Raw genomic sequence first — 144,179 nt, 5'->3', positions numbered from 1 at the left:
TATCTCCTTTTTTTTCTTTTTTTCTCCTTTCTTCTATAGAATTATTTTATCTTGTTGTAATAAAGTAGCCTATTTCCTTCAATAATTTCTTCTATATCAAGAATATTACAATTAACAAGATAGAAGTGGATTTAATACTAATCATAATTTTTTAAATAGATATTTATTTTGGTTCTTAATATTATTCTTTTTAGTCTTATCTAGAATGTTAATAATTAATGGTGACTATCATTAGATAAGGGCATATCAAATTAATAAGAATTCTAGATTCTTTGCATCTTTGAGTTGTTCCAAATGATCACCACATGTTAGTTAGAGAATTAACTTACTTGTGGAATTAGAATAGAAAATACATTTAATTAGTTTTAAATCATAACGTTTGATGAATTAGTATAAAATATTTTCAACAAATAGAAAAAATAAAATGTGGTTGTAAGAATACAATCTCTATTAGAATTTTTTTAAAATAAATTTCTAGAAGATTTTTTTCCTTAATTTATCTAATATTAAATTATAAATTTATAATAGTATTTTTTATTATTATTAAAAAATTTAATTAGATTAAAAAGCTAAGAAGAATTTTTTATTGAAAAAATTCAATAAAAAAATGATTATTAGTTCTTAATAATTAAAATAGAATAAAAAAATTAATACTAAAAATTAATAATAAAAAAAATAAAAATAAATCTTATAGAGAGGTTTAGGATTGTTGTATGCAATGGAACTGTAGTAGTATATAATAAAGAACTTCCTTTCAATTATGATTCTATAAATATATAAAAAATCAAATTTTGATGTTGGATTTATGATATAATTACTTATTATATTTGATTTTGCTTGATGCTATTGTGGTAGTTGAAAAAAAGGCATAGAGGCTCTCCATAATTTTCTTTTGAATTCTTACCTTCAAAAGTCTCTACAAATTATAGTTGCTAAATTGGTAGTTTCTAGTTTATATTAGTGATTTTGTTTTTTGCAATGTACATGGATTTTTTATTCTAACTTATATTCCATAGTAGTATTGCCACTCTGTTTTTTTTTGTTTTATAATTGTAATCTTATCGCATAAAATATTATCATATTATATAATTATTCTTGCTTAAAAATATTTTAGGCATCAAGTTGTAGAAGGTAAGTAGAAATATAGCAACAATTATATTAAGTATAATAGAATCTTAAATAAACTTTAAGTAAGCCTTGGTAATCCTAATCAAATTTTAATAAATCCAAAATAAGTTTAAAAGAAGTTACAAATAAAATACAAAGAAGCCATAAAAAAATCTCAAAGAAAAATAACAAAAAAATCTCAATAAAATATTAAAAAAATCTTTAAAAAATAATTATTATCTTTTCAAATACTAAAATTGAAAAATTTAAAGAAATATTAAAAGATAATAAATAAATATTAAAAATAAAAATCTTAAATAAAACCTAAGTAAATTCTAATCAAATTTTAGTTTAATATTAATTAAAATCTTAATAAATCTTAATCAAATCTTATATCAATTATTAATTAAATTCTAATTAAAATATTAATTAAAATATTAATAAAAATTAATCAAATCCTAAGTCAAATCCTAATAAAATATTAATTGAAATCTTATATACCTTAATCAAATTATACATTGTCAAAAAGGCAAGCTTCTTTAGGAAAACACAGAGTCTTTGATTGCAAGTGAATTATAAGAAGTACAATGTTGCCCAAGTGAACTCAAATATAAAAAAATAGCTCAAAGGTGCAATAAAAAATTTAGATTAATTACTTGCTTGTGCCAAGATACATCCAAATCCTAGCTCTAATCTCAAACCTAAACCTCTTCTCACTAAAATATCTATAAGTTACTTATTACTAATTCAATTTAAAAAAAATTTAGTTCACTCAATTTAACTCAAGTTACAAACTTCAAATTATCAAAGTCATTAAACAAAATTTTTAGAAAATGAAAGCCAAACTAAGAAAAAAAAGTCAGCCACTTAGTACAACCATAGTCTTTAAAATCCCCATCTATGAATGAGCTTGGATCTCTTTTGCCATAGCTCCTTTGCTTGTATGCTAAGGCTTATTTAAAAGCTAAAAATAAGATTTATCTTTTTTTAAAATCTCAAATCAAAAATAAAAAATAGAAGAAATGGCACAAAAAACTACAAACTAGTCTTGAATTATGCCACCCTAAAAACTCCAACTATCTTCTCTCTCAAAAACTCATACAAATCTCTCTCTACACAATTTTTCTTCTCTCATGCTAAGGCTTGTTGAAAAGCTAATAAAAAAATCTAGCTTTCTTCAAAATTTCAAAACAAAAAGATAAAAATTTATTAAATGGTATAGAGAACTTTGAATTGGTCTTGAATCTTGCTGCTTGGAAATTCCAACAACCCCCTTCTTGCAAATTTTCTCAAATCTCTCTTGTCATAGCTCTTCTTATAACGTTGTTATATCACAGGTATTTTTTGCTTGAGAATGCTTTAGGAACCTAAATGTGGAAGGTAAATAAAAATGCAACAACAATCCTACTAAGTCTAATAGAATCTTAAATAAATTTCAAGTAAACCTTAATAATTTTAATCAAACTTTGGCCAATCCAAAATAAATTTAAAAATAGTTATAAAGGAGATATTAAGAAGTTTTTAATTAATCTCAAAAAAATAAAATAAAAAAAATATAAAAAATATGAAATTAAACCTTTGATGAAATAATAATAATCTTAAAAAATATTAGAAATAGAAAATTTTAAAAAAACAATAAATAATCTTAAAAAAATATTTAAAATAAAAATTTTAAATAACTTCTAATCAAATTCTAATTTAATTCTAATTAAAACACTAATGAACCTTAATCAAATCTTAGATCAAATTTTAATTGAAATCTTAATTGAACCTTAATCAAATCCTTAAAAATATCTTAATTAAAATTCTAATTAAACCTTAGCCAAATCTTAATGAAATCCTAATGAAATCCTAAATCCTAGAAAAATTGTAAACCAAATCCTAAGAAAATCCTAATCAAATTTTAAATCTTAATTTAATTCTTAATAAATCCTATAGCAGATTGAAACCTCAACAATTAATGATCAAAATTTTGATATCAACTCAAATGTTGTATACTTTTTAATAACTTAATTAGAAACAAGCACAAAAAAGATGAAAGCGATTTCACTTACTAATTGAGAGAAATACAAGCTAATCCAATTAAGAGTTGAGTGGCCTTCTACTTAAATCTCAATGCTAAACTTTCAACACTAATATCTCAATTTTGAACTATTGAATTACTCTCAAATTTTATTCAAACATTAGAAACAAAGTTTAATATCTATAAAAAGAAGTTCACTTCAATCTAATTGAAAAATTGCTAAAGATCTTAGAAAAACTTATTCAACCTCAAACTTCAATTTTTGAGATTTTGTCACAGACATATACATGTAAATTAATAATTATCTATTTGATTTAGATAATAGTATGTAAAAATAGTTTAATTTCATAATATCTTCTATAGAAGCTTCTTAGAAACTTCATAGATGCTACTTTGATTTTATAGGTATCTTTAATTATTTTTTTAGGTTAGAAATGTGGTCAATAAATTGGCCATGTGCCACACATGTTGGTAGCTTGAAGAACAAGCTAACTATGTGGCCCACATATAAAAAACTTGCCTTGTAAGCTAAGACATGTGTCTTGCAAAGTCAACACATATTAGAGATCCTATAAAACATTGCCAAGTAGCTCCTAGTTAGATAGTATATATAGAGGCAAGAGTGAAGCCCTCTTCACTCTTGTCAATTCTTTTCTTGCTTCTAGTCTAGATTTAACAATCTCTAATTTCCTTGTCTTTTGGCAATAGTTATTTCAGTTTCTGTTTAATATACATACTACTTTATTGATATTTTTTCACTTTTCTTTTAACACAGGTTTTCTAGGTTTATGCATCTTCTTCCAATTCATGTCCTTGACAGATTTCAATCCACAAAAACTCTCATTTGCTTCAATCTAACTATTTGATTGATTTCAAAATTTACATATATGTTAATAATTAATACACCAATATACTATCCAAATTTTATTTATATACACATTACAAAACTCAAGAAACCTTCAAATTTATAAACATATTTTTATTTTTTAAAATCTAAATCAATCGAGAACATTACAAACTTTAAAAATCTCTCAAAATCTCAATATTGATTCAAATGACATAAAATAAATATCTAAAAATATCTTTTTAAGTCTTCTCTCAAATCTTATTCTTAGATTTATAAAAGAACTATAGAGTCAGTAGATGGACATGGTTTTGTGCCTCAAGGTCTACTTTCAATCATGGTTGAAAACTGATTCTCTTTGGATATCAATTTTTAAAAATTTGAAATAATTTTTACTTTAATCTATTTTTAATTTCCTCTTAAATATGCTAATATCAAATTTTTATCTTATTTACTTTGATTTGATTCATTTATACTTCTACAAAAATAAATAAAAATTCCTTCTATAAAAGGTAGAATTAAGACTAAATCTTTTATCATCTTTCTATTATTTATCCTTATTTTTTTACAATATCTTTTTATTAGAATCTTCTATAATAACATCCATATTATTATTTTTCACCATATAGTTGTATTACATTATAAAATCTATCTCGTCTAAACTTTTGCACCCTTTATTTTGCACCAAATAATTCAAATCTTATTTAATTCATATTATGTTCTCCACATCTTTATCCAAATCTTCTTCATCATTTTTATTATACAAGTCAAAATTGTCTTCTTGTCTTAGAAGATTTATATCTTCAACAAGATCTTCAATACTTATTTCTATTTATGTTTATTTGAATATCTTTATTTGCTTCCCTACAATTGATATTTTTAATCTTGTTCCATCTAGTCTTTATAATAAATAAGTTATAATATCATAAATAGTTATTACTACATATGGTCCAAACCATTGTTTTAAAAAAATCTTTAAAATAATATGTTGATTGTCTAAGTTACTATTACAGACCAAAATTCAATCACTTTCTTTAATTGCATTAGATCTCAATTGATGGTGTTTATGAAACTATGCTTTATTTTTTAATCTTGCTTTTTTTAATCTTTCTAATGTTATTTGTACATCTTTTGGTCTTTACTCAAGTTTTTGAATTCTAATAGCTAAAAGTTCATCTTTTGTCAATTCATCTTTTCATGGTAGCACGCTCCAAGTAAGTACTTTCTCTTCAATTGGCATAATAGGTTTTTGATATCTCATGAACTCAATAGGCATATATCTTGTTTCCAAAGTATGGATTATTTGATCAATCTACAATAGAAATGGCAAAAGCTAAGGCCATTTTTTAACCTTTTGTTTATAAATTTAAATTAATACTTTTGTAATTGATAGATGATCATGTTCACTTTTTATATTTCTTTCAAGATTACAAGTAATAGTCAATGATAACTTAATTCTATATATTTCAAAGAAATCATGACCTTCTTATGCTTTTAATTCTCTACAATTTTTAGTGATTTTTCCTACATATCTATAACATCAAATAATATCTTTAAGTAAAAACCTATAAATTCCTTCAGTAGATTTTGTTTTCAATACTCTTCCTTCTAATTAGTTTGATAAATCTTCATGAAGTAAGTTCAAATATCTCATTTTCCATAATACAATTAGTATAATAATCAAACCAACAATCTATTTAAAATAAATAGCCAAAGCATATGTTAGATCTAAACCATCTTGATGTCATGCATTAGAATATGCTTGACAAGTTTCACATGATTTTATAAATAAAAATACATGTCAATACATATTTTTCTACCAATATCATTCCTTGAGTTTAACAAAATTAGTCCAAATTCTTCTATGGCCTATCTATAAAATATTGTAAAATCTTGTTTAATAGTTTTTGTTGTTCTTTCTTATTTCCTATCACTTATACTAGCAATCCAATCTCTTTTTTTTGGTCTCTTTTATAAAAATCTTTTTTGAAGCAAAATTTTATATATAAATTTTTTATTTGTTTAAATTTTTCCATAGATCAATTTTTTTTGTTAATTAATATAATCAAATAATAACCAATATTCAATAATTTTCCTTCAATAAGCTCTTTGTGAGTATAAAATTTATTCTTTAATTCAATTACAAGATGGCCTCAATTAAGAGTTGCTTGTAATTCGTGGTGTGAAGTGAAGGCAACAAGAATAAGAACAAAATAAGCAAAACACAAAACAAGTGCAACAAGTGCAATCAAGCAATTATACACTATAAAACTATTCACAATCTATTCACTAAGTTTTCACCTAGTAAAAAATATAAAATAAAAGTAAAAAATATATTTTTAAATATTTAATTTTTAAATATTTAATATTTTAATATTTAATATTTTAATATTTTCAATGATATAAGAAACATATAAATCCGACTTACTATGAATAAGGTATGAAGATTTGAAAAATAACAAATAAATGAATAAAAAGTTAAATAAATAATTTTATCTCAAGGATAACTTGCTTAAGAAATTAGGTGTTTGAACCTCATCAAGGCTCACAAATAGTGTATATGGTTTATCTAAAGAGGCCTTGAGGCCTTAGTCTTATCTTTCTACCTATACCCAAGGTGCTACAACCCATATGGCATTTGTACACCCCCCTTCCTACAAGGACTAAACTAGCTGCTGGTCCTCCTATTTTCTACTAGTAAAACCAATAATTTTGCATTTTTGACTTCACCATGGTGTTTAAAAACACCTAATTAGCCAAAGAATCTTCAAGTTTCCTTCAAATCGTGCTCCAAATCTTCATAATGGCTCTCAAAGTGAAAATTCATTTTTATCAAAGTCTTAGAAATTACTCTAAAAAATCCTTAAAAATTCTAAATAAATTCTAAAAATTCCTTTCATGGTTCTATAATAATAATATCAGTTTAAGGCTATAATTTCCTATCTTGATGATTTTTATAGTAATAAAATCAATTTAAATCTACTATAAATCCTACTTTCTATATAACTAACTAAAAAGACATGAGATTTTTTCTTATGCTTCTTCTAACTACTAATTAATATTTATAGTTTTCTTATAAGTAATACATATAGATAAAATGCCAATATAAATATTGACCTTAGTAAATATTCCTCAATACTCAATAATAAATAAAAAATATTAAACCAACTAAGATAATTACCTCCAAGATTTACTAAGATTCCATTTCTTCTCCATTAATACTATCTTCCTTCATTTAACATCCTCTAAGTACATCTTCACCTAAAAATTATAATTTTGGCACTCTACATGCATTCTTTTGTCCTAAATCAACTAGTGAGTCAATTTGATGACTTACACTCTTATAAAATAACTTGTTTTCTTATCATATACATATTATTATAAACATACATATTTATTTTATTAATTATCTATATGATTATATAAAAATAGATATAAATAGATTTATTTTATAATATCTTTTAAAAAAACTTTCTAGAAGCTTCAATAACATGATTTTGACTTTATACATGCTTATAGTTGACTATTAGGTTAGAAATTTGATCAACAAGTTAGTTGCATATCACACTTATGGATAGCTTATAGAACAAGCTAATTATGAGGTACAAATATAGAAAACTTGCCTTATAAGTTAAGACATGTGGCTTACAAAATCAATACATATTGGAGGTCCTATAGAATTTTGACATATAGATCCTAGGTAGATAATATATATAAAAGTAAGAGTGAAGCTTTCTTCACTCTTATCAACTCCTTTCTTACTCTAATTTAGATTCAAGAGTCTTTAGCTTTCTTCACTCTTGTCAACTCTTTTCTTACTCTAGTTTAGATTCAAGTATCTTTAGCTTTCTTATCTTTTTACAATAGCTATTCTAATTTCTTTTTAATATACGTATTTTCTTACTTATATTTTATTATATTTCTATGAAAAAACTCTCACTTAATAATTTGTTTTCATTAGATTCTTGTCTTTGACATGTTGACAAGAATATTTTAATAATATCAAAACTTTATCTTTTCTTGATTAAGAGTAGATTATCTCTTTTTCTTGATAAGACATGAATATATTAGAAGTTGTGGATTATCTTCTCTTAAACTAATACTATTTATAGTATTTTTTTATTTATAAGTCATCTCTTCTATTTGTCTTAAGTAATATTAAAAACTTTTTTTTTTTAAATGTTATCATAGTAGAGCTTCTTGAAATGAAGAATGCAATGGTACAAATACGAGAGCAATTAAGGGAGTTAATGTTTGGAATGCATCAACTCAATTTACTATCACAAAGAATAATAAGAATGGTAGAGAGAAAAGATATAGAGATGATTGGAGCTACTTCAACATTTGCATCAAATCATATCTCTTATTCTATAATAGAATACCCTTCCAATGTTAGAGAACCAAGGATTATACTACCCAAGAAGTTTGATAGCATAAGTTCCAAGTTTTGAAGATTTATTAATTAAGTATAATTTTTAATTGAACTTCAATTCCAAAACTATCTAATTTTAAGATTGCAAGTTAAATTCATTAGTATACTTCTTTCAAATTCAACATTATCATGATTTTTATTTTTTTTTAACAAAAAGATCTTATATTAGATGATTTAAAGGCTTTTTAGGTAGAATTTTGATCTATGTAAGGAGAACATGATGTAATTTGTATTGCAACTAATAAGATCTATATTTTGTAATAAAACAATCAATCAATCACATTATAAGCTTCATAATTTTGACAACTTGTAACTGATATAAAATAAGATAATGTTGCATATGTTAGCCAATTTTTCTAAAGATTACAATATGAGATATAAAAATTGATGTTCAACTTACTTGATCTTTAAATATTAAATCAAGCAATTGACTTTATTATGAAGTGTGACAATTGACCTTTTGAATTTTATTTTGAGAGTCACATAAATGCACATCAATATTACTATAATTTAATAGCAATACCAATGTCTCCTCAACACATACATTTGAAAGTTAAAAGTGTGCAAATTGATGCAATATGTTTTAAACTTCTTACTAAGCAAGAAAAGACTCATCATTATTAGAAAAGATTGTACTTGTATTGTAAAGAATCAAAGCACATTATTCAATATTCTTCAAAGAAACAATGCAACTACAAAATAAAGAGTACAGCTATTAAAAAAGATATTATATCAAAAAATAAGTTTTTTTAGCTATAATATAGATCGTGCTATTAAAATCTTATATAATACTTAATAAAGGTCTTATTTTCTCTTCATAACATATCTTTGTTTTATAATGAATATTATTTTAGGACCTAAAGATTAAAAAGTCTTTGTTCTATTAGATTTACAAGCTTCAACATGTTTCTTAGATAAACAAATTGCTAAAAGACATAACATACTTTTAGTGAAGAAAACTAAACATATTTATATAGAAGTTGTAGATGGTCATCCATTGTCTGTAAGAGATGTTACTCATGAAATCTTTCCTATAGAAATAATAATTAATGATTATAGTAGCTTTGTAATATTTAATATCATTAGATCTCCCTCTAATCCATTTATTTTAGGTTTATTGTGACTAAAAAAATATAATCCTAAAATATATTGGATTTTTTATAGTCTTAATTTTTTTGAAAATATAACTAAGAGTATAGTTAATCAAGTAGAAAGTCATAAAACTTGTACAACTAAACTTATATTTATAGGAGCAAGAACTTTTTTGAATGCTACAAAAGAAAGATTATGTTGTGTCATTTATACTACACCTATTTCTAATGGTTAAAAGACTTCAAGTAGCATTCCAAGCCAATAATAATATTTTTAAGATATATTTGAAAAAAAAATATAGATATTCTTCCAAAACATTGTTCCTTTGACTACTCAATTGACCTTCATGAAAGAGCTCAACTGCCATTTGGACCAATCTACAAATTATTACAAAATAAATTAGCTAAATTTATATAATATATTAAAGAAAATCTAATCAAGAATTTCATATGCTATTTTAAATCTCTAGCAAGAGCTTCAATTTTATTTTTGAAGAAAAAAGATGGATCATTGCAAACGTGTATCAATTATTAAAGACTCAAAAAAATCACCATAAAAAATAGGTAACTTTTACCTTTGATATATAGACTTCTTGATTAGCTGAATCAAGCTAAGATCTGTAAGAAATATATAATTTGGTACATATTAAACAAAGTGATGAATGAAAGACTGTAATTTGAATTAGGTATGGATATTTTAAATACAACATCATGCCTTTTGGACTTACAAATATAAAAATATCTTTCTAATATTTAATGAATAATGTCTTTTAAGAATTTTTACATGACTTTGTTGTATATTATCCAAAAAACATATTAATTTATTTTAAGAACACAAAAGAATATGAACTTCATATTTATCATATATTACAAAAATTAAGAAATATAAGATTTGATGCCAAGATCAATAGATTTGATACTAATCAAGTCATCTTCTTAAGATATATCATTTGAAATGATAGACTTATGATAGATTCTAAAAAAAATTAAATTATTATAGATTGAAAATTTTCAAAAATAATAAGAGATGTTTAATATTTTTTAAAATTTATTGAATACTATCAGATCTTGATCAAGGACTTCTTTTAAGCTCCACTTATACATTTGAATTGTAAAGACAAACTTCAATAGAATCAAGAAGCCGAAGCAGCATTTGAAGCTTTGAAGACAACTTTTATTTCTGCACCAATTTTGTATTATGTCAACTTTTTTAAACCATTCTTTATGGAAATAAATACATTGGACTTTGCTTTGAGTACTATATTATCAAAAACTTTGAATATAAAAAGTCATAATGTACTTGAAGAACATATAAACATCAAAGAATATACTTGATTGAATTTGTTTGACAAAGATTGAATCAATAGTCAATATTGATTTTATTGCTTGAAGATAAAAATGTTTCAACTTCAAGAGAGACATTCTTTGTTGATTAAAAAATGTGTCTCCTTCTTTTGGAGCAAGATAAAAATATTTAGAACAATTTATTCTATTTCAAAGCATGCTTATATATTTTAGGAAGCGAAGCATGTTTATATATTCTTCAAGTACATTATGACTTTTTAGCGGCTAGAAATTTTAGATATAATAAATCTTTGGAGCTTATATCCAAAGATTTTTAGTGGTTGTAAATGTGGAAGGCAATGAAAGACTTTGTTTAGTCATGTGAGGTTTATATAAGGTCAAAAATTCCTTGTTATTGATTCTATGGACTTTTTCAACCATTGTCCATATCTAAACAACCATAGTCTTCTATTTCTATGGAGTTTATCAAAAATCTTCTAATCTCAAGTTTGTATGATTCTATATTTGTGATAGTAGATTATTTTATTAAGATGGCATATTTTTTATCATGTACAAAATCTATTATAAGTAAAAAAATAACTAAATTTTTTCTTAAAAATATCTATTGCTATCATGGATTATTTAAAGATATAATATTTGATAAAAAGACTCAATTTGTATCAAGATTTTGGAGAACCCTTTTTAAGATTCTACAAGTAGATATAAAATTATCTTCAATCTTTTATTCTCAAATTGATGGATAGACAAAGCGTGTTAATCAAGTTTTGGAGCAATATTTCAGATGTACCATCAACTATCAATAAGATGATTGGACAATTCTTTTGCCATTAGCAGAGTTTGCTATAATAACATGGTATACTCTACAACTCGTCAAATACCTTTCTTTTTTAATTATGGTTATCATCCATAACTTGATGCTTTTGACTTTTCAAGAATTGATGTTTTTATAGCAAAAGATTTGACAAATCATTTATTAGAGATATATGCAACAATGAAGGCATAAATAAAAGAAGCTCAAGAACGACAAAAGATAAATATAAATGCCTATTATAAGGAATAACCACAATTTAATGTGAGTGACAAGATATGATTACTTCATTGTAATATCAAGACTACTTGTCCTTGTAACAAGTTAGACTATCATAAGCTTAGATCTTTTCCTATTTGTAAACAAATAAATCCAATTGCTTATTGATTATACCTATTGAAATTAATGAAGATCCATCTTATATTCCATGTGTCTCATTTTGAATCATATAAGACAATTAATATACCAAAAAAAAAATAGATGCCACTTCTTTCTATAGAAATGGACAATAATGAAGAATTTGAGGTAGAAGAAGTCATACACTCAAAGTGACACCAAAAAAAGTTGAAATATTTTGTTTATTGGTATAAGTATAATATTATTGAATGCACATAGAAGCAAAATATCTTCCAAATGTAGCAAAGAAGATAGAAGTTTTTATCAATGATATCTATAAAAACTTAAAAAAAGAATAACAAATCTTTGCTATAAAAGAAATGATATTAAGAAAAGATATTATTCTACCTTTTATCTTTATTTGTAATTTTTGCATATATTATAGAACTAAAGAAATAGAGAACTAATAATTAGAAAATTTAACTGAAGAGTTATTGCTTGATGACTTGCCAAATGAGACATCGTGATTGTTTCAACCTATAAGACGACATAATTGAGATAAAGATCATTAAGAACAACATATTTTTTCTCAAATAAATAACAAGATACAATATATTTGGTATCTCAACCTTGGAAGAGACTTCTAATATTTAATGATTTTATTAGAAACTAGTAGTTGGTGCTTGCTTTGCAACGCATTAGTCCAACCATTTTAATGTAGTTCTTATATTACAAAATAGTTTAAAAGGAAGGTAACAACAATCTACATATATAAATATGTCTTCATGACCTAAGCATGAATTATAAGAATGTAATATAATAGAATAGAGTAATAAATTTTAGAAATAAAATGCATCTAAAGATGCATGCATTGGAAAATATCCATTCATTGAATAGTGAAATTCAAGATGTAACCTTCTTCAATTGAATGGTAAGTTGTCTCAATTGAGAAAACATAATTGAACACCAAAAGAATGCAATTGGATGGAAGGAGACGACGCCAAAGCGTGCATGAACCCTAAACATGCAGAGTTTGAAACAAACTCTTAACTTTTCCATCCACCTAATTCAGGTGTAAATATTTATAGGAATTTATATGACAATGTCATGTAAAAACCTCATGATAAACAATGTTTTTAACCGTTCCCACGGCTTCATTGTTGTCATTGGCAACCTTACTGTTTGCAGGATGTCTACCACGAGACAATGCCACATATAATTAACCATGGCTAAATACTTCATTGCGAAGATAAATGCCAACTCGATCATATGATTGGCCCTGCGATTTGTTGATTGTCATGGCAAAAGCACAAGTGACCGGAAATTGTCTCCGGCAAAGTGTGAATGGCAAGCGGCTATCGTTGCAATGATGTGTGATTCTAGGAATCAATACCTCTTGGCTACGATAGCGTCCTTCTACAATTTCACATAACAACACACTGAAAGACACTTGCAAAAGACGCAAACGACTACCATTGTACAAACCTTTTGCCAGATTCAAGTTCCTTAGCAACATCAAATATTGGCCACATTTAAGACTTAATTGGTGAGGAGGCAAACCCCTCAATTGTAAAGAATTCAAAAACTCTACTGGGTAATGATGGGCATGTTCATCATTCTCGTGAACAAAATCAGCACTAAAACATTGATGCACATCACCAGGTATACGATCGGTGATTTTTCGGTTGATTTCTTGGGCGTCATCATTCCGGACAGCCAAAATGACGCACTCAGAAAAATCAACCGGATCATCAAAAATAGCATCAATGAGACCATCTAAAGAATTTCCAGGAGCAACTAATCCTAGCGGTAAATCTATCTTTGGACCGGTTTTGTCCTCACCAATATCTAACAAAAATCGTTGAAAGTCCGGTTGACTTTGCAAACGCATATTAGTGGTCAAATGAAAATGTTGCATTAGTAGAAATAGGTATGAATGTCGCAAGCAAGCTTGAACAGTTTGCTTGCGACCTCCACGTACAACTACAGGCAAAGTTTGGCAAAAATCACCGCCATATAATACTACAATACCACCATTTGGACTATCTATATTGCGTATATCTCGCAATGATCTGTCTATAGCTTCAAACATAAAACGATGCCCAGCACAAGCTTCATCAAGTACAATCAATTGTACTTCACGTAAGCTTTGACCTAATGTAGACTGGGCACTAATGTTACAAATTGATGCATCATGCAATTGTAAAGGAATAGCAAGAGCTGAATGTGCCGTTCGCCCTTCATTCAAAAGGCATGCGGCAATTCCACTTGTTGCCATTGCCATACACTTGACATTACGACCACGAAGATAACCCAATATGGTGTTATATAAAAAGGTCTTACCTGTACCATTAGGACCATCTAAAAAGAAAAGCCGATCTGGAGAATTATAATTTAAAACGGCAGTGGTCACAGCATTAAAAACAATGTATTATTCTTTGTTGAGCCTACTTACATCCTCCTCTAGAAAAGTAATGTTTTGGTTATCAAAATCAATATTGTCATTGGAATCACTGCCAACATCAACAATGTTTGAATAACCAAACTCATTCAATTCTTCGATATTAAAAAAATCTGTAAGATGTTTGTCTGATAATGACAAATATTCTTCAATGGACAAAATTGCTTTGCAATAGCGATTTTGATCATTGCGCCAATCATCAGACATATCATCAAGATGTGTCTTTAGTAAGCTAAGAGGATCTAGCAGTTGTCCAAATACAAGAAGTGTTGCAAACAACCGCCGAACTTGTTTAGGCAACGCAATGACAATTGCCTCTTGCAGACAATTTTCCCATTCAGAATCATCTTGTAAAAGTCTTCTTGCAATACAAGCGGCCTTGTACGTTGGATGCACTATATCATGAAAACAAAGTAGGTCCTCAAATGAAGTTGGTGCCTCGACATGAGTCAACAACAAACGCAAGTAAAATACTTCGGTACCTATGGGAACCATGTTTATCCGACCAAAAACTTTTATCTTACGTACTCTTCTTTCCCACATGTTATTCTTCACATTCCACTTGTAATAGAGTGGAAGATCCATGTAACAAAGAAGCATATGGTTGCCTTGATTGCCAGAAGCAATTAAGGCACGAATATGGCAATTAAGATCAAAAAACTTGGTGAGTTTAGTCTCAGCATTTTGATCAATCACCGAGTGCAAAGATGTTCCTTCCTTAAAAGTAACATATTGCTGACCGGGAAGGTGAACAGGCAAACGACAAATACTATGGCTCTTATTATTAGTTTCAAAACCAAAGAGCCTCCAACATGCTTCTTGGGCGGCCACATAACGACCCTCCAAGAAATCCTTAATCTCATCTACCACTTCATCTGTTTCTACAACACCACGATCTGGACCTTTAAAAATATACTTGTGGAGGTATTTGATAGTTTTTACAGAACTGCAAATTTCCACATTAATGTGACAATTAAACTGACCTATCAAATATGGATTGTATGGCACAACCCATCGATTGTCTAAACGGACAATTTGTCCACGTACACGTTTCTCAATATATCGACCTTGATTTCGACGACGGTACAAAACATGTCCGTCACCATCCACCTCGGTAGTATCTCGAGCTTGCATCGGATAGTTCTTTGTACATCTATCGTCTTTCATGCATGGATAATTGGGATTGTCCAAACCACATGGTCCATGCATCATGTGCTTGGCAACTGTGGCATACAATTGCGGTTGTCTATCTAAATCGGGAATCTTTGCACATACTATCCTATCTACAAGGTCACAGTCATTGACCTTGTCTTTCAACCAAAGAAGAATGTGTGCATGAGAAAGACCACGTTTTTGAAACTCAATAGTGTAACAAAAAGCAATTGTCTCTCCCATGACATTCTTCTTCGTAATCTCATCCATCAATGCTCTTAACTTGAGCTCGAAAACATGCACAACAATATCTGGACGATCAGGAGGACTTTGACCTGGCTCAAGATCATCAAGAATCTCAGGCCAGGTCGGATTACATGTCATTGTCACAAACAAATCGGGTTTTCCTAAAACTCTAATCAAAACCATACTATCATGAAAGAGTTTTTGCATGTATCGGGGGGAATCAATGAATGTTGCAGGTAAGACAATGCGACGCCCAATGCGTGCTCCATTGTCTTCCTGCAAAGCATCTACGACCCCCTGATAGCACTCTGCATGAAGTTCAATTTGATGTTGCCTAATAAAAAGCAAATTTTCATGTTCAACACGTAAATACTGATCCACTACATATTGCAGGAATAATCTACCAGCCTTATGTAATACATTAGATTCTGAGCGCTTTTGAAGCAAATATTGGACATATGACTTTACAGTCACTCCAATATCTGCTTTAAAAGTTAGTGACCACCCACATCGCCCATCAGGAAACAACAAAGGATAGGATAAAGCATCGTAAGCTGGATGAATTTCTTTTATTCGTATTAAATCTCCACCACGTTGGTGAAGAATAATATCTCTACCAAAATTCATGTATTGTTCGTCAAGAACAACAGCAGCAACTTCTGGAACTACTTGGCGATTATATCGATGGGGATGTTCACCAAAAGGAACCTCACCGGAGATATGAAGTCCCATGTTTTGTCCCCTTTGAAGAACATCATGCGAAGACTTAAAACCATGAACCAACACATTTATGGATTCTAAAACTGCTTGAATGTTGTTAACAACATCACGATGAAGATCATCAAAAATCTCCATATGACGATTTGTTTGTAAACCATCATCCAAGAAATAAATTTGTGTAAATCTAGCACCTTCGTCTAAATCGGGTTGTAAATTTCCAATGTGATGGCATAACTCTCCGTTCACACGAAAAGTATATACTCCTCTACCTTCAACTTGGCCAGATTGAAACTTACTACACATACTTGTAAATGCAAAAGCTTGATTATACTTTCGAATGGATTTAAGGAACTCTTGAGATTTAGGTGTTGTGCCCATATAAAGCTCATTGAGCATTGGATGGACAATGGGGTGATTAACATGTTCATTGGCAATTTTGCCATTGTAACAACAAATGGTATTTTTTTCTTTTTTAAAACGAAAAGCCAAACATTTTGGACATTGGATGCACATTGATCCAACACTATCAACATTGACATCTACAAAATTATCAATGGTAGACAAAGCACGAGCCATTCTCTAGAAAGATGACAATATAATAAAAAAAGTGGAATTTAGGATAGGAGAATGAAGACCCTATCATAAATTCTAAACTCCACAAAGATAAAAAGATATATCAATAAATAGGATTTAGTGTAGGATAGAAGAAATCCTACCCTAAATCCTAAACTCCACAAAGATTGAAAAAATTGATAAGAAAAAGCAGAGTTTAATGTAAGATAACAAAAATCCTAACGTGAATCCCAAACCATTTCAAAATTCACAAAAGTAAGGTTTTTGATAGTACCTTTGTAAGCTTGTGCTCCAAGAAAGTTGCACCTTTTGATGAAATTTCACTCCACTCTAAAAAGTTTACGTTCAATGCACTACACTTCAAAGAAAAAAAATAGATTAGGTTGGCGCTTGCTTTGCAACACATTCGTAGCCAAGAGGTATTGATCTAACACACAAAAAACATGCATGAAAACAAATGTGATGAACATATTCTCAAGCCATACTCTACCTCCAAAGTTTAGACTCTAAATTTTTTTTTTTGAAGACACTTAAAAATGTCGATTTTTGAAAACTTTTGTCACAAATCATTTTCTTTCCTACTAAATGAAAATGCACCTAAAAAGTCCAAATCCGAAGTCGGAATTCAAAAATAATTAGTATTTTGGGAGATATTAACTCACTGTTAAATAAATTCTGCCCAAAATACAGTTTCATCCATAGTGGATGAAAAATTGCATAGTAGATGAAAACCATGCAGTGGATGAGAAAAATGCAGCAGATGAAAAATTGCACAATGGATGAAAAATTGTGCAGCGGATGAAAAATCATAGTAGATGAAAAATCACAGCGGATGAAAAATTGTTGGGCAAAAAAAAAAAAAGTTAAAAAAAGTAAAAGTAAAAGTTTTGGCGATGTGCACATCACAGAACAACAGCTGCTCGTTTTTGAGTCCTTGATGTTTTTTGTCTTTTGTTTGGTTTTTTACAACTAAAACCACTAAATTTCAACTTGATTTGAAAGTTTAATGTTTGAAAACTTGATTTTATAATTACCCAAAATCAAAAATTACCAAAAATTTCAATCTTTCAAAACCTTTCAATCTTTCACAATCTTGCAAAAATTACAATCTCACCTCAAATTTCTTGAACAATCTCCACAACTTGAACTTTGTAACTCCAACTCCAACTCCAACTTTGTATTCAAACCTCCAAGATCACATCAACCAACTCCAACTCCAACTTCACAACTTACAACTTCCAACTTACAACTTCCAACTTACAACTCTCAATTTACAACTCAATCTTGAAGTGTACAATCCAAAAAATGTTTTGAACATCAAATTTGTAATCAAGAGCTTCAAAATTGTAATCAAGAGTTTCAAATTTGTTTTGGGTAAGCTCAAATTGTAACACACACTTTGGATTGCACACACCCACAAACTCAATGTTCAAATTTCAAAACCGCGCAATAATAAATGGAGCAGTCAACTGCGCAGTCAACAAAAGTAAAAGTAAAAGTAAAAGTCACAGCCATAGTAAAAGTAAAAGTCACAGTAAATATAAAAGTAAAAGTCACAATAAAGGTAAAAGTAAAAAGTCACAGTAAAAGGAAAAGGAAAAGAAAAAGTATAGTTGACTTTTGATAGGGCTTATGATTTTAGTAGTATGATAGGTACAATTTTTGACATTGTTTCAAATGTTTTATTTGAAAGAAATTATAAAGGCCTCAATAATGATCAAATAACAAGGTGGTCTTTCTATCTTGGTATAAAACATAATTGATGGCTAAGAGGATCTATTAACCATCTTTAAAAAGATCAAAGATTAGAGTATGTAGCAAATATAATTTATTGCATCTTAAATTTTCTCAACATATGATGATTGCACCTCATAAAACTTGTTCCTAGAAAGAGAAGCATTATCATGGACATATTATCATAGACATATATATATATTTATTTTAGTAATTATTTATATAATTAAATAAAAATAGATAAAAATAGATTAATTTCATAATATCTTTTAGAAAAGCTTCTTATAAGCTTTATAGATATAATTTTGACTTTATAAGTATTTATAATTGACTTTTATGTTAAAAACTTGATCAATAAGTTAGAAATGTCCTACACATGTAGGTAGCCTAAAGAACAAGCTAACTATGTAGCGCACACAGAGAAAATTAGCCTTGCAAGTTAAGACATGTAGCTTGTAAAGTCAACACGTATTGGAAGTCTTATAGAATATTGCCACATAGCTCTTATATAGATAGTATTTATAGAAGCAAGAGTGAAGCCTTCTTCACTCTTATTAATTTTTTTTTATTCTAGTTTAGATTCAAGAGTCTTCAATTTTCTTATCTTTCGGCAATAGCCATTTTATTTTATTTTTAATATACATATTTTTGTACTTCTATTTTATCATACTTCTTTGAAAAAAGTCTCACTTAATTATTTGCTTTCATTGGATTCTTGTCCTTAATACTTCCTTGCTAAGATTTGATATTGAATAGAATTTTTATCCTACATCATCAATTTCTTCATCAATCTCATCTTCTCTTTCATATTTGGCTCAAGACAATATATCTGCTACCAAATTGTTCCTTCTAGCAACATTTCTAAATTCTAGATTTAATGATTTTATATAAAAAATCCATTTTAATATTATAATATTTGGTGTTGAATAAGTAGTAATCATCCCAAGCAATGGCAAGCAATCTATTTCGATTACTATCATTGTACCAATCAAATAATCTTTTTTAGTTTTTATAGCCAAAACAACTTCTCATAGTTCTCTTTTAACTTACAAATATGCATATTCATGAGTACTAAAAATTTTAGCTCTATATCAAACTACAAATCTATTTCCTCTTAAATTGTCTTGATCCACATTCCACCAATAGTAATTGGACTAGTATCTATAGTAAGTATTTACTTGTCTATTATACTTACAGTTAATACTTTTGAAAATTGGAGGTGTGAACAATAACACCTTTAGTTTTTGCATTGCTTCAACACATTTTTTTCTGATTTAAATAAACAATCCTAACATAATAATTCATATAATGATTTTTTTATATAAACATAATAAAAAATCTATATACAATAAAATATACAAGTCTTTAAAACTTATGTAGTTATGTTAAAATGTCACATATATCCTTCATCCTTTCAATTGCATCAACTTCCTTTGGATTTGATTTTCTTCCATAAAATCTACACAAATGTTTGATAATAACAACTTTTTGTACTTCAAATGTAGATTTTGTTCCTAAAAGTGTTAGATGAGCTTTTTCAAGTTAAATTAAAATCTTTTCACAATCTTATTTATAATCAACTTTATACTTATGATACCTTCTTTCATCTAAAGTCTCATCATTTTTTTCTTTTTTATATCTTTTTTTAGGAATAACATCTAAAAAAGACATAGTTTTTTTAAGAATAAATTCTTTCAATACCTTGTTCATTCCATTCATCATGTGTGCAACCAAGTTAGTAGCACCTTGTAGAAGAGTACATATTTTAAGTAGTCTAAGTGGTGTTCTTATTATTGTTAAATCTCTTTTTCTATATGTAAGTTGAAATTGATTATAGTTCAAATATAAATCACTTATTGTTACTTTGATTATTTTTTGATGCTTCTTCTATTTGTTTTATAGAATCTTTTGATAAAGCTCCAACAATTGATTTTATCTTCTTGTCTATGATTGCTTGTAGCATTTATCAACCTCCTCTTCATCCTTGCATATCCTTGTATCAATAGCATGACTCATTCTAACTTCATCCATAAATTGTCTCTTTTTTTTAATATTATCAATATTAACATCATGAAACTCTTCTCTTATAATTTCTAAAATCCCTTTCAATGTAAACTCCACCTTAATATTTAGTATACATTCTTCCAACACCTCTTTTAAATCTATTGCTGCTTCAATATCAAAGAGTAATTTATAAGCTATTGATTTATTTTTATTTTTTGTCTCCTTCACTTTTTTTTTAATATTATTAAAATATCCTTTGTAGATAATTCTTACGAAATTTCTTCATGAGCTTTCTCTCTTCAAATTTGCTTTTTGGAGGAATTTCTTTTTCTTCCATCAGGGCTTCATGTTGGCTCTTAGTAATATATGCATGAAATTAAAGAGCCTCTACAAGATCTTTTTAATCTGTTATACCTCATATTATAGCTATAGTTCTCAATAATGCTAACTAAGGCATCTTTTCTTTTTGCATTGTAGAAATGGTCAAAGTCCAAAATCCACTTGTTTCTATACTTTTGTCAAAGTCATCATCTATCCTAGTACCATAACTTGTATTTCTATGTGTTGCTACTTCATGTACTATTAAATAGTCTTGAATCAATATTCTTATACTTCCCTTGCCAAAATTGGCTTGAACAAAGTTCTATGTATCTTTTAATACCATCTTTCCATCTTTCCAAAAAATATCTCTTTATTGCACCATATTAATAAATTCATTCCAATCCTTATTAGTATGAAAAACATTGTCACACCAAATGCATCTTTGTACATATCTTTATTTTAAAATAATTTTTAAATTATTTATAGAAGTCTTTTTTTCAAATCTTGTTAATTTTATTCGTTGTTCTTTCTCATTTTTTGTTATGCAAACCTATAAAATCTTCAAAAAAATTCTACTTTTTTATAAATCCTTAATCTTCTTCTCTGTTGTCAAGAAGCAACTCCAATTTTTCTTTTAATTCTCCATCGACTACTTGAAGAAACAACTCGGCCTTATTTGGCTTCAATGTTAACTTATCTATCTTTGATAATTGAGAATATTACCTTTTAAAATTCCTTAATAGCTTTGTTGCTTGTAAATTCTTATTAGATTGTTTAATCCATTCAAAAAAATAATTTCTTAACTTGTTAGGTTGTTTAGTCTTCTATAAAATATTTGTTTTTTACTATATGTGAAAATATCTTTCATAAACTTCTATAATATTTTATAATTGATATAACATGTTCTTATATCTCCAATATCCTGACAAGTCTAAATAATTCAATCATCCTCTTCTCAAAAATCTAATTTAATTCCATTTTTTGCACATAATATCATAGATACTTTGAGATGTCTCTTCCATGAAATTTGTCAATTTTGTTAACCATTGCTTACAATGCTTTGGTTGCCAAAGCTTCTTTCAATTCATTGCTTTGTTGTTGTTGCATAGATAATACTAAACCTTGGAATATGCTTGCAATGATTGGATCCATATACATACCTTGTTCTTTAGTGGAAACTCTGCTAACAGCTCCAATTGAAGCTCCTCTCATAGCTCCTTCAAAACTCTTGTTCTCATTATCTATTAAATAAATAAATAAATAAATAAATAATCCAATACCTCCTGCCTCAAGTATTCACATTGGATTCACCATATATGTCATATTACATATGTTCTTACTTGGAAATGTACTAGGCACCTAGTTGTGGAAGATAAGTAGAAACGTAACAATAATTCTATTAAGTTTAATAGATCTTAAATAAACTTTAAGTATACCTTAATAATCCTAATCAAACTTTGATCAATTCAAAATAAATTTTAAAAAAAGTTATTAAAGAAACACAAAAAAGTCCTAAACAAATCTCAAAAAAAAATAACAAGAAATCTTAAAGAAATAACAATAATCTTAAAGAAATAATAAAAAATAAATCTAAAAAAATCTTTAAAAATCTAAAAATATATTAAAAATTAAAATTTTAAATAAATTCTAATTTAATCTTAATTAAAAACTTAATGAATCTTAATCGAATCATAGGTCAAATCCCAATTTAAACCTTAATTGAATCTTAATCAAATCTTAGGTTAAATCCTAATAAAATCCTTATGAAATCTTAAATCCTAGAAAAAATTTAAACCAAATCCTAAGCAAATCCTAATCAAACTCTAAATCTTAAATAAACTCTTAATAAATCCTATAGTAGATAGAAACTTCAATTAATGATCAAATTGCTAATATCAATTCAAATTTTACACACTTTTTAATAATTTAGTTTAAAACAAATACAAGTAAGATGAAATTGATCGTACTTTTCAATAGAAAGAAATGCAAGATAATCCAATTAGATGTTGGATGGCTTCCTACTCCAACCTTTATGCAGAACTTCTAATATCAATATCTCCTTCTTAAACCATTGAATTACTTTCAAATTTCACAAAAATATTAAAATCAAGTTTATTAATTACATAAAAAAAATTACTGTAATTTAATTGAAAAATTGCTAAAGATCTTAGAAAAATTCATTGAACCTCAAAGTCCAATTTTTGAGATCTCAAGCCACAGAAATCCTCATATGCTTCAATCTAATTGTTTGATTAACTTCAAATTTTGCATATATCTTTATAACAAGCATACCAATAAATTTTCCATATTTTATTTGTACATATGCCATAAAACTCAAGAAATCCTCAAATTTTTAAATATATTTTTATTTCTTAAAATCCAAATCTACCAAGAATATTATTAATTTTGAAAATTCTTCAAAATCTCAATATTGATTCAAATGATATAAAACCAATAGTCAAAAATCTTTCTTCAAGTTTGCTCTCAAATTCCACTCTTTGATCTTTAAAAGAACTCTTGAGTTATTATGTAAGCATAGTTTTGTGCCTTCGGATTTGATTTCAATCCAAGTTGACAACTGGTCTTCTTTGGGCATCAATTTTTGGAAATTTGAGGTAAGTTTTGCTTTAACCTATTGTTAACTCTCTCTTAAACATATCTATATTAATTTATTATCTCATTTATTTTAATTTGACTCATTTATGCCTCTACAAAGTAAATAGAAGTTCCATCTATAAAAGGCAGTATTAAAACTAAAAGCAAAGTTGTTATTAGTTCCATAAAAGCAAAGTCATCATTAGTTCCATAATTAGAGTCATCTTTGAATGTATTGGATAATTGTAGGCTTTCTACGAGGTGGCTTCATTTAGTCCGCCATCAAGTTTTTGAGGATCTTTGCTATGATGTTGTTTCTTTTGCGATTTAGAACAATTGATTTACCAATGGCCTAGGTCATGACAATTATAGCACTTTGATCTTGCTTTTAGGTCTTTAATATAAGTAATATCTTTTTGCCATTGTTCTTTCTTGTTAAGAGGTTGTAATGATACAACTGTGGATTGCATAAAGAATGCATAGTCATTCTCAATGTTGTTTCTACCTTGTGATTGAATCATGCTTTTGTATCTAAAAATACGTTTTTCTAAGCTGTCAATAGTTTGAAAGACTTCAAGTATGTTTGACCATGTAGCTATAATGTTGTTATAACTTGGTGGTAAGCTATATAAGATTTTATAAATAATCATTTTTTCTGGGACAGTGTAATTAAGATCAGCAAGAATAGGTGTCATTTCAGTAATATTTTGTATATGAGTTGAAATATCATCTATTTGTTGCATTTGATATTAGAAAAACTATCTTTTGAAGATTGAAAACACTTTTTGGAGTACAATTTCGTCCACATGGCAACCGCGGTTGAACAACTAGTCAACTTTCTGAGCATTCGCATTTTTCTCATCCCAAGTATCAAGTAAAACTTGGTCGTCAAGAGTGGGTCAATGACAGGTGGCTTTTTAAGTCCATGAACGACTTGTAAAACCTTCTTTGCTTCGAAAATGATTTCCATGAGGAGAGCTGAGTTCCATCGAACATCTTGATCGGGATTTTATCATGTTTATCCATGATGTAGCAATGACCAAGAGAAAACAGAGAAACAGAATGAAGAGAACACCGAGAAAGCAGAAACAGAGAGAAACTACTAAAAACAGAAAGATTCAAGAAATCAAAATTGTATTCGAATTATAAAACACGGAAAAAAAATTAAAAAATGAGAGTGTTACAGGTTAGAGTATAGAACCTAGTTTGATAACGTTGTAATTTCAGTTGTATAGAGTACTTTTGAAAAGAATAATAGAATCAGCGTTTGATAATAGTACTGCGTTGATAGCATTATATATTTCGTGATAATAGTTCGTCTTAGTAGACAATAACGTGATACTAGTTTGTTGAGCTAAGAAGACAGTAATCAAGAACAGAAATCTTTGATGTAGTAAGCACTGATATAATCAACTCTGCATAAAATATAAACAAGAAGATATATACAGCGCAGCGTACGTGCGGGTGTGGATCCATAACCTAAAATTTGGTATACGTTCTCTACAAGTATACACACACAGTGAAGTGGCAAACTCCTCTTTATTCAATTATACACAATTCTATAGTGTAATCAGAGCCTAATACTTTACGTATTCTCTCTCATTCTGTAACACTCTCTAATCGCACCTCTATCGAACTAACTCTTGAGCACAGTGAATACTAGCTTATAGACAGGTGAAGCCCTAGGTAGAACGAATGAATAAAATGTAGAATGTGTTTGGATGATTTCATCCAACACGGCTCCCAACTCCAGCGTCAATACTAACAACACGAACATGTGCTTGCCGCACAAGAACAACGCCGCCTCCGCAGCACCACAAGGAGTCATACCTCCGGCAATCCACAAAACATCCAGCCACAGGAGAAACTCAAAGGTTACGTAACTCCTCAATCTGACACCGCGAGGGAAGAAAGAACCAACAAAACCAAGGCCGTTGACCACCGCTAAACACACGATCACCCAGAACGCCAGGACCCAACCTCGTCGAAGACCAGCAACACAGCAAAACCACAAAAAACCAAAGGAAAAATCTTGAACAGCACCATCCACCGCCTCAAGTCAACGATGTGATCTGACACCGGAACTACAACTCGCTGGATGCCAAGGCAACGAGGCACCACCGCTCCACAACGCACCTTTGGCACTTCTGAACTTGGAACTGTAAGAGGGAACAAGAAGAACAACCAAAGAACCGCAACACAACAGCAGCCCAAAAACCAAGAGAATCAACCTAGCTCCAGCCGTAGCACCGCACTGCAGAAGAAAAAAACTAGTGGACCAAGCTGCAGGCACCGCAATTTGTGAAGCTTCCACACCAAAAAAAATTAGAGAGAAGGAGGACTGAGGCTGGGGCTCCGAACTACGCCTGACTCCGGGAACTCCTCCCTGAAATTCCGGAAAACAGCCTCCCTGGGTTTCCTGATAAATAGGACTCGTCTCCCTCCTTTTTCTTTTCTTTTTATTTTTTTTCATTTCTTTTTCTCTTTTCTTTTCGCTACTTGTTATTTTTTTTCCTACTACATATTTTTTTCTTTTTTTTTAATTGGTTCACACTAAGGATTTATCCTAAGATTCTTAACCTAATTAAAAATTCAATGACAATCAAAACTATAACTACTAGACCAATTCTTAATATTAGCTAAATTGATGAAATATGTATAATCCTCTTCAAATCCTTCTTAGAAATCCTACAAAAGATTGTATTTTCATAGCTAACATTCTAATTTTTTATTTGTCTACAAATTTCTACACTACTCACCACATATTGTGATTTTGAGCATAATAATTGCATTTTTTTTGTACTAAATACGCAAGTGAGTCAATTTTGTGACTCACATCCATGTTAGCCACTCAAAGTCAGCCATTGTTTTATAATTTGATTCATGCCAAGTAGTGTCATCACTTCTATGTAGTAGGAGTTGTCAATTCTCACCACAACCTTTGTTTGTCCATCAAACACCACACCACACTTGCACCCCCTTGCATCAATACATCATTGCAATAGGAAGGAACATAGTGAGATTGTCTCTCTTATATGAGTCATATCAAAAGTCACTTGCTTTAGCATTGGAGGAAATCCAACTAAGAATCTGTACTCCAATCTCTACAACCACTCTTTAGGAAACAAGAGGAGGGAGGGGGAATGGGGTTGAGATGAAGAAAGCTCTCGGAGGGATCTAGGGCTAGGAACAAGGGGGATTGAAATGTGAGCCATAACTATAATAATGGTTTTTGGAGATGATCCATTTTTATAATAATGGTTACAATAAAGGTAAATTAGTAAATAGGAGGATCACTTTAACATTTCCCTATATATATTATTATACTTTGTAAATCTCAATCAAAAGAGAATAAAAAAATTTGAAAAAAGTAAAAATAAAAACCGCCTTGACAATGTTCATTTTCACAGAGCCAAGAGAAGGCGACGTCATGGACGGAAACCTATGGATGAAGACCTCACGGACGGAAAAGATGGATGAAAACGCAAGGTTTAACTTTTCGACCCAGCGGACACCACCTGGTACCACTCACAGAGACCACTATGTAGGAAAAGGTGCGATCACTCGATGCGCTTCGATGTTTCGGTGCATCGCCTAACACCCATCACCACTCTTAGCAACGCTCATCGACCGATTTGAATACAGTCCCTCACTGCGAAGAATTCTTAATTCGAACTCTTCCTTGAGTTGATGTGATATTTTGCGTCTCTCCCGTTAGCTCCATGCATTGGTCGTCGCCAGGTTCTGGAGCTGGAGTATCTGAGCATGTGCTTTCATTTGCATTTTTTTTTTTTCTTTTTTTTTTTGGTCCCTTCGCGCAGGTGTGATATGATCGTGGCAAGCCGGAAGAACATAGATTTGCTAGTTTCTGCAGAAACCAATAAAACTACGATGAGCGGTAGGAGTTTTGAGCTGATAGAGTTGTTTGGTAACTTCGGGGACTTTTCTCGCTCTGGCCACGGTGGGAGTTGTGTCATGCGAATGAACTTCTGGGGCGTGAGGAAAACGTTAGCCTGTAGTGTGTTTGATTAATTGAATTGGGTCTCGTAATTGATTGAGCATCCATATCGCACATAGCATGTTAGGGCAGATGGAGTGCATTTGGGGTTTCACAGTTTTATTGGTTTTGAAAGTTTGGACTAGGCTTTAAGCTACAGAATCAAGTGGCTGCGTAGTTGACGTGTGTATGCCCACGGAATAATCATAATTTCAATTCTGAAATAGTGTCAAGATTCTGTAAGCATACAAGTAGTACGCACTGAAAACAAGTCATTTTTCAGTACGAAGTCTGCTTTTGGATGGCTACTTTTATCGAATTTAATTTCCGGTGATTCAGGCTTAGGCTCTATTTTGTTTGGTAATGGGCAGATGTCAAAGTGTTGCATAGTGCACCTGGGATGCTCACGGTGTCGCTTGCGGAATGCGCCGCATGGTATTTGACGGCTGCTGCCCAAACTGCAAATTTCAGGCCATGGCTGCCTCACTTCAGTATGTTTCTTTTCTGGATCTGTTTTTTGTTTAGGATAACCCCAGAACAGAATTTTACAAGTGTTGTTCCTTTTCCTTGATTGGCTCAGGATGATTGTAAGTTCGTTTTGTTTTCTGAATCAATAGCTAGTCATTATTTTGTATGACGATGTCCTGGTATCTTGTGAAGACTTTTCTGAATATTACTGAAGAAGATTCAGAGGTGGAGCAGTAGGGAGCTTCAGTTGAGCCCTAGGTGGTTCTTACTAAAACCATTTTCAAAACTTGCAATTGACATTTCCAGCTGATCGGATTGTGATTGTGACTGGATGCGAAATGTACATTTGTAAGTATTCTGCAATCTTATGAAATCACTGCTCCGCCCGTGGCTCTAGAAACGATGTTTTCTTGGTAGCGCGAGGAACATTCAATCATGCATTTCATCACCATTGTCTTTTGAAGTGGGTGGATTCACAAAGTCCATGATTGTAAGTGCCGGGAGGACTGGAAGTTTCAGGTATACTAGTTTAGGATGATGGTTCACATGGACATGAGACCTGATGTTCTTCATCTCTACATGCTGGATAGTTCCTGTTAAGGTGTTGGATTGATTCTCTGGAAAAATGTCTAAATTTGTGCTTTCAATTCTTTAATCCTACATGAGACACTTGTAGGATGCGTCTAGTAAAAGCGGAGGTAATTATGAAATTTGATTACATTTTACTTGCAACCTCCTCCCAAGTCTCATGTTCGTGTTGATGGGTATATTATATTTGAGCAAAATCTGGCATGAGTTTTATGATGGTCGAGTGGAATTAAATGTTATATTTGGTAGTTTTGTATCTTCAGGATTATGTCTTTGAAATCACATGGTATATAGATAGTTTATGAAGGAGTATATGTTGGAGATTAGTGTGTTTTATCAGCATTTAACTAACCAGTCAAAGTAGAGTCCAGAAGCATAAATTTTACAATCATGATATAATAAAGATATATATATATATACATACATATATACATACATACATAACAGAAAGCTTGGTTTCTACATTGGTTAATACTTAGAGCTATTTACAAATATAAGTTTCTTTTAAGCAAAGAGGTTTTGGTGTGCTGGTTTAGGTTGCAAGGTGGCTACGGTTTACTAAAGTTAGGGAGCTTAAACAGTGAAGGTGCTAGAACATGTCTTGCAGTACTCTGATAGGGTTATTTATTCATGGTGTGTGGTGTGCTCCGAGTCGGGCACAAAATAATGGGATAAGAGGAACGAACTTTGTGGAAAGTTAATTCTTTCCATCACATTGTTTTCGAGACGCTCTTCTTCCTAAAATGCCTGTTATATGCATGTCTTCTTGGTACAGTGTCGTGGTCTCGTCAGTGCGTGTGCTTTCTCTTTAATGTATCAGGATCCCTACTTTGACTCAACAAGGGTAGCACGAAAGAGACTAGACAGACGAGCACCAGAGGGTGACTCAATCGCCTCTCTTTTCTGTGAGTAAGATGCTCGTCGGTTGTGACTCTTTCGTGTGCTGGAGAGCCAAACGGATTCATCAGAAAATTTCGCTCTCCTTTGACTGGTTAGTTAAATTGTGCAGATGAGAGGAAATGGTGTGGTTGAGGGTTGTGGATGCCCTGGAGCTCTCTCTTCTACAGCTGCCGTGTACTCTGTTTTCAGAAAACATCCTTCATCAGTGAGTTGCATTTGAACCAGCTTTACGGTACAGATTGACGATTTTTGTTACTGTTACTAAATCACTGAAGAATAAGCGCAATTTTTTGTAATTGTCTCTTTCAAATCATTTTCAAATGTTCGTCACAACGCCTCTCGCATCTCACAGGTTCACCACTGTTCCAGCTCTCTAAGCTAGCTTTTACCGTTTTGATACTCCAACAGAAACATTTTCTCACACCTGTTCGCTAGTAGTAGTCTCTCATAATTAGTGTAGAACCGTCAAGGGCACATGTTCTGCAGTTTGATCACAGAGAATTGAATATATACTATCGTCTCTGTAGGAATAGAACTGTACAACATATGGTTACAATTCTGTAAAATGTTCCGAATACGAGGTGCGCAGGCTTGTGTCATTATCGATTATGGCATTGTCCAATGTAATCAACATGACAGTTAATGACAGTGAAGGATGGATGATATTCATATTGGTGTTCTTTCAATCTTGAAAGGATTCTACATTGAACAGGTTACAATTTTCCCTTGTCGGAAAATGTGGAGATCACTTGTCACTGGTTTCATGTGTATACTGATCAGATTTCATAGAAAGCTATGCACGACTTATTTGGTTAGCTCCAGTGTCTTAGGATGTTACCCAACTTCTATCCAAGGTGCATCACATAAATTGCAGCGCATCCCTGTTCAGCCAATGCTCTATTGTTGCCCAGTGACAGAAAGAATTCAGGAGGGACCATTGAATGTCACCACCTCCCACTTAATCAGATATTAAAAAATCGTTATCACAATTATGCTCACCTTATCTCTACTCCTACGAGAAACCTCACAATAATCAAGCATGTGTTCCCTACTCTGGTAAGGGGAGAACATGTTCATCGGAACGTTGCGCACAACATTCTTACTAAGACCTAGACAAACCATGTCAAGTGGATGATTTGAACTGTATCGCTTTTTGCGCCATCCCCTCTATGGTCAAATCGAAAGCGTCCCGCATGGACTCTGACAGATCCTTGCTCTTTGGGTGCCTGTATAGCACGTTCGGGATAATTCCGATCAATCGCTCTCGCATTTGCTCCACCTGCTTCGCTGAGTACCCTTCCAGGATTTTCTTCACGTCCGCTTTGCCGTTTTTTATGTCCTCCTCGTCGATGAAGACTGAGAAATTGTCGTAGTCATTGGGCAAATGCCATCGATACTGCGTGAAGGCTGTGTCCTTATGGAAAAACACAGGAATACATCCCGACACGATGGAATCTATCACAGATCGCCGGGTCGCTGTGTCGCCACGGGGCTGTAAACAAAACTTAGCTTGCAACAAACTAGTGTAAATTGGTTGCGGTTCGTGGCTGCACTTAATTTTACCGCAATCCAATCGAGAACACGCACTGCCAGCTTGAGTACACTGCTGGGACAAAATTTCCCGTATGCTAAAGACCAACTGCGGTCGCAGTGCACCTGAAAACGAGAATAGATACTTTCGGGTCGAGGATCGAACCAATTTGATCCACGATTGCAAACTAGCGCTCGTGGACGGGTGGAATCCTACGGGGTATGGGACGGCCATCTCATCGCCCCTCCATGACCTCCGCTCCAGCAGCATGGCTGTAGTATTCTCCATCTCTGGATTGCTGAATAAGGAAGTGCCCCACCAAGTCACTGCCGTCAACGGTCTACAGAAATCCCAAGCTGTCCGCCCAGCTATGAGAAAATGGTCGTGGCCTCCATGTCGCCTCCATGTCTGCGTAGCATTCGCCTCTAACCATTCCACAAGTTCTCGGCCTTGTTGCAGACGTCTCTTGCCATCTGTGTAGAGGTAAGGCAGTGCTTCCAGGCCAGAGAAGAAGGGGATGAAGAACAAGTCCGCCTCTCCGGGATTCGACGTCCTACAGGTGTAAGTCCGCATTCGCTCATAGAAGATCACCTCCAGCATGTAGGCATCGGTGCCGTACCAATCCTTACGGAAATTATTATTGGTTGTATTCACCGCGATGCCAAACCCATAATTCTGATGATGAGCGCAGAAGTTGAGCCAAGGAACAAGTTTTCCGCTGCAGTTCTTAAGGATGTCTATGTTCATTGAGGGTGGCAAATCGTATGTGTATACGCGGCGACCATCGCAAGATATAGTAACCTCCCTTCCGTGCTTCTTCAATTGTGGTTCAGGTTCCACTTTCTGTTCCTGCTCCGATTGCTTGGATTGAAAAATTCCGTGTCCATGTTCGGCTCCCAGTTCCTTGGAATATTTAATTTTAGGTTTCGAACCCTCTTGATGTTCCTCTGGAAAACCCGCTTGCTTATGTTCGGCAGATCTAGAATCCAGTTTCACCTGTTGTTCATGCTCGTCGTCGACTCGTTGCTGATGCTTAACTTCAGCGTGCTGATCTTGCACATCTTCCAGATGTTGCTCAAGCTCATCTTCAGCCTGTTGACCTTGCCCATCTTCCACCCGTTGCTCATGCTCGTCATCCACCTGCTTCTCATGCTCGTCTTCCATCTGCTTCTCATGCTCGTCTTCCATCTGCTTCTCATGCTCGTCTTCCACCTGCTTCTCATGCTCGTCTTCCACCTGCTTCTCATGCTCGTCTTCCACCTGCTTCTCATGCTCGTCTTCCACTCGTTGCTTGTTCTTAACTTCAGCGTGCCGACCATGCACATCTTCCAGATGTTGCTCAAGCTCATCTTCAGCCTGCTGAGCATGCCTATTTTCCGCCCGTTGCTCATGCTTGTCTTCCGCATGCTGATCCTGCTCCTCATCCTCCTGCCCAGATCGAAGCGCTCCTTCTTCCTGTTCCACTTCCCGTCGTTCCGAACGAGTAGCTTCTGAATCCCCTTGCACTTGTTCCTTCATCTCATTTTCCAGAAGCTTAGATTGATCCGCTTCTGTTTTCGTTTCCTGGGCTACCTCAACCGCTGGAATGGATTGCGTATTCAGCTGTAAAGATTCACCGACGGCCATCGAGGCAATTGATTCGGGAGTGGAAGGAGCAGAGGGCATTGGCCGACACATCACTGTTATCAAAATGAGGAGAACAGTCACGGAACAGCACACGTGCATGAATTTGCATCTTGGCTTTCTCATGTGGTGCTGTTTTGAATACTTCCGAGAGAGCAACGAATACATCTTTGGTAATTCCTAAACTCGCGGAAGGCGAGTGCACTGAACAATTCAGTTGAACCCTTTCGTCAATCCTAATTATCTTCCGACCGATCACATCTAGGGCGATCACCTCGTAGAACCTAACACTAGCCCCCGAAGGCACATGCACTTTACAACCTAGATGTCTCTGAGTTCGAACAGGTGAAAGTGGATTCTAGATCTGCCGAACATGGTGTTTATGCACCTTGACGTTTCTTATGACCTATGAAACCTGCATAAACACGATAAGCCTTTCGCCTCAGTTGTAATTCTGCGCCGAACAGCTGTACACGCTCAGAGGCGCATAAGAAGTCCTGAATTTGGTTTATCTGCCACAGCTTCAAATCTACCAACAACCTTCTAGATTCAATTAGACTCCAAATCCGACTCACGGTCTGCATCCTCGTGCACGAACGGAATGAAATCACAGCCACGATAGCAACATCACCTCCGGCAGTTCCGTCTTGAGTCACCTAGCTACCACCCCTCAAACACACCTCGACGCACGCTTCGTTGTTCAGCCAAACCTACCCATCAGAGCCCGCGATCAGAACCAAGGGGAAAATAAAAATCCACGCCGCGTGGACCTTTCCCGTTTAGAAGCCACTTTCACATGAACAGGGAGGAAAAACAGTAAGGTTACCGTCACTACAGTGAGAACTAGGGCAAACTCGAGAGGACTGGGGGGGGCAGACAAGAAGCAGAGAGAGGGAGAGAGCGCGATGGGAATAAGTGTTCCAGACAACGAGTGAAATGGGTAGCAGAGAATTATTTGCGGAAGTTGACTGACGCGCAAAGCTGCGAGAGCGTGGCGCCTTACGTCACGAAACGAAGCAGCAGAGCAGGGGAGGGTATGAGGATATGATGACCACCCAGCAGCTGCATGGGTGGGAGTGCCTGTTTACTGCTCTGAGAGCAGGGACAGCTCTGCTCCACGCAGTGGAGCACCAGAGAATGATAGAGCAGGCCGACCGAGCAGCACGGAGGGGCAACCTGCATCAACCTGCATCAACCTGAATCGACCTTCGATGCACACCTCCAATCTGCCCCAAGGTCAGAAAGCGCTGGGGACACAGCTAGAGATGGTGAGAAACTATCTCGGGAGCATACACCAATGCCCACAGACAAGCGAAGCTGTATGCCTACATTATCGCCATCTGCGGCACTGCCTCTGTAATTATCTGCGTATCATGCTTTCTTCACTTATGAAGAACCTCACTGCTAGCTTCCTTTCGGTGCACACGAGGAATTACAGTGCTATACAATAACATCGATCCAGATGAATTCATTCATCCACCCAACATTCATTCATCTATCCAAAACACGAGGTTACGTAGAGGATCAAAACAGGATACTAAAGCTTGTTTTTAGCACCGAGTTGGAGGATATTGTCAATAGGATGACCTAAAGATAACTCTTTGAGCAAATGGTGTAATGAAGGCATTTTTCGATCGATTTTAGGGGTTGTAAGAAGATACTATTTAAAAATGGTGATGTAGGTCCTGGTCCAAGGAGCATTCCAGAATGGCTATTGTGGTAGCATTTTTTTTTTGCATAAAAGTGGTGGGAGAGCATAACTAGGAAATCTAAGACTAGTAATTCTGTTAAATTCTACTTGTGAGATATGTGTTGGGGCACTTCAAATACAATTACAACCAGTAATAATGAAGATCATTAACATTGATCAAACATTACTCCTAAACATGAGATTTGTTTTAGATAAAGTATTAGACACCTGGGAAACAATCCAATAAAACAAGATCTCAAAACAAACTCAATTTTGTTTGGAACTCTATTTTCCTATAACATGTAATTAGATATTGTGATCTTTTATCTTTTCAAAAAAATAAAAATTGGAAATTTATCACATGCTTATTGTTATGATCAAAATGCAACTAATGCAATGGTTTGTGTATATGCCTAGATATGTATATATATATATATATAGAGAGAGAGAGAGAGAGAGAGAGAGAGAGAGAGGATAGTTGATTTTATTTATTTTTTTAATAAAACTGAATTTATTAAATTATGTATATATACATGAAAATTTTAGGATTATTATGAAAAAAAAATGAAAGAAAAAAGAGTCACTTTTCTAAAATATTCATGTAATAGAATGGATTCTTTGGTCCCTACACACAACCACATCAACATTCCAATAAGTAGTATGTGGTGAAACAACTACTGGAACATTCTTTCATCTACCAGAGCATCTTCACGTGGAGGTGTTTTATTGCATCAAATCTGATCCCATGTGAAAAGAATAGAGAAAGTGAACAAATAGACAAAATAAGATATGGGAATAGTCACTTCAATTCTGTTTTCTTTATATTACTATCTGATGTTACTAAAATCATAAGTATATTACTAACTGATGTATACATTAAACTGGCATCACAAGTACAAAGGATCATGCAAAGTGTGGTTCAACATCACTCCCAGGGGACCCTTCACTATCTCTAAATGCCCTCCTTGATGCTAATTGTATCCCCCAATCATCCCTTCGAACTTCTTACTAAGTGCCTTCAACCACTGTTCCATTCAAAACATCACTTCATGGCTTTCTGTTGAATAGTTCTGAGGTTCAGAAATAACTCCCTGTGCATTTAATATGGAAGAAAGCCAAAACAATGGTAACCCAACAGTTTCATCAAAATTACACACAGGATTGTTGTTTATACTTTTTGGCCCTCAATAACTCGACCTAAATAATGCCAAAGAGCAATATAGAGGCTGCATCATGAAAATCATATGCATGTTCCACCAAGAGCAAGTGCAAGAAAAATCATAAACCCCTCCCAAAAAGAAATGAATCCACGGCCAGCTTTGAATACGATGCTGCCGTTCTCTTGCAGTAATTAGAGGTATTGAATGCGAAGCCAGAGCTTTGCTTAATTGCTGATGAGTGGGTCCTGGAGTCTGTGAGGGATCCTGTCTATGCCGTCACTCTGACCTAGACCAGAGAGGAGCTAAGGTTCCTCAATCGAGCCCACCTGTCACACTTTCTGACCGCGAATATTATAACTTGCAGCACCTCGGAGCTCCAGGATCGGTGGGTTGCAAATTGACGCCCATGCCACGCTCGAATAATGCCGAGTAAATGTGGACGGAGGGGGGAGTGGGGGGGGGGGGGAGAGAGATTTATGCTTCTCCGCACTATTCCTTCATGCCCATCTGTCGAAGCCGATAACCCGCGACCAGAAGTTGAGGAGCAGGAACTACAAATCTGAGACTCAAATGTTTCTCAGTATAGACGAATTAGGGAGAGAGAGAGAGAGATGCGTTCGGTGATCCTCAAAGATGCGTCTCATGCAAATAAATCGACACTGTTTCGCCTGAAAGCACGACGCCGCAGCACAGAAACTTAGCGTAGAAACGCTTTTGGTTTTGATCCTGATCCGTCATCGCAGGCTGAGGACGAATTGCTTTACCATATTTTTCCCCTAATTGTGTGGCTCTCTCTCCCTTTTTATCAATACACAGTAAACAACGCGTTGTTTTCTATAAAAAAATTATTGAAAAATCGCACGTCAATTTTTTTTAATATGACACAACCGCCCCCTCTTAAATTAGGGAGTATTTCTTTTTCGGGTTGGTATTGCCATCATCTCTGTTCCTGTCCTTCCCATTCTTGAGTTCTCTTGGATTTTTAATGTTCTTTTTCGGTTATAACTGTGTTTGATTTTTTTAGTCTGTTTTAGAATTTAAAGTCTTGGATTGACATTTATTGGAAACACACTTTTTATTTCAATAATAATGGGAAAGGAAACATTGATGCCTAAATGTGAAAATGAATCTCGAAAGAAAAGGAAACTCTTGAAGGAAAAAAAATAAAAGAACTTCTGGTGGTGACACTTTATAAAGATTAGTATGGTGGAGATATGCTTAAAACACTTTGATATCTATAAAAGATCAAAGGCTAAAGCTTCAAACACACCTTAAATTGCTACATGCACATCCATTTTATCAATACACACCTCCAAAAACTTTGATTTGGGTAATCCAAATTCCTTCTTTCTTGTCTTGAACAAGAAAAGAGAGGAGTAAAACTTGTGCTAAGGCAAGGAAGAAGGGGAGAGGGGACTAAGACTTGTGCCATAACAAAGAAGGGATCTGAATCAACCAATCAAAGGTCATGGGTGTGTATACAGACATAATAGATGTGTGTACAATAATGCTTGTAGCATGAGCTTAAGATCAAAATGCCAAACTTGTAAATTTTTAGAAACAAAAAGAAGCAAATATACATTCATAATATTTACAACATATACAATATACAATTTTTAAAAATTATACTACAATATACATAAGTATGTTGTCTTGTATTATTATTTTTTTAATTGAAAAAAATGATATTTCACATTTATATATATATATATATATATATATATATTTGAATTATAGAAAAATAAATTTAGCTTATTTTTGTGCAAATAAAAAAAATTAAAATTTATTAAGTATCTAATATTATAAATTATCTCAATTAAAATGTTAAAAATATAATTAACATAAATGAATTAAAAATGATGTAGTAATTATAATTTAAAAAATTCATAATATTTGGTTTGTTATTTTTCTTTGTTTAGTATATTTTTGAGTTTTTTGTAAAAAAATTATACTTTCTTAAGTTTTATTTTAATTACATATCTTATTTTAATATCAACTACATGTTAGATATCCATTTTAAAATTTAATTTTATCATTATAAATATTTAATTTTAATTGCTTACTTTTTAATATTTTTTTAAAGTATATATAATATTTATATATATATATATATATATATATATATATATATATACTATTTTTTTAACAATTCTTCAAGAACAACCAAAAAATAAGCTTCAGTTTTCAATGGTTCAACTTTGTTGAGCTTATCAATGGATGCCTCAACTTCCTAAATAATAGACTCTTCACTTGAGAGTTTTGTTACAAATGCATCAATCTCTTTTTCAATAGAATAGGGCTCTATTGACCTCACAAGCTTCTCTAGAATAGCATCTTCTATTCATAGGACTTCCTTTCCTTCAATAATTGGATTTTTTTCCATAGTAATAACTCTATTATCATAGACAAATGTATTTATTCCAATAATTACCTATATGATTAAGTAGAAGTAGATGAAAATAAATTGATTTCATAATATCTTTTGAAAAAGCTTTTTAGAAGCTTCATAGATGCTCCTTTGATTTTATACATGTTTATAATTAATTGACAAGTTAAAAATTTGGTCAACAAGTTAGATACGTATCACATGTGTTAATAGCTTGTAAAACAAGCTAATTATATGGTCCGCATATAACTTGTCTTGAAAGTTAAGACATGTGTCTAACAAAGTCATGACGTGCTCGAAGAAGACATAAATATGCTTCTCCTTTTGAAACATATAGGCGTCCTTCAAAATAGAGAAGTTTGTTCTTGAACTTGAACTTCGAAATATCATGAGACTTAAAAGAAAGACTCTTGATATCATGAATAAGAGGATCAGAAGACATACTTAATTGGATTTGTTTGATAAAGGTTGAATCAACAATCAATGTTGATTTTATTGCTCGAAGATGAAAATCCTTGGATTTCAAGAGAATTATTCTTTGTTGATCAAAAGATGCATCTCCTTCTTTTGGTCAAAGATAAGAATGTCTAAAAAGGGCGTCTAATAGATCTTTTTATTTTTTGGATGGATAAATAATCTTGAAATTGAATCTGAATAAAGATATACTCTAATGGACTTCACAACAATTCAAAATACATGCTAACATGAAGTACTCGAGGTTCTTATGATCCATATACATGGTAACTAGACTTGAAGTACATTTTAGATAATGATGTCATTCTTGAAATGAATCTACAATCATAAGGAGATTTTTATCATGGATCTCATAATTAATTTTGACTGTTGAAAATTTCTTGGAATGAAAAGCCAATAAGTGGATTTTATCATATATTCCTATTTGTGACAACAAAGCACCCATAGCAAAGTCTAACACATCTGTTTCCATAAAAAATGGCTTGAAAAAGTCAACCCAATACAAGATTGGTGCAGAAGTAAATTTCTTCTTTAAAGCATTAAATGATGCTTTTGCTTCTTTATTCCACTCAAGTTTGTCTTTACAAGTCAAACATATAAGTAGGGCTACAACTTGAAAAAAGTTCTTGATGAAGATTCAATAGTAAATAGCAGAGCCTAAAAAATATTGTACATCTTGTGCTGTTCTTGGAATCTTCCAATCTATAATAGTTTGGACCTTCTAAGGATCCATCATAAGGCCTTTGTTGGAAATAATGTATCTTAAAAATTCAACTTGAGTAGTGTGGAGTACACACTTTTTCAACTTGACATATAATCTTATATCTTTAAGATTTTGTAACACACAACAAACATGAAGTTCATGTTTTTCTGTATTCTTAGAATAGATTAGAATATCGTCTAAATAGCAAACAATAAAATCATCAAGAAACTTACAAAAAATATCATTCATAAAATATTGAAAAGCAGTCGGTACATTCATGAATCCAAAAGGCATGACATTATTTTCAAAATATCCATACCTAGTTCAAAAATTAGTCTTCTATTCATCTCCTTCTTTGATACAAATTAAGTTGTATGCTCTTCGTAGATCTATTTTGGTATAGATCTTTGCTTGATTGAGTTAGTCAAGAAGTCCTGAAATCAAAGGCAAAGGATACCTATTCTTGATGGTGATCTTATTGAGTCCTTGATAATTTACACACATCCGCAAAGATCTGTCTTTCTTCTTCACAAATAAAATAGGAGCTCCGATTGGAGATTTAGAATGGTGCATGAAGTTCTTTGCCAAATTTTCATCAATGTATTCCTTTGATGTTGCCAATTCATTGTGTGATAAGCTATAGATTGATCCAAATGGTGGTTGAACTCTTTCTTGTAAATCAATTGAATAAACATAAGGTCGATGCTCTGAAAGAATATCTGCACTTTTCTTTTTAAAAATATCTTAGAATTCTTCATATTAGCTAAGAATACCATTTGAAGTTTTTTCACCATTAGAAATAGGCATAGCATATATAGCAAAAAATGATCCTTCTTTTGCAGCATACATGGAAGCTTCCGCACCTACAAGTAAAGATTTGGAAGTACTAGACTTTTGTACTTCTACTTTGCTAACTCGATCTTCGATTATACTACCAGAAAAGTTAAGGTTACAAGAAATCTAATCTATTTGAGGATTATATTTTTCTAGCTATAATAATTCTAAAATAACCGGATTAGAGCGAGATCTTATTACATTAAATACTACTATACTTTTATGATCTTTAATTGTTACATCTAAAGGAACAGTCTCATGGATAATATTTCTAGAAGACAACAAACGACCATCTATGACTTTTACATGTATGGATTTAATTTTTTTGACTAAAGGTATTTTTTGATTTTTGACAAAATCTTTGTCTATAAAACAAGCTGAAGCTTCTGAATCTAATAAGACAAGGACTTTGTGATTTTTAGGTCTTAAATGGATATCTATTGTAAAACAAGATGAGGGATCTAAGGAGAGAATAGGACCTTTACTAGGTGTTACATATGATTCCAGCCGCACGGTCCCTATTATAGTTAAAGAAACTTGTTTTTCGATACATTATCTTATTTGATAATTGTGCTCCTTATTATGTAATTGCGTTGCTTCTTTCGACAATGTTGAGTAGTGTGCTTAGCTTTTCCATAGTATAAATATAAACCCTCTTAGCGATGTCAAGTCTTTTCCTACTCTATGAGAGTTTTAAAACGTATTGTATCAATTTATATTGGTTCCAGCTTTGATGAATACATTTTAAAAAACTTAAAACTACTGTCATTACTTGATTTATTTCTCTCCAGCCAAGTCTTTGTTTTTAACACCTTTCAAATAATTATTTATTATTTGTAATGGCTTAAGCAATAAATTATTTCAAAGATTTTATTTTTGGCATTGTTAATAATTAATCTTTGACACTATCCTTTCATCCATATCAAAATTGATTGATAAGTGCTTTGTCATTTAAGTTCACATCGAAAGTAAGGTTTTGGAATTCAGTAGCATATATGGTAGCTGATCGTGATCCTTCTTCTAAAGATAAGAGTTTGAACTCAACTACTTGTTCTTGATCACTTTTTCCGAATGTGGGCGTAAACACTTATAGGAATGAATTCAAATCATAAAAAAATCATAAATCTCTTTCTATTAAAGATGCAAATCATGAGTGAACATGTCACGGCCATAATCATGTAAGCTAATAATTACATATAGAAATAGGTAGAAGTAAGTAAAAGTAGATAAAAGTAAGTTAATTCTATAATGTTTAATATAAAAGCTTCCTAGAAACTTCCTAGACGTTGCTTTGACTTCATAGGTGTCTTTAATTGACTTTTTGGATTAAAAACATGGTCAACAAGTTGGCCATGTGCCACACATGTTGTTAACTTGAAGATCAAGCTAACTATGTGGCCCACACGTAGAAAAACTTGCCTTGTAAGTCAAGGCATGTGTCCTACAAAGTCAACACATATTGGAGGTCCTATAAAACGTCGCCACGTAGCCCCTAGTTAGATAGTATATATAGAGACAAGAGTGAAGGCTTCTTCACTCTTGTCAACTCCTTTCTTGCTTCTAGTCCAAGTTCAAGAGTCTTTAGTTTCTTGTCTTGTGGCAATAGCCATTCCAGTTTCCTTTTAATATACCTACTTGTTTATATTTTGACTTATTATATTGAGATAGCCTTTTTGTGTATATTTTCCCTCATCGAGTCTTTGTCCTTGACAGATTGACAAGAGTACACTTACAATATCAGAGCTTTGTTTTTCTTGAGTGAGAGTGGATTACCCCTTTCTCTTGACAAGACATAAGCGTATTAGAAGTTTGCGGATTACCCACTTCTAAACTGATATTGTTCTTAGTATCTTCTTTGTTATCAAGTCTTTCTTTTCTTTTCTCTTGAGCAGCATCAAACAAATTTTTCTTCTTAGTGTCATTATGGCAGAGCTTGTTGAAATGAAGAGTGCAATGGCACAAATACAAGAGAAAATGAGGGAGTTAATGCTTGCGATGCATCAACTCAATTCACCAAAACATGAAAGAACAAGAATAGCAGAAAGTGGGGATATAGAGATGATCGGAGCTGCTTCAACATCTACAACAAATCACGTTCCTTCTCCAATTGTACAACACCCTGTAAGCACTAGAGAACCAAGAATTGCCTTACCCGAGAAATTTGATGGTACAAGATCAAAGTTTCGAGGGTTCATCAATCAAGTACAATTGGCAATTGAACTTCAACCGCAAAGCTATCCAACTCCAAGATCACAAGTCAGATTTATTGGCACTCTACTTTCTGGTTCTGCATTATCATGGTTTTCGTCTTTTCTTGAACAATGAAATCTAATATTGGACAATTTGGAAGCTTTTTTGGCGGAGTTTTGATCTATGTATGGTGAACACGATGCAACTCGTGTTGCAACAAATAAGATCCGAATTTTGCGACAAGGAAATCGCTCAGTAACAGTGTATGCTTCACAATTTTGATAACTTGCAATTGACATCAAGTGGGATGATGCTGCACTCATTAGTCAATTTCTTTATGGATTGCAATACGAAGTAAAGAAATTGATGCTCAACTTACCTGATCCTCAAACTTTGAGTCAAGCAATCGATTTTGCGGTAAAATGTGATAATCGACTTTTCAAATTTTGATCCGAGAATCATTCACGGGAACCTCAACGTTATTACTCAATGGCAACATCAACATCTTTGCCAAACGTACATTCGGAAGTAGAAGACATGCAAATTGACGCAGTACGTTTTAAACCCCTAACTGAGCAAGAAAAGATTTGTCGTCGTCAAGAAGGATTATGTTTATATTGCGGAGAACCTAAGCACACTGCTCAACATTGTCCAAAGAAACGACACAACTATAAAATGAGGGGTACGACGGTCAAAGAAAACAACATGTCGGAAAATGGATTCGTCAAGCTACAATAGGGACCATGCAGCTGGAACCTTCTACAATTCCTAATGAAGGTCCTATCCTCTCCTCAGAACCCTCTCTTTGTTTTATAATAGACTTATATTTACGACCTAAGAATTACAAAGCCTCTGCTTTATTAGATTCGGGAGCCTCAGCATGTTTTTTAGATGAACATTTGTTAAAAGTCGTAAAATACCTTTTGTACAGAAACCTAAACCAGTACATGTAGAAGTCATAGATGGTCGTCCCTTGTCTTCTGGAGATGTCACTCATGAAACTCATCCTATAAAAGTAACAATAGACGGTCATGATAGCTACATAGCTTTTAACATAATTAAATCCCCGTCCAATGCAGTTATTTTAGGTTTATCATGGCTAGAAAAATATAACCCTCGAATAGATTTGAATTCACGTAAACTTGACTTTTCCCAGAGCGTTATTAATACTTCTACCAACCAAGTAAAAAATTATAAGTCTAGTATATTAAAACCCGTACTGATAGGTGCAAAAGCATTTATACACGCAGCAAAAGAAGGATCAACTTTTGCTATTTATGCTGCACCTATTTCTGAAAACGTAAAGACTTCAAGTGGCATTCCAAGTCAATATCAGGAGTATCAAGACGTTTTTGAGAAAAAGAATGCAGATATTCTTCCTGAGCATCGTCCATATGATTGTTCAATCGACCTCAAGGAAGGAACTCAGCCACCATTTGGACCAATTTACAGTTTATCGCAAGATGAGATGGCTGAACTCAAGACATATATTGACGAGAATTTAGCGAAGAATTTCATACTGTTAGGGACATAGTCCTTAGACCTTTCTAGAGACAAGTTTCTAGAACCTTCTAGAAAGAAGTCTCTAGAAACTTCCAGAAGATTCCTTGAATATTCTCTTGGAATATTCTTCAAAGATTCCCTAAAGATTCTTTGAAGATTCCCTAAAGATTCCCTTAGAAGGATCTAGAAGATTCTTAGAATATTCTAGTAGATTCTAGGAAGTTACTTGAGAAACTTCCTAGCTCTAAGGTAGTTGCTCGAGAAGCTTCATAGTTCTTGGGAAGCTTCTTGATGCACTTCTTTAGAACCATAGGCCAGTAGTATATATAGGAGTCGAGGTTGAAGAGTTCTTCAGTCTCGACAACGCATCTCTTGAAGCTCTAGCTTAATTCTCTTGGCGTTGCTCTTGTACTCATTTGATAATCTAGTTCTTGTCATTTCTTCTTGAACTTCTTGTTTAGATTTCTTGTTTGTATTTTTGGTCCGTGACAGTTTGTCGAGACTATCTTTATCTTAATATCAGAGTTGAATCCTTCTTGTTTGAGAGCGGATTACCCCTCTTCTTGAAGGTATTCTAGTGCTTTAGGGGTTGCGGATTACCTTCCTCTAAACTGATATTTTCTCAATCACAATATCAGAGCTTAGTTCTTTAAGGCAGAGAGTGGACTACCCCTTTCCTTGCAGATACTTGAGCGTTCTAAGGGTTGCGGATTACCCTCTCTTGGACTGATATTAATTCCTTCTTTTTGTTTAGCATAGGTAGTAGAAAAAACTGTTAACATCGATTTCAGAGCTTTGCCTTCTTGATAGAGTGCGGATTACCCCTCTTCTCGAAAGCATTGAGGCATTTTTAGAGGTTGCAGATTACCCTCCTCTAAAACTGAAATCGTTTAGTGTTTTTTTGTTTTCTTTTCTCCGAGTAGGTTTTAGTGACAGGTAGTGCTACAATTTTCTCCAAGAGACTTAGCAATTTCTTCTTCTCTCAAAATTTTAATCCATCTATTCTCTAAATATGGAAGTAGACCAGGTCATAGACAGTGCATCTCGACAAGTAGAAAATAGAGTGGCAACTCTTGCAGATCTTCAAGCTCTTATGCATAGTGTACGAAAGGAGATGCATTTCTTCGCAATCCAAGTAAAGAACCTCAAATTGATCTAGTGATCAAAGAAGCTAGACGCGAAATTCATAGCCTACAACAAGAGATTATTCGATTGAGAGAAGCAAGACATGTGTCAAATACGACCCCTATAGATACTTCAAGGATTAGTACGAAAGAACCAAAAGCAAATATGCCAGATAAGTTTGACGGAACAAGAGCCAACTTCCGAGGTTTTGTGCAACAAGTACGGCTTTACCTACGCCTATACCCTTCTCGTTATCCAAATGGATTTACTGAGGTTGCTTTCATAGGTACTCTTCTATCAGGAAATGCTCGCTCTTGGTTTGCTCCACTATTGGAGAAGGATTCTCCAATATTGTACGACCTAGAGGCTTTCATAGAGAGACTTACTGCTGCATTTGGAGATAGCGATCGAGAAAGAGTGGCTGAAAGAAAGATACAAAATCTGCGACAAGGATCACGTTCTGCTACAATCTATGCTGCAGAATTTCAACAGCTTACATGTGATCTTGATTAGAATGATAAGGCGTTCATGACACGATTTCGATATGGACTGAGAGATGATGTCAAGAACTTATTGATCACCATGCCTAAGGCGGATACTTTAGAAGAACTTATATCTCAGGCAATTATTTGTGACAATTGCCTCTTTGAATTACGACAAGAAAGACGATCAGGCTGGAGAAATGATAGAGCATTTGCTACATTTTCAAAAGGTCCAGAGAATCACTCTACACACCCTGAACCCATGCAAATTGATGCGGTAAGTTTCAAACCCCTCACAACTGAGGAAAGAAAGCGACGGTTTGAACAAAACTTGTGTTTATATTGCGGAGAAGCGGGCCATAAAGTTGTAGATTGTCGGAAGAAACAGAAGCCTCAAACAACAAGACTCAGGAGTACAAGCATGCAGGAAAACAAGGACGCCCAGCCACAATAGGGATCGTGCGGCTGCACATCTCAACATCCAAAATTAATCAAGGTCCCTTTCTCTCAGCTCAACCTTCAGATTGTTTTATGGTACCTTTACATCTGGGTATTCAAGAACTACAAGTCGATGCTTTATTAGACTCGGGTGCATCCGCTTGCTTTATAGATGAAGAGTTTGCCAAGCTTCACAATATTTCTCTTGTAAAGAAACTTAAGCCTGTCCATGTAGAAGTCATAGACGGACGACCATTGTCTTCGGGCAATGTTATCCATGAAACTAAACCATTGAAGGTACGTCTTGAAAACCATGAGAGTAATATTGTGTTTAATGTTATCAAGACCCCTTCATGTCTTATCATTTTGGGACTATCTTGGCTTGATAGATATAATCCATTGATAGATTGGAAGTTGCGGAAAGTGACATTTCTAACAAACTCCTTGAAGGTGAAATCTGCCAAGACAATGTCTAGAAACAAATCTTTGTTTACAGGTGCAAGGGCTTTCATGAAGGAAGCCAAGCAAAATACACCTCTTGTCATCTTCGCAACTCCGGCTCGAGAAGATGCAACTCCGACTTTGGTTATTCCAAAGCAGTATGAAGAATTCAAAGATGTCTTTGAAAAGAAGAATGCTGATATGCTGCCAGAGCATCGACCCTATGACTGTGCCATTGAATTGCAAGAAGGAGCACAACCACCTTTTGGACCAATCTACAATTTGTCACAGATGGAGTTGACTGAGTTGCGGAAGTACATTGACGAGAATCTAGCCAAGAACTTCATCCGTCATTCGAAGTCGCCAGTTGGGACACCAATCTTATTTGTGAAGAAGAAGGATGGCTCACTACGGATGTGCGTGGACTATCGAGGCCTCAACAAGGTGACAAAAAAGAATCGCTATCCACTGCCTTTGATCTCTGGTCTTTTAGAACAACTTGGGCGTGCAAGGATCTTTACAAAGATTGACCTAAGGGGAGCTTACAACCTTGTGCGAATCAAGGAAGGAGATGAATAGAAGACAGCTTTCCGAACAAGGTATGGCCATTTTGAATACAATGTCATGCCATTTGGTCTTACTAATGCTCCAGCGGTCTTTCAACACATGATGAATGACATCTTTCGAGAGCATCTAGACGATTTTGTTGTCATCTATCTAGATGATATTTTGATATTTTCTAAGAACGAAGAAGAACATGAGAAGCACGTTCGTCTGGTACTCAAAAAACTACGGGAGCGAGGACTCTATGCCAAATTGGAGAAGTGCTTATTTCACCAAACTGAGATGGAGTTTTTGGGATTCATCGCGACTACGGAAGACTTGAAGATGGATCCAAAGAAGGTGGAAGCAATCATGTCTTGGGAAGTTCCGAAGACGGTTAGGGACGTACAATATTTTCTTGGATTTGCTAACTACTATCGGATCTTCATCAAGAATTATTCTCAAGTTGCTACCTCCCTCACTCGGTTAACGTGCAAAGACAAGCTCGAATGGAGACCTATCGCAGAAAAAGCATTTCAAGATTTGAAGATGGTATTTACTGCAGCTCCAATCTTGGTACATCTGGACTTTACAAAGGTCTTTTATTTGGAGTCAGATGCTTTGGATTTTTCTTTGAGAGTTGTACTTTCACAGATGGGCGTAGATGAGAAGCTCCATCCAGTTGCGTTCTATTCTCGAAAATTCTCTGCTGCTGAGATCAACTATGAGATCCACGATAAGGAACTCCTTGCTATAGTAGATTCTTTCCAAGAGTGGCGCCACTTTCTCGAAGGAACTACACATCCAGTGACCGTATATACGGACCACAAGAATTTGGAGTATTTTATGTCGGCTCAGGTTTTGAATCGGCGTCAAGTTCGGTGGAGTATGTCGCTATCCAGATTTGACTTTGTTATTACTTATCGGCCTGGGAAGCAACAAGGGTTGTCCGATGCATTATCAAGGAGATCATATCTCGCGCCAAAGGTTGGAGATGCAGCATTTGATCAACAGTGCACGACATTGTTGAAGCCAGAGAAATTTTGGCTCAACGCAGCTATTGTACCAATTGATGCTGACTTCCTCGACCAGGTACGGGCCGCAACCATTGAAGATTCTCTAGCCCTTGATATCAAGCAACATGCTAGTGATGATAAATTCAAGATGGAAGGAGATCTAGTATATTTCGAAGAGCGGTTGTATATCCCAAAAGGGCCAGCACGACTCCGAGTTCTTCAATCTCGTCATGACTTTCCAACTGCGGGACATTTTGGATTCAATAAGACCTTGGAACTTATTTCCTGCGATTTCTGCTGGCCTCAAATGTGGAAGGCTGTGAAAGATTTTGTTGTATCTTGTGACATTTGTTCAAGATCCAAAAACCCTCGACATCGGTCTTATGGACTTCTACAGCCATTGCCTATTCCCCGCCAACCATGGTCTTCGATTTCCATGGACTTTATTACGGATCTACCACCATCGAATTCATTTGACAGCATTTTTGTTGTCGTAGACCGGCTTACAAAGATGGCACATTTTGTCCCTTGCAAGAAGACATTGTCAAGCGAAGACACAGCAAGACTCTTTCTTGATAATGTGTATCGATATCATGGTCTACCAGATGATATTGTATCGGATCGAGGAACCCAGTTTGTGTCAAAATTTTGGAAATCTCTTTTTGAGATATTGAAGGTGGCTATCAAGCTTTCTTCGGCATTTCATCCTCAAACGGACGGCCAAATAGAACGGATGAATCAAGTTTTAGAGCAATATTTACGTTGCACCATCAACTATCAACAAGATGATTGGGTCGCATATCTACCGCTAGCCGAGTTTGCATATAACAACACCCTTCATGCATCAACTCAACAAACGCCATTCTTTTCCAATTATGGATACCATCCGAAGCTTGACTTGTGGAGTTCGTCAACGATTAATAATCCGGCAGCTGAAGGATTGGTGAAGGAGCTTTCGCAGCTTCAAACTACATTGAAGCTTCAATTGCAAACTGCCCAAGAATCTTACAAGGCGTCCGCGGATAAATTTCGGAATCAGGCACCTAAATTCACGATTGGAGACAAAGTTTGGCTGCTTCGACAAAATATTAAGACCAAGCGGCCATGTGACAAATTGGACTATCGGAGATTGGGACCATTTGTTATCCAGAAGCAGATTAATCCAGTAGCGTATCGTCTGGAGTTACCAGCTACTATGAAGGTACATCCTGTCTTTCATGTTTCTTTGTTGGAGCCTTATCAAGAATCGTCTTTTCCTGGAAGAGTACAATGTCCACCACCTAGCATAGAAATAGAGAACCACGAAGAATGCCAGGTGGAAAAGGTCCTGGATTCACGGCAAAGACTGGATAAATTAGAATACTTTGTGCATTGGAGCGGTTACGATATTAATGAACGAACATGGGAGCCGGTCGAAAATCTCGCGAATGCGCCGCAAAAGGTACAAGAGTTTCATCGACGATATCCTGAGAAACCCAAGCCGGTTCGATGATAGCTTCTTACTGAAGCTTGCTCATCCAGAAAACAGAAAAGAGGAGAGAGCACCACCAAAATCCATAGTTGATGTAGTCATTCTCTCCAAGATAGCGTAGAACTTTGTTAGTAGCCCAAGTTTGTTCTTATTGTTTTAGCCTTTGAATATGGATAGCCAAGATACTACACTTGTCATATCATCTCAAGCAACTAGCTCACGAAGATGACCGCGAGATGAAGAATCGCCTGCACCACGACGACGTCGAAGGATTCCGAGCAACAGATCGCTGGTGATTGTATTTGAGGTCGAGCCTGCCTACAATGGTCAGCCAGAAGGAGTGTTTGCAGGACAATTTCACAATGAAGACACGGAGGTTCATGCTTGGTCAGAAGTTGAAGGCGTGGACCACTACCGTTGACTTCAAGGACCATTGAATCACTTGCCTCGTGAACAACAATTGGAGTTCATAGCAGAGGTTATGCGACAGATCTTCATTTTCTTACGTTGGTATTGAGTGACGATAACATTACTTCTCGGAGACCTCGAAGCTAAAGGAGGAGGTGATGTTAGGGACATAGTCCGTAGACCTTTCTAGAGACAAGTTTCTAGAACCTTCTAGAAAGAAGTCTCTAGAAACTTCCAGAAGATTCTTTAAATATTCTCTTGGAATATTCTTCAAAGATTCTTTGAAGATTCCCTTAGAAGGATCTAGAAGATTCTTAGAATATTCTAGTAGATTCTAGGAAGTTACTTGAGAAGCTTCCTAGTTCTTAGGTAGTTGCTCGAGAAGCTTCATAGTTCTTGGGAAGCTTCTTGATGCGCTTCCTTAGAACCATAGGCCAGTAGTATATATAGGAGTCGAGGCTGAAGAGTTCTTCAGTCTCGACAACGCATCTCTTGAAGCTCTAGCTCAATTCTCTTGGCATTGCTCTTGTACTCATCTGATAATCTAGTTCTTGTCATTTCTTCTTGAACTTCTTGTTTAGATTTCTTGTTTGTATTTTTGGTCCGAGACACATACGCCATTCAAAATCTCCAGCAGGAGCTCCAATTCTATTCGTAAAGAAAAAAGATGGATCTTTACAAATGTGTGTTGATTATCGAGGACTGAACAAGATCACAATCAAGAACAGGTATCCATTACCTTTGATATCAGGACTCCTTGACGAGTTGAATCAAGCTAAGATCTATACAAAAATAGATCTAAGAGGGGCATATAATCTAGTACGGATCAAAGAAGGAGATGAATGGAAGACTGCGTTTCGAACCAGGTATGGACATTTCGAATATAATGTCATGCCCTTTGGACTCACGAATGCACCAACTGCTTTTCAACATCTCATGAATGATGTATTTCGTGAATTCTTAGACAATTTTGTCGTCTGCTATCTAGACGATATCCTGATCTATTCTAAGAACGTCAAAGAACATGAAATACATGTTCGTCAAGTATTACAAAAACTTAGAGATGCAGGATTGTACGCCAAGATGGAAAAGTGTGTATTTCACACTACTCAAGTTGACTTTTTATGATACATCATTTTAAATGATGGTCTCATGATGGATTCTAAGAAAGTCCAAACAATCATGGATTGGAAGATTCCAAGGATAGTAAGAGATGTCCAATGTTTCTTGGGATTTGTCAATTACTATCGGATCTTCATCAAAGATTTCTCACGAGTTGCAGCTCCACTTACACGCTTGACTAGTAAAGATAAATTCCAATGGAATCAAGAAGCGGAAGCAGCATTTGAAGCTTTAAAGACATCGTTTGTCTCTGCACCAGTCTTATATCGTGTTGACTTTTCCAAGGCATTTTTTATGGAAACAGATGCATCAGATTTTGCCTCGGGTGCAATTTTATCACAAATGGGAACAGATGATAAACTTCATCTGATAGCTTTTCATTCAAGAAAATTCTCAACAGCCGAGATCAATTATGAGATCCACGATAAAGAACTTCTTGCAATCGTGGATTCCTTTCAAGAATGGCGTCATTATCTAGAAGGCGCTTCTAGTCCAGTCACTGTGTATACAGATCACAAGAACCTTGAGTATTTCATGTCAGCACTCGTATTGAATCGTCGTCAAGCTCGTTGGAGTATGTCTTTGTCAAGATTCGAGTTCATTATCACTTATCGGCCAGGAAAACAATAAGGTTTGTACGATGCCCTATCTAGACGTTCTTATTTTGCACCAAAAGAAGGAGATGTAGCTTTTGAGCAACAAAGAACAGTCCTCTTGAAATTGGAGCAATTTCATCTCTGAGCAATGAAATCAACATTGACTGTTGATTCAACTTTTCTCAAGCAAATCCAGTCCAGTATGTCCTCAGACCCTCTTGTTCATGATATCGAGAATAATTCTTCCAAGTCTCATGATCCTTCTAAATTCGAGTTCAAGAATAATCTATTATATTTTGAAGGACGCCTATATGTTCCAGAAGGAGAAGCACGTTTACGTGTTCTTCAAGCACGTCATGACTTTCCAGCAGCAGGGCACTTTGGATATAATAAGACTTTGGAACTCATATCAAGAGATTTTTGGTGGCCACAAATGTGGAAGTCAGTCAAAGACTTTGTACAATCATGTGATATTTGTTCAAGTTCAAAAATTCCTCGTCATCGACCTTACGGACTTTTTCAGCCATTACCTATACCAGAACAACCATGGTCTTCTGTTTCTATGGATTTCATCACAGATCTTCCAAGCTCAAGATCTTATGATTCTATATTTGTGATAGTAGATCGTTTCACCAAGATGGCACATTTTGTGCCATGTACAAAATCTATCACAGGTGAAGAAACAGCTAAGCTTTTCATTGATAATATCTATCGCTATCATGGATTACCTAAAGATATCATATCGGATAGGGGAACTCAATTTGTGTCAAGATTTTGGAGGACCCTTTTCAAGATTTTAAAAGTGGACATAAAGCTATCTTCGGCTTTCCATCCTCAAATTGATGGACAAACAGAGCGCGTAAACCAAGTCTTGGAGCAATATTTAAGGTATACTATGAACTACCAACAAGATGATTGGACAACCCTTCTGCCATTGGCAGAGTTTGCTTATAATAATACGGTACATTCTTCCACGCAACAAACACCTTTCTTTGTCAATTATGGCTATCATCCACGACTTGATACTTTTGATTTTTCAAAAGTTGATAATCCTACAGCAGAAGATATGGCAAATCGGTTGTCAGAGTTACATGCAATAATGAAGACGCAATTGAAGGAAGCTCAAGAACGACAAAAGATAAACGCAGATCTATATCGTAAGGAGCAACCACAACTCAACGTGGGTGATAAGGTATGGCTACTTCATCGCAATATCAAGACTACTCGACCTTGTGACAAGTTGGACTATCGTGGACTTGGCCCTTTTTCTGTTTCTGAACAGATCAATCCTGTTGCATATCGGTTAGATCTACTGGAGTGAATGAAGATCCATCTTGTATTCCACGTGTCTCTTCTTGAACCATATAATACAGTGGATATACAAGGAAGAAGACAAATGCCACCGCCTCCTATAGAAATAGATAATAATGAAGAATTTGAGGTGGAAGAGATATTAGACTCAAGGCGGCGTCGAAATAAGTTGAAATATCTTGTTCATTGGTACGGATATGATATTAGTGAACGCACATGGGAGCCATCCAAGAATCTAGCAAATGCATCAGCTAAAGTCAAAGTTTTTCATCAACGACATCCATCAAAACCAAGATGAAAATCTCTCTTATAAAAGAGACAAGATTGAGGCAAGATAACATTCAATTTCCTATCCTTGTTTGTAACTTCTTTGCATTTGTGACGCTAATTAGATGGAGAGCCAACAACCAGCAGATTCAACTCAAGAACCTTCGTTTGCTGACCTGCCGGACGAGACATTACGATTGTCACAACCTTCAAGATGACGCAATCAAGATAAAGATCTTCAAGAATGACATGTTCTTCCTCAAATAGATGGTAAGATACAACGCGTTTGGTATCACGATTTGGGAAGGGACTCCCGATGTTTGGTGATTTTGCTAGAGGTAGGAACAACTCCTGATGGTATTCCAAATATTCTATTCGAAGGAAGTTACGAAGGCCTCAACAATGATCAAATAACTGGGTGGTCTTCCCACCCTGGTATGGGACACTACCGATGGTTGAGAGGCCCTATCAATCATCTTCGAAGAGAACAAAGATCAGAATATGTGGCGAATATAATACGTCGCATCATAGATTTCCTCAACATATGATGACCGCTCGTCGTGGAACTCGTCTCTAGAAGGGGGGGTAATGTCACGGCCATAATCATGTAAGCTAATAATTACATATAGAAATAGGTAGAAGTAAGTAAAAGTAGATAAAAGTAAGTTAATTCTATAGTATTTAATATAAAAGCTTCCTAGAAACTTCCTAGACGTTGCTTTGACTTCATAGGTGTCTTTAATTGACTTTTTGGATTAGAAACATGGTCAACAAGTTGGCCATGTGCCACACATATTGTTAACTTGAAGATCAAGCTAAATATGTGGCCCACACGTAGAAAAACTTGCCTTGTAAGTCAAGGCATGTGTCCTACAAAGTCAACACATATTGGAGGTCCTATAGAACGTCACCACGTAGCCCCTAGTTAGATAGTATATATAGAGACAAGAGTGAAGGCTTCTTCACTCTTGTCAACTCCTTTCTTGCTTCTAGTCCAGGTTCAAGAGTCTTTAGTTTCTTGTCTTGTGGCGATAGCTATTCCAGTTTCCTTTTAATATACCTACTTATTTATATTTTGACTTATTATATCGAGATAGCCTTTTTGTGTATATTTTCCCTCATTGAGTCTTTGTCCTTGACAGAACACTTCCTGATAGAAATGCACCTAGGAATCCAACTTGAGTAAATCCATGAGGATATTGGAAAGGATGAAACTTTAGATAGAGCTTGACTTGTTGCAAAAATCCTCAAAATTTTGATCTTGTTCCATCAAACTACTCAAGCATACTAATCCTTGTCTCCATCATACTTATAAAAACAAAACTTTTTGGATTTGGTTGTGAGGTTGATCTACTTGCTTCCTTCAATTGCAAAACTTTTTACTGCAAACTCTGTACTTCTTCCATAGGTGTAGGCATAGTACCTCCATGATTCACGTTAGAAATACATGAGATTTTTACTGTAAGAGAGTTGACAAGTTCATGAAGATCTGCAATAGTTGCAAATCTATTTTCACTTTTGCTAGGTGTAGCATCCATAATCATTCCTTCCATAGGTAATTCAAAAAAATCTAAAAAGTTAAATTAGAAGAGGGTAATCTACAACTTCTAATAAAAATTTCCACAAAGAAAGGTAATCCACTCTCTTTAAAGAAAGATCAGTATTAGAAAACAAGATTTTTTTTGTTTAGAATGTGGATAGTCCGCAACCTTCAAAATACAACAATAGAAGTGGGATAATCTACTCACTTCTAAAATAAGAGAAAAATAACCTTCTCAAAAGGTAATGTAATATTAATTAGAATGACTATTGCCAAAAATAAGAAGACTAGAAAGTCTTAAGACAAGACTAAGGACTAGAACAGCATTAAAAAGAATGAAGAAGGCTTCACTCTTACCTCCATATATACTCTTAACTAGGAGCTATGTTGTGATGTCCTATAAGACCTCCAAAATATGTTATCCTTATTAACCACATGTCTTAATTTGCAAGGCAAGTTATCTATGTATGAGCTGTCATGTTGTAACACGATTATATGGTAAAAGATAATAATATAGATCTTATTATAGAAGAGTCAAGTTAAAAGATAAAATAAAAAAATATGGATAAAATATAGGAAGGTAATAAAACTTTTAGTAGTAATGCTACCTTTTTAGAAAAATAGCTTCTACTTTCTTTGTAGGGCCAAAAATAAGGCAAAATAAGATAGATTGGAAAAATAAATGATATTGATATTTTTAAGAAGAAGTTAAGAGTAAATTTTAGCAAAAATTACATAGAAAAACTAGATATTAATACCTAGAGAGAACTAGTTACAAACTTGGGTCGAAATCAGACCTTGAGGCACAAAACTGAGCACCTATGGCAACTCGAGGGTTCTTTTGAAGATCAAAGAGTGGAATTTGATAGCAAACTAGATAAGATTTTTATGAGAATTAGTTTTGGGCAATTATAGTTTCATAGTGACTTTTTAAGAGCTTTATAAAGTCAAGTTTGTTTCCAAATGACTTGGATTTTGTGAAATAAAATAGGATTGATATTTTGGACAATTTCAAGAGTTTTAAAATAGATCTTTGAATAAAATTTTTTAATTTAATGGTTATAATTTTGTTTAATATGTGTTGTAAATTTTAGCTCGATCTAACAATTGAATTGAGGATTATTAAGGTTTAAGTGGGTCAAAGTCTCAAAAAATAGAATTTTAGGTCAAGTGAGGATTTTAAAGATTTCTTGCAATATACTAGTTGGATTGGAGTGAAATTTATGAGTAAAGATAATAGACTTATTTTTCTATGTATATGAAAATTTTGAAATCGATCGAATGGTAAAAAAGAGAGATGTTGGCTCTAAGAAATTGGCATCAAGGTTGAAGAAGGAGGCCAGCCAATACCCAAGCACATTTTTGAGGTTATCATCTATTTGATAATTTTGATCCTTTTCAAATTATTTTTTCTTCTTTTCAACTTAATTTTTAAGAAGTATGAAATTTTTTAGTTAAGATCAGCAATTCATTCATTAGTTATTGAGGTTTAAATTTAAATCCAATAGGATTTTAATTAGGATTAAATTAAGAATGAATTGAGATGTATTTGAGATATATTTTTAATCATTCTAATATTTCTTTAAGATTTCTTATTGTTTCTTTATAATTCCTTTGAAGTTTCTTTGAATTTGATTAAAGCTTGCTTAAAATTATTATGGTCTAATTAGAGTTTAGCTAGTATTCTATTACAGTTAAGATTTGGTTGTTGTAATTTCTATTCTACCTTCTAGAATTAGGTGCCCAAAGCATTTTCAAGCAAGACCTCATGTATTACGATAGCGCCATATGGTTAGCTTGTTCCACAAGCTATTATGCGGAGTTAACTCGTTCCACAAGCTACCAACATGTGATTAACTTGTTGGCTAAATTTCTGACCTACAAACACATCTAAAGTCAAAACCTTGTCTATGAAGCTTCTAGGAAGCTTTACTAAAAGACTTTATGAAATTAATCTATATTTACTTATTTCTACCTAATCATATAAGTAATTATTGAAATAAATGTATATATCTATGACATTAGTTGTTGCTCTTATCTTATTTGTGAAGAAAAAAGACAAATCTCTGTAGATATGTGTGGACTATTGATTGTAGATGTGTGTGGACTATTGACTGTAGATGTGTGTGGACTATGTCTCAATAAGATGACATCAAGAATAAGTATCCTCTATCTTTGATTTTGAGACTTCTTGATCATTTGAATTAAATAAAGATCTATATAAAAATAGATCTATGAGGAGCATACAATTTGATGCTTATTAAAAAAAAAAGATGAATGAAAAACTACATTTTGAACTAAGTATGGATATTTCAAATATAACATCATGCCATTTGGATTCACGAATCCACCAATTATTTTTTAACATCTAATAAATAATGTCTTTGTGAGTTTTTTGATGATTTTATTATTTGTTATTTAGACAACATCTTAATCTACTCTAAGAACATAAAAGAGTATAAAGTTTATATTTCTTGTATATTACAAAAATTAAAAGATACACAATTATATACCAAGATAGAAAAGTGTATATTTTATACTATTTAAGTTGACTTCTTAGGAAATATCATCTCAAACAATCGTATTATCATGGATCTTAAGAAGATCTACACTATAATAGATTAAGAGATCTCAAAAATAGTTAGAGATATGCAATATTTTTTAAAATTTGTCAATTATTATAATATCTTTATGAAGAATTTTTTTCAAGTGGTAGTTCTATTTACATGTCTAGTATTTAAAAAAAAGCTTAAATAGAATAATGAAACTAGAGTATCTTTTGAAGTCTTAAAAAAATATATATATTATTACACCAATCTTATATTAGGCCAATTTTTTTCAATACATTCTTTATAGGAGAAAATACATCAAACTTTCCTACAGGTGTCATTTAGTCACAAATAGAAGCCTATGACAAGCTTTACTTGGTAGCTTTTCATTCTATGAAAAATTTTAATAGCAGAGATTAACCATGAAATCTTTGATAAACAACTTCTTGCAATCATGGATTCATTTCAAGAATGGCATCAATATGTAGAAGGTGCCTTGAGTCCTATCACCATATATATAAATCACAAGAACCTTAAGTACTTCATGTCGACACATACTTTGAATTGTCACTAAGCCCGTTGAAACATATTTTTATCAAGATTTGATTTCAAGTTCACTTATCACTTTGAAAAATAACAAGATTTGTTAGATGCCCTTTCTAGACATTCTTATCTTGTACCAAAAGGAAGAGATATAACTTTTGATCAATAAGGAACAATTTTCTTGAAGCTAGAGTATTTTTACCTTCAATTAATAAAACCAACATTGATTGTTGATTCAACCTTTTACAAGCAAGTTCAATTGCGTATATCTTCTAATCCTCTTGTTTATGAAATTAAGAATAATTATTTTAAGTCTTATGAAACTACTAAATTTGAATTTAAGAATAAACTACTCTACTTTGAAAGATGATTATATATTCTAAAAGGTGAAGCACAATTATGTGTTCTTCAAGTTCGTCATGACTTTCTAACAGTCGGACATTTTGGATACAATAAGACACTAGAGCTAATATCTAAATATTTTTAATAGCATCAAATATGGAAGGTAGTCAAAGACTTTGTACAATCATGTGATATTTTTTCAAAATCCAAAATTCCTCATCATCAACCTTATGGACTTCTTCAATTGAAAATAGTAAATATAATCAAAATATTTAACCAAATATGTAATTTTGAATGTATCAAGATAAAAAGAAATATTTGAAATATTATCTTAATTTATTTTTTTTATAAAAATATTAAAAATGCTATTGTATTTCTTTAAAAAAAATCAAGTAGCAACATCTATGTCAATTCAATATTTCAAAAAAATATTAACATTATGTTTTTCAAAAATTATCAAAAATAACCTAGTTTTGGCAATGAATTTGTTTAATTTATAAAGAATATATTTCCAAAATCCAAAATTCTCTAATGATAGGTTATGGCATCCTTAACAATAAGATTTTACATATTAAACTCAATTAGAATCCAGTCAAGAAATTTTGAAGTAGAGAAATTTTGGACATAAAAGGTCCATAGTAGTAGTAAAAGGTAACAATCAACAATGCCTAACTAGGAAAATGATTTCTTTATGAAGGAACTTGTCCTCAATAGTGAGAGAATTGGAGTAACTTATGAATAGACAACACTCAAAATACCCCCTAGTAGATTTCATCATATGAAAAGTATAAATACGGCCATACAACAATACATAATCCCACTAGTATCAACTTGATGTAAAATCATTCTAGAACATGCAAAGACACTACGAGTCACTGAATTGATTCACTTGGATATTTAGTATAAAAAATGCAATTATTATACTTAAAATTACAAATTTTGTGAGTTAGTAGTAGAATTTTTAGGAAAAAAAATGAAGATAGATTATTAATAGTAGATATGCATCCTAAGATGGAATTTATTAAGACAATTTCTATGATGAATATGGTTTTGTAGCTAATATTAGATGATGACTCAATAGAAGTAGCCCTTATTGTCAAAAGAAAATAGAACTTTAGTATTAGTGGTTAAAAATATATATATATATATATATATATATAATATTAAAAAATAAAAAATTGTAAGTTAGAAATAAATCAAAGAATAGAAAAAGAAAAATATAGTAGAGGAAAAAAGAAGGAAAAGAAAAGAAAGAAGAAAGAGAAGAGAAAAATAAAAAAAAGGAGAAAAATAAAAATAAAAATAGAAGGGTGATCAAGAAGACAACAGGCTGCCCCTGAATAGCGGCAGTCTCTTTGTCGATAGTGGTCAAGCCGCCCCGGATTCCCCCTCTCTTTTTTTTCAATGGTTTTTTTGTTTTCTGATTAGCAGCCCCCAATAGGCACTACTATCCTCAAGGAGCAATAATGGAGGCAAGGAATCTAAGTTAAGAAGGAATCAATTAAGGTTTGATGTGTTAGGATTTTGGATGAATTTTATTGAGTGAAGTTCAAATTAAAGAAGAATTCTTAAACATAGATGAAGTAGGTAGATGAAATGTTATTCAAGAGTAAATTCTCATTCATAGATGATTTTTTTGTCAATGAATGAACTTTGGTTAAAATTAAATAAAACAATAATAACAATGATAATAATAAATAAAGGAAAAAAAAATTAAAAAAATAACTAAAAGAAGGAAATTTTTATAGCATTAAATTGTTGAGAGATTTATTATGGTGAATGTGAAATAATTGCAGAGTTTTGGATTGATTGCTTGGATTATTTAAGAAATATAAAGAGTGATTTGATTAGGATTTAATTAATAGCTATACCTTCCAGAATTCACAAAGTTAATCACTTGTGAACTAAATTAAACTTCAAACTAGTCGAGGTTTATTTTAGCTCACAAACACCTTGACTTGACACTGCAATTAAGTATACTATGACAAAAGATCAAAGCGCTTCAATGCCAAAAAGATCAAAACCTCCAATTCAAGTATTGCTATATACATTGCCCGCGGAAGGACACAATTGTGTCCCTATTTTAAAATTCCAACATGTAACTTGGCCGTGAGAACCTCACAAGGAAGTGCAGATGCAAAAATCAGTCTGATGGATCACTTCATCACCTTCGTCAGTCCCTCCTTCAGGGGCTAACATAGTCGGCTGGCTCTTTTGAGCAAGACCAACCAGTTGAGTAGAACAATGACCCTGCATTTAAATCTATACCAGCTAGTGTCTACAGCAGGTGACTAACCTTGACGTGAGCGAATGCAGCAGATGTCTATTTCAAAGTGTAGATGAATTGTAACTAGCATCCACAGCTGCAATGATTTTGTTGTGCAAGGACTTTCCACAGCAAGCTATAATGCCACGGTCCAATCCTTCCAAAAACCGACCTTTGGAGAAGTCGAGAGGCCGGCCACCTGCGTCTGTTACCACACCACCAGCTTCTTGGACAATCAGCACACCTGCAGCGTGGTCCCAAATCTTCTCCTTATATCCAGCTTTTGCAAACTTCATGAAGATCTCTGCATCACCCCGAGCAATGGCTGCGTATTTGGCCATACTGTAGACTCGCAGCGGCTGATTCCTGGTTAAATAGAAGAGTCGACTAACTTAGATCCAGGACTTAGAAGTCTACAGTATTGCAGCTTTAAGAATTTGTTGATTAACATAAGGATTAAATTATACAGGTAGTGGACTCTGGAAGAAAACCCACGTCACTGTCAACACGATGCTAAGCTGAAGAATATGGCACTCGCCATTTAGTCGGTAAATAATGACCGTGACCTCGGTTATGCACGTAGAGAGGAGACCAGAAAGTATCGTTACATTTGAAATTCAGGGAACTCTAGCGTCTACCGAAGTGAATTAAAAAATCTACACAACAATGCCGGTAGTTGAAGCTGGATATCACACGGCAATTCCAAGAGCATGAAGGCAGAGGAGACATTTAAGGGGTTGGAATATAAAACGAATGGAAAGGTTTGTCACCTTAAACCCAAGGTATCTGCTAGACCAGCAGTAAAAGAATGACTAGAATTGGCCTTCTCAACTGGCTCACAAAAGGTCGCTTCTGTAGGATCAACAACCGAGGAGACACACACCTCACGAGGAGCATGAAACTCGTTAAATGTTTCTCCATTGAAAATCATCGGCTGCATCCATGCTCGACCTTCTCCTTTCTGAGCTGTCATAACACATCCCCTGTGCCAATGATTGGAATCTGGAGGCACAATCTTCATTGCCATACGGTAGTACCTGTTGAAGGATTTCACAATAGATGTTACACGAACAGACATACTCTCTGAGAATGCAAAAGAGCTTCATACGAATAAGAGACACTGATGTCAAACCAAAATGAACATTAAACGCATTGGCTACATTGACGGCGTGCCACAATGAAAATCTGAACTCGGGATTTGATTGGATTTGACAAGAGGTATTTGAGACATGCTTACTTGTGATGATATCCCAACCAAGCGGGCCTCATCGGAAAATTTGGGCATCCCAAGACTCCAAGCACAACTTCACCATCGTCTACAAGGGCCAGGGCAACCGCATATTGATCCCCACGGACAAATCCCAACGTGCCATCCACAGGATCAAGCACCCAGTGACGCCCTGTAGGACCACCGAGGGTGGTTCCTTTGTTAATTAATTTGAGCACTTCATAGGAGCCAAGTGGCTGCTTTGGAGGTGCAATACCGACCACCGAAGCCTCACATAAGCATTCATTAACTGCATTGACGACCCTTTGTGACATGTCTATGCCACTTTGGCCTCTAAGCCCTTTCGTGTCTTCTTCAGCCACCATTGGGATCGCTTCCCCTTGAAAAGATTGGGAAAGAACCCAGCTTACAACAGCTTGCACTCCCCAATCTGTCCTCACGCCAGCAGTTAAGAGAATATCATTAGCACATTTGTCTGCTAGTAACTCTTTCATCGCTGTCCTAATTCACTTAGCTCTACATTAAAACACGTGAAGTCTTCACGAATTGGTATGTAAGACATCAATGTCAACATTAACAAGTCTTTAAAATCTTTACGCTTCACGAAATTCTCGACCATAGAGACTGGCCTGGAACTTTAGTGTGTGACCCTGTAGAATCAAACTCATGATAATTCATAGATGCATGTTAGTACACAAGTACCTGCCACAGTAATTAAAGACTTGTCCTTCTTTGACCCTGCCTTCTCCTCCTTACGAAGTAAACGCTCTTGAACACGTTGACTCAGCATGCAGGCAAGCTGCACCGCTTGAATAGCGGCTGCCATTTCTCTACCGTATTTTCCCTGCAAATCTGTTTTGATTTTTATCTGGCTTTCTTGAAGACCAGTTGGCCACCGATCCCACTCTTTGACTGGCTCCACATCCGCCTCTCTCTGTGCTTGTTCTATGACAGACAGTGGCTGCTGACCATCAAATAGTCCCACGGTCTGCGAAGGGTCGGGAAGAATTGTTGCGAGATCTTCAGGTATGACTTCTAAGAACACAGGTTCAGAGCTCGATTGTGGTCTGTAATCACTACGAGGTTCTTGTAGAGGAGCATTCCCAGAACCTGACAACGAACCTTGTATGTAAGTATGACCATATGGTCTACTGTTGGAGATTGTACTGCTTGTTGAAGATGCTGACTGGCTCACCTGCTACACATAACACCGACCGAAAAACACTCAGCATTTTGCAAATTGAAAAATTTTGAGCCTCGTCTAAACCACTCAAGATACACCAAACAGTGCAATAAAACCTTTCGTGTGTCCATGAAAACCTAAACCTCCATTATTCTCATGCAGAGCCCATAAGGATACATGATATTAAAAATTAAATCGAGGCGAAAGGTTGCTCCTGGGAAACCTCACGAATAGCGCATTGGCTGCATTGATCAATGTCCATGACCCAGATAGTACCTTAAAAATAGTCACTAATCAACTCTCCTTTATTGACATTGAGTTTTCAAATAAATCAAGATTTTCTTGTAATGCGATACCTCAAAAAATGTGAACTATAGTAAAATTCATTACGAAAAATTACCAGGTCTGTCAAGCAAGTAGAGTTATCTTCAAAGGAGAGCAAACGCATTAAAAAAAAATCATTCTATACACAGAATGCAAAGGTCACGTTTCAACGCTTCTACGGCCACGCCCTAGTTGATGGCAGTCCACGACAACTCTAGAGATAGAAACATCTTTCGCGGACTTAAGTGAAAGCTCGTGGTTATTTTGACAAACCTCTCCAGAAACAGAACGCCCATTTTCCGACGACTGTTGCAATTCTTCGGGTCTACCCTCCTCGCTTTCTGTCCCGTCAGACGGAAACTTTGAGAAATCCGTACCTTCACGTGACTCCATTGACAGTGCTCCATTATCATGAGCCTCCCGGAATTTCTTCTCTTGGTCTTCCTGCCAGAATTTGCCCATTTCGGACAAGCGAACAACCAATTCTTCCTCCTCACCTTCCTTGGTGTCTACCCTACCTTCTCCTTTCACCTTGTTCGCACCTGTGTCAGGACCTGCATTAAATGCTCCTGTACAACGTCCTCTTCGTTCCCCACTTCTCGTGTCCGCCATTCCATACAGGACCCTTCTCATGGTGCCCCCGCTGTGAAGAGGGTTGACTCTTGAACCCGTTGCATGTGATACGCTCGCAGGAGGCACCCAGCGCCATGACGAAGGCAAGAATTCGGTCAGAGAAGAATTCATTATATCGTAACGAAAGACCACCTGTAGAGTATCTTGACTGATACATCTATTTCTGCAAAGCTGTCGGCCGTCTCCAATGCTCGCAGAGCAAACGCGGAGGAGAGAGTTGGTGGCCATTCCTAAGCCTCTGCTTCTCTAATGTTCTAATTCGCCGCCCCAAATGCACATTTTTGTGCACAAATTCGAACAACAAGTAAAACTCGTCGAAAACGGAAAAGAAAAGTTTATTAAAAAACACAAAACAGAAAAAACAAAAGACAAAACAAAACAAAACCACACACAAGCACACTCCCTTCAAAACCCCTACGATATAAAGGACTTCATCACAAATACCAGCGAAAGCTTCACCTGACACCTATCTTCCCCACTCGAGGCTAAGGACCCCTCCAGTCTGAAGCAGAAGGGGTTCAAATTACGCCAGTAAAAGCAAGAGGAAACACCAACTCTAGCTCACAAACCTAAATTTTCGGTGATTAGAACGCGAATTCGAGCTGCACAACACAGCTCAACGCAAATGTGCTCTGAAGCATAGCAGCGACCAACCCAAGAGCCATGATCAAAGCACCACGTTCCTTGATTGAAGCTTCGTCTCCCCCTAAACCTACTTACCCATACAAACTCATGGCTGCCACGGTTTGGAATCCCCAAACCAAAATCCCGACGGGCATAACCGTCATCTTACATCCCGCTCTTCATTACACCGCTCTGCCGCAACCCCGTGCAGCTCACAGCAGCTCAGAGCTGGATGGAGGGAGTATCAACGGAGTCGAAAAAGTGTCATCAGTATTCGGGGGAATGTTACTGTTGACGAAGATGATGATTTCTAATGATGCGGTCTGGTGGCCTAAATTAGGATCAGAACGAAGGGCATGTCCCATCCTTTATCGTCGATTCTCCTTCCTCATTGGACAGAACCTTTGTTTTGTTTTCCTGGTTTTCGTGAATCCCAACCCTTGCCAGGCGTTGGCCTCTCTAGCATAAAATCCCATGTCCTTGATCCGTTTCAGACCAAGCAACTGGACGAAAATATATGCTTCCCCTGTTTGATAATAGTTGAAATGGTGATTTCAAGCAGAACTCTAACTGCACGAGCAGGCTCTGGTTGGATGGATGGAGAGCCCCCACCATGGACCGGTTCACACCACAATGCAAAACACGTCAAACTGTGATCGATTCCATGCCGTGCTCGGGATTGCCGGCTCACGCTCTCTCTCTCTTTCTTTTGTTACAAGTGCGTTTGGGAACGGTTCCACAAATTTGAACAACGTTGTCGCTCAGCGAATGTGATGATGAAGGGAGATTTTGAGCTGCTCCCGGATTTCCTCCAACTCTGTAGCCGCCCCTTCGCACCCAGTCTATCTTTTGGGTCCAGAATCGTACCATCTATCATCGTCACAGCCCCATTTCTCCACCACAACCAGGACTTATCATCTTCTTCGAACCCATCGCTTGTAACCGATGTAATGGCGGGGTCATGCTATTTCCCTGCAGGACAATTGAAGCCTCACGTAGTTGTTAAGAAACCATCTCCAGTTGCTCTCAACTCCAACAAGCGCTCTTTTCATGCAGACATTCGCAACGTAGACCAAGCCTGACGCTAATATCCTCGTAAGAACTTCACCATTTAAGCATCCCAGCATATTACATCCTCATGTGAGCAAGATGGCTTGTCGCGGCCACCATTTCAATCTGGTCATTCTTACGTCTGATTCCAACCCACGGCAATTTCCCTCTAAAGCCGAATACTTACTGCAACCACTGCATCGTCTCCATCCGCTTTGCCACATCGGTGGATTACTGGCTCCTTTGCTGCGGAACTAAAGTGATCATTTGAGATGAATGACATCAATTGCTGAATAACCATCTGGTTGCCAGGATGTCTATCTGCAAATCAACGTTGATGTTCTGAGGAACTAGGTAAGTTTGACACAGGGAATGTGAACGATTTGGACTTGGAAGGTACCTTCACCGAGAATGGAATAGTTAACCTCCATGCAAGATTACCAACCGATCCTCGTGGGGGCAGGATGTCCGGCGTTAGGGTACATGTATGGCAGGCATTGCAGGTTCCATTTGGGAAACCTTATCGATGTCTCCACGGCATCAGAAGCAGCTTGCTGCAAGCAGACTGAGAGTGGCAACTATGTCTCAGAGCATGCTACGGTGCATCACCGAAAGAGTTCAGCAATGCGTCCTGCGAGGTGCCCAACTGAATCGGCCCTGGTAAGAGTTGCGATTTTATTTCAGGTTGTGCAAAGTGGCACCAACTCCCTACGCAGGCAGACTAAAGTTAGTGTAGCAACTCTTCGGTATAATTCAATGCTGAGAACATCTACCCTTCGAGTTGCATGAAGCACTGCTTCGATGCCATTGCTTTCACAACAACCGCAATTTCTTTGGTGCAGAAGTACTTGGAAAGAGAGTTTGCCGAGAATCCAGAGAGATGCGCCAAACGGGACCTTGGCCACCTTGAGATCCGTGCTCCGCACAACATTCACTTAGTAAGACCTAAATAACCACTCCTACACAAAAACCTTGGCACAATTTTGTAGATGACCATCTAAAATTCGGCAATCTACCATCGAAATGTGGAGGAATTTCTAAAAAAACTCCATCATTCTATGTCTGACTCATCCTGGAGATGTAGGAATTTCAATACCTTTCAAGGTTTTGGGTTTGCTATCAAAGTATGAATCCTGCAAGAGATAACTGAACTTCTGTGAGCCCCAACAGATATCGAGAATGAACGACGTTTTTTTGACTCAGACGTCTCTTAATGTTCAATCTCTTCTCTCGACACCTCTCATCAACCTTATTTTAGGTTGTTACTTTAGGCTTCTCGCAAGTTTCAATCCATCTCAATCTTGACGAATACATTCCATGAATCTCTTAGCAGAAACAAGAGGGTGCAGCTAGGAGGAGAGAAGAAGGCTACACCAAGCCAGAGTTAGAGCAGGATGTTGACGACGAAACCGTGGCTCAACGATTAAGGCAATAACACCTCCGAATCACAAATATCATCAAATATGTCAGGGTGTAGAGATTTCTTTAAAAATATCACAATTCAGAAGTCGACGGTGAATGTTGCGAACAGCTGAGACAAAGAAGGGGAAGGTCTTGCCGAAGGGGCTGGCAAGATCCGGGAGTGGGCTTGGTGCACTCGCTTCGCTACATGATCCACACCAGGATCTGTGTTCTCCGGAAAACACTTTCGGTTCGCCCCTGGAAGCGTGCCTGGACTGTGTCGACCAACAAGACGAACTTAGCTTCCAGGTCGAGCTCACAAACTGTCCATCGCCGGCGGAGCCTGTGATCGTTCCGAGTGTGAACTCGTCGATCATCGTTGACCAAAACTGCACTTCGAATGAACCCCTGGAAGAAGACCTTGGAGATGACATGGCCGTGGGTTTGAAGGACTTGCAATATGATCATCCTGAGCCTAGTAACGATTCGGATCGCATCATGGCCAAGGTTGAAGTCGAAGGAGAAAAGCAGAATGCACATGCGAAGGATGCACACGGTACTAACTCGTTTCAGAATCTTGGGGGAAAGCGACTTGGGCTGCCTACAGAATCACCTCCACAGTATCATAGTATTAATCCAAAGCTTTTCTGCATAGAAGAGAAGCAATTACGATTTATTTTGTGTAGCAACTGCTGGATCCACCAATGCTTATATTCTTCCTGGGGTGTGACCTCATGATGTCTTCGCCTAACTTTTTGTTTTGACACATATAAGCAGCGCCTATTCCTGCATGGAGGGCCTCTCGGATCGCGATGGAGAAATAATTGTTGGTGCAAATTTGTCTGGTCTCACTGGGTTTGATACGGTGGCAGCCAGGTGCAATTTCTCGGGAGATCTGCACCAAGAAGAATACGTGAGCCAGCATGAAGAGCCTATGGACAATGTGGTCAAAGAAACTTTCGAGCTGATTCACGCGGCTGAATGTGGCAAGTTATCCGTTCCTTGTGTTACGCGCGCACACACACACACCCTTCATACCCTTCGAAACTAGCGTGGAATCCTCCGGCCTGATCAGCTTGGCCTTCTTCTGAGCACGGATTCTTCCTCCATGACAGTGCTTAGATATCTAGTCAGCGATGTATTGACATGAACCCAATCCACACTCATGCAGGCATGCCATGCTTTGGCGATTTTCTTGTACCTCAACAAATGACCTTCGTTTCGACCTCGGAAGCACAACAGCTGCATTAATTAACCGTCTGGCAACCATGTCAGAGGTATTGCAGGCTGAAGTTAAGGGTTCTGGGGAAGTGCTTGTGTGTGTGGCTGTGTACAGAGGAGAAACACAAGGTGCTGCTTTGGAAAAACAAAATCCGTATCGTTTCGCTGTTTCATGGGGTCATCAGCATTGGCAAGGTTCTCGAGGAAGAGAAAGCTCTGGAGGCGTCGGAGCAGCAGGCACGGCTACCTTGTCGAACCTACCATTGGTCTCAAAACCAATTTAAGCATCGCGGTAATTTAGCAACCACAAGCTTCGAGGCTCAACGCAGACCGACACTATGATGTTTTGCATTAATCAAATGACTTTAGTTTCGTTTTCGCAGGCAAAAACTACCGCATGAATCTCGGGTTGCAAAACAAAGTGCTACCGTACTTCGCATCGGTTGATGTGATTACATGACACAAATAATCAAGGCTCTGATAAATCATAGCTCAAAGTTTAGCTTGTGGCAATGCATAAAATTTCGAGGTACTTGTTTTAACTGCATGTGTGAAATCTCGGACCAGTTCAGAGATGTGTGAATATTACGTGAAATTCATAACATGTTGCCAATTGAGGTGATTTATAACAATTCCTGTACAACCCCACATTGTCTTGCATAGACCTTTAGTAGCTCTGCAACAATCATCACGGAGAAGGCTAATGTATCAACTCTTCAAGGTTTCTAATGCTTGGCTTCTGTGCAGTTAAGCCTGGGAGTGTTGGTTCTGGACCTCACGTGGTTAGCAATACTCTTCGCAATCTCAAAACAATGATCTTTAGTCAAATGAATATATGTCATAGAATACTTGGACAACTTATGGTTGACATACCGGTGGACTATCCTGTAAAAATAGGTGTTAAATTTATTTTATAAATAGACTTTGTCTACGTACAAGGTTTTGAGTAGACTCCTAGGAGTGGCTGCTTCAATGGTGGAACTTTGAAGGGTCGCCGACACCTTCTCTGTAATCTGTAGGGTGACTGTCGTCAAATACTCTCTCCCACGGCCTTTTTTCCGTCCTAACACTCGATCTTGATTCTATGAATTGGACATCTTGCTTGGTGAGCATGTCGCATTCCTCTCGCACTAGTTTGAAGAGCAACGCCTCTTCCTCTGACTTCCATCCCACGCCAGTTAATCTAGACAGTAACCTGAAACCTATGACAAAACGGGTCACCCACCTATCCCCGACGTCTTCGCATTCGTCGCCAGTGATGGCTTTGTTAGCTTTGTTCAGGGCCAAGTTAGCAGTAGAATAGCATCGCTCAAGATATACATCAAAATTCTCCTTAGGCAGTCTGTGAACCATTCCGTCAAGAATTTCAATAATTTTGCTGTGACGGTATTCCATGCGTTCTTTGCTCATTATCCAGTTCGAGTCAGAGCCTCCACGTTCTACCCGTGGTGCGTTTTCGACATGCGTCGCTGGGCCGTCTGGTTCTTCTGGGTCGTACTCCTTCGTCCTCTCCATGCTTCTGACAACAAGCCCCGCGGGCTTCTGACGGTACATCGACTCCGTTACCGGATTGAACTTGTCCTTACGATTCAAGTGCGACCCATACGACATGATTAACGAGGCTGTATCACCGAGCTACTGGGATTTACAATTTACCTGAATAAGCTGAAGATGGAAGGAATACGCTCACCTGTTCACCAAGACGTTAGAAGAAGCACGAAACAGTCAAAATGAAATACCAGAGAGATGCCTAAACATAGGCAGAGTATACAATAAAAAACTTGAGATGCCCCGCAGATGGCAAAATCCTCTCGAGCTCTCGATCTCGGGTTGCAACCTGCACACGCAAGAGGAGATAAAATCAGAGACCAGAATCGCGTTAGAATCCGAACTGCAAGCGATCTGCAAACAGAGCTGCGTGTCTCCAATGTCGGACGTGACAAGAGCAGAATAATTTCCAAATTGCCTTTTGGTACCTTCTTAAGAGAGGCACTTGGCAGGCAAGCGTCGCGACCATTCTTGTCAACTCCTCCTATTGAATTACATAAGTACTGAAACTTTTTGATTGGATAGAAACAAAATGAAACTGCTATTCCAGCGGAAGGAAATCAACAAGCTTGTTGAAGGTCACTCGCAATAGGAACACTACTAAGGCACAAAAAAGTTGAAATTTCTTTACATTACTCATTCACAGAAAGGCAAACAAACTCTGAGCTGAGTCTCAACTTGGACGAAGCATAAACTTCAGATTGTAATTGATATGTAATAATCATACAAGACTTCGGAGATTGATGGGAAGGAACCAATGTTACTATCGGACAAATCAGAATGCATTAGAATTAAAACGAGATGAAAAAACACAGACACAACAGGGAGCTCAGAGTCCAGAATAATGGACGTAAAGGCCGAATTGTGCATGAAGCTGTCTCATGAGAATGTGGACGCTCTGGAGAACGGAGCGTGAAAAATTACAACATTAAGGCTGACTAAATTTCGATTCTGAAAGGTTTTATGATTCACCATGTACATCTAAAAGGATGAATGTGGCTCTTAAAAAAACGAGCTGAGCATGATCCGAACTAGAAAAGTCTAGACAAGCGAACGAAACTGAAGGGTAACGAGACATGCCCACTGAGGGGCCATTCGACATCCATGGCTCAGGCTCCCGAGCTTTCGAAAGCAGTAAGAAATACAGCTCACTGAATATCATAGTGAGGAAGGTAAAAGCTGCTGCAGCCTCGAATAAACTCTTTCGCACTTCTCGGCATGTGACTCTGTCTCCAAAATAATTGTAATACTTTTCTGTTTGGATTTTATTTTGAGCTGCACCAGCGATCAGAGCAGACGTGGCAACAACGAAGCACATCCTGCGAAAATTGCATGTCTAAAAGCTCAATTTTCAACTAAGAAGTTTTCCAAAAATCCAATACCAATTCTAGTCATTGAAACAGTTAATAAAATCAACAGAAAAATCCGTAGTATTTCGGCAACAGGAGTCAGATTGTATCTACCATGACAAAAGAAACATCAGCACACCGAATGTCTTGGCACCTCCAGGTTTGACACCACTCCCACAGCAAAGGCAGCGTGAGGCTAACATGATGAAAACTTGCGAAAAGCGCAGGAACATGAAAGACCCGACAGCATAACCGGTTGCTACGTCGGAGGAGTATTGACATTTCAGAAACCGAGTTTTAGGATCAATTGCTGGGGTTGCCTGCAAGCAGTACAGGAAACATTCAATCAAGTGACGAACTGATGTCCAGAATGTCAATAAGTTCAACTTCCTTTCATGGGTGCATCTTCTAGTACACTACATGCTCCTCAAGTCTACATTCTTTCCTCATTCATGAATCACGGCGAGGAAAGAGGAGAAAATTCACTATCAAGCAATGACTACAGCAGAATGCATACTACACAAATACAGGACGATGAGTGAACCTTGCTCCGGTGCGCAATGGCTGCAAGAGCAAGGCCAAATGCGACAATGTAAAAAAGGAGGGTGACTCCAAGGGTCAGTGCTTACGCCATTTTGAAGAAAACCAAACCCCTGCATAACCAGACACCAGTTGAAGTTTTCCTCGTCGTTAGCTTTATTATATGAGCGAAATGTACTCTGCAAGGACTGTAATGGATCAAATAAGCTAAAGAACAAACTACACGGTATTCAAGCATGCCTTTTCTAGGTCTTTTCTAGGACGTATTTCACTTCCAATTGCAGAGAATCAAGGTCAAGGAATAAATGTGCACACAGTAGACATTTACTGTATGCTCCAACTGAACCAGGTTCGGACTCTATTATATCAGCAAGAAAGAGAGTCCTACTTTGAGCAGGAAGCTTGACTGGGATATCGCATAACGAAACTATCGAGTTAAGTATCTAAACGCATGTGAGCAACCCAACAAACAACTCTAATGCCCACAGCACTGCAGTTGAGAAGCAACAAAACCATATCCATTCTCTGAAACGTGCAGCCCATCAAACAGACAACAAAACTGATTCAATTGATGTGTAGCGAACTGTACATACCAAACTGAAACCAAACTCCCTGGACGATCCCAGCCTCTACCTCAGCTCCACTAACGTCACATAACCGAGGAAAAGATGGTAGTGACAATGCAAAACTACCGAAAAGAAAACAACTTGAAAGCAGTGCTTCAGAAGGCGAAAAAAACTACAGCGGCAAGTGCCAATCGGACACAGACAATGATCCAGTCAGAAGCGGCCGATCTAGAACAATTGTGGCACAATTTTGAAAAGCACTAAACCGTGACCGAAACAGAGGGAACAAGGACTTGCCCTGCATGGTGGCTGGACTGAATGGCGGCCAGTTGTGGAAGCAACGCCTACACTGAATGCCATTGATGAACAGGTCCCTGGAAGCCGCAGTTCGGGGCTTCGTCATAACCAATTTAAACGAATAATTTCCAGGTTCAGAGTGTGTGTCCAGCACAAAAAACAACTTCCATCGTGCCTCAAGCGTTGTCTGTTGCCTCTCTTCACAAACCTTCCCGCTCCGTGCATCGTATATAACCCGGAAGCTGTTCGTGGCTGCATTACATGCATCTAAGATTCCAAAAAGTTGGAAACGGATTAAGCAATGCACCAGCTCCATTTGTTACGACAATAAAAGAAAAAGAAAACACAAAAATAAACAAGAAGAAAAGGTTGACGGCGTCTCCGACGTCTGTCTGGCGCACTTCTGAATCTCTGATCGGGTGATCACTTGGTAGATTGAGCACGTCGTCAACGGTCTCCTGACATCAAGGAATACTATCAAAATTGGTGCATGCTTTCATATTTTCAGAAACCCACAAAAAGCCACAAGCTGCAGAGCAGAGTGAGCTCCAGGTCCGCCATTGTGATCCGGCATCAACCCAACAACCAATGCAATCAGTTGTGACCGAACACGACCACTTCATCTACCACTCCCCATCGTAGATCTAAGACGAAGAGGTACCGTCTCCGTAGCCCTTCAATCTGTCACTTCATTTTTTGTGCCATCAACCCAAAAACCCCAGGAAATCGGAAACCTAGTTTTTAAAATATTTTGTTGCCTATGCAAGAGCAAAAAGAACTACTGGATTTTTGTCAAAATTTTGTTACATTTTTAATATGCAAGCTTAACAATCCAAGGGATAAATTGTAAAGATTTGATGAGATTTGAGGAAGTTGGTTTAGTCACTCTAAGAATCAAAAAAGTTAATTAGGAAATCAAATCTAATCTTAATAGCTAATTCAATGTAAAATTAAGTAAAGTTATAGAATTCGTTTTAAACTACTATATTGATTGGAATCTTTCATAAGACGATTTTAAAAATTTATTAGGTGAAAAAAATAAGAATCAATGAAGTGTTAGTATTTGAAGTTCTAATTTGGAATCAATACCAAATATGGAATTTTAATGAAGAAAATAGAATTGTTGAAATATTATTAGATAAATTTGGGATTGGATATTATAAAAATTCTAATAGAGAATTGAATTTAAAAAATTAAAAGTTCAAGTATATTCATATTAATTTCATATTCAACTCTATTAATACTACAATATTCTAAAACTACTACTAATGACCTATACATGTAATACTTTCACTCTTATTATGGTTGTCTTGATTTTCACTTGTTTGTACTTCTTTAATATAAGGAAGAAACATATATATATATATATATATATGAATATAAATTGCACTAATGTATTAAAAAGGTATTTAAGTTCTCATACAATTTTTATTATTGTCACAAAAGTAATAGGTTGTTTGTAGCAAAAGAATTATTATTGTTATTTAGCAAACATTTTATATGGCCTACCTTGAACACCCTTTTAAGCACAAATCTTTAACTATAAGTTTTAAATTATTTAAAAATAAGAAACACAAATATGTCTCTCATAAAATATAACACAAAAGGCTTTTAATTCACAACCTTGTAAGTATTAAGGTCTAAAAGTATTATTCAAAGAATACAAGCATATTGGACCTCTTAAATTTTAATAATCCACTTATTATCATTCTAAATCATTCTTTGCTTTATAATAGTTTTTAATATAAAAATATAAAAATGTTAAAAATATTATTATAATCAAGAAATATCTATACTGTAAGATTTAAAATATTATTATTTTAAAAAAAAGTAAAAACTTTAATTGGTGAATTTTGTGAATTTTTCTTATATTTAAGTTATCTCAATATGTTTAAAAACATCTAAGTCTTATAAATACTTCGAAAATTTTATTTTAAAATTTAATTCTTATTTAAAATCATTAAAAAAATATCAAAAATACCTTTTCCATTTTTTATATATTTATATTTTTAGATCAACATAAAGGTCTTATAATTAGACTTAAAGAAATCTTTAGCAATTAAGATTTAGTTGATTCTATTACCTACTTTAATTCTATCTAATATGATTATAATTTGATAAGTTGATAAACTCTTCAATAACTTAATAACTTACTATTCAATTCATACAATTAACCACTTTTCTTCGCACCACCCTAAAAAATGACACGTGTCGCAGTATCACATAGCTAATATTCGTGACATTCAAGAGTCGAGGGGCAGGTATCAGGATGAAAAATCGTCCGAAAATGAACACAACTCATCCACTTTGAACGATATCATTTAATCCGACGTGGAGAATGACCATTGGTGGGTGCCACGTGACGGGGGAATGGCCATCCACGTCGGCGCGAGGTGCCTACGTGGATGGATGGACCCATTCAAACCAAGTCCTTTTTTAAAGGCCGCCCCGCCAATTAGAATAAAGGTTTTGGGGGTGGTGGTGGTGGGAACGGGTCAAGGCACGGTACACGCAGCGTCTTGAAGGGGTCAGGATGGAAATATTCCATAGTGTGGGAGTATCAGAGATAAGGGGGGGGGTCGCGTTTTAGGAACCGTGCGTGATATCAGGCTACAAACGGCGCATGCTGACGACGTGGAGATGCTGAGTTGGACTGCTCTGCTTGGTAATTGCAACGCATTTGGAACGAAGTGAAGAGTGGCCTGACGAAGGCATTCAATTTGGAATTAATTATTTTGCAAACACACCAATTTTTTTTATTAATCTAGCATCTAGCGTACTTCTGAAGGTTGAAATTATCATCATGGGGAAACATGGACCGGATGAACTATAATTATTTGTTTTGTTTTGTTTTGTATGAGAGTATAGTCTAAGTTGGCAAAGTATAAATTAAATTTTAGTTGATAGATAGAATATTTTTTTTGTGAAGTGTATAGAATTTCGTAGATTCTGGTATTAATATAATAATACTACATGATATTTGTACATTTGCAAACCCTTTTCTTGCTTTTGAATATGCTTAAATAGACAGTGTTATAATTTGAGCTACATGTTATGAGAAATACCTCAGTGCATACTCAGCTGACCCTGTATCATTTGAAAGATATATACATATTCACAATTCTTCAAAAATAATCTTGTATTGCCTATATATAAGGTAGCCAATCCATTGTCAACCCTTTCCCTCCCCAATTTCCAACATGTAGGCCTGTCAAATTCTGTTACTCAAGCAACTAGGTCTAACATCCACATTGATTAGAAATGGGTTGAGGGTTGGTTAAAATGATGTTAAATTGTGAGCATTAAATAAATTTCATTGTACTTGGAATGGATATGCATCAATTATCAATAGATGGTAGTTGTTGATTGGTTGGGATGGGATAATAGTATAATTAGGTGCCACACTTCTCGCTATTGTAAAAGTTGGATTCTTAGTTTTGTAACCCACCAATGATCTGAATTAGGTTGGTCTATATATTGAAAATGAGTTGAAAAGAATCTTCAACTAAAACATTTATACTATTCCATTTTTGGACCAAATAGTGCAAAAACATTTAGAATCCTTCTCATTTCTATTTCCATACATGGAGACATTTTTATTTTATTTATTCACTTATTGTAAATATGCTGAAATGCTTAGGTTATTGGAAATGGGTCATCTACCTCATATGTGCACTAAATTCTTAACCTTTAAATAATGTACCTTATTGAACTGCATGCACACTGCAAATATTCAAGTCCTATTAAGGTTTTTTTTAAATATATAAGAGTGTAAATCATGATAAATTATAAGTTGACACATGACACACAATTTTAAGAAGATTATCAATCTAATCTACATGAGTCACTCAAAGGTTGTAATTTTATATTCTGATACAGACATGAATGGGGGACTGATGAAGATATTCACCCAATTTTTCTATGAACACAACCCACAAATAATAAAAATAAAAATAAAACAAGAAAGACTCCAAAACAACAAGAAAACAAAAGGAATATGCTTCTGTGAACAAAAATGTTGCAATCTGTGGATAACCCAGAAAGGAAGAAAGCGGAAGGAGTGGATTGGTGCTTTAGGGTTTAGGAAAGGACGCAAGCATTAATGGGGCCTCTGACGTCATGCGGCGATGAGTTTCCCACACAAGCTGGTTTTGTTGGTCACTGGGTCAGCATCCGCTTTCGCTCCCTCCAAGATGCTTGTTTTTCCCTTTGTTTTGAGCGGCTGTGTGCTTCCTCCGAGCTGGGTACCTTTGTCCACATTGACTACGTCATATGGATTCCCTTGACTTTGCCGATGCAGATGCAAACTACACTCACTGAACGCTCACCACATGAGGTTCCCAAGGAGCCGTGACGATTCGTGCTTCGGTTCCCATGCGTGGCAGTCATTTATCGAGATTGGTTCCCGCAAGAGTGTTCTTCAGGCTGGTAAAGTGCGGACAGGATGTCTGCGAAGGCAGGTATGCGTTTCTGTAGAATGTGGAATTTGTTCGTGCTCGGATTTCACGTTGAATGGGATTAGTATTTCATCTACTGTTTTTGTTGATCAGTATTTCGTGCCAACTATAGTTAAGGTGGTGGTGGGGAACAAGGTGATGAGTTGGATAGGGAACAGTAAATAGATCTTGTCGTAATTGACATATGGAGGTGCGCAGTAAGCATGGAGTGTGTAGAGAAATTACTCAGTTTAACACTTTAAAAATGTTTAACGTAAAATTGTTGAGTTAATAGTAGGGTCGCTAAATTGTTCCAAAATGTGTAATTTGACATCTTAGGAAAAGTATGTGGGAGTATAGGCGAACAGTAGGGGAATCGAAGATGGTAATGTTAATTAATCGTAATGGAAGATGTAGGATTGATGGTTCAGATAAACAAAATCCACTGGGACATTCCGCATACTTTATAAATCCATAGTTCCAAAAAACCAACAGTAAACGCGTCATATAGGGCTCTATTTTTTACCCAGCAATTCCATTCAGGTTATTGTCGACACCACGAGTCTTGTCACCTCTCACGAGAACTGCTTGTACACTCTATAAGCCCTTCCATTCCCTTCCCATCGAGGCAGAAAATGAACATTTAGAGTCGCACACTGAAGCATTGTCCACAAAGCTCCCCGCTAATATTATCAGCTATGACATAACACATCGTGGGCCACAGTGCCAAATATGAAAACATCATTAAACTGTGACATTTTCCCTCTCTACGCTGGATTTGTGATAATAGAGTTTAGTTGTTCCTGCCGCCGATATCCTTCAGAGCCGCAATCTGCTCCTCTCCCATAGCAGACATAACAGTCACTACAAGATCCTTGCCTTCGGCAAATCCATCCCTTATCTGCGTCAGGAGGCCCTCGTCGGTGGGCAGGCGCAGATCGTCTTTGGTGACACCATTTTCAGTGAGAAGACTCACCTGGACAAAACATTGGCATATCTCAGACTACAGTGTTCACAACTACAATCCTTTGAGCACTATCCGATTGAACGCCACGGCGAATAAATGTGTGATTAGAATAGGTTACTTACGAATCCATCCTCAGAGATGTCAATGAGCTGGTAATCAGAACGAGATACATGAGGAACCTGCACACCATATTTTACGCAAGTTAACAAAGTCCAGAATGAGAACAGGGGGAGTTTCGATACATGAAATTCAAATCGATGACACACATGATGGACGGCTAGTGAAGGTATCTTACATCACAATTGTGAGAAGACGGAACAATATCCTCGAGCTTCTTCCCAGTGAAGATATCGATTGCGACGAAGTGGCACTTGGCGTGACCGTGCTTCCCAGTCTTCGAAGTAGACACTTCGACAACCTGTAATGTATCAGGAGTAAGTGTCAGAAAATATCCCAGCAGGCGCAGCTGGGTCGTCTTGAGAAATCCAAGAAACGCATCGTAGCGGCTAGGGCGTGAGAGAGACACTACTGTGAAGGACTAAGACCTACCCATGTCATTCCATTAGCAGAGAGCAGCTCCACGACATGACCTAGACCATACAAAAAAACCTCCTAATTACCCATGTAACCCTAAGACACATCGTAAAAATACGCACATCGTCGCATCATACCAAGACTATGCCTACCACACAGGAGAAAAATAAGGAGAATAACGAGAACCCATACATTCCGTGGAGAAAAATCAACGAGAAGAGGAAAAACTAACTAAAACGACTCTCGCCAGATTTGAGCTACATCAAACCCCACATCTCGAAAATAACAAAAACACGCTCTAGAGGGGGGGACCACAACTAATCCTCCAGAGCCAAAATTTCGAAACAAAGGACCACGGTCGCTAGGGTATATGCATACCTTGCAGGGCCTCTGCTTGATGACAAGGTGCGCGCCCTTGCGTATGGTTCCGGCCTGCTGGGGGTAAGTCTTGGACGCTCCGGCGTCGGCCTTGGACTCGAATTGGTGCTCGTCGTCAGACATGATTGAAAAGGGCGTGTGGCTAGCAAAGACGACCAGGCAATGAGCAGCAACCACAGGCCCAAACCGAACCGAAAGAGAGTGGGTCTCTCTCTCCTTTCCTTCCCTACGCCTGAACACAGCAGCAGAGGCGAGACAGAGAGGGAGGAAGAGAAGTAGCGAGGGAGGGGAATAGAGGTTGCAGCGGTCCTCTCCTCAAGATACTTCGCTGGCGGCATAGAGCCACTGTTCTAGCTTCCCCCCCTTCGCCCGCGGCCCGCCCTCCGTCGTCCGATTCTTTCCTCGACGGTCCCGATGGGGCTTGTTTTAGGGCACCGGATCTAGAAGCCTGGCCTGGATGCTGAGGCTCCTCCACTTGCTGCGGTTGGGGACGCAGTGGCCGTCGATTCACCACCTCGGTTTCGACGGTCCCGATCGATTGGGAAAGCGCGTTCGCCGAGTGGGGTTTCAGAGAACTGGGGGGCGGGGGGGGGGGGACTCTCTTTGAATTTACCATTCCAAGGTCTTGTTTTAGGGTTTCCTGGATGGGTCATGTTTTCGTGAAGCTCGCTATTCCTTGCTTCACACACACCCCCCACCCCCCCTTTTCCATTTTTTACATAAAAAGTGGGTTATTTCTGGGTGTGTGTTTGGGGGGGGGGGGGATTGGTTGTTTTTTTTTCACGATGATGTGTTTGATTAAAGGTGAGACTGAGCGTGGGTGGGTTTTTAGAAATTGAAGGTTTAATCATTGGGAGAGTTATTGTATGAAAGGAGCTGTACTTTTAATGAAAAAGTTGATGGACGTGATATACGAGATATTGGATAAGAACTTAAGAGGTTCGTCTCAAATTAAGAAGGTTTGTTTGGCCATTGGATTTTCAGTTGATGTGCAAATGATGTTTCTGAAGTTGGTGGTCCTGGGTACTGCCAAGCCGTCAGATTCCTACAGGGATCTTTGTACACTTGGAGATTCAGGGCTTTCTCCAAAAATTCTCCTTCATACTGTCAGCTCTCGATTTGTATCAACTTCCAAGCCAAAGGATGATAGAGATTTTACCCATTGCTGTCATTTAGTTGCAACGTAAGAACAACACACGGCCGGAAGTATGAAACAGTTGCACGAAAACTAAGAGGAGAACTGCTCGCTGAAACTACACGTACGAAGCGACAGTAGCATAGAATGAAGTGTTGAATTTGTCAGTCTGCTTTGAAAGAAACAGAGATAGGTTGGTTCCCCATCACTCGATAGAACTTACAAAGAAGATTCAATAGAAACAGAGTCTGTAGCACTCTCTCGTCTGGCTTCCATGCTTCCATCCCACGTGTACAGAGGTAAAAAGATGTAAGTTCGTACTTTCAATAATCAATACACAGATGGAGTCCAACAACTTTAGGACCCTAGAGTGCAATAAGCATTGGCATACAGATCCGAGGGTCCAACAGCGACATGACATCCACATCTGACATGATTGATTGGGACGGAATCGCGACGTTGTTGGTAATGAGGAACAACAGCTACTATAACTAGGAAACGCCTACAGAAAATCAGGTAAAGCTTGTAACAACCCAACAACATATCTATCACCAGTATCCAATATTCACAATTCGATAAAAATTGATAGTGACCTGTAAGATGCAGTTAATCTATACACCTATTCTATGTTACAACCTTCAAATCGCCTATTCCTATACAACTGCCAAGCCCGCCAGCAGCTCAACATGGCCATGTTTCCAACTCCGTCACGTATAACAGCCAAGCCTGCATTAAAAAAAACAAGCACCGAAACTTCAGTACAATCAATCCTTTCAGAACAAGAAAGCATTTTTCAACGAGTTCTCACCAAGGATTCATAAGGGCCAGCCTTCCTAGAATATCGTTATCATACACCTCAGACAGTTGAATCTCAAGAAAATGAAAACGTCCAAGGTTATCAAGCTTTAGTGCAAATGCTTACCATGCGCAACTCAAACCTTGTACACAGACGGCCTCGGCGAACAGCAGAACTCGGCCGGATGTGCCCTGGGACAGAGAAGCCAGGCACTACATCCCGCCCATATACTTCAATAAGAATACACAATTTTACATATAATCAGGCGATAGGTCCTATATCATGTAGGTTTGGAGTCTCGTTTCTCCCTCTTGCACATGGAAGACACTCGTTTGAAACTCTTGCGAATGTCATGAAGCAAATGTTGTTGTTTCCAATAATGCTGCGCTGGTGAAACTACGAGCTTGGCAGCGCCAGAACCCACAGCATAGAGTGGTCGAATGGGCCCAGCTCCTTGCACAAACTTGAAAATCTGGTTTTGCAAGATATCTTGTAACCATTCGTTGAGAAAAATCTTTGAAAAGCTGCCTACTCCATGCACACCAGCAGCCTTCACGTGTTTTAGGTCGAGCTCGATCCCCTGCACAATAACAGAACATTTAGTCTCTGTTTAGTTGAGATATTGCGTTCAGAGCATCGTAAGTGGAGTCTTTGGAAAATGGAAACAATACAAGCGTACCTTCCACTGAATCATGTTCACAAGTTCAGCAAAATTTCCAGCTCTCAAGGCTGCCAGGTCCATTCTCCGAGGACTATAGTCGATTCGAATGTTGAACGGAAGCACTTCAAACATCTATTATCATCAAGGCACAATAAGCGGGTTAGAAATATGCACGGTATGAATAGACTTCAATGTGAAAAACAAGACCTTCATACAAATTATTCAAAAGAGAACTCACGCAGGCGATTGAACCTGGTACAATTACTGCTCGGAGGTATTTCATACGGATTAAAAGCGAATTTAACAACTGATCAAACAAGATGTCTTTACACACGACAGGACATAACGCATCGAAATACCTGAAAAAATGGTAATAATGGTTCTGTCGGAGAATCGGTAAGATTGGAGTCCATAGAAGGAGAGGAATCGTATGAAGATCCTCTGTACAAATTTGAGTTCTCCTCAAATAATGTACCCTGGTTTGCACTAAACTGCGAAGAAAAAAACTTCATGCAGAAATCCAGGTGATGTTGATCCAGATGAAGTCGAATAGGTAGAAGTGCGAAGGATACCCTGTCTCCATGCAATACTACATCTTTTAATTCTTGAAATATTTCTTTCAACGCAGGCATCAAGAAACAAGTAGCTTCAGAATTGAAAAAAGAAGGGAAAAGAAAAGACTTATTGGAAAAACATATTAATAGATGAAAGAAAACTATCACGTTGAAATTCTGGGTGCACCAGCTCATGGCCAACAAAACCATCCTATGGCATCTACAAACAATCCATAAGAACAGTGTCAACCTAGATAAGACAACATGGTTGAATTAGATAGACATTCAGTTCGAGCAAAAGGATGGACTTCAAATAAATAATGAACCTGTATTCTTCTAATACATCCGTGGGATCTGGTCGGACAGCATCCATATCTATCTTGATAGCTTGCGATGAGGTTTCTCGTGGGCGGGATGCAACATGGTGATAGCCTACAACCTACAATTATAGAGGGAGGCAACAAGTAGAGTGAAAAGCTTCTCACAATAAGAGGACCAAATGAGATTACTTTCTGAACGTATCAGAAGTATGCCTCGACAAGCAATATCGAAGTGGCCTAGTTTGAGCATCCTTTACATAGAGATTCTGTAGCAAAATTCATCATAGCATAAAAACATGAAAACAAAAAAGGAAGATCTGAATTCTTACAGTTTTCCACGGAGCCTTGGGGCTGCAATCAAGGACTCCAAAATTGAAAACGGTTACAATCAACTTTGAGGCATACAGTCCGCTTGTAGGGAATAAATTGTACTGCAAGTTCACCCCGTTAAGAAACACCTCAAGGCAAACACTTTGCTTGCGAGTACTATCACCAACAGGTGTCTGCATATTCCAATCAGGATCCTCATCACCAAATGGCCAATCTGAACCCTCGTGAAGGCGCCATTTTACACTCATGTTTTGCAAAACTACGCGGCCAACTGGCTTGGGGTACCGCTTTGGAAGGCTTAGATTGACCACTGGCTTCTCTGCAGGAACATGATTCTCCATGATGTTAGGTCCATTACCTTCGTACCAACCACCCCCAGAGGGACCCTCACGAGAGAAATTTCTGACAGACCCATTTATAGTTGATGAAGAGTCATCCGAGTACTCAGAAAGACCACCAGAAGTGTGATCAGAGACATAGTCTTCGATAAGTTCTTGACCGTCCTTGCTGCTCAATTCAGAGCATTCAAGATTTAGAGCTTCTGTCTGTAATTCCCGCAAACTGATAAATGCATTCTCAAGAACACCGCTCAATAAGTCGGGGGGTTCAGTGGCATCAGCTGCTTTCACTTCCATTTTATGCATTTTGATTTGAACACTTTGCTGCTGCAAGGGAGGAGCAAAGAGCTGTTGTAACTGGGCAACAAGACGTTCACATGCTGCAGTAGTGTCGTGGCAAGTGTCAAAGCATATTTCATTATTCCCGCATTCCACTTCCCACTTTTGGCTGTCCTCACCACCAATCCTGACAGTGACGCCCATAGAAGTCTCCTTAGCAACCTGTATGAATTTCAGATTTTAACAGCAAAGTTAAGGTTCAAGTACAAACATACAACAGCCCAAACAACATAAGACTCCAGGCCTCACAAAATTATGCACACAATGAGCACTTCATGCACCATATTTATGGCGAATAATGTCGACCAACTCAGAGGATAGCGACGAGGTGGATGAAAATTACCAAGGTAAAATAACTTGACGTTTCTCACACCAATATCATGCGAACTAACAGCCAAAGACATCAGTAGGTGGAACAAAATTGAGACAGATGCAATTAGAGAAAGGAAGCCATTTGAGCTGTCGAACGTACCTGAACAAAGCCTGTCTGTTGCATGGAGTCCGTAGAGTATGTGAACTGAGCCTGCTTTTTGAATTCCAAGTCCAACACATGTAGCGCAATATCACGAAGCTTAACATCATACTGCTCCTGGTTCACGTGAAGACCTGCACCACTTGAAATTCGCACTGCTGCAGCAGCCAGGACACAAGCAACTGCTGAAGACTCGGGAGCCGAAAGAGCCTCCAACCCAGGTTCATAACCCAAAGCAGCGTCATGCAAATCCAGTAGAAAGTATTTTCGTAGTTCATTCTTGGAACTAGGAGTAGATTGTGGTTGTTCGGTATCATTATTCCTAGTAACATCAGTCAGTGCTTCAGATACATCGAAAAATGAAGCAACTGCATTGACCCAGTCAAGACGGCCACCATAAGCAACTGTAGTGCACCCCTTGACATTAGAAATGATGAAGTTGTCCGCAAGCTTTTCTCTGCCAGGCCAAGACACATAAGTTACAGAGATACCAGCGGTGCCAACTGCAAGAACATTACCGCCCCCTCCATTTCCACGTTGCAAAGCACTATTCCTACAGGCGAAAAGGAGAATCTCCTCGGTGTCTCCTTGCAAGGGTAACAACCATCTATCAGGCGGAGATCCTGAAACTTGGCATTCTTCATGGCGAACTCGTAAGTAGGACGCATCAAGGCTCCCACCCGTTCGTAAAACAGACAGAACCTACCACAGAACAAATGCAGATTTAGTACAAAACTATAGTGGCTATGATGTACAGTCGGGTCTAGTCACGATCCAGCACTTCAAGAACGGATCGGGAGGATGTATTGCCTTCAATGCATCTGAGAAATGAAATAATGACATTGTCAAAGTTTTCTGTCAAGATATGAAAGACATCAGATAAGCATTAGGTGGAACAGAGGCATTCAAACCTGAAGTTTATGAATATCAAAATGCAAGACCTCCCAGTGTTTCCCGCCGTCGACCCCCTCTTTTACTGGAGGACTAAAGACCAATGCCGAGTCCAGCCGATCACATCGCACAAGCACTGCTATTTGTGGAACTTGAAGTCCCTCTGCAGCTAGTGTACTTGAAGGTGTTGGAAATATGCCACTACCGTCCAAACTCTTCTCACGAGTATTAGACTTGTTGCTTTGAAAAGTAGAACAAAGTTCAACAAATAACAAGTACTGAGATCTTGACATGCGAAGCCCAACGAAGGGCAACCTGACTTGGACAACGATGGAGGATGACTTAATAAGCTTATGTTTTAGACGCGAGTCTGCTACTTCTTCAGCCTGAGCGGAAACAGCAGCCACAAACTCAAAATTACCACTACCTGTACCTCCTCCTCCATCACCCCTTCTCTTCTGTGCCAATGGCACGTCCCATGCTTCTTTGGCTACCCAAGGACCTGTCTCAACTGCCCTCTTCCAGGCAACCTCAATTGATGCATCCACTTCACCCTGATGATTAATTCTTAATATTCCACTTGATTGAAATTTCTCGTGTTGAGGGTTCACTACCTTCGAGACAAGAAATACAGTAGCATCTTCAAACCCGGAGACTAGAGAATCCCCATCGGCAGTTACCCTGCCCATGAATTGCAAGTCCATAGATGGCGAAGTCAAGTCCAATACACAATAGGCTTCAGAGGATTTACCACCGCATGCTGTCTGAGGTAATGGAATACCAGCAATAATACGAACAGATGAAAAGGACGACGTGAAGTGTACAGAAGTTGAACTAGACACCGCACTTTGACTGCTGGAAACTTCCTGCCCGCTCTCAGGAGTATTTAACTCTCCCAGTAGTTGAGTAATTCTTTGCATACTCTGAAAATCCACCCACATCACTACTGGCTCAAAAATCGAGTTGATATCCAGGCTACAAGACGCCTCCCCCGCAGTAATTTTGTTCATCCCTTGACGGGAAAGTTTCAGGCCAACATGCACAGCCTTTTTTGTCGTCGATGATATAATCCTAAGCAGTTGATTTCTTTCCTTGATCTCACCGTGTCTTCCTTTAAGCGTGTTAGTCGTCATCGTAGCAGGGTACAGATTGACATCATAACGGGGTAACGTTTCTTCAATAAGATTGGAAACTATCCTGCGACTGTTCTCTTTCTCATTCGGAAGAGGAGAATCAGCGCTTCTATCATTTGAATCTTCCAAAATAACTTCCCAAAGCTCAACACTTTCCAAAGAAAGACTAAGATCAGTCTTCTTTTCGGACATCTGGAAGAGTAACAAGGAGATATAATAAGGCTGGCGTATTCGAAATAAAATGTAACAAATGGATGAATAAAAACTGACATCTCCCCCAAACGCTCTTGGAATAACATATCACGTAACCTCAATTGCCTTGGCATCACACTATTACCGTGTAAAAAGTACGGAGAAACGGACCTTACAATGTAAATAAGTAACGATTAGCTGGGTTTTAACACACAAATTCCACTATCCGCCAAGCAAAGTCGAAAGCTATTGCAGGAATAATACTCTCTCTTTAGATAAGAAACTAAGATCATCCTGAAAGCCAGAGTCAAGGCAGCGAACTCACAGCGAAAGAGAGAGTGGCTCCAGCTAAATTTAGATGCAATTGTTCAACATCTGTATCTTTAACTGCAATGTCAAAACTCTTCATAGAATCCGTGTAGGCAAACTCCACCGATATACTGACGAATCTCGCTTTGACACCATATTCCACCTGTTTCCAGGCATCTGCAAATCCAAACCCAATGCTGAGCTAGATGGAACAAAGAATTGAGGCATCATGAGTAAAAGAAAATTTTCACGCGTGCTGCCTAAAAGCAGCATGCATTCTGTCTTGTCACCACAAACACCTCAGGTCGGTTATTGACAGCAAGAGCTCTAATACAACGCAGCATACTTGACAAAGCCATAGTATAGTCACTGAAAAATGTACCTGTGGCAAGAAGCATAGAGCCCGTATCCAAGCACTCAAAAAATTCATCCACACTGCAACACATGTCCAAAAAAAACAATGAAAAACGATGAACTTCACGAAGCTAAAGCTGGCTCAAACCCACGACATAAATCTCCTAAATTAGCTCCACCAGTGGTACCTGTATGGATCATCTCACGAGGAATTAAGACTACGCTGCATAGCCTCATACAGCTATACCAGCGAAATTCGGCTACACATTCTCTGTTGAATAGTGAAACTTACAACTCGAAGACTCCAAACAGCAATTGACGTCTCACCTGGCCGCCAAATCTGCCTCGGCCATTTCTCCTGAAGTTTTTGGACTATCTGTTTCTCCCCATCGCATCCAGTCTGATATGAAGGTCGTAGCTGGCAAAAACACCGAGCTACCAGCAACACTACCCTCAACTCCACCCGCTGATCTCGTAGCTAACATATCCACCAGCCTTTCAAGACGTTCTCCTCTCTTTTCGGAGACCATGCCAGTCTCGACCATAGCACGCTTACTATTACTGAAAGAATGAACCAAGGATAATACTTGTTGCATCTTCCAGATAGATGCGTGGATCGTGAAAGGTTGAACCAAAAACTCCGTGTTGATTTTCGGAATATCCATGGACCCTTCTCGTAAGGGTATCCGCAACAGAGTAGAGCCCCAAACCCCACCACCATCTGTTCCTGCTAGTAGTGGCACCATATGCTCTGACATGTCCCTGGTTGTAATTTTCTCTTTCGATTCAGCAAATTTACAAGGTGGAAGCAATCCCACTGTGAACTCTCTAAATGTGATATGTTTTACTACCATGTGTGGGTCAGTGGTCCTGCCTTGAGATTGAGTGTTCTCGTTACCATATTCCACATATCCAGCTCGAATCACAAGCGTGGACGACGACAACGACTTCGTATCCTGTAGAATATAATTCGAGCGAGTCAAGCATCGAGAGTCACATAAAGACCTGTTTAAACACCCTGCTCTACGCTAGGCTGCACACCTACGCCAGGTAAAAATGTCCTCACGAAAAAACTGAAGTCCAATTCCTGGTAGGTCGGAAACGACATCACACAATTGCGACATATTAATTTAGGGTTTATGTGTGAAACTTACCAGCACTGGATTATGAGGTTCTTGCGCACCATCGTCTTGTTGTTGATGTTCGTACTTTATGGTCAGATTCGTAACTTTCACACACAACCCTAAAAGCACTTTCTCAACAATTTGGGCAATTGCACGAACCCCGACTTCGATATCCATGTAAGTGGTTTCACCCTCTCCACTTCCTTCAAGGCCATCTCCATCATCCCCTTCAGAAGCAGCTACCGAAACCTTGCCTTCCTTTTCTACATTCGCTTTTCCAGAACGCAGGCGCGGGCCAAGCACAAGCTCCAGCCCATGAATTTGAACCTCACACGGCTGATCCCTACTAAAAATACTCCAAAGATTCTTGGCGGTTACAATGCTTATCAAGCCCTCCTTCAACACCACCGGCAAGACATCCCCTAACTGTTCTCAAAACAAGCCAAAAAAACCACAACAGAAAAAAGCGGCATCACTTCCCGGCCCAAATTATACCAACAAGTACAATTCCAATAACAACGACTAATCACCAAAAATTCTCAAAAACTAAAATCTCTACACACCCCGCCGCCCGCCCGCCGCTTACGGCTCTCTCCGATTCTCTCACCCTCTCTCAGACAAGGAAAAAACAAAAACAAATAAAAACTCATGAGAATTCACCGAATTGCACCTGGTCATTGAAGTAGCTGGTGTTAAGCTTGAGATCCTTCAAGTGGATAACCCCAGACCCAATCTGCACGTCAAGTTGCTCCAGGTCCAGTTCATCGAGCAGGATGCGGCCCAGCAAGTGCTTCATGGCGAATTTGCACAGCCGCTTCGTTGCCCATTGCGAAATCATGGTGACGCATCACGCGTCGCACCTCAACCGCTAATGCTACACAAGGTAAACCATATACAAGGTACCGCTCACATACAAACAAAGTAAGGGGAAAAGAGTCGTAAACACTAACCCTACACCTCCCAACACTCATCTAATAAACCAAACCAAAGGAGGTGCGCTCACGAGCGAGAACGCAACAAGCGCGCAAAAGAGGAGGAGGATCCACGCAGGGCCCGCTCTTCTTCTTCAACAACAAATCCTCTAAATCCTCAAATCCTCTCGTCTCCTCTCCTCCTGCATGGCATGGCATGGCACGGCAACACCTAATTCCATTCTCTCCCCTCCCCGTTCCTTCTCCTTCCTCCTACTTCCCTTTTTCTTTTTCTTCTTCCCTTTTTCTTTTCGTGACTGTGGACCCCGCTCTGTCGCTCTCGCTCGCTTTCTCTCGGTCGCAATTCTTCTTCCGCCATAGCCCCACCAAAATTGCGACTTCTGCTAGCCTTCTTCATTCGTCGCGTGCGGTCGCCCTCGGGAATCTTTTAATGCTTTTCTCCCATTCTGAAATATTCTCCTTCTTGTGCGCGCTTCGTTGTTCGTCTTGAGATGCGGTGGTGTGGTATTGTGTTTGCTTGGTTTTTTGGTTTGGAGTTCTTGTGGGTGACGTTGTAAGATTTTATTTTTCATTCTATTATTTATTTATTTATTTATTTATTTATTTTGGGTTTGATTGGTTTGTTTTTCCTTGAAAAAGAATGGAAATGTTTTTTTTTTGTGATTTGTTGTGTAATGTTTATTTTTTTTCTTTTCTTTTATTTTATTCTATTTTATAATTTATTTTATTTCTAGAATAATGTTAAATCGACCCACCATTCTAACCATTGTGGAAAAAAAAAAAAAATAAAATAAAAAAATGATGTTGAATTGTGAATAAAAATATATATCTATGTTTATTATTTATATAAACTGAACATTAATTGTTTGCAAACTAAGAAAGTCATGTGTTGATTCTTCTCAATTTGAATATCTTAAACTTATTATAGAATAAAAAAAATTTACATAATTTGTAGCTCTAGTTACAAATTATGATAATATTTTAGAATACTGCTTAATACAACTCTAAATAAGCCTATTTGAATTTTGTTTCAGTATGGATATGTCTAATTCAAATTGACTTAATATCTATATTTGCATCAATATACTTCTAATCTACACTAAATCTTAAAAAACTATGATTAATAAATCTATCCATTCCTTAAGAATTCATTTGTAAATTATAAACCAAATTATAAAGATGGGATTCTTATCAAATTATTGGAAAGAAATCTAATTTATTTTATAATAAATATTTTAAAGTACATTTATAACTTGTATTATACATTGAATTTAATTATATACTGCAATGTGTAGTCTAAAGTTGACAAAGAGATTTTAAAGATGTTACAAAATGGTAATAAAGTACTCTCTTAATACAATAGTTTATTTGTTTGAAAACGTACATAGATTATCCATATCCAATGTATTTATGGTTATGTTAACCAACCATGTGCAAATATCTTGTTGGTCATGCAATTAAAATTTGTACATTATACAAATATTATATGTGATTGGATTGATTTATATTGATATATATATATATATATATATATATATATATCATTTTATATGGACCAAATCATATATATATATATATATATATATATATATCAAAAAATAATAAAAATAGGAGTATATCTATATATATATAATAATAATAACATATAAATAACTAACAAGGTAAAGGCCTATGAGCCTTGTTATTATTGTTGTTATTATGCATTTTAGAATGTTATGATTTTATAGTGAAACTTGATTACAAAATATATGATTTTTTAATAAATATTTTAGCATTCTTTAAATACTATCTTGTGTGATTATTAAATCCAATTCTTAAAAAAATAAAATATGATTTGTAAGTTCAATAAAAGTTGAATGTGTCAACCTATTGAAGAATTATGATAAAATTTTATTTTGGAAACACTTTAAATTTGATCATATAATCTTATATTTAATACCAATAAATGTATGACTAAATTTAAAATTAATTTTCTATTAAATTTTAATAGTCATCACATAACATAGTATCATGATTTTTTTTTAAATGAATCTATAATTGTCTTTTGGCTTAAATAGATTAATTAAAATAATCTTATTAGTTCATTTTTTTTTTTTTTTTTTTTTTTTCATTCAATCACATGTGATTGGAATAGTTTGGTAAAAATATACAAATATGTCTTCTAAAATTTAGAAACTTATGATTATTAATATTTCTTTTGGATTATGGCACATTATATACTATCACAATGTTAAATAACGACAAAAGTGACAAATGTTATATGTAATTATTTCAATAACTTCCATAATTATTGTACTACCTTCTATGATGATTGAGATCATTTTATTAATTTAAGTCATTTTTTAAAGAAAAAATTACATTTAAATAGATATAAGACATAAGTTATAATATTTTTAAATATAATTATATATTCTAAAATAATCTTAAATTTTATAAAATTAAAATTTTCATTATCTTTAACTCTCTTAAATTTTTATTTAGAATATTTTTTTATTGATTAAACATTTTTACTAATATCATCAATATTTTATGTATATATAGATATATATACTAGAAAAAATCCTAGTTGTTGGGAATTGCAATTCTTGGCACATCTATCTATTCTCTTGTTCATCCATGCTTTCTTGTTTCTATATTCTTTGGTTCTTATATTTTCTAATTTCCATATCTCCTAGTTCCTTGTGTTCTCTACATTTTCTTCTTCAAGGTCAATCAAAAGGCTTCTTTGTTTGTTTGTGTTATACCCAAGTTATCTTGTAATAAATATTATAATATATAATAGAACAAATTCATACTTTATTAGCATTTGAGATTTAAAATTGATAGTGATTTTAAAAAATAGGTATTTTGTTTTAAATAATAAACTTGTCTTACTATGTATTTAGGATTGTAATACATTATGTTTTATTTTTATTATATTTGGATCTGAAAATATTATTTCTACAAAAGATTTTTTTTTTTAAAAAAAAAAAAAAATTCTAATTTGATTGCAAACATAAATATATAAATAAATCTTGTAATTCCATAGTTATAGTTCTATTTACTAACTTTTATTTAGTTAGATTTTAAATATCTAAGATTCTTCTTATTCAAATATTTTGACAAATTTGACTTATGTATATGTATATAACTATATATATATATATATATATATGTTGTGTTAGTGGAATATCACACTTCTAGTGTATCAAGTTGGTACACTATGTCTAAAAACAAATTCCCTTGTTTTGTAATAATCATGATCGGTGACTATTAGCATGCTTGGACATGCATCGAAATTTTAGAATACTTGGTTGTTTACATAGTTGTCACCATGATCAAAGCAAAACAATATATTATGTGTAGATATTTATTCGAATTTGCAATTAATGTCTTTCTTTATACATACAAGGTCTTTTTAACTTAGATACATATTATATACAAATTATCAACATTCATATTAGTTTATTCAAATTTAATTATTTTAAGAACATAAAATTTTGTATGACATATTTTTTTATACTAATAATAATAATTTATTAATAAAAATATATTTTTTATATCTAAAATTAAAAAATAAATAAATAAAAATTTAAAATATTTTATGAAATTTTAATATATATTTTATTAAATATTTACTATATTTTTCTGAATTTTCTATACTGCTATAATTCTATCATTTTTTGATTAATAATTGTATATTTACCTTCTAAAAACTAATATATGTAAAACTAACATTAAAGTTTTAAAAATATTTTTAATTTAAAATAAAATAAAATAAATACTCATGTAATGTGAAATTATATATATGGTACTTTTGATCAATTTATTAATACTATTATTTAATTACTTATTTTAATTTTTTGTGAGTATTTAAGAATAATTTTTAGTTTAATAAAAAAAACTTGATGATAATTAGTTATATTTAGAAAAAATTAAGAAATTAATATTTTGTATTTAAATATGCTATCTAATGGTTTTATAATACTTTAAATTACTAATTTATTTTTTGAATAAATTATACTATTCAAGTAAGTTATATTGAAAATAAAATAAAATATTTACCTTCTTAGAATTAATAAAATTTTAATTATCTTTCAAATTTGAATAATATAATTATGGTTTATAAAATTTTATTTTTTCTTGTCTTGAATATAATAATATCTCAAACATTTTTTTAAACAACCATCTTTGTTTGAATTCTACCTGTAATCATTAGAAGTATATTACTATAATTTAATTATTAAAATAATCTTTAGTTTTGACAATGTATCATATTTTTTTCTTGTAATTTTTCTTGAGTAGATAGAAATAATAATCAAATTTTAAACTTAAGATAATAAGTATTTTCTATGTCAAAATAAATCAAATAGTCTTTTAAGAATTGACATTGTTCTATTGATTGTTTTTGGATTTTTATAAATCTACAATCATGGTGAAGTTATTTCTTAATCCTTGTGCTACAAAAATATTTTGGTAGAATTATGTTGGTAACAAAAAAACACTTCATATTATACAACTCAATTAATGTAACATCACATAGGTTTATGTTTTGATTTGAATTTTGATTATCTTTTTCTTTTTTTATTCTTTATTTTTTTTTTTCTGCATGTGATACTTGCATAAAATTTAGTAATTACCTATTATTTCAAACTTAATCTCCAAAAAAATTGAGAATTTTAGGTCTTTTATCCCAAATGCAAAAATTAATATATATTTCTTAACAAAATGTATATTCAAAACCTTTTTTATATCTTTTATTTGTCTATAAGTTGGTTTTTAAGTTTTTGTATATTTTTCAAAATTTTATTATTTTAGATTTTAAAAAATATATTATTTATTATTAATATAAAACCATTATTTTTGTGATAGATTTGTATTTTTTAATAGTAAAAATATGTATTTGACATATGTTATTTTTAATAAATGATATCTTTTTATTTGATTCATATTTCACTAAATGTCTCTTTAGGATGATATTATTTTCATAGCATATTAAGCTTTGATTTTAAATCAAAACTTCATGTATTGTTGTATTTTCCTACTTGTAGATTTATTATATTACAAACTCTCCAAAATACATCTATCTTTGTCTTTGTATGAAGGCGATTCAAACTTAGGTTTTTGAGTAACCAAATATCATAGATCACTCAAAATATCACCTCCCAAGCTATCGCCATTCAAACTTTATTATCCCCTTCAAGTTTTTGAAGTATCACTTGATATTTTTGTAATTCGGAAAAGTGAAAGAAAAATGTGGTATGGAGTCAAAGAGGGAAGACAATTAAGGCAAGCAAGGAATTTTTTGATATTTCACTGCCCCTCTTTTGATATTTAGATTTCAAAATCACCTACCTTGCAAGGTGAGTAATTTTGAAGTATTAAGTAATATTTCAAAATATCATAGGATACTTTGGGATATCATTTTGGGTGAAATATTATCCAAAAACCTTGAGTTTGAATCTCCTTATTGAAATCCATGAAATTAAGTCTGTTTGATATTTTAGATTCATATAGAGAATCTTGAATGAATTCTTAATATATACCTAATATTCTGATTTTATTATACAAACACACATATACATTTAGTATACTAAATTGAGTCTCAATATTTGAGTTAAATATTAGTATTCTTAACAAATATCTTCTCTTTAAAATTTGTACACTTTACTTTGTTGATTTTGTCTATAATATTTGTATTATATTAGATTTTTTGCATTCATATTTACTCTTTGTGAATATTAATTTTTAAAGACTTATATTGTAACAATTAGCTAATCTATAAATTAAAAGAATCAAAAATAGCACATGTATGTATATATATATTCAAATATTCTAAATATTTTTTCTTCCTAATCTATCTGACATGTCCATATATATTTCTATTTGTTTTGCCTTTATCTTGTTTGTTTATTTGTTTTTTTTTATTAATCTCTCATACCCTTCTCAAATTAAAAATCACAGTTTTTTATTAATAAAATTATTCAATGTCACATCGATTTTAATTGCAAATGTATCACTGCATAATCTTAAATAAAAGATTTAGTCAAAACCAATTTATGATCTAATATTTTGGATTCATTTCTTATATTTCTATATACATTGTACTTGAATGGAAATTATGACAACTTTTTTATCATTTTAATAAAATACCTTTAAACTAATAATATACATCTTTGATCAAATCTTACATTTTTTTAGGACTGATAATAATTAAAGAGTAACACCTAATACTTATATATATCTATATATACACACATACATAACACCATGGCTTGTTTCTTTCAAAAAATAAAAGATAACAAAAAGTTCAATAGATTCACAAATAATCAAGCTTTTTTTAGCAAATAAAACAACAATGCACCAAAACCTTAGCTAGATTATGTAACTTCATGTAAGACCAAGCACTTCATACTTATTGAAATTGTTGGTGGGCCATTGAAATGATTGCCTATCTCCACCAAGATATATAAGAGGTTAGAAGAACATGCACAATTTTCCAGAATCTCACAATAAAAAAACAAGCCCAACTACCTTAAAATCCTCTTAAAAATGACCTTAGAACTTAAAAATAGATAAAAATTCAATGGCGACTTATTTCTTTTGACCTTACCCATTCATCTCATAATTTATAAATTATCCCTGATCTTTCCTTCAACCAAAGCTATAGTCATCATTAAAGATCTGATTAATGAGTATAGTTAAAATAATGTATCTTTCTAAGAATAAATTAAGATGTTTTGCAAGGACAACTATTAAAGTAAAAAAAGTGCAACATTGCTCGGATAAAGTAGGGTACTTATTATAAAACAAAACAATGGTACATATATTTCACACTGTAAATTTAAACATTTAATAACAAGTATTTCTCAAAATATTTTCATTAAATGCTTTTGACTCTACATTTTGTAAAATAATATTTTCATCAGTATATATAAAATTTTATCAACTAAATATAAGACAGAATCAACGATATATATATTTAATGATTTTTTATTAATATTAAAAAAATTCTGTTAAAGTAAAAATTATTTATTATTTGTAAAAAATATTTGATCAATTTTAAAGTAAATTAAATATGAAATTTGTAAATTTAGCACTTTGAACTGCACGATTTGATATTTAAAGAACGAAAAAACAGTACCTTGTAATAGATAATAATAATAATAATAACAATAAATCTATGTTTCTTTTTCCAAAGTTCTTTGTGTGTATGTATATATATATACACTTTATATTTATATATAGAATTTTATTGGTTCGAATTAAGGTTTATTTTATTTTTGATCTCTTGGTTTTTACTAAAAATATAAATTTAACATATTTCAACAACATCAATTAGGTATATATTTTTTTCTTGTATTGTTTGAATCTTCTTTAGAGATAACTTTTGTTGTTAAACAATATTGTTTTTAAATACTTTAATATTGTAATATCTTTAATATTGTAATATGTTTTATTAATATTATAATATTACAATATTAAAGTATTTAAAAAAAATATAATAAAATCTACATAAATTGAATTAAAATATCTTTGTCAATTTTCAGGTCAATTTTTTATATCAAAAGCTTAAAATATCAATGAACTAAATAGCCTCATTTCTTCAAAATAGAAAAAATAAAAGCTTGAAATTCAACAAAGCAATGTGATTTGGACGATTACTGGTATAAACTTCTTCAATGATAAGTTACTCTAAAAGTTATTGTTTTCAAAGAACTTGTACAATGAAGTATTAAATCAAAATTTTGATTTAAGCCATTGCATTGCTTCATCAAAATCAGTGATTTCTACAAAGGATGATTTATTTTTTGATTTTTGATTTTTGATTTCATAAATAAATAAATAAATAAATATATGCATAATGATTTTTTTAACATGGATGTAAATGATTATTATTAATTTTATATTTTTATTATGTATATTAATAAAGAGATTATTAAATTTTTATAAAATATTAATTAAATGGCCGATATACTGTGTTTCAACACCATATAAACGACTCAGAGTTTTTACTAAAAATATGTAGACTCTGTTACAAAACTCAATGAAAATATATTTCAATATCCTATATTTTCTCAAGTAAGTCAAATTTTATATCCATAATGCAGCGATGCGATGCGATGCGAGCACGACGTCGCGGAATCCGAGATGAGAGTGGAGGAGTAGGAGCAGGAAGAGGATTAGATGCGCTTGGGCGCATGTGCCACAGAAAAGGGCATTTGCTGGTGTTGAAGAAGTTTAGCGTTCTTTCATGGCGACGACGACGATGAGCTCGTCGTTTTTGGAAGGAAGCCGTGAAACCAGGAACACAATGTTGAAGAATTATGGTCTTCTTGCTGACGGCGTTTGTTGTTTGTTGTTTGTGTTGTGTGATTCGAGTCTTTGTGTTATGTTACCAGTGAAAGTGAATGAGGTGAGGGCTTTTCCATCGTCGCAGTTACACTGTGCGTTTTGATTTGACCCACCCCTCACAAGCTTTTCACCTGCAATCAGTGATGAAATCGCTTGTATGTCGCGCTTGATGGAGTTGTAGGGCTCACGCGTGCGGGGCCTGCCGGTGGGGCTTTCGAGGGGTTGGTGGGGACGCATGATCCCACTACCCCCACCACCCCCACCACCACCTGTGGTCTGGCTGTTTTCATGGCAACCGCTTTGGCGCTTTCACGGTCTTGCGAGAGAAACATCGATGACCTCGGTTTGCTGTTGCTTCAAAACACTTCTGAGGGAAATTCCACGGTGCAGTCGCACCCGAGAATCAGATTCTGACGACCCACGCCGCGGTGCGTGTTCACACACGACCGACGCGACGCTTTGGAATCGCGCATTTATTCCAATAGGGGAATAAGTGTGTGTGTATGTGTGTGATCTCATTTACCGTGTCGGCCCTCAATGCGGGCAGGCTGGATCAAGCGTCGATATTAACTGTACCATCGCATTAATGCCACTGTGATTTTTCTGAGGTTGCCTAAAAGGTAGGGTGCATTCATTCATCCATTCAGTCATTCCGTAGAATTTCGAAGAACGAGATTGTGAAGATGGACGACGATGTTGCAGAGTGGGTCGACGAAAAAGTGGAGGCATTCAGTGAGTATTGAAAGCCTTCCTTCATCAGACCTAGAGAAGGAGGCGTATATGCTGAAGCTGGGGTAAGATGCTCTCGCCGAGGTGCAACTTGGAATAACACATTGAAGCGTAGCACTGCTGAAATCATGCAGGGAGAGAGAGAATTGATCCTCTGGAAAACAAGCCTTTATCGTGGTGGGTGCGCGGGCTTACTTCGATCTGTTGTTAGAAAAGAGGGGTAGAGAGCAGCGGAGAGTGATGCATGGTCATTCGTACCTGTGGGAGATTCAGATTAGTTGATTTTAGCTACTTTACTCCGCCATTTGTTCCCTTCATTTGATCCTGTCTTTCTTTTGCAGTCATTTCCAAGCTACAGAACCCACCTCAGCATAGACCACCGTGGTTCAAGTTGAATAGGCCATAATCATGGTGTTTTGGAAGATGTTAGGTCCCATGCCTGTCGCGTTTGATAAGTTTCGTCGTTGTGCTCGGAAGGTGATCGGATGACCAATCATAGAGAGGAGGGTGTTGGACGCAGATGGCCTTGTGAATGAGTTTCCTTTTTAAGGATAAGCGTGCTTTTAGGATAGCTTTGAGTGTGGAGGGAGATTGCGGATTTGGCGCGATCAGTTCGAGGGTCGTGTTGAGGTGGTGCGGGGTCGAAGTCTGTGTCGATCATGTCTGACCTTTCCGTGTCGATATCTGACTGCTTTCTTGGAAGACTGTCATGCGTCAAGCATTTTGCATGACACCATTTATATTGTAAATACAAGCAGTTGTGCCACCAGCTATTCTACGGCGTGTTTGTATCTGTTTCCTATCTGGGTGAGGTGTTTCACGTCATCCACTCCTCAACAAGTTTCGAAGCCCTCCTCGTCTCCCCTTGTTGTTCCAGGGTGATTCTTTCATCACACATTTTTGGAGGAGAATTTTATTTTAGCAAAATTCCAGGTTGTGCCCAGGAGGTTGTCATTACTCCGCTTCTCCCAGATATCATTCGAGTGTGTCTGTAGGTGCAGCTCGTTTGGATTTCACGCGGCAAGTTCGAAGATTTTCGGTGTGATAAGAGAGGCCAGCATTAACAATATCGTCTTTTACATCTTGATACATGTTGGGTATGAGGGCACTGTGGGCGATGGCAACAAAATTGCAGGAGGGATAATGCTTGTTTGGAAAAGTGGAGAAGTCATTGCGATTGCTGCGGCGGCATTCGTGCGACTATCATGACTGCGTCACTGTCGCCCTCACATCATGATTCACAGGTCCAGGACGATGACTCTTCGTCAGTGCGAGTGGCAGTACGTGCGCGCCCGCTGATCCAAAAGGAGATTGCTGAGAATAGCAAGGAATGCGTCTTCTATTCGAAAGATAGGAAGCAAGTTGTCCTAGGGAAAGGTCGTCGGTTCACTTTTGATCACGTCTTCAGCCCCGTCATCAGCCAGGAAGATGTCTACAACGAGTGTGTCAAGCCCCTGGTCGAAAGCTGCTGCGCTGGGTAAGCAAACATACCCCCGCGCGTTTGGCTGGATTCTTGATCGCGGCATCCTGTGCTAGTTTCTCCCGTGCCTCTCAGCTAACTTCTAACTCTGAAGCAGGCACTAGTCCAGCCTTGAATCATTTTGGCTAGGTGTTGAGTTAGTTTTAACACAGTTATGGAGAAGAACAAGGACGATAGGTATTTCTTCTTTTTAGTGTCGTGAAAGTATGAAGGGAAGAAGTTGTTCTCTAGTGAGGGAAAAGGAAACTGAACGGGCTGGTTGGACGAATTTTTGACTCATGTGCCTAAGAGATTGTTTGAGAGATTATTTTTACTAAGGTTTCAATTGATCCACTTGTAGCTCGCTAAATCGAATGTTCCTTTCCCTGGCTTTCTGGACTCCTGTCTTAGTTCCTCTAATAGCTTTGCTGAGGACGGTGCAGTTATGTATCCTATGATATAGGCTTAGAGATCTAGATCGACGTATCGAGTATATCATGCTTGGTGACAGTCCTATCCTCATTTCATTGGCCACTCAACTACAATCCCAGTGGTCATTGGTTTCTGGTTGAGTATATTCGGAGCGTTGACACAGTCCAACTTCAGTAACCTGGGAGCGTCCAACTTGTATCATTGGTCTGGATTAGTGTGAGGAAATCTGATGTGGGAGTTTCCCCTGGCACAGGTACAATGCGACGGTTTTGGCATATGGACAGACAGGGTCCGGAAAAACCTTCACCATGGGCTGTGGCAACAAATCATCTTCATTGGAAGAGGAGCTTGGGGTTTTGCCTCGGGCAATTCGTCAGCTGTTCAAGATCGTAGAAGAGCGCAGTCATGAGACTGAATTCCTTGTATTCCTTCTTACTCTGGTCAAAGCTATTTAGAAAATCTACTTTCACTTTCACATAAGTTATGTTGTATCTGGTCAATGCTTGGAAGTGTGACGTTTTTTGCATGATGACGTTTGAGGTTAAGTTTTCTGGTTCCAATGCTTTTGCACTGAGCCTGCTTAAATGGAGCGTCAAGGTTGAAGTGGATCATGGATGCTTTTGCAGGTCAAGTGTGCATTTGTTGAGATTTATAACGATGAGATTAAGGACTTGCTTCACCCAGATACGCCACCAAAAGCCATTTCAATTCGCGAAGATGCGAATGGCGACATAATACTTGCGGGCGTCCGGGAGGAAGAAGTCACAAATTTTAAGAGCATGATCAGGTACCCATATCTGTTTTGGTGGTAGGGCCTAATCGAGGTTTCGTGAAGCATAAAGTGCGTAATTGCCTTTTTAGGTTTTGTCACAAAGTTGCTAATCAGCTAAGTATAGCGCTGAACTCAATTGATGACTGTGAAACAGAAGTATTTGCCATTGTTTAGATACTGCACGCTGGGCTGTTTGAGGGGTGTGGAAGTGCCTGAAATGTCAAGTAGAACCCTCTGAGATGACTTACTTATTCATCTAGTGATCTATTGTTCTTCGCTTTCCACTCAGTTGGAAAATCTGTGATTTACTCCTTGGTCACATTGAATCTTGTTCCAGCCTCAGACCCTTGGTGTTATCTCTCCATTTCTTCAGGTTTCTTGAATACGGGTCAGTCTTTCGCACCACAGGAAGTACATTGATGAACCAGCATTCGAGCCGATCACACGCTATCTTCACTATCATCGTCGAGCAGCGGAGCATACTAGAATGTGCTTCTAGAAATGATGTCATCACGGCGAAGTTTCACCTGGTGAGTCGCGCAACAGCAACTTACTCTTCTACATGCGCAACCATGTCGTAATCTAACTGCACTAGCATTACAAAACTGATGGTGGTCAGAGAGTTCCAGAGAGCCATCTCTGAGACGAGACTATGTGTGCGTAAGTCACCACTGCACGAAGTAAGCATTGTGCCGGATTTTCTGTGAATCTAAGCTTACGAGATATTGAGGTGTCGCAGGTTGACTTGGCAGGATCCGAAAGGGTGAAGCGTACGGGTGCTGTGGGCATGCGGTTCAAAGAATCTGTCACCATCAACTGTGGTCTTCTTGCTCTTGGCAACGTCATAAGGTATTATCTGTCAGATGCCACTATTTCACTGATTCTCTCGCTTCATATGCCTTCGATGGCCTTGAAGCAGCATGTGATGGGTTCTTTGAAAATTTTCCATTCGATCCTTTTTGTTGCATGAGCAAATCGATGCACTTGTTTTCAGGAGATACCATCTGAGCTTCTTGTTTGCAAGTGTAGTGCACTGGGGGATGAACGGAAGAGGTGCCAACATGTGCCATATAGGGAGTCCAAGCTTACGCGTATGCTCCAGGTTTGCTTACATCAAAGTTTAGTTTAACCGAAAAATTGTAGCCACATTTTGTGCTGCGGAAGTCTTTTGATGTTTACTGCAGTAAGCCGCAGTGTGCTTTCTTTGAATTTCCTCATTAATACCAGATTGAGGATGGTCTCTATTTTAAGGATTACCAATGTGCATTTCCCAACGTGTGTCTCTTTGTTCTTGATTGCCAACTATAAGAAACTTCTGATTCAGCCCCCGAAGTTGTAGTCTTTCGCCAACCCTTTTACCATCGGACCAAACTGTATAGGTGGCTTTATACTGTCATTACAGAAGCTCACAGAAAGGAGGTCGTATCGTTTTGTCTATGTAGATTATGTTCAATTGACTCAGTACACGGTGTCTGCTTGTTCCAGGACTCTCTAGGTGGAAACAGCCGCACGTGTATGATTGCATGCATCAGGTACTTACCGTTGACTAGAAAATAACGAAGTAGTTGACCAGCTGGACTCGTAAGTTCTTTGACTGTACTTTGCTCATATTTTGATGAGTCCAACCAATTCTCACACAACTTATATTTGTGTGTGAATGTGTTATCAGCACGGCAGACACAGACTTGGAGGAGACGCTCAATACATTGAAGTATGCTAACCGGGCTCGCAACATTCGCAACAAGCCCGTGATCAATCGGGATCCGCAGTCTGTTGTGCTGAATCAACTGCGACAAGAAATTCGGGTGAGGATGTTATTAACTGATCATACAGTTGTGTAGATTGTTTGAATTTGTGGCAGGTAATTTTGCCTGAGGCTTTGAAGTGTGAATATCCAATTCAAGGGGTTTATATTTTCATGAACAGGCTTTGCAACTGGAGTTGCTCAATTCGCGAATACGCAACATGGGGCTCGTACCTGTCTGTGGTCCGCAAAGCTTGGAGCTTCTTCTTCAAGATGAATCACATCGAGAGTTTCTGGCTAATATTCGGTTTGTCCTGTTTACTACTGTGCAATGAGTTGTTCTTTCTGAATGACGGCACTGAGTTTGATTGAATATCGACACCATTAGGCATCGAATAGTGATACAGAGCATGATTTGCTGAGTTTTGTAACTTGAGAATGATGTTTTGAGCATTACCGAGTGAGGAAGGGTGTAATTTTAACTCTACCTTAGACCCCAGAAAGTACTGGATTGGTCATTCAATTACACTGGAATTCCAAGATCTGAGCACTTAAGCGTCGATGTCACGATCCTCTACAGAACGCCTAACATTCACTTTGTCTGTTTTTTATATCTAAGCTTTTGATTGTGAAGTGATAAAGTTATCATCAATACTGTCATGAAAACAAGCTTCATAAGTTTGGACGGATGCTCTAGGAGACTGGTGTCTGCGACTTGTTAGGTCCGTGGAAAATGCTCTAAGGATATTCATGTCGTGGTCATGTAGGGCACGGGCAGACGCAAATATGGATGTGGTTGCGGAGCTCAATGCTTTGCGTCGGAAGAGTAGAGAAACGGAGCAGGAGAATCTTAAATTGAAAGATGAGATACAGGTAACATTATTTCTAAATAACTTATATGTAATTTATTGTGTTCAATCCGTTCAGTTACATGCTAGAGTGGAGCGTGTTTCTCACCTGCCACACTGTTCTGTTATGTGTTTGTCTGTATGGTTTCCGGTATCCTACAGATGGTCACGAGATGAAGAAAAGGTCTCTTTTTAACATTGTTTACATTGTGAAGCTTGGTTGGTTAATTTTTCTTTTTTCTGTGGCATTGTGGTGGCAGGGATTGGAGTCGTTAGTCAGCAATCTCCGCGAGGAGATGTTGCAAACACGCACAGAACGCGATCATTATGAGGTTGGATATTTACGGTCCACGCATGTGTCTTGTAGTGTGTGTTATCCTCAAACTTGGCTAATTTGCAATTTCATGACGCGATCGGGTGCTTAATGTTTCTTCACAGTTAATTTGCACGTGATACCCACCAAGTTTTTGTTGCTGCAGCTGAGATTGGACGAGGTGAACTCTGAAATAACTGCTTTGATGCAAGTGGTGCCACACTGGGAGAATGGCAATGACATTAGTTCCGTGGTTAGGAGCCACCTATCAGAAATGGTGATGCGAGTCCTGGGCAAGATTGATGACGAAGGTCCAGGTGCTGCATCGAGTGAAAGTTCATTTTGCAGCTTAGACCGGCCCGCTACTTCTGATGCTGCAACGGGAGAAAGCGAGAAGAGTATCAGCTATCCTACTGACTGGGTTATGCCTCAAGAATGCAACAATACATTAAATGGTTGGGCCAGGTCTCGACTATATGATAGCCAAGCCGTCGCATCTATCCGAGACCCATCTTTCCCTTCCAATATCGAATTAGCTTTTCCTCCCAAAACAGTGGCAAAGGTAAGTACACTTTTTCGATGCTATACTTCTGCATCTTGCAATAATTATGCGCGAGTCGTCCGCTAACCTGAAGTATTTGTGATTTTCATTCAATGCAGAGTATGAATTGTACGTCTCCAGGTCAAGCTAGCCGAGGTGCTCGCAACATCATCAACCTACATTTGCGGACTATTCAGGTCCTGGAAGAGCGACTCGCTGCTATAGAAAGTGACGTGATAGCTAAAGACGAGGCACTCAGGGAAGCGTCCGAAGATCTTGCGAGGGATGAACGAATCTTTGCCGAGAAGGTAGCTTTCAATATCTTACGGTGTGCATATTGAGTGGGCATATGTGTCACGTGCCATCGCATGTTTATGATGGATCTAATTTGAAGCTGATTGGCCTGTGCATGCACATTTAAGATGAAGGAGATGAAGGCATTGAAGAAGCTCGCCCGAGATATGTCGACTGAGAAGGAGGCTTTGGTGCAAAAAACCGAAAGAAATGCTGCAATTATCTCGCACATGATCAACGAGGCCTTGGCGAAGGACGATGAACTAGGTTGCCTTCGAACGTCAATTGAAACCTTGCAGACTGGTCGGCCGGACGCTTTCGTGATGAATGGCGCTTGTGTTCCTGGGCTCCCAGTTACCCTCTTGAACTCAAAAAAAGAAGCTGATGACGATAGTTTTGCCAATACTGAGAACCCTGACAAGGTAACAATTATAACCTTGCCAATGTTCACAGTTTATCACTTGAAGTCGATGTTAGCTATTTTTTCATATTCTCTGCTGTCTTTTTTGGTCATGTTGTCCTGTTTTTCCGACTGTGTAACATTTGAATCTAGTAAAACATATGTTTTTCAGGCACTTAAAAAATGCTTTTCATTATCAAGCATATATGATAGTGAACCTTGCTCACAATTGTACGTGAAAGCAGAGTTTGTGGCTGCGGATTTTTTAAACATTTTGACTTGCAGGTGGTCCTTCAAGCCAAGCGCGATGCAGTGGATGGTGCGATTGGTGTTAGTGATACGTTTGGTCCAGCTCACCTCGACGATTGTAAAGGAAAACTGAAGGTCAGTACTATTATCCCACGTTTCTTCAATGACACTTAATAGTATGTGCATTTGACGATATGTGTTCTCTGCCTACTTTCTCTTACTTATTTAAGTTTTTTGGCCCTTGTGTACGTACTATCGCGGAAAAGGTGGAGGAGGAGAAGGAAATGTTGATTGTAAACAAGGCCATTGAAGATCAGAAGCAACACTTTGGAGAAGGCGTTCGGGTTGAAGAGCTAGAATTGAAAGTTTCCCCTAAACTTCGAAACAAAAAGGTGGGCTTCTCCTAAACTGCAGCTACAGCGTTATCTAAGTTGTAGGTCCCTGTTTTGTATTATCAGTGAACCTCTTCTTCAGTCACACTTTATCTCACAGATCTGTTTGTTTACAGAGACGCAACTTCCTCATGAACTGCTTTAGGCCAAAAGTACATGAGACCCATGACAGTTAGGGCGGCATGACAACTCATTGAAGTGCGAATCACAGCCAAACCACCGACTACCTCGATTGCTTAGTTTACTTGCCAGCTCCATTCTCGCCGAGAATAGACAGCTTTGTAGCATATTCACAGAATCATCCAGTGAATATTTTGAAAATGATAGGTTTTGTACAATAGGACAGAGAAGCAATAATTGGCAACATATAGAAAAGCCCTTTGAAGGTTACAGGGTAATCATCTCACCCTTACATCTGCTACGCAACCTTAAGATTTATAAGAATATAAACAATACTTTTGATTGTCTGGGTTTTATTGAGAATTTTAAATACATTCTGAGTGCATATGAGTAGGCATTGTCTGTTCCAAATTCAACTTTTGATTTCAACTCTATGGATGCATGTTTTGTTTGGTGAGTTCCTTCAACATATCGATATATGAATTTCAAACCCCTAAAACTCTTGGTTTTATGAACTCTTCGATTCCAGCGAGTGAGAGTTAAGTTATGAGCAGACAAGGTTTGTGGTTCTTACAGGTTAACATTCGACTCATGCGGAAGCTTGGTGTGAAGCTGGCTTGAAATGAATCAGAAGCAAAACATTTGGCAGCCCAATATGTGAGCAGCGCATTAAAATTAAACCCGAGGATCTCTATCATCACATTATCCTGGCATACTTCATTTTCATATACGCAATTGACCCATATAAATTTAACCCCAGAAATGTAGTGTTGGTTGTATAATTATACAAAGTAAATCTGTGTCCAGAACCTGGCCGTGAAGAGGAAGTCAAATAAAATATAACTATTGGTTTCTATGAAAAAGCAGGGCCAGGAGCAAGAGTCTTTTCGCCTCAAGTATAAATGGAGACAAATCTGATACTAAGGTATTTACAATTTTCTAAACTATTTAAAAGGTTTTTGGTTCAAGCTGTGGGGATGGGAGTGGCATTTTAGGTGCAGTAATTGGAAAATGAGATTACTTAAATGCAGATACATCATGCATTATTGAAGAAGATGATGCCCAAGTAGACAATTGAAATTATGAGTGCAAAATGCACTGGAAAAGCATGTCTCCTTTGATATGAGTACCAATTTTATGAAATTAATTTGGATGTGTTCGTGCATTGGAGGTATGTGATCTAAATATCCCTTATCTTTTTTGGAGTTTTAATTACTTTTCTATTAAGAATCTGTTGATGCATATATCCATCCAAACATTGTTATCTAGCTAATAGTTTATCCATTAGGATTAGGGTTGCAATGACATGTAGCCACTCTTTCATTAGGTTAATAGGAGTTAAGATTTCATTCTATGTTTTTGAATGAATTATTCTTATTGGACATTTGTCTCTTTTAAAAACCTACATTAAGAAACAATGACATTGTACATGTATGAGATTAATTAATACATGCCAAAGTTAGCACTTTGTGTATTCTAACATGGTATTAGAGTTAAGTTCTTAAGAATATACTATAGTTTTGAAAAAAAGTAAAGATATATATATATATATATATATATATATATATTCTATTTTTATTTATATCTTTAGTAGAGAGATATAGAATGTGTAGTAAGAGATATCCTTCAAACTATGAGGTTAGATGGAACATCTAACTATATATTATAGAATTATAGAATTGAAATGATTTTAATGCAAGAAAACCTAAAGAGATTGTTTAAGTTATTTTCATCTATTTTTGTCAATATTAAAAAATCTACAACAAGTTCACTTGTTATTGCAATTGCACCTACAATATCTTGCACATGAGAGAAAGGTCCAAACATCAATAATATAATACCAATTGAGAATACAGTTGTAACTTTTTTCTTCAAAATTGCATTAGAGCTTGTTATATCATCACATCTATGGTACAAGAGTCTATCATTCATCATGTGATTGGTATTCCTGAACCTCAAGCTATATAGAAAAGATTTCAAATATTGTATGATGTACAAAACTTAAATAAAGAATTGAATTTGAAGGAAAAGTTATATACTCTACGATTAGCTAAAAACAATATTTAAAGCAAATATTTGTAAGAGATCAATTTGTTGCTTAACCAAGTCAAAATAAGTATCTCTATATATAATAAAGATATTACTTATTTTGACTTGGTTAAGCATTTAATGTCTTAGACCATCTAATTGAAGATAAACCATTTAATGTCTTGGACCATCTAATTGAAGATAAACCATTTAATGTCTTGGACCATCTAATTGAAGCCATAGAAAATACTTATTTTGATGTATTTGATTTTGAAAGCAAGTGGTTCTTAGACTCTAGAACAAATTCACATATGATTGGAAATAAACAAATTTTGACAAAAATAGAGGACTTGGATGTAACTAATATTAAAATGGTTGAAAATTTTTTTTTTACTTATAATTAGATAAGAAATTTAAAATTCAAAATTTTTTCTAAAAAAATAAAAATTAAAGAATATTCTTTATATATTAAGAATAAAAAATAATTTATTTTTAGTTCAATTTTTTTTATAAATTTAGAGCATATAATATTATTTAGTTCTAAATATTATTACATACTTGATAAAAATAATCTAAGGGCGATTTATCTACAAGTAATTAGAGCAAAAACTAAAATATATTATATTAAAGAAAAGAAGAAACATCTTTATGTGGCTTCTTTCTTACCAAGAAAAGATGATATTCTTCATATAATCAATATTGATTCAACTAAAAATAAGATATATTTTTAAAAAAATTCCAAAAATATCTAAAGAAATTATAAGACTTTGGCATGAAAAGATTAGCCATGTTAATTATCAAAACTTATATCACTTATTTAACCAAGGATTGGTTGGTGGAATTTTTGTAAATATCCTTGTGAAAAGAAATATGTGTGAGCTATATTCAAAGAACAATTCATAATTATTATTTTCTTAAGAAATGGAGTAGTTTTATATCCAAATAATTAAAAATTATTTATATTAATTTATATGGATCTTTATCATTTCTATGAAAGAATGAAAATAAATATACCTTAAAATTTATAGATGATTATATTTGCAAGATGTGGTTATATTTTCTATAAGACAAAACTTAAACATAAGAAAAATTTAAAGAATTCAAAGTTTTTGTAGAAAATCTAAGCATAGAAGTAGAATGTCTTCAAATTGATTGAAGAGGCAAGTATATGTTAAGTTATTTTTAAAGTTATTTAAAAAAAAAATTAATAGAAAACTTATTTTACAATATTTTTCAACAAAATGATATTATAAATTATAAAAATCAATTTATTCTAAAAAAAATACTAAGTATTATTACTAAAACCAAAGTATCTGAATATTTATAAAAAAGAGCTCCTAAAATAGTTAATTACATCCAAAATAAGGATCCTATAAAATTATTTTGACTTATAATATCAAAAAAAGTACTTATAGATAAAAAATAAAATCTAATACACTTAAAAGTCTTTGATTATGTAGCATATTATCATATATCATCAACAAATAGAAAAAAAAATAGATTTTAAGTCTCTTTGTACATTTTTTATAAGCTATGATAAAAAATGATTACTCATATTATTGTTACAATCTTATTATAAGAATAATAGGATCATTAGACTAAAACATCACAAAGCCTCTATCTTGCTAGATTCAAGAGCTTTAGCTTGTTGTCTTTTAGAGATGTTATTCATAAAAAATTTCTTATAAAAGTACCAACTAATGGTCATAATAGCTTTGTGATATTTAATATCAATAGATCTCCATCTAATCTAATAATTTTAGGTTTATTGTCGCTAAAAAAATATAATCTTCAAATAAATTGGATTTCTTTTAGTTTTAATTTTTTAAAGTATCATTAAGAATTTTGTCAACTATATAGAAAGTCATAAGTTTATTACAACCAAAAACTTATTTATAAATGCAAGAACTTTTCTACATGCATCAATAATAAAACCACCTTTTGTTATTTATGCTATATCTATTTCTAATATTAAAAAGACTTTAAGTGGTATTTAAAGCTAATATTAAGATTATTAAGATATTTTTGAAAAAAAGAATATAAATACTTTTTCAAAGCATTGTCCATATTATTGCTTAATTGATCTTTAAGAAGGAGCTCAATTGCTTTTTAGACCAATCTACAATTTCTCACAAAATGAATTGGTTGAACTCAAGGAATATATTAAAAAGAACTTGGTCAAGAATTTTATTTGCAATCTTGAGTAGAAACTTTAATCTTGTTTGTAAAAAAAAAAAAAGATATATCATTGCAAATATGTATAGATTATTAAAGACTCAATAAAAATATTATTAAAAATAAATATTATCTACCTTTAGTAACAAGATTTTTTGATTAATTAAATCAATTTTTTTTTTATAACAAAATAGAATTTTAAGGAATATATAATTTGATATACATTAACAAAAGAAATGAATGAAAGATTGCATTTCAAATCAAATATGGTCATTTTGAATATAATATCATGCCTTTTGGATTTACTATCAATGACAAGAAATCGATGAAAAAGTAATTCAGACAAGTGGGCCTTCATTCAAAGAAAGATAACAAAATATAAATAAACAAGTATGCATATTGAAAGAAAAACTGGAATGGCTATTGCCAAAAGACAAGAAAACTAGAGACCCTTGAAACTAGACTGGAAGCAAGAAAAGAGTTGACAAGAGTGAAGAAGGCTTCACTCTTGTCTCTATATATACTATCTAACTAGAATCTACGTGGCGACGTTCTATAGGACCTCCAATATGTGTTGACTTTGTAGGACACATGCCTTGACTTACAAGGCAAGTTTTTCTACGTATGAGCCACATTGTTAACTTGGTCTTCAAGCTAATAACATGTGTGGCACATGGCCAACTTGTTGACTACGTTTCTAATCCAAAAAGTCAATTAAAGACACCTATAAAGTCAAAGCAGTGTCTATGAAGCTTTTAGGAAGCTTCCATATCAAATATTATAGAATTAACTTACTTTTATTTACTTTTATTTACTTCTACTTATTTATATATAGAAATATTGGCTTACATGAATATGTCCGTGACATTATCTCCCTTTCTAGGGACGAGTTCCGCGAGGAGCGATCATCATATGTTGATGAAATCTATGATGTGACGAATTATATTCGCTACATACTCTGATCTTTGTTCTCTTCGAAGATGATTAATAGGACCTCTCAACCATCGGTAGTGTCCCATACCAGGGCGGGAAGACCACCCAGTTATTTGATCATTGTTGAGGCCTTCATAACTTCCTTCAAATAAAACATTTTGAACACCATTAAGAATTATTTCTATTTCTAATAAAATCACCAAACATTAGGAGTCCTTTTCTAAGTCGTGATACCAAACGTGTTGTATCTTGCTATCTATTCGAGGAAGAACATGTCGTTCTTGAAGATCTTCATCTAGATTGTGTCGTCTTCAAGGTTGTGACAATCGTAATATCTTGTCCGATAGGTCAACAAATGAAGGTTCTTGAGTCAAATCCATTGGTTGTTGATTTTCCATCTCCCGAGCGTCATAACTACAAAAAAGCTATAAACAAAGATTGAAAGTAGAATGTTATCTTGCCTAGATGTTGTTTCTTTTATAAAGAAGGTTTTTATTTTGATTTTGATTTTGATTGATGTCGTCGATGAAAAGCCTCCACCGCCTTTGTTACATTTGCAAGATTCTTTACTCCCTCTCATGTGCATTCACTAATATCATATCCATGCCAATGGACAAGATATTCTAATTTATTTTGGCGCCGCCTTGAATCTAAGACTTTTTCTACTTTAAACTCTTCATTATTGTCCATTTCTATAGGAAGAGGTGGAGCTTGTCATCATCTTGGTATGTCCACTGTCTTGTATGGTTCAAGAAGAGACACGTGGAATATTGGATGGATTTTCATTAACTCCGGTAGATGTAAACGATATGCGACTGGATTGATTTATGTAGAAATAGAAAATGGTCCTAGCGTTGGATAGTCCAACTTGTCACAAGGACGAGTGGTCTTGATATTGCAATGAAGTAGCCATACCTTATCACCCAAGTCGAATGGTAGTTGTTCATTTTGATAGACATCCGCATTGACTTTTTGTTATTCTTGAGCCTCTTTTAATTACGCCTTCATCGTTGTATGTAGCTCTGATAAATGAATCGCCAAATCTTTTGCAATAGGATTATCAACTTTTGAAAAGACAAAAGTATTAAGTCGTGGATGATAACCATAATTAGCAAAGAAAGGTGTTTGTTTTGTAGAAGAATGTACCGTGTTATTGTAAGCAAACTCTACCAATGGCAAAAGAGTTGTCCAATCATCTTGTTGCTAGTTAATAGTACATCTTAAATATTGCTCCAAAAATTGATTAATACGCTCCGTTTGTCCATCAATTTGAGGATGGAATACTGAAGATAGTTTTATATCCACTTTTAGAATCTTAAAAAGAGTCTGCCAAAATCTTGATATAAATTGAGTTCCCCTATCTGATATAATATCCTTGGATAATCCATGATAGCGATAGATATTGTCAAGAAAGAGCTTAGCTATTTCTTCACCTATGATAGATTTTATACATGGTACAAAATGTGCCATCTTGGTAAAACGATCTACTATCACGAATATAGAGCCATAAGAACTTGAGATTGGAAGATCCATGATGAAGTCCATAGAAATAGAAGACCATGGTTGTTTTGGAATGGGTAATGGCTGAAGAAGTCCCAAAGGTTGATGACGAGGAGTTTTTGATCTTGAGCAAACATAACATGATTGTACAAAATCTTTGACTGCCTTCTACATTTGAGGCCACCAAAAATCCCTAGATATCAGCTCCAAAGTCTTATTGTATCCAAAATTTCTTGCTGCTGAGAAGTCGTGACGAGCTTGAAGAATACATAAACGTGTTTCTTCTTGTGGAACATATAGGCGTCCTTCAAAATAGAGTAGGTTGTTCTTGAACTTGAATTTAGAGAGATCATGAGATTTAGAAGAATTATTCTTGATATCATGAATAAGAGGGTGTGAAGACATACTTAACTAGACTTGCTTGAGAAAAGTTAAATCAATAGTCAATGTTGATTTTATTGCTTGAAGATGAAATTGCTCTGGCTTCAACAGAACTATTCTTTGTTGCTCAAAAGCTGCATCTCCTTCTTTTGGTGCAAGATAAGAACGTCTAGACAAGGCATCAGACAAACCTTGTTGTTTTCTTGGTCAATAAGTGATGATGAATTTGAATCTTGATAAAGACATGCTCCAACGAGCTTGACGATAATTTAATACACGTGTTGATATGAAATACTTGAGGTTCTTATGATCCATATACACAGTGATTGGACTGGAAGCGCCTTCTAGATAATGATGCCATTCTTGAAAAGAATCCTTAATTATAAGAAGTTCTTTGTCATGGATCTCATAATTGATTTCTGCTACTGAGAATTTTTTTGAATGAAAGGCTATTGGATGAAATTTGTCATCTGTTCCCATTTGTGACAAAATTGCACCCAGAGCAAAGTCTGATGCATCTGCTTCGATAAAAAATGCTTTGAAAAAATCAACACTATACAAGATTGGTGCGGAAACAAATGATGTCTTCAAAAATTCAAAAATAACTTCCGCTTCTTGATTCCATTAGAGTTTGTCTTTGCAAGTCAAACATATAAGTGGAGCGGCAACTTGAGAGAAGTCTTTGATGAAGATCCGATAGTAGTTGGCAAATTTCAAAAAGCATTGGACATCTCTTACCGTTTTTGGGATCTTCCAATCTATAATAGTTTAAACTTTCTTAGGATCCATCATAAGTCCATCATTTGAAATGATGTAACCTAAGAAATCGACTTGAATAGTGTGGAATACACACTTTTTTATCTTGGCATAGAGTCCTGCATCTCTTAATTTTTGTAACACACAACGATTATGAAGTTCATGTTCTTCTAGATTCTTAGAATAGATCAAGATGTCGTCTAGATAACAGACCACAAAATCGTCCAAAAACTCTCGAAAAATATCATTCATTAGATGTTGAAAAGTTGCTGGTGTATTTGTAAGTCCAAAAGGCATGATATTGTATTCAAAATGTCCATACCTAGTTCGAAATGCAGTCTTCCATTCATCTCCTTCTTTGATGCGTACTAGATTGTATGCTCCTCGGAGATCTATTTTTGTATAGATCTTAGCTTGATTCTGCTGATCAAGAAGTTCAAATATTAAAAGTAGTGGACACTTGTTCTTGATGGTAATCTTGTTGAGTCCTCGATAATCAACACACATCCACAATGATCCATCTTTTTTCTTTACAAATAGAATTGAAGCTCCTATCGGAGATTTAGAATGGCGTATGAAATTCTTAGCTAGATTTTCTTTAATATACTCCTTGAGTTCAGTCAACTCATTTTGTGATAAACTGTAGATTGGTCCGAATGGCGGTTGTGCTCCTTCTTGAAGGTCAATTGAGCAATCATAGGGATGATGTTTCGGGAGTGTATCCACATTCTTTTTTTCAAATACATCTTGAAATTCTTGATATTAGCTTGAAATGCCATGTGAAGTCTGTGCACCATTAGAAATAGATGTGGCATAAATAATATATGGTGATTCTTTCATAGTAGCATGCAAGAAAGCTTTTGCACCTATGAATACGGATTTAATTGAACTGAACTTATGACTCTCTACTTGATTAACTACATTGTTAGTTATACTTTTAGAAAAAGTAAGAGTTCGGAAAATCCAATCTATTTGAGGGTTGTATTTTTTTAACCACGATAAACCTAAAATGACTGAATTAGAGGGAGATCTAATGATATTAAATACTACAAAGCTATTTTGACTATTGATTATTACTTCTATAGGAAGGATTTCGTAAATAATATCTCCAGAAGACAATGATCGACCATCTATGACTTCTACATGAATAGGTTTAGTTTTCTTTATTAAAGATATGCTATGTCTTTTAGTAAATTCTTCATCTAAGAAACACGTTGAGGCTCCTGAATCTAACAAGGCAAAGGCTTTGTAATGTTTAGGTCCTAAAATAACATTTAATGTAAAACAAGGAGAGGGCTCTGAGGAGAGAATAGGACCTTTACTACATATTGTGCAAGGTTCCAGCCGCATGGTCCCTATTATAGCTGAACAAACTCGTTGTTTGACATATTGTCTTCTTTGACAGCCATACTCCTCATTTTGTGGTTGCGTCATTTCTTTGGAAAATGTTGAGCAAAATATTTTGGTTCTCCACAATATAAATATAATCCTTCTTGACGACGACGAGTCTTTTCTTGCTTAGTAAGAGGTTTGAAATGTATTGCATCAATTTGCATATCCTCTACTTCCAAATGTATGTGTTGAAGAGGTGTTGGTGTTGCCATTGAATTATAGTAATGTTGAGGTTCACTTGTACGGTTCTTAGATCAAAATTTAAAAAGGCGATTGTCGCACTTTAAAAGAAAGACAATTGCTTGACTCAATGTTTGAGGATCAGGTAAGTTGAGCATTAATTTTTTTTACCTCATATTTTAATTCGTAGAAAAATTGGCTAAAAAGTGCAGTATCATTGTACTTGATATCAGTTGCAAGTTGTCAAAATTGTGAAGCATATAACATTATTGATTGATTGCCTTGTCATAAAATACGGATCTTATTGGTTGCAACATGAATTGTATCATGTTCTCTATACATGGATCAAATCTCCACAAGAAAAGCCTCGAGATTATCCAATATTGGATCTCGTCGTTCAAAAAAAGTTGAAAACCATAATAGTGCTAAACGTGAAAGAAGCGTATCAATGAATCTAACTTGTCATCCTAGAGTTGGATAGCTTTGGGGTTGAAGTTCAATCACAAGTTACACTTAATTGATAAATCCTCAAAACTTGGATCTGGTGCCATCAAACTTCTCGAGTAGGATAATCCTTGGATCTCTAACACTGGAAGGGCATTTCACCATAGGAGAAAGGACATGATTTGGTGCAGATGTTGAAGCAGTTCCAACCATTTCTATATCTTCACTTCCTGCCAATCTTGTTGCTCCTTGTGGTGGTAAATTGAGTTGATGCATTGCAAGCATTAATTCCCTCAATTGCTCTTGCATTTGTGCCATTGCACTCTTCATTTCACCAAGTACTACTATGATAACACTTAGAAAAGAGAAGATATCTAATATCGCTCAAAATAAATAGAAGAAAGGACTTGAGAACAAAGAAAATATTAAACACAATATCAGTTTAGAAGAGGATAATCCACAAATTCTAATATGCTTATATCTTATCAAGAAAAAGGAGTAATCTACTCTTAATCAAGATTAGACAAAGCTCTGATATTGTAGGTGTACTCTTGTCAATCTGTCAAGGATAAGAACTCGATGAAAAAGCAATTCAGTCAAGTGAGTCTTCACTCAAAGAAAGGTAACAAAATATAAATAAACAAGTATGTATATTGAAAGAAAAATTGGAATGGGTATTGCCAAATGATAAGAAAATTAGAGACCCTTGAAACTATACTGGAAGCAAGAAAAGAGTTGACAAGAGTGAAGAAGGCTTCACTCTTGTCTCTATATATACTATCTAACTAGAGGCTACGTGGCAACGTTCTATAGGACCTCCAATATGTGTTGAATGTGTAGGACACATGCCTTGACTTACAAGGCAAGTTTTTCTACGTGTGGGCCACATAGTTAGCTTGGTCTTCAAGCTAACAACATGTGTGGCACATGGCCAACTTGTTGACTACGTTTCTAATCCAAAAAGTCAAATAAAGACACCTATGAAGTCAAAGCAATGTCTATGAAGCTTTTAGGAAGCTTCTATATTAAATATTTTAGAATGAACTTAATTTTATCTATTTTTATTTACTTTTACTTATTTGTATATATAATTACTGACTTATATGAGTATGTTCGTGACATTTACAAATATTCTAGTTACTTCTTAATATCTTATTAATGATATTTTTTTGAAAATTCTTAGATGATATTTTTGTTTGTTATTTAGAAAATATTTTAGTATATTCTAAGAATATATAAAAAATAAAATTCATATTTTTTGTATGTCAAAAAAACTTAGAGATGTGAGGCTATATTCTAAGATAAAAAAGTGTGTATTTTATGCTATTTAAGTTAACTTTTTAAAATAATTTATTTCAAATGATGGTATTATGATAGATCTTAAGAAGTTTTGGACTATCATAGATTAAAAGATTCTAAGAATAATAATTAGTATTCAATTTTTTTTAAAATTTATCAATTACTATAAAAAATTTATTATTATTTTTTTAAAAATTACAATTCCACTTATACATTTGACTTATAAAGAAAAACTTGAATTGAATTAAAAAGTGGAAGTAATATTTAAAGCTTTAAAGACATCTTTTATTTCTACATCAAATTTTTTAAGACATTTTTTTAGAAAAATGAATACATTAGTCTTTTCTTTTTATGTTATATTATTATGAATAGAAGTAGATGATAAATCTCACCTAATATCTTTTCATTTAATTTTTTTTAAGAACCAAAATTAAATACAAGATCTATAACAAAGAACTTCTTATAATTTTTTGTTTTATTTCAAAAATAATATCATAATCTATAATACTCTTATAGTCTAGTCACTATGTATACAAATCACACAAATTTCAAATATTTCATGTTAGCACATGTTTTGAATTATTAATAAGCTAGTTGGAGCATATTTTTATCAAGATTCAAATTCAAGATTATTTACTGACTAAGAAAACAACAAGAATTATCAAATGCCCTTTCTAAACATTCTTATTTAGAATGAAAAGAAAAAAATAAATTATTTGATCAATCATATATATATATATATATATTTTTAAAGCTAAAATAATTTCATCTTTGAAAAATGAAATCAATATTAATTGATGATTCAACTTTTATTAAGTAAATTCAATCAATTATGTGTCATATATATATATATATATATATATATATATTTATTCTAATAATTATTTATATAATTAAATAGATGTAGATAAAAATAGGTTAATTTCATAATATCTTTAAAAAAAACTTCTTAAAAGCTTGATTGATGTTGCTTTGATTTTACATGTATTTATAGTTAATTGATAGATTAAAAACTTAGTCAACAAGTTAGTCACATATCACATGTGTTAGTAGCTTGTGAAATAAGATAACTATGTGGTACACGTATAGATAACTTATCTTACAAGTTAAGATATGTGTTTAGTAAAATCAACATATGTTGGACGTCCTATAGAATATCACCATATAACTCATAGTTAGAGAGTATATATGGAAGCAAGAGCAAAGCCTTCTTTACTCTTATCAATGCCTTTCTAGTCTTTAGTCTTATTTGAAGACTTTCTAGTTTTCATGTCTTTAGCAATAACCATTTTAGTTTAATATTATGTCATCTTTGAATGATTTTCTAATTCTTTTGAATGACACAAGAATATATTAAGGATTTTTTTCTTCAAGATTTGTATCCTTAATAGTTTAATAAGAGTATTAACTTATTGTTTTTATTATATTTTAAAAGTAAGTAGATTATCCTACTTCAATCATTATATTTTATAAGTTGTGGATTATCTACTTTTAAATAAATAATTTAGTTTTTTAACAACCATTTTTTTTAAAAAAGAGTGAATTACCTTTTTTTGTAGAATTTTTTTATTTGATATTAGGAATTACAGATTATCTTCTTCTAATTTAATTTTTTGAATTTTTTTGATTTATCTGTAAAAGAAAAGATTATGGATGCTACTCTCAACAAAAATGAGAATAGAATTGTAACTATTGCAGATATCTATAAGTTTATTATTACTCTAAAAACAAAAATCTCATGTATTTTTAATATGAATCATGAAAGTACTATTCTTACATATGAAGAAGTCCAAAGTCTATGCCAAGAAGTGATATAATTGAACAAAGTAAGTAGATCAGCTCCACAATCAAATTTAAGAAGTCTCACTTCTACAAGCTTAAAAGAAGCAAAGATTAGTATGCTTAAGAAGTTTAATAAAAAAAATCAAAATTTAAAGATTTTTACAACAAATTAAGCTCTATTTATGATTATATCATTTCCAATATCTCAATGGATTTACTCAAGTTGGATTCATAGGCAAACTTCTATTGAGAAGTATTTTTTATTTTTTATTTTTTAATTTACACCATTGATGGAAAAAGATTCTTGACTATTTTATGATTTGAATTTGTCCTTGAAAGTAATTTTGGCTATATTTGAAAAAAGTGATCAAAAAAAGATAGTAGAGGATAAGTTTATGTTGTTATGATAAGGATTATATTTAGCTATTACATATGCTGTTGAATTCCTAAATCTTGCTTGTAATGTGGATTGAATCAAAAATTCTTTATCACTTAATTTTAATATAGATTAAAAAATAATATTAAATATTTATTATTGATAATTTCAACAACAAATTTACTAGAGAAATTTATTACTTAAGCCATTGCATGTGATAATTTATTCTTTAAAAGATACTAAGAGCAAAGATTTAATTGGAGAAGTACAAGCCATAGTGATAACTTTTAAGTTTTCAAAAGCTTACTTGTGCAAGCTAGAGCCTATGCAAATTGACAAGAGAAGTTTTAAACTCCTTATTGAATAAAAAAAACTTATTATTGCTAAGAAGGTTTGTATCTATATTGTAGAAAATCCAAGCATATTATTTAACATTATCCAAAAAAATAATGCAACCATAAAATAAGGAATATGGTTGCCAAAGAAGAGAATGTTTTAAAAAATAATTTTTTTTAGCTATAATATAGACCATTGTTATAATGTACTTAAATTAAATACATCAAATTTAGTTGGAAGATAATTAATTTCATTGATAGGAAAAAAAGAATATAATGCTAATATATTTAAAAATTTAAATAGATTTTAGAATAAAAGGTTGTTGGATTGAATAGATTATTTGAACTTGAGAGTATTATCTTTTAGGATAGATATCTAATTATATAGTAGTTTAAAGAAAGTATTAGGAGAAGATTAAGGCAAGGATTTTGGAATCAAATAGGATTTTTTTTTTCCTTGGAGTTTTTAAGAGATGAGATTTAATATTGATTTAAATTTTTCTATGCCACTTCATGTATTTTTTTATCTATTATTTATTATTTAATTATATTTATATTTAGAAAGAAGCTAGATTTTATTGTGAGCTTTTCAACAAGCCATAGTAAAAAAAAAAATAAAGCTATGAAGAGGGAGATCTAAGCAAATTTGTAGAAGGAAATTGTTGGAATTTTCAAGCAACAAATTTCAAGATTGGTTTGAGATTTTTTCTGCAATTTCTTGGATTTTCATCTTTTTTTCAATTTTCTATTCTCAATGAGCTAAAGTTTTCTTAGATTGAGTTAGTAATAAAAGAATTATAGATATTTTAGTAAAAAGAGATTTAGATTTGAGATTAAAGTTAAGAATTGAATGCATCCTAGTATAAAAAAGAAATTATTCTATAAGTTGTATCTAGCCTTTTGGCTACCTTTCATATTTAATTTCATTTGGAATAATATTGTACTTTCTTATAACCTACTTGTGATCAAGGACCCCATATTCTCTCAAAAAAGCTTGTTCCTTTGACAAAAATTTGATGTTTCTACTAAGAGTATCATCGAGGCAATTGGAAATACAATTGGAACACAATGGAGTTATGGAACTAAGGTGCAAGCTTGGAGCATGATAAGAAATTTAAGAGTTAAAAAAAGAGAAGTGAGAGATTTTTAAAAATTTGAAGATGATAGATGATTTTGGAGGGGTTGATGTAAGTGGCACTAAAAGAGAAAGTGCCAATTATTTGCTTTTAGCTTTGAGTATGCTCATAGAGAGACATCAAAAGATACAATCAAGTGAAAATGAGGTAATTAAGGCAATACAAGGCAAAGTCATTAAACATAAGATATTTGATAGGAGGAACATTACTAATTTTTTTTGAGCATATATTGAAGAAATGGAAGTACATCAAGTTACAAAGTCTTATTATATCTTTAGTTTTGAATTGGCATGCATTTTTGAAATTAAAAAGAAGGTGAAGGATTTACATGAAGATAATTTAGAAGCCTGAAGTTACTTTAAAGGGAACTTAAGAGATGATTTTTTTTTGAGGATTCATATAGATTCATGAAGAGGTCATTTTTGGAATAGATTGATTAATAATTGAAGAAGTCTATGGCCTCCAATAAGTTTCTTAGGAAGTTTGGAATTTTTTTTTCTTAACTTTTATCCTCAGAGAGACTTTTATTGAATGCGAGGAAGATTGAGTTCTTCTTGCAAGCAATAGATGAAGTACTAGGAGATATGTTTTTTGTCCTCTTAGTTCATAAGTCCACAGAGGAAGGTTTAACTAATGATTGGAGGAGAGTAGAAGATGCGATGCTATTGGTGACCAAACAATGACGGATGAAGATAGGAGGAAGGACTTTGAGGTGTGAAGCTCTACCACCTATGATGTCAATCACTCCATCAAGTCTAGTGACATCTACTCCAATCTAAGAGACATGTAAGACTCTTCCCAAAGACATCCTTGAGGAATTGGTTAAAAGCATGAAAGAGTTGAAAGTAAAAATGAGTGAATTAAAGAAGAGTAAAAGGGCTATTTTTTTGTGTACATCAAAGGAATCAAAGGAATTTTTTAAGAAGTGCATGTATTATAATAGTCTCAAGTATAAAAAAAAATATTGCTTTAATTATGATGAAAACTTGAAAAAAGATGTTATCTTCTTCAAAGAGGGTAGAATTAGACTCAACGCTATAAGAAAATCTTTGGAGCTCAATTTTGAAAGAGGAGGTATGAAGAAGCTTATAGAGAATTTTATTTGAAGAGAAAATGAACTACATATGAGAGAAGCCAAGTCTTATCTCATTGAAGTAGAGATCAGAGGTACGGTGGCTATCTTAAAGCCATTGAGAGAAGCTTTGGTTAGAGGTGTAGAAGCTATTAGGAAGAAAATATTCTAAGATGACTTAGTTGATGCTATTAGCAACAAAGTCTTTTTAAGTGGTAATAAGAATTTGGAGGACCAAGATGCCATTGTAAAATAAAAGAAGACTAGATCCTCTCAAGAAGATATAGTGGAGCTTTCCAGTAAGAGGAGGTTGGTAAGGATTAGAAAGTCTATTCAAAAAGAAGAAAGACCTTCCTATCCAAAAGCTTAAGCAGTGCTTTCATGTCAATCAAAGGGTGAAATTGGAGCTTAAGAGAATAGAGTAAAAGACAAAGAAAAAAAAACTTAAATAAGTCTAAAGATAAAGATCTTTTCTATAAGCTTCAAATACACATTAAAAGCTCCACTTGTCAAAGATATGAATCTTGATGAAAGAAATCCTCAATACATTCTTATGTCACTTAAAAGAATTAAAAATTTACTTAAAGATGATATAATATTAAACTAAAATGACTACTACTAAAGACAAAAAGTTTAAAAAGTCTTAAAATAAGACTAAAGACTAAAAAAGCATTGACAAGAGTAAAGAAGACTTCACTCTTGCCTCCATATATACTCTTAACTAAGAACTACATAGTAGTGTCCTATAGGACCTCCAAAATATATTGACTTTATAAGATACATATTTTAATTTTTAAGGTAATTTTTTTATATGTATATCATATAATTACCTTGTTTTGGAAGCTATCAATATGTAATTAACTTCTTGATTAAGTTTCTAATCTATCAATCAACTACAAATATATATATAAAATTAAAGAAACATCTATGAAGCTTGTCTAGAAAATATTTTGAAATAAATTTATTTTTATTTACTTCTATTTAATCATATAAGTAAATATTAAAATAAATATATATGTCTCTCACATAATCCTCCCTTCTAGACACAAATTTCATAAAGAGTGATCATTATATGTTGAAAAAATCCAAAATGCAGCAAATTATGTTTGTGACATATTTTGATCTTTGTTCTTTTTGAAGATGGTTGATAGATCTTCTCAACTATCAATAATGTCCCATATCAAAGTCGAAAGATCACTTCACTATTTAATCATTATTAAATCTTTTATAACTCTCTTCAAATAAAACATTTAGAACATTGTTAGAAGTCATTTCTACTCCTAATAAAATCACCAAATATCTAGAGTCTCTTTTAAGGTTGTAATACCAAAAATGTTGTATCTTGCCATTTATTTGAAGAAGGATGTGACAATTTTAATGTTTCATTTGATAAGCCAATAAGTCATAGCTCTTGAGTTGAATCTACTAATTGTTGGTTCTCTATTTTTTTAGTATCACAAATGTATAAAAGCATAATAAGAATAGAAAGTAGAATTTTCACTTCTTTAGATCTTGTTTCTTTTATAGCAAAGATTAGTTATTCTTTATCTTGCTTTTGATGGATGTCATTGATAAAAAACTTCAACCTTCTTTATAACATTTACAAGATTCTTTGTTGGCTCCTATGTGTATTTACTAATATCATATCCACACTAATGAACAAGATATTCTAACCTATTTTGGCACCGCCTTGAATCTAAGACTTCTTCTACTTTGAATTTTTGATTATTATCCACTTTCATAGGAGGATGTGGCATTTGTCTTCTTCTTGAGATATTTATTGTCTTATATGGCTTAAGGAGAGATGTATGGAATATGAGATGAATCTTCATAGATTTTAATATATATAATCAATAAACAATAAGATTGATTTGTTCGTTAATAGAAAAAGGTCCAATTCTATGATAGTCCAACTTGTCACAAAGATAAGTAGTCTTAATATTGTGACAAAGTAGCCATACATTGTCACCCATGTTGAATTGTGGTTGTTTCTTGCAATAGGCATCCACATTGATTTTTGTTGTTTTTGAACTTCTTTTAACTATACCTTCATTACTGCATGTAGTTTTGACAAATAATTTTCCAAATCTTCTACTATAATATTATCAACTTTTGAAAAGTTAAAAGTATTAAGTCATGGATGATAACTATAATTGGTAAACAAAGGTGTTTGTTCAGTAGAAGAATGTATCAAATTATTATATGTAAACTCTACTAATGAAAAAAGAATTGTCTAATCATCTTGATGATAATTAATGGTACACCTGAAATATTACTCCAAAACTTGATTCACCTATTCTGTTTGCCCATTAATATGAGGATAAGTAGCCAAAGAGAGCTTTATATCCACTTTTAGAATCTTAATAAGGGTTTTCTAAAATCTTAATATAAATTGAGTCTCTTTATTTAATATAATATTCTTGGATAATCCATGATAGAAATAGATGTTATAAAAAAAAACTTAATTATTTCTTCACTTGTGATAGATTTTTTACATAATACAAAATGTGCTATCTTAATAAAACGATCTACTATCATAAGTATAGAATCTTATAAACTTAAGATTAAAAGATCCATAATAAAATCTATAGAAACAAAAGACCATAGTTGTTCTAGAATAGGTAATGACTGAAGAAGTTCATATGAAAAACGACAAGGAATTTTGGATCTTAAATAAATATCACATGATTGTACAAAGTCTATGACTGTCTTCCACATTTAAAGCCATCAAAACTCTTTAGATACTAGCTCCAAAGTCTTGTTGTATCTAAAATGTCTTGTTGTTAAAAAGTCATGATGATCTTAAAAAATACATAATTAAACTTTACCTTCTAGAATGTATAATCATCTCTAAAAATAAATTAGATTATTCTTAAATTTAAACTTGAAAGAATCATGAGACTTAGAAGAATTATTCTTGATATCATAAATAAGAAGATCAAAGGACATACTTGATTGAATTTGCTTGAAAAAAGTTGAATCAATAGTCAATGTTGATTTTATTGCTTGAATATGAAAATGCTCCGACTTCAAAAAAATTATTCTTTATTAATCAAAAACTACATGACATTCTTTTGATATAAGATAAAAACATCTAGAAAGGACATTTGATAAACCTTGTTATTTTTCATATCTATAAGTGAACTTGAAATCAAATCTTGATAAAGACATACTCCAACAAGTTTAGTGATATTCAAAATATGTACCAATATGAAATGCTTGAGATTCTTGTAATCCGTATATACAATAACTAGACTAAAAAGGCCTTTAAAAATGAATCCACAATTTTTAAAATGAATCCACAATTATAAGAAGCTCTCTGTTGTGGATCTTGTAGTTAATTTTAATTACCAAAATTTTTTTGGAATGAAAAGCAACTAAGTAGAGCTTATCATCTACTCTCACTTGTAATAAAATAATATCCATAGCAAAGTTTGATGCATCTATTTCCATAAAAAATACCTTAAAAATATTGACGTGATACAAAATTGGTATAGAAATAAATACTATCTTCAAAGCTTTAAAAGATGTTTTTGCTTCTTTGCTCCACTTAAGTTTTTTTTTACATATGAGATGTATAAGAAGAGCTACAACTTGATTTTTTTTTTGATGAAGATCTAATAATAATTGGCAAATTTTACAAAATATTACATATTTCTGGTTGATTTTAAGACCTTTTAATCCATGATAGTTTAGATCTTCTTAGGATCCATCATTAATCCTTTATTAGAAATGATATACCCTAAAAAATCAACTTGAGTAGTGTGGAATACAGACTTTTCTATCATTGCATATAATCTTACATGTGTAAGTTTTTCTAATACATGACAAATATAAAGTTCATAATTTTTTATATTCTTAGAATAGATTAGAATATCATTTAAATAATATACAACAAAATTATTAAGAAATTCACAAAAAATATTATTTTTGAGATATTAAAAATTAGCTAGTGCATTCATGAGTCCAAAAAGTATGACATTATATTCAAAATATCCAAATCTAGTTCAAAAAGTAATCTTTTACTTATCTCCTTCTTTAATGTAGACCAAATTGTATGCTCTTTGTAGATCTATTTTTGTATAGATCTTTGCTTGAATGAATTGATCAAATTTTTTTGAAATCAAAGATAAGAGATACTTCTTTTTGATGGTGATCTTGATAATTCCTCGATAGTCTACGTACATTCTTTGAGATCTATCTTTTTTCTCCACAAATAAGATAAAAGCTCTTGTTGGAGATTTCAAATAGCATATGAAGTTATTATCTAATTTTTTGTTAATGTACTCCTTTAGTAAGGTAATTCATTTTATGATAAGCTATAGATTGGTCGAAATGGTGGTTGAGCTCTTTTTTATAGATCAATTGTTCAATCATGTGATTAATTCTTTATAAGAATATATATATATATATATATATATATATATATATATATATATATATATATATATATATATATATATATATATGTATATATATATTTTGAAAAAATGCCTTAAAAATCTTGATATTGGCTAAAAATATTACTTGACATCTTTCCACTATCAGAAATGGATGTGGCATATATTACAATAGATGTTCCTTCTTTTGCTACATGCATGAAAGCTCTTGCATCTATGAATAAGGATTTGGATATACTAGGCTTATCTATTTGTACTTCATTATCAAAATTTTAGATTAAATTACTAAAAAATTTAAGGTTACAAAAAATCCAATCTATTTGAAGGTTATATTTTTTTAACCATGATTATCTTAAAATAATTGGATTGGAAGAAGATCTTATCTTATTAAATATTACTACACTATTATAAAATTTAATTGTTAGATCTAAAAGAATAATCTCATGAGTAACATCTGTAAAAGACAACAAATGACTATCTATAAATCTACAGGTACGGGTATCAACGACATATATCTTGAAGAAAGAAAATCTTCAATACACTTTTGTATCACTGAAAAGAACTAAAAAATCACTCAAAAATGATATAATATAGAATTAAAATGGTTATTACGAAAAATAAGAAGATTAGAAAGTTTTGAAATAAGATTAATGACTAGAAAGGCAATAACAACAGTGAAGAAGGCTTCACTTTTGCCTCCATATATACTCTCTAACTAAGAGCTATGTGGCAATATTCTATAGGACCTCTAACATGTATTGACTTTGTTAGCCACATGTCTTAACTTGCAAGGCAAGTTATCTATATATGTGCTACATAGTTAGTTTGTTTCATTAGCTACTACATGGAGTTAACTTGTTCTACAAGCTACCAGCATATGATTAACTTATTGACCAAGTTTCTAACCTATAGACTTATTTGAAATTAAAATCGCATCTATAAAGCTTCTAAAAAGCTTCTCTAGAAGAATTTATGAAATTAATCTATATTTATCTACTTCTACCTAATTATATAAGTAACTATTGGGATAAATGTATGTATCCATGACATGACCCTTCCATTTAGGGATGAGTTATATGAGGAGCGGTCATCATCTTTCATGAAACTTTGTAATTCTTCATCTTGGTTTTGGTGGATGTCATTGATAAAAGGTCTCAACCTTCTTTGTTGCATTTGCAAGATTCTTTGCTAGCTTTCATGTGCATTTGCTAATATCATATCTATGTTAATGAACAAGATATTCAACCTTATTTTGATGATGCATTGAATCTAAGACTTCTTTTACTTTAAACTCTTGATTATTATCCACTTCTAAAAGAAGACGTGGTACTTGTCTTCTTTTCGAGATATTCAATGTCTTATACGGCTCAAGAAGGGACATGTGAAATATAAGGTGGATCTTCATAGACTCCAACGGATGTAAGCAATAAGCAATATGATTGATTTGTTCACAAATAGGAAAAGGTCCTAGCCTATGTTAGTTCAACTTATCACAAGGACAAGTAGACTTCATATTGTAAGGAAGTAATTATACCTTGTCACCTACATTGAATTGTAGTTACTCCTTATAATAGGCATCTATATAGGTCTTTTGACGTTCTTGAGCTTCTTTTAATTGTATCTTTATTGTTGCATATAGCTCTCACAAATAATTTGCTAAATCTTCCACTGCAAGATTACCAACTTTTAAAAAGTCAAACGTATTAAGACATGGATGATAACCATAATTGGTAAAGAAAGGTATTTTTTGAGTAGAAGAATATATCAAATTATTGTATGTAAACTCTGCCAATAGCAAAAGAATTATCCAATCATCTTGATGATAATTGATGATACACTTCAAATATTGCTCAAGAACTTGATTCACCTATTTTGTTTGTCCATTAGTTTGAGGATGAAAATTCAAAGAAAGCTTTATATCCACTTTTAGAATCTTGAATAGGATTCTTTAAAATCTTAATACAAATTGAATCTTCCTATTTGATATAATATTCTTTGATAATCCATAATAGCGATAGATATTGTCAATGAAAAGCTTAGTTATTTCTTTATCTGAAATAGATTTTATATATAATACAAAATATGTCATTTTAGTGAAGCAATCTATAATTATAAATATAAAATCATATGAACTTGAACTTGCAAGATATGTAATAAAATCCATAGAAATAGAAGACCATGGTTGTTTGAGTATAAGCAATGGTTAGAGAAGTCTATAGAATTGATGATAAGGAATTTTTGATCTTAAACAAATGTCACATAACTAGAGAAATTTTTTTATCACCTTTTATATTTGCGACCACCAAAAATCTCCAGATATAAGTCCTAAAGTCTTGTTGTATTCAAAATGTCTTGCTACTGAAAAGTCATGATGTATCCAAAGAACATGTAAATGTGCTTCTCCTACTAGAATCTATAGGCGTCCTTTGAAGTAAAGTAGGTTGTTCATAAACTTAAACTTTGAAATATCATGAAACTTAGAAGAAAGATTCTTGATATAATGAATAAAAAGATCAAAGGACATATTTGATTGAATTTGTTTGACAAAGGTTGAATCAACAGTCAATATTGATTTCATTGTTTAAAGATGAAAATGCTCTGACTTCAAGAAGATTATTCTTTGTTGATAAAAAAATATGTCTCTTTCTTTTGGTATAAGATAAGAGTATCGAGAAAGAATATTTGATAAACCTTATTATTTCCTATGTTGATATGTGATCTTGAAATCAAATCTTGACAATAATATGGTCCAACAAGCATGGTGATAATTCAATACATGTGCTAATATGAAATATTTGAGGTTTTTTTGATTTATATATACTGTATTTGAATTTAAAGTGCCTTCTATATAATGACACCATTCTTGAAATGAATCCACAATTATAAGAAGTTTTTTGTCATAGATCTCATAGTTAATCGTGGCTGCTAAAAATTTCTTAGAATAAAAAGTCATTGGATGGACTTTATTATATGTTTCCATTTATGACAATACTGCATTCAAGGTAAAGTCTGATGCATCTTTTTCCATAAAGAATACCTTAAAAAAGTAGATATAATTCAAAGTTGATGCAAAAGTAAATTCTTTCTTAAAAGTAATAAATGATGTTTTGGCTTCTTTATTCTTCTCAAGTTTGTCTTTATAAGTCAAATTTATAAATGAAGCCGCAACTTAAAAAAAATTCTTCATAAAGATTCAGTAATAATTGGCAAATTTTAAAAAGCATCACACATATTTTACTATTATTAAAACTTTAAATCTATGATAGTTTGGACCTCCTTTGGATTCATCATAAGACCTTCATTGGAAATGATGTATCCTAAAAAGTCAACTTGAATACTGCAGAATATACAATTTTTTAACTTTGCATATAATCTTACATCTCTTAGTTTTTGTAACATACAACAAACATGAATTTCATACTCTTCTATATTCTTAGAATAAATTAAAATGTTGTCCAAATAACAAATGACAAAATCATCAAGAAATTCACAAAAAATGTCATTCATCAGATGTTAGAAAGTAGCTAGTATATTTGTGAGTCCAAAAGACATGACATTATATTCAAAATGTCCATACCTAATTTAGAAAGTTATCTTCCATTCATCTCTTTTTTTGATGCAAATCAAGTTATATGCTCCTCGTAGATCTATTTTTGTATATATCTTTGCTTAATTTAATTGATTAAGAAGTTCTGAAATCAAAGATAGATGATACATATTCTTGATGGTGATCTTGTTAAGTCCTCAATAATCCACCCACATTTGTAGAGATCTATCTTTTATCTTTACAAATAAGATAAGAGCGCCGACTAGAGATTTAAAATGGCATATAAAATTCTTAGCTAAGTTCTCATCAATGTACTCTTTGAGTACAACCAATTAATTTTGTAATAGGCTATAGATTGATCCAAATGGTGGTTGAGTTCCTTCTTGAAGTTTGATAGAATAATCATAAAGACAATGCTCTGGAAGAATATCTACATTTTATTTTTCAAAAATGTTCCAAAAATCTTGATACTAGCTAGGAATACTACTTGACGTCTTCTCACTATCAACAATAGATATGATATATATAGTAAAAGATGGCCTTTCATTTGTGGCATATATAAAAACTCTTACACCTACTAATAGAGGTTTGGATGTACTAGACTTATGGATTTTTACTTATCTAGTAAGATTTAAATTAAATTATAGAAAAAATCAAGATTACGAAAAACCTAATCTCTGTGAGGGTTATATCTTTTTAACCATGATAATCTTAAAATAATTGAATTAAAAAGAGATTTAATCACATTAAATATTATTAAACTATTATAACTACTAGTTACCACTTCTATAGGAATAGTTTCATGTCTAACATCCTCAAAAGACAATGAATGTCCATCTATTACTTCTACATGAATGGAATTGATTTTCTTAACTAAGGATATATTTTGTTTTTTGACAAAGTCTTCATCTATATAATAGGCTCAGGCTCCTAAATCCAACAAGGCTAAGACTTTGTGATTTTTTAGTCATGAAAAAACTTCTATTATAAAACAAAGTGAGGGATTAAAAGAAAGAATAGGACCTTTACTAAATGTTGTGCATGATTCTAGCTGCATGGTTTCTATTGTAGTTGGAGTAATTTATTTTCCGACACATTGTCTTCTTTGGCAATCATGCTTTTCATTTTGTAATTGCATTGTTTCTTTAAAATAACGTTAAATAATGTGGTTATCTTCTCCAAAATATAAGCATAAGCCTTCTTGATATTGTTGAATCTTTTCTTGCTTTATGAGAGATTTAAAATGTATCGCATCAATTTGTATTGGTTCTAGCCTTGATAAATAAGTTTCTAAAAACTTAGGAGCTGTCATCATAATTTGATTTGTTCTTCTCCAACCATATCTTTGTTCTTGATGTCTTTTAAATAATCGATTGTTACATGCAATGGCTTGAGTAATAAATTATTTTAAAGATTGTATCTTTGGTGTTGTCAGTAACAAGTCTTTGACATTTTCATTTAATCCATATCGAAATTGATTGATAAAGACTTTATCATCCCAGTCCACATTACAAGCGAGGTTTTGGAATTCAACAACATATATGGTGGCTGACCATGATCTTTACTATAAAGATAAGAACTTGGTCTCTATTATTTTTTTTCAATTACTTTCTCCGAATGTGGCCGTAAACACTTCTAGAAATGAATTCAAATCATAAAAGAGTTGTGAATCTTTTTCCATTAAAGGTACAAATTAAGAGAGAACACTTTTTGATAGAAGTGTATCTATGATTCCAACTTGAGTAAATCCATCCGGATATTAGAAAAGATAAAGCCTTAGATAGAGCTTGATTTGTTGTAAAAATCCTTGAAATTTTGATCTTGTTCCATCAAACTTCTTAGGCATATTAATCCTTGTCCCTGTTATACTTATGGAAGCAAAAATTCCTAGATTTGGTTGTGAGATTGATCTACTTGATTCCTTCAACTGCACAACTTCTTGCCACAAACTCTGAAATTTTTACAAAGAGAAATAATCCACTCTTTTTAAGAAAAAAATGAATTTTAAAAAATAAGATTTTTTTAAAAAAATGGATAGGTCACAACCTTTAAAATATAACAATAGAAGTGGGATAATCTACTCACTTCTAAATTAAGATAAAAATAGTATATTAGTATTCTTATCAAATTATTAAGGATCTATATCTTGAAGAAAAAAAACCTTCAATACACTCTTGTATGACTAAAAGGAATTAGAAAGTCACTCAAAGTTGATATAATATTGAACTAAAATGGCTATGGTTGAAAACAAGAAGACTAGAAAGTCTCGAAATAACACTAAGAACTAAAAAGGTATTGATAAGAGTGAAGAAGGCTTTACTCTTATCTTCATATATACTCTCTAACTAGGAGCTATGTGACAATATTCTATAGGACCTCCAACATGTATTGACTTTGCTAGCCACATGTCTTAATTTGTAAGGTAAGTTATTTATATATGCGCCACATAGTTAGCTTGTTTCATTGGCTATTACACGGAGTTAACTTGTTTTGCAAGCTACCATAATGAGGTTAACTTGTTGGCCAAGTTTCTGAACTACAAACACATCTAAAGTCAAAGTGCTTCTGTAAAGCTTCTAAGAAGCTTCTCTAGAAGATTTTATAAAATTAATCTATATTTACTTCTACCTAATCATTTAAGTAACTATTGAGATAAATATATATATTCATGATAACATGTTTAATTTTCTTGATTAAAGATATTTCTTATTTCTTAACAAAGTCTTTGTCTATAAAAGAGGCTAAGGCGCTTAAATTTAATAATACAAAGACTTTGTGATTTTTAGGTCCTAAATACATATCTATTGTAAAATAAGGTGAGGGATCTGAGGAGAGAATAAGATCTTTACAAGATATCATCTATGTTTCTAAGCATATGGTATCTATTGTAATTGAAAAAGCTTATTTTTTGATACATTATCTTTTATAGCAATCATGTTCTTCATTTTGTAATTGCATTGCTTCTTTGGATAATGTTGAGCAATGTGCTTAGTTTTTCTATAAATTAAGTACAAATCCTTTTAATGAAGTCAAGTCTTTTCTAGCTAAGTGAAGAGTTTAAAACATATTATATGAATTTTCATTGATTTTGGCCTTGATAATTAAGTTTCTAAAATATTGAAAGCTACTATCATTAGTTGGCTTATTCTCCTTCAATCAAGTCTTTATTCTTGATGCCTTTTAAATAATTATTTGTTGCATGCAATAGCTTAAGCAATAAATTATTCTAAAGATTTTATTTTTAATATTTTCAATAATAAATCTTTGAAATTATCCTTCTATCAAAATTGGTTGATGAGGGTAATGTCATTCCAATCCACATCGTAAGCAAGATTTTAGAATTTAGCATCACATATAGTGGCTGATTGTAATCTTTATTGTAAGGATAAGTGTTTGATCTTTGCTACTCTTTCTTAATTATTTTCTTTAAATATAGTTGTAAACACTTCTAAGAATGAATTCAAATCATAAAGAAATTATAAATCCTTTTTTATCAAAGATATAAACCAAGAGAGAGCACTTTCAAATAAAAAAGCACCTATGAATCCAACCTGAGTAAATCCATGAGAGTATTGGAAGAGATGCAACATTAAATAGAGCTTGATTTGTTACAAAAATCCTCAAAATTTTGATCTTATTCCATGAAAATTCTTGGACATACTAATCTTTGTCCTTATTATATTTGTAGAAGCAAAACTTCATGGATTTAGTTGTAAGATTGATTTACTTTCTTCCTTCAATTATACAACTTTTTGATGTAGATTCTAGACTTTTTCTATAGATATAGGATTAATAGTTGGTACTTATGATGCATAAATTTTTTATCTTAAGAATATTGAAAAATTCTTAGAGATGAGCAATAGTTACAAATCTATTCTCACTTCTAGTATGTATAGCATCCAGGATGTTTTCTTCTCTTATAATAACTTGAAAAATCTATAAGTCAAATTAGAGGAGGATAATTTACAACCTCTAATATCAAATGAACATTTCTACAAAAAAAAATAATCTGATTTTTTTAATGAAGATATCAATGTTAAAAAATTAAAAAATTTGTTTAAAGGTAGATAATTTGCAATCTTCAAAATACAACAATAAAAGTGAGATAATCTACTCACTTCTAAAACAAGATAAAAACAATGAATTAATACTCTTATTAAATTATCAAGGATATGAATTTCGAAGAAAGAAATCCTTAATACATTCTTGTGTCACTCAAAAGAACAAAAAAGTCACTGAAAGATGATATAATATTAAATTAAAATAACTATTGTTAAAGAAAAGAAGACTAAAAAGTCTTGGAATAAGACTAAAGATTAAAATAATTTTGAAAAGAGTAAAAAAGACTTCACTCTTACCTCTATATATACTCTTAATTAGGAACTACGTGGCAATGTCTTATAAGACCTTCAAAATGTGTTGACTTTACAAGATACATATCTTAACTTGTAAGGCAAGTTTTTTACATGTCTGCCACATAGCTATCAATATATACACTATCTATGAAGCTTATAGGAAGCTTGTTTAGAAAATATTATAAAAAAAATTTATTTTTATCTACTTTTATTTAATCATATAGATAAATATTAGAATAAATTTGTATGTCCATGATACTATTAATATAAAGGAAGTTTTAGATGAGAAGATTCTTAATGCAAAAATTGAGTTCACGTTGAAAGAGGCACTTAATATTGCAAAAAAGAACTTCCATGAGCTTATCATTGATGTCATTAAGAAAAAGAAGCAAATGATGGTAGAGGCAATTGTAATAAAGGCATTAGATTCCTACTTGATGGAAGAAGAAGACAAAGAGATAGGACAAGTCTTCTATCAAATTTGTCCACCTATATTTGAGGAGATACCACTTAAAAAGAAGGATGTGATTATTCAAGACTATCGTAGATGTAAAAATCAAGAAGAAGCAAGAAATCACAAAGAGATAGAGCATGGTGTAGATGTAAGTGAGGTAAATATATCTAATTATATTTTTCAGGGGAGGTTTGAAGGTAAAAGAATGATTGCTTAATTTGCAGATCTTTTTTGAATTAGAGCTATCATAGAGGCTGAAGTGAGATTGGAAGACCTTAAGGACATATTAGTTTGGATCCTATATGGTAATTGAAGTACATACTAATGCAACTTATTCACTTTGAAAATTAGATGGAACATCATTAAAGACTAAGATTGTAAAAAAGCAAATTAAAATCTTTAAGTGATAAGATGAAATGAATTATTTGGAAGATTTAAAGGCTTTTGAGCTTTAATATTTTGATCAATGGTTCAATAAAGATATAAATTATAATAACTATGATTCCAATAATGATGGTATTGTAGTCTAATTCTTTGACATACATTAGAATATGTACAGGTTTGAAGGAGGTAAGTGTCATAATGTACTTAAATTAAGTACATCAAAGTTATTTAGAGGATAATTAATTTTATTGGTAGGAGAGAGGGAACATAATGCTAATATATTTATAAATTTGAATGGAATTTAGAATAAAAGATTGTTAGCTAAAATAAATTATTTGAGCTTAAAAATACTATCTTTTAGGATAGATACTCAATTATATAGTGGTTTAAGGCATCTATTGGAAAAAGATCAAGGTAGGGATTTTGGAATCAAGTAGGATTTTTTTTTGCTGGAATTTTTGAAATGAGAGATTCAACACTAGTGTAGATTTTTCTATGTCACTTTTTGTATTTTTATTTTTTATGTTGATATTTAAAAAGAAGCTAGATATGATTGTAAGCTTTCCAATAAGCTATAGCATATAAGAAATAGAGTTGTCAAGAGGGAGATTCAAGCAAATTTCAAAGAAAGAAATTACTTGAATTTTTGAGAGAAGAGATTCAATACTAGTTTGGATTTTTTTATGCCACTTCTTGTAATTTTTTTTTATTGTATTGATATTTAAAAAAAGCTAGATCTGATTGTAAGATTTCCAACAAGCTATAGCACATAAAAAGTGGAGCTGTAAAGAAGGAGATTCAAGCAAATTTATAGAAGGATATTGTTGGAATTTTTGGATAGTGAATCTTAAGATTGATTTGAGATTTTCTATGCCATTTATTGGATTTTTTTTTTCTTTTTTTTTTATTCTCTATGAAATATTTTTTTTTATTCTCTATGAACTATTTTTTTTTATTCTCTATGAACTATTATTTCAACAAAAAAAAGTTATTGATTTTGAAAAGTCTATTAAAAATAGTATAAAAATATATTATAGTAATAAAGGTTCCAGAAAAAAAATTAATTTTTCATGCAAGAACAATTTATATAGATTTCCACCATTATCTTATCTAAGAGAAAGTACTTGGAAGAGAAGAAAAAATATATTATATTAATACTACAATTACAATAGATTAGATTTAGATCAAGTTTAAATTATAATTCTATTTAATACAAGATTACAACCACAATGTAAAATCATGGCATTGAATAAATAATCTATACATTACCAGCAAAACATCAATAAAAATAGGCTTCAAAGAACCTTATCCCCACTCTTAAATACAACACTTGCAACCACCACCTAATAATAAAAAATAGAATCAATTTTTTTTAAAAAATCTACTCCATTAATACTTAATAATAAGAATATGATGGCCACCAATACTAACAATATTAATTAAAAAATATTTAGAAACAAAACTAAAAATCATAAATGATGGTTTGAATATCAACTTTGCTTAAGGGAGACAATGTATGCAACAAAAGTCAATTGCTTTGGATCTGTTCTTCAGCACAACACAATTGCTGTGACTTCACATTTACAATAAATTCTCCATAGCAATGGCATACAACAAATGCTATCAATGGCAATACTAGTAATTCATACCAATCTAAACAAAGTACAACTAGTGTTGGAGTAACTCTTGTACTATTACAATCACTGAATAATTGAAGATAGATTTTGTATCTTACTCTACATTATTAAACTCTAATAGATAAAATAGAATGAATTCACTAATACTACACTATCTATTCATAAAACAAATCCAACATCTACCAAAACTATTGAGTTAGATAATACAAGCAAATGAAATGATAAATAATTTGCAAAACATTGATTATATACTTACACCAAATAAAGTTTGAAAGGAAGGTATTGATATATACATCCATCTAAATATTGTCATTCAACTAATAATTCATCCATGAAGATTAAGATTGAATGATGCACAACCATTCTTCCATTTCATTAGATTAACAAGAGTTTGGATTTAATTCCATGTTGTCAAATCAATTAATCTCATTGCATATTCATCTCTTTGAAGAACCTATATTAAGAAACAATGGCATAGTACATGCATGAGATTAATTGATATGTGCTAGAGTTAGCACTTGATTTATTCCAACAAAAGCAAGAGCAAAGTGCTCAGAGAGCTGGTTCCAAGAAGAGAATACTACTCTACTTGAGCTTGCGTGGTCGCCTCATGTGATCAACGACGACCGAGCGGGAACTCTTTTAGACCCACACAATTACTTGAAGATGAGGGGAGCAAAATAGTCCAAAGGAAAACAGGGGAGAGGGCCTTTGTACTGCAAGGTGTTTCAGTGTCTACATATCAGAAGCACAATCTTGATAGTCAACGCATTGTTTGAGATTAGCATGTCTTCAATCCTTCCCTAATATTATTTCCGAGAGCTTCAGGACCTGGATGAGCAGAATGGAGGGTCTGGATTCTCAGGCGGAGTATGTGACCCCATCTGCTGGCAAGCCATTGGCTAGAAATTATGAGTTGCTCAGTGTCAAGTACGCATCCTTCAGAGGAGAAGTTTTTGATATTAAATTCACAATGTAATTTCTTTGGGTCTTTTGATTGTGCCATATAATTTTTTGTTGAGTTGACTCAAAATACTGAAGCTAATGCTAGGAGGAAATGGATTAACATATTACATCTTGGTACAATTCCACCGCATGATGCAATTTTTGTTCTGCGAAAAAAATTGGAAAATTTACAGACGCAGTGAGAAGGGGTGAGATACCAAAATCCTGGCCTATCTTGAGATTCAACCGAATGAGAACAAGCACTCAAAAGAGCTCGAAGCTGACCGGAGGTACGCTTTCTGCGATCGGGCAGTCTATGTAGTCTAGCTCAGTGATGGAAAAGTAAGAAGTTAATTGTCTTCACGTCACAGTAAATCACCCATGCTCTTGTAATGGTAGCGGTTTTACTCATCGTACATTGATTCAACTGTAACCACAACACCCTCAGAGTGTAGAAGACTTATTGAAATAGGTTGAAATTATGTCAACCAATCCTATCCTAGAAAGATGAGTTCCACCCTGTTCGATTACAAGCTATTGCAATGCTGGATCGATGTTGGGTAGAAGTTTGTTTTCTTTCATGCTCATCAAAAGTGGCTCTACGTTGTGTTCTTGTTGACATGTGATTTCCCTCCATTGATCGTACGAGTTTCCACCGTGTTTCTCAACTGGGTGCCATATAGTCTTCATGGAAGAATACACGGAAGCCAACAAGTCTCAATCTCGGTTACGATTGATTCAATACAATCGTAACTTGAAGGGCAAGCTCAACGACATGATCAACGCTTTTAACTCTTCAAAAACCACTGCTGCACCTTTGATTTTTTTTATTTTTTTATTTTTTTATCTTAACCTTACACGGTGCCATTCGCATGCATGGCAAACCGCAGAGTCGACATAGATTGATCATTTTCTTGTGCAGGCGTAGCTCCCACCGCATCATCACACCTCAGTACATGTTGCGGGTGACAACATCTTTGGACCTTTCGGTGCAGATCAGTTCCTGCCTTCTCGCTGATTCCCCATAGATTGTCAAGACGGTGCTTGATCTGATCACTTTATGCGAAATGAACCCATTCGAGCATATTCGAAAGCTTCACAGGAATGTGAAGACTGGTCAGCGGGAATCTGTTGCTGATGGGACGTTCTGTTCCATCTGGTGCTTCTCGAAATGCTCTTCTGGTTATTGACTTCTAGTTCTAGTCGTTGACTTTCAGTTCTCAGGCTTTTCTTCAGGTGGTTTACTTTTGGTACGGGAGGTGTTCTTTTAGCAGTTGACTTTTGGTTTGGAGGGGTTGACTTTGGGGTCGGGAGTCTTCTTCCAAGAAGTTAACTTTGGGTCAGAAGTTGACTCTGGGTGTGGAGGTGCTTTTTTTCTTTTTCTTTTTTATTGACACAAGTAGAGAATATTCCCCATTGCGAAGAGGGCTCCACCCGAAATCTTTGATTACTCCCGTTACGTATGTGGCTGGATCCCCTCCTCGGCCTCGCCTCTGATTTTTGACTGGCTCGCCATGTTTGTGACATTTCTATTAATCTGTTGGTCTTGGGTTGTGGTGTGTATACTTGGGTCTGGGGTGGGATCCATATTTCCCCAGCATTCAGTTCGACTCGATACATTTGTGAGCTCTGCCATACCAGGTTTGGTGTGGACTCTGTATCATTGCTGAACATAGCAGCCCATTCAGATGCCCTTAGCTGTCTATCTGGCGCAGCGAGCAACGGCTGCCAGAACCGAGCTAGGGCGGCCACCAATGCTTCCTACGGGCATTCTTCCGCATCTTCTAGTCTGAAGCATTACTGAGCTTAGGAAAAGCTCACAAAACCCCTATTAACCCACATGTCCTGATATATTCTGATGCCTCGTTTGTGCAGTTCAGTTGCTCGGGCTTTAAAGAAACCAGGGCCAATGGGTGTAATTTCAGGATAATGCCATATACTACATCTCAACCATTCTTTCATATATATACTCTCTAACTACAAGCAAATTCACAATTGTCAGAAGTCAAAAGTTAACTTTGGATCAGAAGTTGATTCTGAAGTTAACTTTGGGTTAGAATTATCTCACCCACTATAAATAAAATAAAATAAAATAAATAAAAAATAAAAACCCACAGACTGGTGAATTACTTTGTCGGACCAGTCTCGACTGTACAGGTTCTGGTCTAGATGATTCCAGACCGGGCAGGTTATGTCAACCATGTTGAACGGATGAGATTGGAAGCACCAAAATTTAAATGAAACATAATTAATGAGAGCAGCTAGGCAAGGCGATGCAAAGAGGTGGTATACAATAGACAAAGAAGTCAAGCGAGGGGTGATAGGGTGGGGGATATGTGTGTTGCTTAGAGAGTTTGTGCTTAGGAAAAAGTGGAGATTATTGGATAGGGTAGCAATTTGTGTCGGGGTTGCATAGAAGATTGAATTGTCATCTAGTTTTATAGGATGAGTAAGAGAATCTAAGAAGAAGAAGGTGAAGGTTACAGTGAAAAGAAGTTGTTGGTTGTAGTGCATAGAAGTAGATCCAAATTAGTAGAGAAGATTGTAGATAAGGAAAAAGAGAGGATGTAGATTCTAAAGGAGCTCAAGCTGATTGAAAGAGAGGCGATGGCAGTGTTACATTAGGCTAGTATTGATGGATTTAAGCTATTCAACTATTTGAAGAGATAGCAAAGTGAAGACATTCTTATTAAAAGAGATCAGAGTGGTAGTGTTGCAAGGACAAGGAGGTAGTCTGATAGCAACAAGGATAGGATATGGCTTGGAAATTGGCGACTATGGTAAATTGGCCATGATTTGCCATGTTATTACAAGGTGATAGTTGATTTTTAGTGGTTGTTAGACAACAAGTTTATAAGAGTTCTTATACATATAATAATAAGAAAATGTGATATTGTGATGAATGTTTTAGTATAGTCATTTCTTTGTTGAAGAATGTGATGCATATAAAAACTTTTATAAGTTGATTGCTAGATAATTTAAATAATTATTAATTAATTAAAATAATATATATAATAAATAAAATAAATAAATAATTAAAAATTTGATAAAATAAAAGTAAACAATGGTTAAGAAAGAAAAGACATTCAATCTTATATAAGTGAAGTTACTCTATTGGACTATCAAATGTAATTAAGGTGGATTAATTTTATTAATAGTGGAAAAATTGTTAACTTTGGTAGAATCTTTTTTTATTCTATGTCTATTCTATTCTATACTAACAATTTTTTTTTTTCTTAGTGTTTCTTACTTGTAATAAATTTGAGGCTTGAGTGCCATCATCTTTTGGAGTATGGATGGAACTAGGTAATGTAGTACTACATTATTAGGTATAGATTGGAGTCACAAGTTTCTAATGTTTTAACAATCCATTTGACTAATAAGGCTATGACAACATCATCTGGGTTGATGAAATTATTGCCTCCTCTTGTGAAAAGATTGAAAATATTAAATCCAACCCACTTTAATATATGCATGTTTTATAGTATTTCTTGCTAGATAATTACCTAGAGAGATTTAATCTTAGCAATTCTTCATTTAATATGTCTCTATAGTGAAATGAAGAAGAATAGTATTCACAATGAAATACTATTTATTACAATTTTCTTCCATGTGGAAATTATCATTGTTGCATATTAGTGGCTTAATTTTTTGTTGATCTTTTATTGTAGAAAGGAGTCAATATTTATTAAAGTTAGAGAGATGCAAAAAGGTACTCCTAGTAATTTGCTTACATCACCTACTTATGTCCATATAATCTTCAAATCATTTGTCTATAGAATTTGGATTGGAGTTAGATTATATTTCCAATGTCCACTTGATTTAGTCCAATTTAATATTAAGTCTAAGCTCAAGAAAAATGTCTCTAAAATATAAATGGTATACTTTACATTTGGTTCTTTTCTTAGTAGGATCAATGAGATATCATCCATGGGCCATGATTTGTTGTTTATTCATTATAAGTAGTTATATTCTTTTAATCACCCCACTTTCTACATCTTTCATCACCATTGCATTTAGTACTTTTGCTATAATGATGAAGAAGTATGGTGCTAATGGACATCCTTGTCAAACCCTCCTATCAATCAAAAATGGTTCTAAAAGTATTCTATTAATTTATTAATTTTTACATATATCTTTGCCTCCATAATAATAATTGAATTATGTATATAAATTCAAGAAGAAAATCCATTATTCTAAGTACTTAAAATAAAAAAAATCCCAATCCACTATGTCATATGCCTTTGAAAAATCAAGCTTTAAAAAGAATAGTAGTTGATTCCTTTTTAGAATCTAATCAACTACTATTCTTTGCCTATGCTATGATTTTGTGAGTTAGCAATAGATTGTTAAATATAAATTTATTAAGTAGAAAGGTCAATTAGTTTCTATTAATAATATTCATCAAAATTCATTAAAACTATAGATGTAGCTTATTAGCATATATTTTATAACTAATTTTTTAAAAAATAATTGGTCTCTAATTCGAATGGTTATTCTTTTTTTTTACTTTTGTCTAAAAATACTATCATTCCTTGAATCATTTTAAGAGAGAATCTTCCTTGGCTATTATTCTTATTGATCATGGTTAAATATTTTGATCTTAATAAATCTCAATTTTTATAATATAATTCTAAGATGATATTATCTAATCCAAGTAATTTTCTTACTTACATACCTTGTAAGGCTTGTGTAAATTCTATTAGATTTAATAGCATCTAAAGATTTAGTATTGCTTCATCTTCTACTTTGTTTTTCAAGCATTCGAGAGCTATGTGATCAACTTCTTTTACTGCTACCATTGTTGACTATTATTGATATAGATTTTTTTATATAATTTATTATAAATAGCCATCAGTTGGTCTAACTTATATTAAAACAAACTATTAGCATCAATTAATTTAATAATATACAAGTCCATAGATCATTCTTTATTAGCTTCAAATAAATTTTACAAATAACAATCTTCCATTTATTACTATTTTAAGAAGATGTAAAGGACATGTTCTTCTACTTATTAAATTTAAAATTACTTTATTTTATTTGCACATGTGACTAGCTTGGATTGACAACCCGCATACTTCAAATCCACATGAAGTCCTATTACCACCACTATTAATTGTCTTCATAAGTTTTCTTTTATTTTTCTTTGTTTTACATTCCTATACAAGTAGAAGGTGCAATAAAACTTCACACAATGTCTAATTTTTCTAGAGAAAGGTAGATTAGAATTAGCTTTCAAGATTTGTCAAATCTTAGTTTGAACTTCTTCTTTGGCTAAATATTGTGCATTCATATTGTATGGAAATTAATAGTAGGGTGTTGGATCAAGGTGGAGCCACCTCTAAATTACCAAGTAATTAGAGAGTGAGTTATTCCTTAAGTTTGTATATTCTGTACTTGTAGAACTCTCTCTAATATATTTAAATATATAGATTTTCTCTAATTGAATCATCACATGGATATTGTCTTTGCGATTTCTATCCCAACAATATCATATCATGTTTGAGGAAGGATAATTATCCTTAACTTGTAGCATATTTCTGAAGATGTTAAATTTTCTATATTAATCTCTTGTCATTACAAAGTATCAAGGATATATACATTTATTTCAATAGTTACTTATATGATTAGGTAGAATTAAGTAAATATAGATTAATTTTATAAAGCCTTCTACAAAAGCTTTTTAGAAGCTTCAAAGATGCAATTTTGACTTTAGATGTATTTATAGGATAGAAACTTAGCCAACAAGTTAATCACGTGTTGGTGGCTTGTGGAAGAAGTTAACTTTGTATAGTAGCTTGTAGGATAAGCTAACTATGTGGCGCATACATAGATGACTTGCCTTGCAAGTTAAGACATGTGGCTAGTAAAGTCAACACATGTTGGAAGTCGTATAGAATATTGCCACATAATTCTTAGTTAAAGAGTATATATGGAAGCAAGAGTGAAGCCTTCTTCACTCTTGTCAATGCCTTTCTAGTCTTTAGTCTTGTTTCAAGTCTTTTTAATTTTCTTATTTTCAACAATAGCTATTCCAATTGAATATTATATCATCTTTGAATGACTTTTTAGTTCCTTTAAGTGACACAAGAGTGTATTGAGGATTTTTTTTCTTTGAGATTCATGTCCTTGATAGTTTGACAAGAATGCTAGCATACCATTTCTCTCTTGTTTTAGAAGTGAGTAGATTATCCCTCTTCTATTGTTGTATTTTAAAGGTTGCGGACTATCTATCTTTAAACAAATAATCTTATTTTCAACACTTATTTTTTCGTTAAAGAGAGTGGATTACTCCTCTTTGTCAAAAAAATTTATTAGAAGTGGCGGATTACCCTCCTCTAATTTAACTTTTTGGATTTGTTAGAGTTGTCTATGGAAGAAAAGATTATGGATGCTACTTCTAATAGAAGTGAGAATAGATTTACAACTATTGCGGATCTTCATGAACTTGTCAATACTCTTAGGGCAAAAATTTCACATATCACCAACATCAACCATGGAAGCACTACTTCTATACCTATGGAAGAATTCTAGAGTCTACATCAAGAAGTTGTGCAATTGAAAGAAATAAGTCAATCAGCCTCACAATCAAATTCAGGGGATCTTGCTTCTACAAGTTTAAGAGAGGCAAGAATTAGTATGCCCAAGAAGTTTGATGGAACAAGATAAAAATTTCAAGGTTTTTTATAACAAGTTAAGGTCTACTTAAGGTTACATCCTTTCCAATACACGAATGGATTTACTCAAGTCGACTTTATAAGAGCACTTTTATTTGAAAAAGCTCTTTTTTGATTTGTACCTTTGATGGAATAGAATTCATAACTTTTTTATGATTTAAATTCATTCTTAGAAGTGTTTATAACCACATTTGGAGAAAGTAATTGAAAATAAGTAGCATAGACCAAACTCTTATCTTTACGATAAGGATCACAATCAGCCACCACAAATACTGCTGAATTCTAAAACCTCACTTGCAACATGGACTTGGATGACAAAGCACTTATCAATAAATTTTAATATGCGTTAAAAGCTAGTGTCAAAGATTTTTTTATTAATAATGTTGAAAGTAAAATCTTTGGAATAATTTATTATTTAAATCATTGCATGCGACAACTAATTATTTGAAAAGCATCAAGAACAAATACTTGTCTAAAGAGGAATAAGTCAAGTAATAGCAATAGCTCCCAAGTTTTCTAAAATATATTCATCAAGGCTAGAATCAATGCAAATTCATACAATACATTTTAAACCTCTCATAGAACAAAAAAAGACTTAGCATTGCTAAGAGGATTTATGTTTATATTATAGAGAAGCTAAGCACACTGATCAATATTGTTAAAAGAAATAATATAATTACAAAATGAGGAGCATAATTACCAAAGAAAATGTGTCAAAAAATGAGTTTCTCCAGCTATAATATGAACTATGTAGTTAGAATCATGTGCAATACCAAGTAAAGATCCTATTCTCTCCTCAGTCTCTTCACTTTGTTTTATAAAAGACATATATTTTAGACCTAAAAATCACAAAGTCTTTGCTTTAATAGATTCAAGAGCCTGAGTCAGTTTTATAGACAAAGATTTTGTCAAAAATCAAAAAATACTTTTAGTCAAGAAAATT

The 144,179-nt window shown here is 34.1% G+C and overlaps 11 protein-coding genes and 1 long non-coding RNA gene across 23 annotated transcripts; 4 read left to right on the top strand and 8 right to left on the bottom strand.

Moving 5' to 3' along the window:
* Positions 1 to 13,051: 13,051 nt before the first annotated feature.
* Positions 13,052 to 14,224, bottom strand: LOC141046088 (ATP-dependent DNA helicase PIF1-like). The gene is made up of 3 exons (XM_090255081.1): positions 13,538 to 14,224; positions 13,340 to 13,362; positions 13,052 to 13,139 (listed from the first exon to the last, which is right to left on the bottom strand). Exons 1-3 carry the CDS (start codon positions 14,222 to 14,224, stop codon positions 13,052 to 13,054), a joined length of 798 nt encoding a protein of 265 aa, XP_090111207.1.
* Positions 14,225 to 14,377: 153 nt separating this feature from the next.
* On the bottom strand, positions 14,378 to 16,660 carry LOC112290407 (uncharacterized). The gene has a single exon (XM_024536600.2). It carries the CDS (start codon positions 16,658 to 16,660, stop codon positions 14,378 to 14,380), a length of 2,283 nt encoding a protein of 760 aa, XP_024392368.2.
* A 10,694-nt stretch (positions 16,661 to 27,354) lies between these two features.
* On the top strand, positions 27,355 to 28,935 carry LOC149987953 (uncharacterized). The gene is made up of 2 exons (XR_016506106.1): positions 27,355 to 27,493; positions 28,121 to 28,935. It is a non-coding gene; the product is annotated as an uncharacterized LOC149987953 (long non-coding RNA).
* A 1,686-nt stretch (positions 28,936 to 30,621) lies between these two features.
* Positions 30,622 to 34,197, bottom strand: LOC112290436 (putative xyloglucan galactosyltransferase GT19). Its single transcript, XM_024536650.3, has one exon. It carries the CDS (start codon positions 33,025 to 33,027, stop codon positions 30,829 to 30,831), a length of 2,199 nt encoding a protein of 732 aa, XP_024392418.1. The 5' UTR covers positions 33,028 to 34,197; the 3' UTR covers positions 30,622 to 30,828.
* Positions 34,198 to 59,999: 25,802 nt separating this feature from the next.
* On the bottom strand, positions 60,000 to 64,599 carry LOC112290536 (3',5'-bisphosphate nucleotidase AHL). Of its 4 annotated transcripts, none has more exons than XM_090255367.1 (5): positions 63,268 to 64,599; positions 62,190 to 62,682; positions 61,497 to 61,917; positions 61,143 to 61,296; positions 60,000 to 60,625 (listed from the first exon to the last, which is right to left on the bottom strand). In XM_090255367.1, exons 1-5 carry the CDS (start codon positions 63,853 to 63,855, stop codon positions 60,569 to 60,571), a joined length of 1,713 nt encoding a protein of 570 aa, XP_090111493.1. In that variant the 5' UTR covers positions 63,856 to 64,599; the 3' UTR covers positions 60,000 to 60,568. The 4 variants fall into 4 exon arrangements, with proteins under 4 accessions (XP_090111493.1, XP_024392656.1, XP_024392654.1 ...); XM_024536888.3 differs by having other exon boundaries at positions 62,190 to 62,685; positions 63,268 to 64,597; XM_024536886.3 differs by having other exon boundaries at positions 61,030 to 61,296; positions 63,268 to 64,593.
* A 798-nt stretch (positions 64,600 to 65,397) lies between these two features.
* On the top strand, positions 65,398 to 66,773 carry LOC112290538 (uncharacterized). The gene is made up of 3 exons (XM_024536895.3): positions 65,398 to 65,961; positions 66,144 to 66,239; positions 66,632 to 66,773. The coding sequence occupies exons 1-3, from the start codon at positions 65,731 to 65,733 to the stop codon at positions 66,734 to 66,736; spliced, it is 432 nt and encodes a 143-aa protein (XP_024392663.2). The 5' UTR covers positions 65,398 to 65,730; the 3' UTR covers positions 66,737 to 66,773.
* Positions 66,774 to 66,819: 46 nt separating this feature from the next.
* LOC141044333 (uncharacterized) lies at positions 66,820 to 68,872 on the top strand. 3 transcript variants are annotated; one of them, XR_016506104.1, is made up of 4 exons: positions 66,820 to 67,258; positions 67,575 to 67,688; positions 67,874 to 68,215; positions 68,307 to 68,872. XR_016506104.1 is itself a non-coding variant. In XM_090255369.1 (3 exons), exons 1-3 carry the CDS (start codon positions 66,820 to 66,822, stop codon positions 67,951 to 67,953), a joined length of 633 nt encoding a protein of 210 aa, XP_090111495.1. In that variant the 3' UTR covers positions 67,954 to 68,872. The 3 variants fall into 3 exon arrangements, 1 of the variants encoding a protein (XP_090111495.1); XR_016506105.1 differs by having other exon boundaries at positions 67,874 to 68,452; positions 68,671 to 68,872; XM_090255369.1 differs by having other exon boundaries at positions 67,874 to 68,872.
* LOC141046107 (uncharacterized) lies at positions 68,501 to 69,887 on the bottom strand. Of its 2 annotated transcripts, none has more exons than XM_073538240.2 (2): positions 68,860 to 69,887; positions 68,501 to 68,691 (listed from the first exon to the last, which is right to left on the bottom strand). In XM_073538240.2, the coding sequence occupies exon 1, from the start codon at positions 69,532 to 69,534 to the stop codon at positions 68,893 to 68,895; it is 642 nt and encodes a 213-aa protein (XP_073394341.1). In that variant the 5' UTR covers positions 69,535 to 69,887; the 3' UTR covers positions 68,501 to 68,691; positions 68,860 to 68,892. The 2 variants fall into 2 exon arrangements, with proteins under 2 accessions (XP_073394341.1, XP_073394342.1); XM_073538241.2 differs by having other exon boundaries at positions 68,501 to 68,599; positions 68,860 to 69,534.
* Positions 68,810 to 72,836, bottom strand: LOC112290537 (uncharacterized). 4 transcript variants are annotated; one of them, XM_073538239.2, is made up of 5 exons: positions 72,625 to 72,836; positions 72,224 to 72,490; positions 71,450 to 71,539; positions 70,935 to 71,140; positions 68,810 to 70,790 (listed from the first exon to the last, which is right to left on the bottom strand). In XM_073538239.2, the coding sequence occupies exons 2-5, from the start codon at positions 72,284 to 72,286 to the stop codon at positions 70,433 to 70,435; spliced, it is 717 nt and encodes a 238-aa protein (XP_073394340.1). In that variant the 5' UTR covers positions 72,287 to 72,490; positions 72,625 to 72,836; the 3' UTR covers positions 68,810 to 70,432. The 4 variants fall into 4 exon arrangements, with proteins under 4 accessions (XP_073394340.1, XP_024392659.1, XP_024392660.1 ...); XM_024536891.3 differs by having other exon boundaries at positions 71,450 to 71,473; positions 72,224 to 72,833; XM_024536892.3 differs by having other exon boundaries at positions 71,450 to 71,548; positions 71,954 to 72,832.
* Positions 72,837 to 77,085: 4,249 nt separating this feature from the next.
* LOC112290626 (eukaryotic translation initiation factor 5A-2) lies at positions 77,086 to 78,819 on the bottom strand. Its single transcript, XM_024537104.3, has 4 exons — positions 78,539 to 78,819; positions 77,922 to 78,044; positions 77,749 to 77,805; positions 77,086 to 77,635 (listed from the first exon to the last, which is right to left on the bottom strand). The coding sequence occupies exons 1-4, from the start codon at positions 78,659 to 78,661 to the stop codon at positions 77,453 to 77,455; spliced, it is 486 nt and encodes a 161-aa protein (XP_024392872.1). The 5' UTR covers positions 78,662 to 78,819; the 3' UTR covers positions 77,086 to 77,452.
* Positions 78,820 to 79,975: 1,156 nt separating this feature from the next.
* Positions 79,976 to 88,624, bottom strand: LOC112290625 (autophagy-related protein 2). Its single transcript, XM_024537103.3, has 13 exons — positions 88,157 to 88,624; positions 87,517 to 87,912; positions 86,690 to 87,318; positions 86,391 to 86,443; positions 86,025 to 86,185; positions 84,395 to 85,699; positions 83,484 to 84,185; positions 82,334 to 83,173; positions 82,011 to 82,123; positions 81,490 to 81,703; positions 81,149 to 81,262; positions 80,596 to 81,049; positions 79,976 to 80,399 (listed from the first exon to the last, which is right to left on the bottom strand). The coding sequence occupies exons 1-12, from the start codon at positions 88,322 to 88,324 to the stop codon at positions 80,750 to 80,752; spliced, it is 4,995 nt and encodes a 1,664-aa protein (XP_024392871.1). The 5' UTR covers positions 88,325 to 88,624; the 3' UTR covers positions 79,976 to 80,399; positions 80,596 to 80,749.
* Positions 88,625 to 97,618: 8,994 nt separating this feature from the next.
* On the top strand, positions 97,619 to 106,151 carry LOC112290557 (uncharacterized). Of its 3 annotated transcripts, XR_016506108.1 has the most exons (20): positions 97,619 to 98,958; positions 99,626 to 99,794; positions 99,999 to 100,159; positions 100,518 to 100,674; positions 100,884 to 100,993; positions 101,174 to 101,246; positions 101,630 to 101,676; positions 101,814 to 101,949; positions 102,071 to 102,195; positions 102,656 to 102,761; positions 102,997 to 103,068; positions 103,216 to 103,611; positions 103,710 to 103,898; positions 104,013 to 104,306; positions 104,570 to 104,668; positions 104,800 to 104,925; positions 105,042 to 105,319; positions 105,622 to 105,702; positions 105,913 to 105,970; positions 106,077 to 106,151. XR_016506108.1 is itself a non-coding variant. In XM_024536935.3 (17 exons), exons 1-17 carry the CDS (start codon positions 98,687 to 98,689, stop codon positions 105,099 to 105,101), a joined length of 2,592 nt encoding a protein of 863 aa, XP_024392703.1. In that variant the 5' UTR covers positions 97,619 to 98,686; the 3' UTR covers positions 105,102 to 105,430. The 3 variants fall into 3 exon arrangements, 1 of the variants encoding a protein (XP_024392703.1); XR_016506107.1 differs by having other exon boundaries at positions 105,913 to 106,151; XM_024536935.3 differs by lacking the exons at positions 105,622 to 105,702; positions 105,913 to 105,970; positions 106,077 to 106,151 and having other exon boundaries at positions 105,042 to 105,430.
* The last annotated feature ends 38,028 nt before the right edge of the window (positions 106,152 to 144,179 follow it).

This window comes from Physcomitrium patens, chromosome 13 (assembly GCF_059467195.1).
Source record: "Physcomitrium patens ecotype Gransden chromosome 13, ASM5946719v1, whole genome shotgun sequence".
Classification (NCBI taxonomy): domain Eukaryota; kingdom Viridiplantae; phylum Streptophyta; class Bryopsida; order Funariales; family Funariaceae; genus Physcomitrium; species Physcomitrium patens.
The sequence above is the reverse complement of the archived record's forward strand: the minus strand, read 5'-3'. Positions and strand labels throughout refer to the sequence as shown.

What these genes read in the sequence shown, in the direction of transcription:
- LOC141046088 (XM_090255081.1), bottom strand. Translation starts at nt 14,224, where the DNA reads ATGGCAACAAGTGGAATTGCCGCATGCCTTTTGAATGAAGGGCGAACG. An exon ending in AACATGCCCATCATTACCCA is followed by an intron (nt 13,363 to 13,537) that starts GTAGAGTTTTTG and finishes GTGAAATTGTAG; the next exon opens with AAGGACGCTATCGTAGCCAA. An exon ending in GACGCTATCGTAGCCAAGAG is followed by an intron (nt 13,140 to 13,339) that starts GTATTGATTCCT and finishes GTCTCGTGGTAG; the next exon opens with ACATCCTGCAAACAGTAAGG.
- LOC112290407 (XM_024536600.2), bottom strand. Translation starts at nt 16,660, where the DNA reads ATGGAGATTTTTGATGATCTTCATCGTGATGTTGTTAACAACATTCAA.
- LOC112290436 (XM_024536650.3), bottom strand. Translation starts at nt 33,027, where the DNA reads ATGTATTCGTTGCTCTCTCGGAAGTATTCAAAACAGCACCACATGAGA.
- LOC112290536 (XM_024536885.3), bottom strand. Translation starts at nt 63,855, where the DNA reads ATGGCCACCAACTCTCTCCTCCGCGTTTGCTCTGCGAGCATTGGAGAC. An exon ending in GTCTTTAATTACTGTGGCAG is followed by an intron (nt 61,918 to 62,189) that starts GTACTTGTGTAC and finishes GCGTGAGGACAG; the next exon opens with ATTGGGGAGTGCAAGCTGTT. An exon ending in GCAGATACCTTGGGTTTAAG is followed by an intron (nt 60,626 to 61,029) that starts GTGACAAACCTT and finishes CTATTTAACCAG; the next exon opens with GAATCAGCCGCTGCGAGTCT.
- LOC112290538 (XM_024536895.3), top strand. Translation starts at nt 65,731, where the DNA reads ATGCAAGATTACCAACCGATCCTCGTGGGGGCAGGATGTCCGGCGTTA. An exon ending in GCCCAACTGAATCGGCCCTG is followed by an intron (nt 65,962 to 66,143) that starts GTAAGAGTTGCG and finishes TCTTTGGTGCAG; the next exon opens with AAGTACTTGGAAAGAGAGTT. An exon ending in CTCCGCACAACATTCACTTA is followed by an intron (nt 66,240 to 66,631) that starts GTAAGACCTAAA and finishes TGAATCTCTTAG; the next exon opens with CAGAAACAAGAGGGTGCAGC.
- LOC141044333 (XM_090255369.1), top strand. Translation starts at nt 66,820, where the DNA reads ATGTTGCGAACAGCTGAGACAAAGAAGGGGAAGGTCTTGCCGAAGGGG. An exon ending in ACATGCGAAGGATGCACACG is followed by an intron (nt 67,259 to 67,574) that starts GTACTAACTCGT and finishes ATACGGTGGCAG; the next exon opens with CCAGGTGCAATTTCTCGGGA. An exon ending in GATTCACGCGGCTGAATGTG is followed by an intron (nt 67,689 to 67,873) that starts GCAAGTTATCCG and finishes ACACTCATGCAG; the next exon opens with GCATGCCATGCTTTGGCGAT.
- LOC141046107 (XM_073538240.2), bottom strand. Translation starts at nt 69,534, where the DNA reads ATGTCGTATGGGTCGCACTTGAATCGTAAGGACAAGTTCAATCCGGTA.
- LOC112290537 (XM_073538239.2), bottom strand. Translation starts at nt 72,286, where the DNA reads ATGGCATTCAGTGTAGGCGTTGCTTCCACAACTGGCCGCCATTCAGTC. An exon ending in CAGTCCAGCCACCATGCAGG is followed by an intron (nt 71,540 to 72,223) that starts GCAAGTCCTTGT and finishes CAGTCCTTGCAG; the next exon opens with AGTACATTTCGCTCATATAA. An exon ending in TTGGTTTTCTTCAAAATGGC is followed by an intron (nt 71,141 to 71,449) that starts GTAAGCACTGAC and finishes TACTGCTTGCAG; the next exon opens with GCAACCCCAGCAATTGATCC.
- LOC112290626 (XM_024537104.3), bottom strand. Translation starts at nt 78,661, where the DNA reads ATGTCTGACGACGAGCACCAATTCGAGTCCAAGGCCGACGCCGGAGCG. An exon ending in TCAAGCAGAGGCCCTGCAAG is followed by an intron (nt 78,045 to 78,538) that starts GTATGCATATAC and finishes GATACATTACAG; the next exon opens with GTTGTCGAAGTGTCTACTTC. An exon ending in CGTCTTCTCACAATTGTGAT is followed by an intron (nt 77,806 to 77,921) that starts GTAAGATACCTT and finishes TATGGTGTGCAG; the next exon opens with GTTCCTCATGTATCTCGTTC.
- LOC112290625 (XM_024537103.3), bottom strand. Translation starts at nt 88,324, where the DNA reads ATGATTTCGCAATGGGCAACGAAGCGGCTGTGCAAATTCGCCATGAAG. An exon ending in GAGGCAGATTTGGCGGCCAG is followed by an intron (nt 86,444 to 86,689) that starts GTGAGACGTCAA and finishes CATGTGTTGCAG; the next exon opens with TGTGGATGAATTTTTTGAGT. An exon ending in CTCTATGCTTCTTGCCACAG is followed by an intron (nt 86,186 to 86,390) that starts GTACATTTTTCA and finishes TTGGATTTGCAG; the next exon opens with ATGCCTGGAAACAGGTGGAA.
- LOC112290557 (XM_024536935.3), top strand. Translation starts at nt 98,687, where the DNA reads ATGACTGCGTCACTGTCGCCCTCACATCATGATTCACAGGTCCAGGAC. An exon ending in GAGTTTCTGGCTAATATTCG is followed by an intron (nt 102,196 to 102,655) that starts GTTTGTCCTGTT and finishes GTGGTCATGTAG; the next exon opens with GGCACGGGCAGACGCAAATA. An exon ending in ATTGTAAAGGAAAACTGAAG is followed by an intron (nt 104,669 to 104,799) that starts GTCAGTACTATT and finishes ATCGCGGAAAAG; the next exon opens with GTGGAGGAGGAGAAGGAAAT.